The 144,179-nt window shown below is 41.0% G+C and overlaps 1 protein-coding gene and 1 long non-coding RNA gene across 3 annotated transcripts; one reads left to right on the top strand and one right to left on the bottom strand.

The window, feature by feature from the left end:
- Positions 1–19,897: 19,897 nt before the first annotated feature.
- Positions 19,898–69,815, bottom strand: tshz3b (teashirt zinc finger homeobox 3b). Of its 2 annotated transcripts, none has more exons than XM_049597903.1 (3): positions 69,489–69,815; positions 67,478–67,969; positions 19,898–25,293 (listed from the first exon to the last, which is right to left on the bottom strand). In XM_049597903.1, the coding sequence occupies exons 2-3, from the start codon at positions 67,515–67,517 to the stop codon at positions 21,644–21,646; spliced, it is 3,690 nt and encodes a 1,229-aa protein (XP_049453860.1). In that variant the 5' UTR covers positions 67,518–67,969; positions 69,489–69,815; the 3' UTR covers positions 19,898–21,643. The 2 variants fall into 2 exon arrangements, with proteins under 2 accessions (XP_049453860.1, XP_049453852.1); XM_049597895.1 differs by lacking the exon at positions 69,489–69,815 and adding an exon at positions 68,413–68,553.
- On the top strand, positions 69,071–95,032 carry LOC125901902 (uncharacterized). Its single transcript, XR_007451045.1, has 3 exons — positions 69,071–69,206; positions 69,377–69,458; positions 88,849–95,032. It is a non-coding gene; the product is annotated as an uncharacterized LOC125901902 (long non-coding RNA).
- The last annotated feature ends 49,147 nt before the right edge of the window (positions 95,033–144,179 follow it).

The raw sequence follows: 144,179 nt of genomic DNA on the forward strand, positions 1-144,179 counted from the left end.
GCGTTGTTGACCAAGCATGCAGGAATCATCTTCCTGTTACAGTCCGGGAGGCAGACACCGTCTTCACATTTAAGACTAGACTGAAGACTTTCCTCTTTGATAAAGCTTATAGTTAGGGCTGGCTCAGGCTTGCCCTGTACCAGCCCCTAGTTAGGCTGACTTAGGCCTAGTCTGCCGGAGGACCCCCTATAATACACCGGGCACCTTCTCTCCTTCTCTCTCTCTCTCTCTCTCTCTCTCTCTCTCTCTCGTATTCTGCATCTTGCTAACTCAGCCATTCTGGATGTCACTAACTCGGCTTCTTCTCCGGAGCCTTTGTGCTCCACTGTCTCTCAGATTAACTCATATCGCAGCGGTGCCTGGACAGCGTGACGTGTGTGGTTGTGCTGCTGCCAGATGCCTCCTGCTGCTGCTGCCATCATTAGTCATTAGTCATAGTTCTACTGTTATTATACACATATGACTATTGTCACACTTGTATACTGCCAGATATTAATACATACTTTCAACATATTGTACCACAGTAGCCAGAACTATAACTATAATATTATTACTTTCAATAATGTTGTTGTAAGCTACTGTCATTACCTGCATCTCTCTCTCTCTCTCTCTTTCTCTGTCTCATTGTGTCATGTGGATTACTGTTAATTTGTTATGCTGATCTGTTCTGTACGACATCTATTGCACGTCTGTCCGTCCTGGAAGAGGGATCCCTCCTCAGTTGCTCTTCCTGAGGTTTCTATCGGTTTTTTTTTTCCCCGTTAAAGGTGTTTTTTTGGGGAGTTTTTCCTTATCCGCTGTGAGGGTCATAAGGACAGAGGGATGTCGTATGCTGTAAAGCCCTGTGAGGCAAATTGTGATGTGTGATATTGGGCTTTATAAATAAAATTGAATTCAATTGAATTGAATTGAATTACAAATAAAATGTATTATTATTATATTATCATTATTCACATTAGCCACCATACTGCTGATTGGATTCAGTGCAGCTGCAGCTTTGTTAAAAACACCTGTGCATTGAATTGTAAAGCAAATCTGATGAAACCATGGGCAAAAGGTGTTGTCTGTAACATTTCAAATAAAGATTAAACTAAAAGGATCTGTGCTCCTCTGACTCCGGCCTACTCTCCATCCCTCACTCCCGCCTCCAAACTTTTGGTCACTGGGCCTTCAGCGTCATTGCCCCCCACCCTCTGGAACTCTCTCCCCCCCGTAATCCGCAATGCCCCTTCACAGGACATTTTCAAATCCACCCTAAAAACTCATCTGTTCACCATGGCTTTTTAATTCAATAATTCATCTCATGCCCAGTGTACCATCACACAGTTTCTCTGCTTTCTTCTGTTGGTTGTTATAGTTTTGTTGCTTTTCTGTACTGCTTGTGTTGTATTGTACTGTCCTGTTGATGTTATTGTTTCATCACTATGTATTGTAAAGTGACCTTGGGTTTCTTGAAAGGCGCTATATAAATTAAAGTTATTATTATTATTATTATTATTATTATTATTATTATCACTATTAATTTTTTGGTTTAGGACTAAACACCTGCACAACTACTGGCACTGGATGCGGTTAAATGATGACTTCTCATCCGGAATGAAATAAATCTGAATGAAATCATTCGGAATTAAAGTTTTTCCAGGTAGTTTACATGAGAAATATTCATTCTGAATGAGGGTTTACACGGGAGATCAGTTTAATGGCCTTTTAACTGCCTTTATTCAGGTCCGGGCAAGGTTTGGGCAGGGAAGGTTTCTGATTGGATAGGGGGCAGGGTGGATGTTACATGTTTACATTTACCGGAAGAAAACACTGTAGTCTTCTTTCCAGATAAGATGCATGACGACACTGTTCTGTTTTTCGGGCTTGTTGTGCTTATATTCTTGAAGCAGCAGTACGACAACAACCTTGTTCTGCTAATTTCCTTTCCTCTCGGGACCATCTCTTGTTTTTAGAAGCTGCCATCTTGTTGTGCACGCGCTATATCGCGCCAGAAGGGCAAGGAAACGAGCATGTGCAGAAAGACCGGAATGAACTTAGAGAGGAATGAGTGTATACAAGTGCGAGAAATTCTTATATTCGGAATTAGAAACGGAATAATTCAGCCTCTTACATCGGAATTAATTTTCAGTCGCATTGGCCATTATCATTCCGAATTAGGTGTTTACAAGATCACTTTTAATAGGAATGAACTTTCATTCAGAATGAAAAGGGAATTAAACTGTCCATGTTAATGCACTCATTGTCATCAACCTCAGCTGTACTTTGTTAATTAGCAAATGTAAACATGCTAACACCCTAAACTAAGATAGTGAACATGGTAAACATTATCCCTGCTAAACATCAGCATATTAGCAATGTCATTGCGAACATATTATCATACTGACATTAGTATTTAGCTGAAAGCACTGCTATGGCCAAATGCAGCCTTACAGAGCCTGTAGCATGGCGGTTAAGGCCTCTGGAAGGTTTAAAAGTTTAAATCCAGAACTTTTTTTTTTTTGCTGTTGTTCATACAGGGTTTCAGAATACGAAGCTGACTGAGAAAGGGGGTTTTCAGGGCCTATGACTCTTAATCTTCTTTTTGTTTGTGCAGTTTTTACAGTAATACTCACAAGCCAGGTTGCATATAGTGTTGTCAGAATAAGTAAGTCCTGTTTGTAACAGGAAGGGAGACACATCAGGGAGATACAGTGATGGTAAGATGGAAACACAACTAACCTTACAAGTCATGGCTGCAGTCACCACCCTAATGCTTTGCCACAGTACTTGAAAACTTAATATTTTGACAGCCCCACTCACTTTATTGAGCCTTTAGCAACTGAGGCCAAAAGAAAATGCAAAGCTTCAACTACCCTGTTTACTCAGTTGATATTGATTGACTGGGCTTTCAACCCAAAGAGGGCTTCCTAACAAATATCTGCCAAGAGCCTCTAAAAGGGTAGTCTGCCTTTCTTCAGCATTGTCAGATTCAACCAGTCTACTCACTGACCTAAAACGATCTGGATTGATTTCCAGACAGTTTTTACTGCATGTTTTTTGCCTTGTTACCTAAAGTCATTATTCCTCTTAAATTCACATGTAGCACTGTGGGTCTAGCTATGGACTCTAACAACCTCATGCTACACTCTCTACAGTCAAGCAAAACCAGACAAATTTATTAAAGCAAAATCTTAGGCTGTGTCACTGAGACTTGTCTGGGACTACACTGACAGTGCACACTAATTATATAGAGATATGGGCGATGTTGCTGTGTTTAATCATATCCAAAATTCCATAAATACAAGCTGTCAATTGGGGAAAAGAGTTTATGTAAGATAATTACATGTACGACATATGGAAATACTTTGTGGTCACTGATTTCTTCCACTTGGCATCTTGAATTGCTGAAGTTTGTCAATAGGTAGAAAACACTGCAGACATCGACTATTGCTGGTAGGTCATGGTAAGAAAAATCAAAGCCCTTGATGACACTAATCTTAAAGTTAAAGAGCAACAACATGCTGTTCACCATCTTTGGTGTGGGCAAACACCTGTAGCTACAAAATACCCTTTGCACTTCTCTGTGTATGAAGTGAACACAGCATAAGCTTTTGCACTACAGTAACAAACCAAACTGAAGTCATTTGGATGTAAAACATCAAAGAAATGTTCTGTGAGACCAAAAGATTGCTCTCTGATTCTCTGTCTTCAAGTCTCTTAGTCATTAATTCACCAGAGCAAATCTTCTTGGTCACATTACCAGGGCCTTGATTCACTAATGTCTTGCTTTGGGAAAGTTATTCATTTGTACAACCACTGATGTCTCAGATCATAGGAATGGCATATGTAAATTCTGTCTGAGCTGGTTCTTGGGCTACATTTCCTAAGAAGACTATGGGAAGTGTGCCAAGAGACTGGGAAGTTGCACATCAAAGTCATACATCAGAAGCAGCTGGAAGGTGGAATCATGACATTTACTTGCTCTTATAATCAAATATTTAAAGAATCCTTACAAGGGTTAACTTTAAGGTTGTGGTGCTCTGAATCTTCTTACTGGTACGTACAAGAGAGAGAACAAAGGAGGACATATAAGCAGAGATGTACATTTATACATTATGAGCACACATATACCAAATATACAAAAAGGATTGCTATATATGAGTGTATTTTCATGTATTAAATACTTTCTATTTTCTAAAATCATGTGTAAGTTATAATTATTGGTAATAATTATTATTTAGACTAGTGTTAAACTTTTTCTGATGAAGGCATCTACCAGGCTCCTTGTTATTTCATTAGGCCTGTAAATAAAAACTGTCCAAATATCAACAGAAGAATAATATTCATATGGGATAATTTGTCATCCATCTCCACTGTAAATATATGGAAAATTGTTACTTGTTTGTTGCTTCAAATTTTGAAGAACATGGGGAAAGAAATGAAGAGCAGGTTGGGGTTTTATTTAGGGATTGTGCTGGACTAGTTGTTGACCAGGAGAAGTTTTGATATCACTGTGAGTTTTATTTACTTTTTTAATCTGTTTTTTTTCCAGACAACCAATGACAAAATAGTCCACCACATAACATTTTTTTTTCTTTTTCTTTTTGTTATTTTTATTAAACAACCAAGATATTACCTGTCAATTAGTGAGATTTAAAAGTTCTGGTATGCAGGGTTTTTTTTTTTTACATTTGGACAGAGCCAGGCCAGCTAGCTTGTTTGTCTTCTTGTTAAGCTTAGTTAACCAGCTGCTGGCCATAGCCTTATATTAAACAGACAGATATGAAGGTGTGAGTGTAACTCATCTAACTCTCATCAAGAAAGCAAATAAGAATATTTTCCAAAATGTCAAACCATAGCTTCAAAGCCTGGTCATATACCAGCATTTAAAACAGCAAACTTTTAAATCAGTATCTAATCATCGATACTATGAGATCAGTGGATCCACCTCAGGCCCCTATGAACACTTCTGAGTCTTGCCTCCAATTTGTCCCAGTGGCCACTGGCGGTACTACAGCTAAAAAAATCCCCTGCGATGTGATAAGCATTTTCCTCATTAAGATCTGTGACGTCATCACAAAGTAAAGTCAATGGGCTGAGCGGAAACTCATGGGCAGAGCCAGCAGGAGAAACACACTATTTCACATATTGAGTGGGCCACAAACCCTGAAAGTCAACCTGGAAGCCAGAAACTTATGGCGGCGTATTTGCCAAGTGAGCAACTCTTATTGGACTGAATAGGTGCCATCTTGGGATCTGGTATGCAGTTCCTATTACACCATACTTACATTTAAAGCAAGTATGTTCTTAGTTTTAGTGAGGAGTTAAAAACAGTTAGAAATATGTGAAACTTCATGATGTGGCCCTGTTGGGTTTTTCAGCTAATACCTTTTAATTCTAGTCATCTGCAGCATCTTTTTTTCAAGAAAATATTCAAGCGCAGCGCACTGAAATTCTCACACGAGCCCGTTCACATCAGACGCGCATTTCTCCACGCCGGTCGACAATCGCTTCTGCTCCCAGCTGTTGTCTCTGTCACATTTGGGGCTGTTTTTCCATCATGGGTATCTCTCTCTCTGTTTGCGTGTGTGTGCCCCAACCCCCACCCCCTATAGCCGTCCCTCTCTCTCTCTCTCTCTCTCTCTTTCTTGTGTGTGTGTGTGTGTGTGAGTGTGTGTATGTGTGTTCATCTCTCTAGATACCACTGACTAATATGTATATAAACACACACACATATATACATCGCATTTGTCAAATGTGGTGTTTTATTTTGAAATTTGTTTTATTCTGAAAATTGACCGGATGCTGTTGTTGATCCTTTGTTTGACTTCCTGCATGGCTTGACACATTCGCTCGCGGCTCGCGCAGAAAATAGACCAGACGCCGAAACAATTGCTGCAGTGCCGGCCGCAGAGCTGCACAGCGCGTCCGGTGTGGATGACACAATCGGTTAACGTGGGCGCCGAAAGGAAACTGGCTTCGCTTCTTGGCGCTTCGAGGCTATTCGCAGCGCTTCCGCGTCCGGTGTGGCCCTGGCGTAATTTACTTTTGGTATTCTTCGCATAGGCCTTTAAGGTCATTTTGATTAATTTCACGGGGCCTTGAAGAGGTTTGGTGAACTTTGGTATGATTGTGTTGTGGAACAATTGTAAACCATCTTGACAGTGCTGACCTTTAGAGGAAGGCAGGTCCTAAGAGTGGTTGGCAATTAGTTGTGAAACAGTATTTGATACAAATACATCTCTCAAAGGTAGCCAGCTTAGCCACTAAATTCCACAGTGCCACTTTCTGGACTTACTTCAAGGTTTCTGTACTCAGGTCAATTAGGTGTATCAGTGACACTTTATATTAAGGTACATATTAGTTAGCTGCTTATTAGCTCTTTATTAGTCATTATAAAGCACTTATTAATGCCTTATGCGGGATATATAGTTGTGCACAGACCCTACGCACAAAGCCTATGCCGTTGTGAGCATTGACTGTGTCACACTGCAGTTACACCTCCAAACGCTATTCAGCAGTAGAGGTTTCTGTGAAGTGCTGTAAAGTTGAGTTGATTCAAAAAACACACAGAATACACATTAAACATGGCTTAATAGAGACAATTTCAATCACAAGTACACAAACTGGCTTTAACTAAATTCGCAGCATTCACAGACAAACACTACGACAATCACTACTACAAAAATGAGGGACAACAGCAACATTTAACAAAGGTAACACCACACAATTTGGCTCCATTACAACTCACAAAGTTCACTGACAAATCAACAGTCTTGTACTAAACATGTTTTCCAAATAAATGTAACATGCTAACGTAATTAGCACAAACCTATGGCATTTTAAATTGTATTGATTAGCCTAGTGGCCGGCGATCTTCCTTCTTCTCTTATAAAGTCAGAGACAACAGCAACATTTAACAGAGGTACCAGCACACAATTTAGCTCCATTACAACTCACAAGATTCACCAACAACACAACAACAACAGGGCATTTTACATTGTATAAATTAGCCTAGCGACAAGCAGAGATTTCCTCTTCCCATATGAAACCTGGATAAATCCTGAAGTATAAATAAATCCCTGAAGGATGAATCACACACAATACTTAAAATGCTATTTTAGTGGAAGCTTTAGTGTCTTCACAATTTATTGTTTTTTTTATCTGTGAAATAAAGGTAAATAAAAGTTTTGTTTCCACTGAGGGAAATGGCTTCAGCTTACAGAAACAGACAGGAGATCTGTCTCAATTAAGAGTCTTCCCTCAATAACCTCCTAATTACCACTTATTGATGGTAGGTAAGGAAGTTGTTGTGCATGAATTACAATTTTAATACAGTCTGCTCTGCTCAGTATGGGCCCTATAAGGTGGTACCACAAGAATAGTTACTCCCTACTACTAACACTTAATAAATACAGTCTACTCTTATGTAAGGAAACTGCACATGTAACAATAAATATAAATTAAGTCTTTCTAACTCAGAATATGTCCTACATTCTAAAGTGGGGGCTTGCTCCTAACAGATTCACTACTAGTTTGACGCTTATTAACCCACATAAGTGTCATCTGAAAATTATAGAGCAAGTTTATTGACCTTTGTGGGTCTTATCTTTGTGCAGTAATATTTTTGTGGGTGTTGTATTGGTACAATACAGGTATGTGTAATTGCCAGTTTTCAATTGCATTTGTTGTATGGCAGGATTGTGAGTCCAGTTGGCATTGTTTCTGCAAATGCATACATTACATTTGAGACAACTGCCAAGCTGCTGACCACTGCAGACAGCTGTTTGAAACCAACAAACAGCAACACCAGTTGTTTTCAAATGACCCGTCGCCACTTTCTCAGCACCTTCTGGGCCATTACATGTGGGTGTTTTTAGTGACCCATCGGTGCTTTTCCAGCAGCTCTTGTGTTACCAAATGTGGGTAGTCTATTTTAAGCCAAAACAAGATATTTTCTTCAACATAACAAGTGTTCTTTGTGCCTAAACATAACCACACTTTAACAACAGCATTGTTAGAAATGTAAAAATGTAAAGCTTAATCAATGGAACATATTTATGGTTTGTAGAAACAGACAATGCCAACATTTTTCTGGCAGTTGAGTTGTGATTATATAAACTTTTAGTATTGTCAGTAACGTAACTATTTACCATCCCAAATCCGACGCCTGAAGACAGAGAGCTATTGACGTCTCTGGAGCTGCTGCCTGGCCTGTCATCAGATGTGGGTTTTACGGTGCTAAATGGAGCCTGTCTCTGAGAAAAAGAATATTGACAAGTGTCAGTATTTATATAAGCCTGTCATACAATATGATAACAAATACATAAAGATATGGTTGAAAATCTGTGCAATGCTTTACACACCAAAAAACTCTGTCAACTGAAAATTATACAGCAACTTTGTTCGTTCTCAGCCTTGAATAAACTAATTATATAGTTTAATAGATATGTTTGATAATTTCTCAAGTGATCCAATAATAAAGGAGATATTTCTGTGCTGACTTTTTTCTTCTACCAGTGAATGTGAATAAAACCTCAGACCTCCATTTTTTTCAAGGTGTAACCCCTTGTTTAAGAACAGGGTCTGTTAATTGCAGAAGTTGTGTGCTATAATGGATTTGTGAAGAGGAGGCAACTTTAGAATAGAAATCCTGTGTGGGTTAAGTGTCAAACTGCTTGAGAATTATTTATGAGCAAGACTTCACTTTAGAAACATAAAAAAACACTTAGAAACACTTCAGGAACATATTCTGAGTTAGAAAGACTTGATTTTATTTGGATACCATTAACACTTGAAGTTCTGTGTTGTGTTCCAGAAGAGTAGACGTAGAGTGGTAGTAGAGTAGTGTTAAGAGAGAATAACTATTCTTGTGGTACTACCACCACATAAGGCCCATACTGAGCAAAGCATATTAATTTATGTATAACAACATCCCTGCTTATTATCGATAAGCAGTAATTAGGAGGTTATTGAGGGAAACCTTTTAGTTAATGGCCTAGTAGTTGTAGAATAGGGTCATGTAGAATGAGGCAAGTGTTATTTTGAAAGCAAATTGTACCACAATATGTAAATTTATCTCTGAATATCTATCTATCTATCTAGTAGAGTATTTTTAACTTTTTGTAACTTCAGTGATGAGTACTGCTGCATCATTGTCAAGCCAGCCATGACATTAAAGCACACCTTTTAATGTAATATTGCTTAAGTAGCTACAACCAGTGTTCATGTTCTGCTTGAATCATTCCAGCTTAAGTGTAATGCTTTTTGTCTTTTGTTTGTGTTACATTAAAAGTGCAATATTCTTGTGATCCACATTCATAAAATGTTGTTTTTCCATTGAATTGCACATCTTCATATAACTCAAGCTTGAAAAAACTATGAAAATTGTAAATTTCTATCTGCTTCTATCATGCTATGGACAGTAGTTCTCAAAATGTGCAAACTTTTTGGAAACTTTACCTCCATCTTTTGTTCTAGTGGTAGTCTTTGTGATGTTCTTCAATCAATCAATCAAACTTTATTTGTATACTGTAGCACTTTTCATACATTAAAAATGCAGCACAAAGTGCTTCACAGAATAAAAACATACAACAAAAATATACATACATATTGACCCCCCCGACACACACACACACACACACACACACACACACACACACATGCTAACTACCATGTTTCAAAGAATGATGTGATATGAATTTTAATGCACACATCCCCGCTCCATCGACGAGTCAGTCAGTCATTGTTTGTTACCTGTAGCACCGTAGATCTTCTCTGGCCCCACACGTTTCCAAAGTATCTTAAAATAACGCATGTGATGAATGTGCAATTTCCCTAATTTACGGCTGGCTGCTGTACTCAGGGCTGTGGGCTGGATGGAAATCTTAAATGGGGCTTGAACAGCACTCCTCACAACAAGAAATCAATATGCCATGCAGCCTAGAGAGGCGACCCGCTATCTACTGTGGCCGAGGCAACGCTTGCGGGGTAATTTCCTCTAAATGCTACAAACACAGCTCAGCCACTTCACCGACACAAATAGAATCCCAGTCACACACTCTGACATGCATACACTCGAGAAGATGCATGCTGAATGTGTACGCTGGTTGTGTGGGTGTGTGTGTGTGTGTGTGTGTGTGTATGGGTGACATGCTAAATAAATTACAAATACTGAATAGACTGAATGTACTGAATGTATACGTGTGTGTTTTAGGTGTTATGAGTAGTGTATACATATAATTTGCTTGTGAATAAAATGCATTTTTGGGTAATCTGTGCAATGTGGTTTGATATTTCTGTGTGCATTTAAAGGTATGTACGCATGTGTGTGTGTTTCTGCGTATGCCTATGTGTCAAACTCTACTCGGCAAATACTCAATAACATATTTATCACACAGTATACATACTATTTGAATTAAATGAGAAAAACAAAAATGAGTGAAAGTGTATTTGAGCAGACACATTTGGTAAGCAATTTTCACTTTTCCTGATGAAGAATCAAATCATCTGATGCAAATAAGATGGACTTCATGGATATTTCTATGATTTATTGTTGAATTATAAATAGCATTCTACATTGTTCATTCTACATTTTGCTCAGTCCTCTGTCTCAATCAGAGGCCATGTGCATTAAGTCCTTTGTGCTGTGCTCACTTTGTGCCATGATCTTGATCATTCTTAGTGATATTTTTAAATTTATGAAACCTGTCTATACAATACTGAAGCACATTGCTGACAGCAAAGTTTGTGAAGGATAAATTAATTTACTTGTTCCTCACTCCTCTCTAGCATCAGGTGGCCAATGAAACTAAAGCCCCATTGCACTTTAGGTATGGTACCTTTGGAACCAAAGTAACCTTTCAGACATGGTACCTAGACTCTCAGTCCATTAAGCATTTCCACCGCAAACAGTATTCTTGAATGTGGGTTGTTGTCTCTCACTGTTCCGTCCAGCACCTTCTGTGTTTCCTCATCACTGGTGACACATATGGAAGTCTACAGAACAGGGTTACATGCCAACATTTTCAGAACAAAATAGAACAGGCTACAGTGAGAGTCTCACTTGATGGGGTATTTAAAATAGCAGGTTTGTGCATTTAGCCCATCTCAGGCAAGCGCAAGGGTGTATTATTGCCATAGCCTACAGGAACAATGCTTCGCTTTTGTTTCTCCAACTGAGGATTAGAATATATGCAGTTCACACAATCCGGTCAAAATTAATACATATTTTAAAATGCTTGAAGATCCACTCATTTCTAAAAGTGTACGTCATCCAAGAGAGACAATAAAAACTAATGGAATGGTCAAAGTTGTCATATTGAAATAAGGTGTGCTGATGGTTTCATGTTATCATCTCATGCATTGAATAACATTACAGGTAAACGTTCCACCTTAAAAGTTGCCGGGAGTTGGCACAGTGAATTAAGTTATTTTTTTTAGGCTGCAGAACATTATTTCATTTTATAGTTATGGTTAACTAATATATATAAGAATAACCATGGTAATAACAGTGGTAATATAAGCTTCAAAACCAGCCACAACCAGTCAACGGACTGCAGTTTTTCTCGCTCCACCTTCAGATCTGTGTGCTAGGTACCCCAACTGAGGGGTGACCAAAAATAGGGATACAGGGACATTTAACGGCTTAAAGTTACTCATATTAAAGGGTGGGCCGCTTGTGTAACAAATATGGTCACTTCTGGCTCCAAAAAAACAAGATCCTATTGGCTGAAATGCCGAACCTGAGGCATCAAAATGTGATTCCACAAACCAGTTGTTGACATCACATTAGCTATGTCCATTATTTGTACAGTCTGTGGGGTGAAAAGTAAAGTTGAGGTCCATAAGCTAAAAGATGATCAACTATACAATACTGTCACTATAAATGACTCCTTTAACATTAAATGTACCCATATGATTAACTGTTAATAACAAATATTGATTGATAGCTTTAAATGATAACTAAATGAGCAACAAATAAATAAATGATAAAGGGATTTACTAAATCCAGCCTATTTCTATTAAAGAGTGGTTCTGCCTTCATCAAATAAAGTGTGTTTAATCAAATCATCCATGTTTTCAGACTGGAGGAGAGTTTGTCTCCAAAGTCCATGTGTGTAAAATGCAAATCAGCAAGTGTAGAATTGACACAGACAAAATCCCTTTTTGATTTACAAATAAAAATTGGATTCACAAATACCTGTGAAAGTAAACATGTTAGAACGATATCCACACATGCTTTTCATTTATTTGTGAATTCACTTACTGTATTCACAGATTTTTATTTTACTTTTTTATTTATTTGTGGACTTTTTTGTGTATTTGCAGATCCATTTTATATTTGCAATTCTTTTTACATTTGCACAAAAATTGTCCACCTGTTTACACAATTGAGACATGCAATTTTTTTTAAAAGTTAAGATAAGTAGAGATGCAAATTATATCAGTCTCTGGTCTCTATAAGCATCTGACACAAAAGGTTTACAGATAACAAAAGTTAAATGTGATTTAAATTTTAAAATCTCTTCAACATGAAAATGTAAGCAAAGACAATATTGTTAATTGTGTCTTACAACATTTTGAGATCTGCAAGAGATTTCTGAACCAAAGAGCTCAGAGTTCTGTGGCTGTTCATCTGCGGATATGGTGTAATCAAGAATAGAGCTCTCCTGAGTGAGGGAGGGTTGCAGGTAAGTGAGTCCAGACCATATCCATTACCAAATATAATTTATTCTCCTCTGCTCTTCTCCTCTGAGATGCTATCTGTCCCAAGAACAATGCAGAGGATGTGCTAGCTCTGTTGTTCTTGGACTGGTTTCCTATGGTACTCATCAGATAAGCTGGGATGCTCACTGCAGGTTCACTTATACTACATAATGTCTATGCGTGTGTGTGTGTGTGTGTGTGTGTGTGTGTGTGTGTGTGTGTGCATAGTTCTATAAGTAGCAGAAGGTAGTTTTCTAAAAAGTAATGCTCACGCATGTGAAGAAGTCTGGCTTGGAGGGTGGTAGGAGTCTCGAGAAACATTGTCCAAAAAACATATTTACAAGTGCCACCAAAAAAAAAAAAAAATGAGAGGAGAAAAGACATCAACTAAGTAGTTAACTTGACCAAGAGCAACTGCCCAATAAACCCTTTAATCTAGGTTATATTTTTGCTTTCCTTTACAAGACATGTCACTATCAGCACAGCAGGGCACGTGGCATACACCTTCTCTAGGTCCAGACCCTTGAATCTGCTTACTCCACCGATACTCTATCACACAACACTGTAGTATGCTTTACTTTGCCTCACTCTTGAAACTCCACCAAAACAGGTATGCTGACATGGGTGTATTTCAGCGTGGATTTAAAATAATGTAAGATTCAGGTGGATACATTGGTCTTGTGATTGTGATTATTTAGGAGTGTTTGTGAGTGTCAGTGACAGACTGCAGATGGAAACGGAATGTAACGAGTTGACTATTCTGTCTGATATCAGGCAAGCATACACCTGCTCTGACACATTCCTGGGGGGCATCAGCCAATCAGATCTATTCACACCAGAGATATGAGGCCTTCTCGAAAAGGTGCCATAGGTTGACATAAAATATTATGAATGAATTGCTGTATTATGTTTAACAGGTAAATAAACAATAGAATGTGTGTGAGGCAGTTACCTTGTCTGACTCTGGGTCTTTGTGACTGTGTACAAGCGAAAGAAAGAACAGGAGAGAGAAGAAATGGGAACAGAAAAAGAAATCAAGAGAAAGTGAGATGGACAGGGCGCTCTCCCTGTGTGTCTTTGTGTAAGGAGTGTGCTTGCTTGTACCCTGGCTTTATTTGTGTTATGCCATGTGATTCCATTGTGAAGAGCAGATCCACTGAGCTTGTATTCCCACCCTCCCACCAGCCCCCTGCTTCAGATAAAGCTATCTGGATCTGCAGCACACCTTCCTCAAATGCATGTGAGCAGCTTACTGTTGTGGAGGCTCTCTCTATGTTCCTGGGGGATTCTGACGGTTGCATTGTGTGAGCTACAATGAGGGTGTGGTATGTTGGCACATAGCACCATCTCCAAAACCACTATTAAGATGTTAATGTTCCCTGGCATAGCTGGCTTCAGGCAGTGTAGTCCTTTTACATCTCAGAGAGCCTACTTCCCATTTTACATAGTCCACAAAATAGGCAATCATGTTTAATTGCTATGCATTTTCAGACAGTTAGGAGGGCCTCGTGTGCAAGCTATTGATTATTTTTGTTTTCATTACATGTCTAAAAATAGTGAAAAAGTCATGCTGGTGGCTCTGTAAGGGTGCAATTGGGTACAGCAGTGTTTTGTGCTAAATGCTAACCTCAGCATGCTAAAATACCTGCAGCAACAATGCTAATATGATGATGTTTAGCCATTTTAATGTTTAATGACTTTAATCAAACCATTTTAGTTTGGCGTGTTAGCATGCTGACATTTGCTACTTAGCTTTAAGCAAAAAGTACAACTGAGGCTTATGTTAATGTATTTAGTGACCTTATGATGGTGCTAGAGGAAAAGTCAATCAATCACCAAAGTAAGTAGGATTCATCCTCTGTGAACAGTAACTGCCCATTGGTCCGACAGCCCATTGGTCCGACATCCCATTGTTCCGACCATATTAAACTCATTGTTCCGAAATCATCATGATGCCCTGTGGTTAAGGTCTGGTTAGGTTTAGGCACAAAAACCACTTGGTTAGGGTCAGGAAAAGATCATGGTGTGGGTTAAAATGAAAAAGAAAGTGGCAAACACATAAGCTGTGAGCCTGCTTTGCTTCAAGCCTTTCCCAGCTGACCCAGAGCCGGTTGCGGCGTACCATCAAGGTAGAAATACGCCCGCCGGGAGCCGTTCAGCACTCCCCACACAACCCCAACCCCAGAGTTAATAACAGGAGGTCATGGTGTTTCATTCTTTCCTCTCTCTGACACTTGTATCTCGACCAGTAGCCTACTTTTGTTGCGTTTGCTGATCCTCTATGGTACACAAATACAGTATAGCCTAGTACAATTCCATATCGGAACAATGGGACATCGGACTAATGGGATGTCGGACCAATGGGCTGTTGGACCAATGGGCTGTCGGACCAATGACATGGACCCCTGTGAACCACGTGTACCTGTACAAAATCTACACTGAACAAAAATATAAACGCAACACTTTTGTGCTCAAAGATCTAAAACATTTTCTATACACATAAAAGACCATTTCCCTCAAATATTGTTCACAAATCTGTCTAAATCTGTGTTAGTGAGCACTTCTCCTTTGCCGAGATAATCCATCCCACCTCACAGGTGTGGCATATCAAGATGCTGATTAGATCAGCATGATTATTGCACAGGTGTGCCTTAGGCTGGTCACAATAAAAGGCTACTCTAAAATGTTCAGTTTTATCACACAGCACAATGCCACAGATGTTGCAAGTTTTGAGAGAGCGTGCAATTGGCATGCTAACTGCAGGAATGTCCACCAGAGCTGTTGTCCGTGAATTGAATGTTCATTTCTCTACCATAAACCGTCTCCAACAGCATTTCAGACAATTTGGCAGTACATCCAACCAGCCTCACAACCACAGACCACATGTAACCACACCAGCCCAGAACCTCCACATCCAGCATGTTCACCTCCAAGATCGTCTGAGACCAGCCACCCGGACAGCTGCTGCAACGACCAGTTTGCATAACCAAAGAATTTCTGCACAAACTGTCAGAAAGAGTCTCAGGGAAGCTCATCTGCATGCTCATTGTCCTAATCGGGGTCTCGACCTGACTGCAGTTCGGCGTCGTCACCGACTTGAGTGGGCAAATGCTCACATTCGATGGCGTCTGGCACGTTGGAGAGGTGTTCTCTTCACAGATGAATCCCGGTTTTCACTGTTCAGGGCAGATGACAGACAGTGTGTGTGCCGTCGTGTGGGTGAGCGGTTTGCTGATGTCAATGTTGTGGATCGAGTGGCCCATGGTGGCGGTGGGGTTATGGTATGGGCAGGTGTATGTTATGGACAGCGAACACAGGTGTATTTCATTGATGGCACAGAGATACCGTGACGAGATCCTGAGGCCCATTGTTGTGCCATCCCCGATCATCACCTCATGCTGCAGCATGATAATGCACGGCTCCATGTTGCAAGGATCTGTACACAATTCCTGGAAGCTGAAAACATCCCAGTTCTTGCATGGCCAGCATACTCACCGGAAATGTCACCCATTGAGCATGTTTGGGATGCTCTGGATCGGCGTATACGACAGCATGTTCCAGTTCCTGACAATATCCTGCAACTTCGCACAGCCATTGAAGAGGAGTGGACCAACATTCCACAGGCCACAATCAACAACCTGATCAACTCTATGCGAAGGAGATGTGTTGCACTGCGTGAGGCAAATGGTGGTCACACCAGATACTGACTGGTTTTCTGACCCCCAAGACCCCCCCAATAAAGCAAAACTGCACATTTCAGAGTGGCCTTTTATTGTGGCCAGCCTAAGGCACTCCTGTGCAATAATCATGCTGTCTAATCAGCATCTTGATATGCCACACCTGTGAGGTGGGATGGATTATCTCGGCAAAGGAAAAGTGCTCACTAACACAGATTTAGACAGATTTGTGAACAATATTTGAGGGAAATCGTCTTTTGTGTGTATAGAAAATGTTTTAGATCTTTGAGTTCTGCTCATGAAAAATGGGAGCAAAAACCAAAGTGTTGCATTTATATTTTTGTTCAGTGTATATTAAAATCCAAACGAATCTTTTTGAGATATTTAAATCTGGACAAAAGTGGTGGACTCACCCAGAGTCATGCTGCTAGCATGGCTAAAAAGCAAGTTCTAATGAGCAAGGGGCTGGGACATTGCTACTCCTTTAACCAGCTGAAAACAGCGCTAAATTGTACCAAAGGGCGCAGAGGCAGGCTGCGTCTAAAGTTGCTAAGCAACCACAACCAGCACCGCATTGTAGTCATTCTTTACGGAAATCCCGCAGTCAGAGCTTCTCTTCTTCCAGGCATTGTTTGTTTAGTGTGTATTAGGCTTAAAATGTTGTTTATGGGAAAGATGTAAAGTTCTTGGTAGTTCTGCAATAAAATGATTAACTTCTTGTCCGTAGAAGAAAGAGAAGACATCTTCTGTGTGTGATTGGGTCTCTCTTATCAAATGACATGCACTGCACATTACTGCTTTCTAAAAGTTTAATTCTGTTTATCTCTGGGCGCAGCCATCGTGCCATAGAAAACACGCTTCAGATCACCTGGAAACACTTGGGTGTCAACAGTGTAGTGCTTGCTTTTGAGTGCACTTTGTATGCATCTACAATGAAACAATGGATTTGAAGCCGCTATAAACGTGGCATGTGTACAGGCCCTAAGGTGACATCTTTGAAATTGCTTGTTTTGTCTGACCAACAGTTAAAAACTCAAATGACATCTATTTGTAATTGAATGAAATGCAGTGGAAAGTCATCCTATTTAAAAAGCTTGAAACAGCCAATGTGCACCATTTTTGGTTAGCATTGTTTTTTAATTCTTTTTCTTGTTGTGTGAGAATTTACTTTGCCAATTAACCACTCAACATGTTGTTAGTTAATTGATTAGTCAACCAATTGTTTCAGCATAAGAAACACGCTTGAAACTGTACATGATGTTGCCTCATCTACAGTGAAGTTCAAGTAAGAGTAATTAAGACCTCCATTACATGAACCCCATTTTTTGGCCAGTATTTATGGCCATAATTTTTTGAGCAAAACCATGTAATGTATTTGCATTATGTAGCTGCCTATGTTGTTACTGGAAATCCCCCTTTACTGCACAGCTGGAGTTGAACAACTTTGATGACTGTCTTTTAATGGTTTCTTTATTAAAACAATGTGTTGTGCTGTTTTTTTTCTGTAAACGGATGCACACTTTGCTCTGCTTCTGCTGCATTTTTGAGTATGAGAGTGTTTTGCCCCCAGTTGTCAATATATGTATCATTTTGAATGGAACTCTTTAACCTGTATCATTAAAGTGCAGTTGCCATTACCACAGGTCACCATATCGTTGTCAAATCAATACTGAAATTGTAAAGATTATAAGCTTAACCAACTTTTCCCTCTTTTTATGAACTGTAGTGTATGTCATTATGATCTACAAAAAATGTACACATGAAAGTGTTGTGTTAAATGGAAGTTGTATGAGTGTAGGGTGCTTTTATGCGAAAAAAAAGTTGGTGTTTGCCTCAGGATGATCAGTATCAGGAGGTCAGCATTTACTCATCATTTTACCTCACTAACTGAAACTAATGGGGTTTAATGCAAGTTATGATTGCACTGAGATACATAGGTGCATGACTGTGAATGTGTTTCCCTATGTATGTTGGTGTGTGTGTCTGTGTGCGTGTGCACATCCCAGTGGTGGTCTCCTGCATGCTAGTTTTGAACCTTAATAAGCCCTTGCCTCTGCTCGCCGGATGTGAAGACAGGGAGAGAGAGAAAAGGGCTTTCTTACACTTCAATTTCATGCATATTTTCTTTGAGGCTAATGAGAGCCTTAAATACGGTGCCAGACTTCAGGCTGCGCTGTTGAAGGCTGACATTTTCACACACAGTGGCACCTTGTCACTGCGGATGAAGTCCTTCTACCTGGCTGTTGAGAGGTGTGTGTGTGTGTGTGTGTGTGTGTGTGTGTGTGTGTGTGTGTGTGTGCGCGCGCATGCACATGTGTATTGGCCTTTTGTGCATCTACGGGCATATGTGTGAAGAAAGGAAGAGATTTGGTATCCTAGTCTGTACAATTCAGAGTTGCTGTGTGTTTTTGCTTGTGTGCAGGTGGGTGTACCAGCCTATGCGTGTGTTTTGTTTTTTTCAGGATGGTATATTAAGAGGCAGAATGGAGCAGGAAAAGTGATGTGGTTCAGGAACACACAGCACTGTCTCACTTTGATTTATTATATGTGCTTTGTATATATGTTTGTTGAATGCACTTGTGTATTTGTATGGGCACATTTTGGCAATTTGTTGATACACGGTGTATGTGCTAGTTCTCTCTCCAGCTAATACCTACCTTTGTATACGCCTTCCCTTATCTGTGCTGAACATATACTGATTCTCATGTAGATCTCTGGACAGAAGGCAGCTCTCATAGATCTCTTCCTTTGTAAACTTTAACTCTTGGTTCCATCTGCGTTATCTGTATCATAGTGTTGTGCAGCACATATCATCAAATTGATAGTGATATAATTCCTATCTAATCACAGCTCCGGACAGGTAAAATTATGAATAAATAAACATCTGAAAGGACCTGCTCATCTTGTCAGCATTGTTGTCATCTCCCATGAAGCCTAAACAAATATGTCTGCCAGGTGTCTTACCTCGCAGAGTAGTCACAAAATGGACGTTGGAGGTAATTATAGAGCTTGAGATATGGAAGGGAAACTTTGTGTGTGTTTGTGTGTGTGTCTATATTTCTATATCCCATGTTGAAAGAGAAAGAAAGTATGAAGCTCAGTTGCTTTTTGGTTGTCTGATTGCTCTGCTGCCCCCTTATAATGATAAAAACAACTTTATGTCATTTGATTGTTCACTGTTTCTGAGGCCTTTTGTTGCAGGCTCAGTCTTATATATGCACTATACTGTATGCCTTAGTCTAAGCCAAGGACAACAGAAGAGGCTACTGGGAAAGCCCAACAATGAAGGTGTCTGTTTGCATGTCTGGATTTGTGTGTGTGTATGAGTGTGTGTGCGCATACGTGCGTGTGTTTGTCTCCCACACGGCCCCGCTGCTGCCACTCACTGTAAACTAGTATGCAGCTCGTCACAGACAGACGTTGACACACTCCCAGTCTAATGTGCTCATTAGGGACTGCACAGCACACACATAATTGATAGCCATGACACACACGATGCATACACACATTATTGCAAAAAACAGTTTCCTTTTTTTAATGCTGCAGTAGAAAACAAGGTTATATGAAGTCATATAATGGGGGTTCATTGTCAAGAACAACAACAACAGAAAACGAAAGAACGAAATGAAAAAGACTAACGGCACAGAATGCATTACAGTATCTGTGCTGTTTACATGCCGATATTTTACACATAAGGATTTTTTTTTTATTTCTCTACCCTGGCAGCTGTCAGTTACTTCAGCAAATTAACTGCCAAAAATGTAGCAGAACTTGTCACTCAAGAGGTTAGTGTAACCATGGTTACCTTTCATAGCCCAAAAAGATAAAGCTGCAGTGTGGAATCATGGCAGAGTAATTAGACAGAACAAAAAAAAAAAAAAACAACAAAAAAAAAAACCCAAAAAACAAAAAAAACAGGACCAATCAAAAAGGCATTCAACAATATGAAACAACCAAGAGTGCTTATAAATAACAGTTTACATGTGAAATATCTTTATAAAGTAACATCTTTTTTGTACAACCTTTAATATCTTTTTAGTGTTCATACAGCGGCACATGTAGAGTAGTGTCTGGTAAAAAGAGTCTTTAACCCTTTGAGCACGAGTTGGGAATAAAAAGATTCACCTGTTGTCATCCTTTTGCTACCTATCTTTTTCGTATCCTTTGATTAAATAACACATTTATAAAACTATTGTGCAAAACAATTTTATTTATGTCTTCATATACTGTGCACCAGCAGATAGTCATAATCCTTTTAAATTAAAAAATATAGAAATTATGCATAATTTAGACAGGAATTAGTTAATATGTTTTTATATACATATTTTACACAGACCTGAATTAATATAGGTCCCTGATCGACCAAAGTAAAAGACTTCAGATTTCTTTTTTTCTCTTTTTTTCTTACCACATAGCTACAATGCTTGTGTCAAGTCCTGCAAACATATCTCAAACAAATATTAAGCCCAAGATGAAAACCTTGCAGTGAATAGAGAATCTCCTTTTAAAAAAATGCTTTCATGTCTAGGATTAGACCCACTGTATGTCTGGGAAACAGGCATTGCAGACACAATGCACACATTGTCCATCTAATTCTCACAATAGCTTAAATAATTCACAATCTCAAATCTTGAGTCAATAGTGTTTGGATCTTAGGTGTAGAAGTGCTTTGACGTACTCAGAGGGTTAAATTTTAAATGCTGACTCCAGCACAAAAAAGAAAAAAAATTAAACATAAGAGCGAGCGAGATAGTGAAAAAAAGAAAAAAAATCATGGAAAGTGCACCAGATTTAGTTAGAAAATGTTTAACTAAACTGTTTTATTTATGCATGCAGCTTATCACATCCCAGTGATGTCAAAATATAAAGGAACTTAATTCCATTTACACAAGTTTCAAAATACACACCACTTCATTTTAGAATCTCTTTTTTTAAACCTTCATATACTGTATCTTCTCAATGACAACAGCCCCCATCTGCACAGTTTGAAAAAAAGTCACTCTATTTCTGCCAAAGGAGATCACTAAAATCGAGTGTCTTGGGCCAGAGTGAGTCTACCTCACACAGCGACAAAAGGAAAAAACAACTGCTACAACACAAAATTTAAAATCATGTGCCAAAACTCAAAACAGTAGTTGTATGGCATCTTTGTGCAGTTCCATCATGTTAATAATCCATTCTTTTCGTTGAAAGAAATGTCTGTGAAAGGCTTAAGAGAGACAGAGCAAGAAAGAGTGAGCCATTACAAAATAACGCAGCATTGTCCCCAGCCAGTGCTACTGTTTCTCCAGCTCACACACATACATGAGGTGGTCCTCGGGGGACTTCCCATGAGTCTTGCTCAGGTGAAGCTTGACCGCATGCTTGCTCGCAAAAGTCCGGCTGCAGAGCTTGCACTGGTACATAGCCCCACTGTCGTCGTCATCGGGGGAGGGTGACGGGGATTCAGTTGAGGGCAGAGAGGTGGTTAAGGACGAGGGGAGGGAGATGGGTACAGAAGAAGGCAGGGATGTGGGTAGAGAGGAGGGTAAAGGGTGGCTGGATGGATGAAGATTAGAGAGCAGTTTTTCAGATAGTCCTTTGGTGTGGCGTTGTTGATGATGTTGCTGCGAAATCTGGCTGAGCAGCTGCTCCCCAGAAAGCTTGGCCAGGTCTCGCAGACGGAAGCCCAAGTGGGATTCCAAGTGGCTGACATAGGTGGATGGTGAGCGGATCTGAGAGGCGCAGTCACTGCAGAAGAACACAGGGTGACCAGAATCCAAGTTTTTCAAGAACTTGGTGCCACCGGTTCTCCTTAGCTGGTACTTGACGTTAGCCAGCCAGTGGGATATTGTAGTCATTGAGAGGCCAGTGAAACGGGAGATGTGCATTCTCTCCTGTGGGCTCAGGTCCGACATCATGTACTTGCCATCACTTGTTTGTCTCAGACTGGAAGCAAACTGGGCTTGTAGGATGAGGAGGTGTTGAGGGTTCCAGTTGGACTGGCGGCCTTTACGTTTCTGGGCTGGTGAAACATCTTCTGTCTCCTCCTGTGTGACACCTTCAATGTCGGAGCGCTCGGACAGGCTGGTAGGTGTGGAGGACTTGGAGACAGTCTGACTTTCTGTCAGGTTCCTCAACATGTCAGAGATGTCTGACAGTGCGTTTTCTCTCAAAGGGGAGGTGGACATAAAGGAAGCTACTGCAGCTGAGGCTTTGGTCATAGTGACAGTGGAGGAGGGAGAAATTGAGGATGGGGTGGTTGTGGTGGAAGAGAGAGCCGTTGAACCCAAAGAACCACTACTGCTGTTTTTATCAGCATTTTTGCCTTTGGTGAGATCTATGGGTTGGTCATTGTTTAGATGTTGCTGGTAGAAGTAGCGGTCTAAGCGTTCATTACTGGGCTTTTTGGTCTGTGCTGGTGGGGTGGAAGCAGCCACTGCTGCTTTCTCTGCCAGGCTGTTACTCATCTTGAACAGCATGCTCATCGGGTCAAGAGAGGGCAGGGCAGGCTTAGCGGCCTTCCCCAGGTGGACGTTCATTACTGACTGCAGGGCGCTGAGAGGGTTGACAAATGGCTGCTCTGGAGGTGGATGGTCTGTGATGATAGCTGTACTGCCACACATGGAGGCAGGCAGGGGGGACGTCACAGCTGTGGACTCCACTCCATTCTCCACAGACTCCTTTATGGAAATATCTCCATTTGAATCTCTGTGATTGGTTCCACCTCCATCACCTACTGCCTTTTCCGTTCCACTTGTATTCTCTGGAGTTTTACAGCCTCCTGCTCTGTTTTCTTTTGGCGATTCTCCTTGGGCTGAGTCCCCTGCCTCGCTGTTGCAGGGTGAGGGCGTGGTACGTCTCAAAGGAGATCCCCTCACAACACCACTGGGCTCTCTCATTTTCTCTTCTACCTTTGCCACTTTCTCTGTCACTTTCTTGACCAGTTCCTCCATAGCATGGAAGTTGTTTTTGGGTAACGGGGAGTTCTGGCGGCTGGGAGGGGAGATCAGAGGCTGGATCTTACCAGTGGGAGAGAGAATCTCCCCACCAGGGAACATGTACTTAAGGGGAGAGCTCTTCCCAGAGTTGCCTAACGAGAGCTTCATTATGTTTGGGAGCTGGTAGGCAGCATGGATACTGGGATACCCACCCCAGCTTGGAGCTCCATTTTGGGCTTTGTTGATGGCTGAGGTCACTGTGTTCTCCAAAGACTTGAGGATGTCAAGACCCCCTTTCGGACTTTCATCCAGATCCTCCTCTGTCAGATAGGAGTATTTTGAAGAAATATCAAACTTCTCCTCAGCCTCTTCCTCACCTGCTTTCTTCTCTTTGTTGAGATTACCATTGTTGATAATGGACTCTTTAGTGCATTCCTCTTCCCTCTCCTCCTTTTTTATCTCCACAACCATGGCAGTGGGGGAGATGCTGGTTGGAGGAGGCACTGGGGCAGGTGGAGGGGAGAAGGTTGTGGCAGCCAGGGGAACGGACTGGACCTTTTCTTCAGCTGCTGCATTGGGTGTGGGGGTTGGGGTTGAGGATTCTATAATGGGTTTGCCTTTCTTAATAGCAGAGTTGGTGACTTTAATAAAGTGTCCAGTCACCATCATGTGAGCAGTTAGCTCTTGCAGTGTGTCATGAGAGCTGCCACACTCCATACATTTGAGGATCTGTGACTTCCTGGATTCAAACTGCCAGGCATAGCTGGCACCGTTCTGGTGTCCATAGCGGTTGTTAGGTGTGATGTAAGGGTTGGTGACCTTCTGGAGTATGTCATTAGAGTCGTTGAGGGAGGTGGGCTTAGGTGTGGTGCCTCCATTAGAGTCTGGTGAGCTAGGGATGTCTAGTTCCATTGGGACTCTCTTCCGAGCTGAGGAGATGATCTTAGCTGCCACTGGTGTAACAGGCTCTTTCAGAGGCACTTTCTGGTAGTGTTTCGTCTTGATCATGTGGACACTTAGGTCCTGGAGGGATTCAAAGGAGTGCCCACAGTACATGCACTTCAGAACTTTCTGGGCATCCTCCTTCCCCTCCATCTCTAGCAAGGACCGCTTTCTGGGTTTTGACCACCGTTTAGCACCCTCACCATCTGTCTCGTGGTTATCATCGCGGTAGTGGCCCGTCTCATTCATGTGCACTGTGAGCTCCACTAGTGTGTCATATGCCGCACTGCAGTCCTTACAGCGGAACTTGCTGGCGCCAGTGAATATAGAACCATACAACTTGGAGCTCTGCCGGTACAGCTGGACGGTACTAAAGAGGTTGGGTTCTGTCGACGCTGTGGATACAGCCACTGTGGGATGTTGAACCAGCCCCAGTCTGTTGTTGTGGTTCTGTGAGGCCTGTTGGAGGGTTTTGGCCATAGCTGTCTGGTGCCAGTCATAGCCTCCACTTCCACAGCTACTGCTACTGCTGCTACTACTGCTGCTGCTGTGACTGCGAGGGGGTTTTTCTGCAGGAGGCTGGCTCAGGTTCAGATTCAGTGTGGACCAATAGGAGTTGGTCAGGAAAGAAGTGTAAATGGCCTTCATCTTCTCCAGGCTGTCAGCCACAGACCCTGTTGTGGCTGAAATGGCCTCATCTCCACTTACTGTGGCAGCAGCATTGGCAGCAGCCATCATGACGGAGGAGGAAGATAGGGACAGGGCATTTGAGGGGTCTTTAGAGAGGAGGACATCATCCTCATTTTTAAGTGAGGAGATCTCAAAATCAGACATTCTGTCACTGGATTCGCTCAAGTGAGACTCACTGTCGAGCTCTTGACCAGAAAAGTCAGCAGCATTGGGGGAGTCATGGAAGCCAGTGGATCCTGGCCTGTCCTTTAGAAGGAAGTCCTTGTCTTGACATAGGAACTTGGCAGCAGGCTCCTCCCCCTCCTGTGCTGAGTCATCTCCATCCAGGTCCTCATCCAACAGGGCTGCTTCCTTCTCATCTTCAGGGACGTATGCTGCAAAGAAAAACAAAGAGGGAAAGAGATTTGTTAGAGCCATACTGACAGCATATCTAATGATGGAGATCCTCAACTCTGTATTCCTGTTTCTTCACCAAGCCGGGAACTGATAGAAACACAAGATACTGACATTCACACTTTCTCAAGAGGAAACAGTGCAATCATCCAATGGCATTCACAGACAAAGTATTTCCTATCATAAACAGTTGCAGTAATTCTTTTCTAACTTCCGCCTTTTACATTGACATTGTTTTCAAATTGGAATCAAGTTACCACCCCCTCCCATTCTCTCTCCACCCCCAGGTCTTTGTTCTGTACTGCAGAAAATCAGAGACAGCCAGAGAGAGAGATGGAGAATGGAAAGAGAAAGATGGAGGGAGGGAGAGGGGAAAAATGTCTCTTCAAACAGAACTTGCCACCTTATTCTTCTCAAGGGGCAACAGCTTGAAATTAAAACTAAATTTGAAATTAATGAAGCACATTCTGGCGGTGGCATTCGTTTCTGAAGTAATAAATTACTTGTATCAACCTCGGAGACAGCGGTTCCTGTCTGTCAATTAATATGTCTTACGCTTCTTCTGCAGACTCTAATGCATTCCCTAACAGACACACTCGCCATTTAAATTAAGCATGCATTTTCACTCATTACACTGCTCAGCCCTCGCCTCCTCGTAAATAAAAATGAATGTATGTACGTTTGCCTGCAACAAATCTCTCCCCGCAAAACCCATTTGCTTCAATTACCAAAGATTAGAAAAAGTTTAGAGTTATTATTTACAGTTTAGCTTCGGGGAGTGGGCTTGAGGCTTTCAATTTATATTCAAATCCCTCTAGTTTAAGAATAATACAATGGAAATCATAAAGAGAAAATATGTATCAAGACAAATCACAGTCTCGCCTCTTTGTACATCTATGAATGTTTCTTTTTTTTAATAAGTCTATCAAAAGGATAAAACAACATCAGATGAGAAATGCAGCATGCTCACACTTTGTGATTAAGGCTGGATTTCTGAATAACAATTGAAGTGCACGCAGGCGCATGCATACACAAACCTCTTGTTTTCGCAACTACACTGGCAAAGAAGATGAGTGTGTGTATGGACATCAGTGGCCTTGTGCCTAGCATTCCTTTCTGTAACAGGCCATCACTCATCTGAGCTGGTATGTAAACACAGAGCGAGCCGGTCAGTGGGACGGGTGTGGCACAGAAGCACATATTCAATCTGAATCTAACACTTTTAAAGTCACAAAAAGGTTAAACAAATAAAATAATATATAGTAAAATAATAAGGTATAAGTAAATTTTGTGGTATCTATGATGAGAGAGAGTAAAATTATGTATAAACAGGAGAATTATAGAGAAATATGCAAGGTAGCTAGGTTGAAAACAAAACTCCAGATAGTGCCTACAGTTAGGTGAAAATGCGGGCCTGAATACATGGGAAAATGCGGGCTTCCACAAGTAATACCTACACAACCTGCCAGCCACATCATACAACACACTTCAGCCATTACCGAGTCCCGTCTCTAACTGAGCACCTCAAGAAGTGTGCGTGTGTGTGTTCGTGTGTGCGTGCGTGTGTATTTACGTATGTGCTAGTACTGCATCAGCAGCAACACAGAGAGGAGTCTCTGTCATTGTCAGGCTACTGGTTGCCATCGGCGATGATACGACACCACCGTGGGACAAACAGATGCACAGAGACACAGATATCCCAGAGCCCATCACACACACAAACAGGCACACACATACACACCAGTTGTACTGTAACTGCTTTGCCTTCAGGCAATCTCGGGAACTTCTGTGTTGAACATGCAGTTTGCTCTAGCCTTCAGTCTAACAAAAAGGATCCATTTGAAACACTTCAAACACGTTATCTTGTATTAGATGTTATTATGTGTGATTTAAAAAACTGCTGGGTCACATGACCCCTATCCACAATGCATCAGTTACTAATGTTTGTCTTTTATTTTTATTGAAGTGCAACTATCTTAAAACCTTGATCCCTTTCTGCTGCATGTTTAACATTTATCGATATAAAACACATGCGCGCACACACAGACACACACACACACAAACACACATCCCCCTCTCTCACAGCTTCCCCATCTCCCCCCGTCTCGCTCTCTCTCTCTCCCTCTCTCTCCCCCACTCTGTCTCAGAGACACATCCACCCGCCCGCACATACGTGCAGCCGAGCAGACCCACATGTACATGCCATCTGTTCTGAATCAGCCAAAACGACAGCTGTTTAAGAGAACAATGCTCTGGCTGAGGAAACAGCCGAACACAGCAGCCTGGCGCTCTCATCAAGGCCAAACATCAATGTGAAATCTCCTTTAAAACACAACGTACGCACTCCGCTTCAAATTAGCTGCCTTTGTGTGATAAGAACACGCTGTGTATTTGTGTGTGCGTGTGCCCATCTGTGTACCTGCAACTGTGTGATATGTATAGAGACACATGCAGAGGATCAGGGAGAAAATTGTGTTTGCCAGCAAGACCAGTATGTGCTGAATGAAACCTCGGTGTGTAGGCTACATCCACCTACACGGAGCATGAGGCACACGACTGATTTCTGGACTTGTTTGAGGCAAAGGATGTTGAAATGTGGAAAACATTTGACATTTAATAGGTGCAGTGTTACAATAAATTAATACAATGGCTTGCATTGAATGAGCTGCTGTGGCAGTTTAGGTTCAACTACAGCTGCCTCCATTGTTTTGTGACATCATAAAATAAATACCCTGTTGATTGCAGTTTCAACAGTCTCAATATCCTTGTGAATATAAACGTCGTCCTTGCTGTGATATATTTTATGGGTGAAAATGTGGCTTGTTTAAGTTCATTTTGAGCTTGGCTTACTTCTGCGTGTCACCATCCACCCAAAGCTTGCAGGCAATGTTGCTGTTTCACTATGTGCAGTCGTGGTTCCTAACCTGTTTTGTCTAACAACCATGTTAGATGAGCTCAAGTGCACTGGTATCATCACCACCCACTATGTTCTAAATGTGTTCAAATGAATTGATTTGAACACTATTAATTATATAAAAAATATCATTGCACATTTTTTTCAAACAAGACAAAGTGATAAATCTAGGCTTTGTCTCTCCTGTATAGTAGGTTCAGTCAAGTTTACATTCATAATACTACTACTTAGACTGTTTGAACCATTACTTCTAGCTATTAATTCCACCTCTCTGCTAGATCACCAGTTAGTTTTCACATGATCTCAATCCAACTCTGCGTCCTAGAAATTGTGTTTGTATGTTAAACGTACAGTGTGTAGGGTTTAGTGGCATCTAGCAGTGAGGTTGCAGAACTTCTCCCATGTGCCAAGTGTGTAAGAGACCTACGATGGCCTACAAGAAAACGATTATGGCCCTATGTGGAGAGTCAGTGTTCGATTTATTCCTTCTGGGCTACTGTAGAAACAACATGGCAGACTGTGGAAGAGAAACTGCTCCATAATGTAGATGTAAACAGCTCATTTTAAGGCAACAATAACACAATTCTTATTTTCAGGTAAATATCAACTAATGAAAACATAGTTAGGAATATTATAGACAATTTCTGCCAACAGATGCCATTAAATCCTAAACATTCGACTTTTAGTAAACGTCTTTCTTAATTATGTAGCTGTGACAACATAATCACAGCAAATGTTGTGATTTCAGGTAAGCTAAATGTTAATAATAAAAAAGGTAATTTCAAATAACAGTGAAGTCACTATGAGTGGATATTATATTGCAAGGTTGTCTATTCTGCTGATAAGTTACGTATCAACATTTTTGCGACTTTTCAGGTATGTTAATCAGCAACATTTCCTCATTATGTTAGTAGAAAATGTAATATGCACGGCATTATGTTTTCCTCACATCATATTTTCTGTTTCAAATGAGTTGTATATAAATGTAATGTTTAGAAGTGAGGGCTGCTCAATCACACCACTTGATGAACCTAAGGCCTGTGTTGTGTCGTCAGCCGCTAGTACCAGGCAGTCTACTGATTATTGTGACAATAAATAAACTGAAAAAATTAAATAGTTTAATAATATATTATATAATAATAATAAAGAACAATGACAAAATTTCCTCCTGAACATCTAGTTTTTGTTTTTGGTAACAAAAAAGAATTTCTATTTTTTCTCAAATTAGCTGCCTCTCTCTGATCTTTCCCTATAACCCAGTGGCTGGGAATCACTGTTATGCCCTTAACTTATTAGAAGACTTGTTAGTTTTGCCCTAATAGAAACACACTGTAATATTCCTATTGGGTTCAAGAGAGTGGCTGTTCATTGCCCCACTGTTTCTTTAGCCAGAACTTGGCACAGCATGGTTTCACTGTGTTTGCATGAGTGCAAGATGGGTAAAGGGTCACTACACACCTTATCCATTATTGTATTTATTGTTGTAGCTAATGCAGTCAAATAAAGCTGCAGCATAATTTATAGTGCAAACCACAGAAGAAGGAGAAAGGAGACATTAATAAATGTGGTAGAAGGAGAGAAGACTTAGGGGAGAGGAGGAGGAGGAGGATGAGGTGGAAAAGAAGGAGGTAAAGGAGAAGGAGGAGGAGGAGGGAGGCAGGGCTTGGAAGGAAGTCAAGAGTGGGGCCACACACACACTCGCACACAATGTGAACGTGCAGAGATGATCCCCAAGGCTACTGGCTTAGGTCCAGGCTGCAAGGTTCACAACACTATGACCCAGGATACTGAGATAAATGTGGAGAAACACACACACACACACACACACACACACACACACACACACACACAAACACGCGCAAAACCGCTGGAGTAGAAGAAGCCTGGGCCAAACACACCAGGTATGCAGGTGCTCTTTTAATTAGTAGAGAGAGAGAGGGGAGAAGAGAGAGTTCCAGATGAATTGTCAGCAGGGTGGAAGAGGTGGTTTGATCTCATTTTCAGGCGAACAGGCCGGGGAGAGACTGCCGATTCTGAAACCGAGGCAAGCAAGCAAACGCCACAGTTGTTTCCAGGAGAGCTGGAAGGGCTCGGAAATTATTCTTGACATCTGAACAAAATTACAAATCCCTGCTATAATAGCAAATAATTCTAATAATAGGCAGTCAAATGAAACTAAATGGACATTTTGAATTTACAGTCAAAAAAACTTGAAGCTGTGTTTGTGAACTGCGTCTCTGTATTCCTATCTGTGTGTGTAAAGTGAGGAAATGCTTATGCACTCTGCAGATGTTATGATGTTAGGAAACAGTTTATCATGCTTATATAACCACTTAACAGCCCTATCAGACACACTGGCACGTCAGCGTTGCCTGTTTACACTTCTGCTTAAACCATGCAGTTTCAGCGTGTGTGTGTGTTTGTGTGTGTTTGTGTGTGTGTGTGAGAGAGACAGACAGACTGAGACAGACTGTCCTCATCAGTCTCATGTAGGAAAACATTTTTGTTGAGATGAAACTGAAGACATGTCTGTAGACCAGAGATGAAAGCAACCCCTATCCGAACTTTCTCACATGTACACTATGTGTGAGTGTGTTTATACATATTTGTGCGTTGCATGCATCCACCCCCATGCCATTTCCCACTTGATGAGATCCTATAATCTCCATCCTCACCTCCCTCCCTCCCCCTTTTCCATCCCTCCCCAATCACCAGTGCAACCCACATTAATGAAGTTAATTGAATCTGAGATCGATAATACTTAATTATTGCGATTTGACATGCGCAGACAAATTGGTGGGATGGCTTCTATGTGTGTGTGTGTGTGTGTGTGTGCAGCGAGGGTGGTTAAAGGGGCATGGCTGTCTGCAGTGAGCGCCTTGGGATTGGCGAGGCGTGCCATCGATCTCGAGAGGTGTTCCATCGACCCAGACGGCTGACGAATGGAGCTGTTCCCTCAACCGGCTACATGACTTACTAGACCTGTAACATATTTACAGTATCATCAGAATATGATGCACTAATTGCTTCTCCAACAGCCCGCCATGTTGCTAGAAACATTGCTGCACATGCTGTAATAATGACTCGTGCACAAATCACCATGATAGTCCTGCAGGAAATGCGGATGGTAATCAAAAGCAACATTATAGTTACTCTACTTCATAGCTTTTATGTTTTTTATCTCCTAAATATTTCAATATTCTCATAGTACTACTCAAAGTGTTTGAAATGTAAATGTGAGATATCTATTTGTTTTTGGTCATCACTTCAGTGTTTATTGTTACAATATTGAACTTATCTTGCAAAATTCTAGGTCGGAATTAATTCAATATGACTACTGATATGTTATCACTTCAGTGTAAGATAAAGTACCTTATAAAGTAAACTTGAGTATCAGTACAGATTTCTTACAAAAAAAATAACTGGTAGAAAGTGGTAAACGAAGCCCATGCATATGATTTAAATTTTAATCAAGTGTATTAGTCAGCAAGTGAAATAAATAATGGGTAAATTATACCTACTCTACCTATTTGTTAATAGTAACAGCTGCAACATAGAAAATACATAAAATGTACTCTAAGATATTTTATAATCCCTGCACTGCAACGTGCACATGTGTCAGCACCCATGTAGCAAGGCCAAAGTTGGTTTCATTCATGAGACTGGAGAGAGCTGAGCTGTATTCAAACAATGCCTATAGATACTATATATACTTCTCTTGGGTCGCTGTTTCTCACATGACACGAACCAATCAGTAGAGCATGGTGTGGTCAATTGTCAATAGTCTCTGAATAGCAAGGCGGTCCGGTTTTTAGCACTGTCATCTCTCAGTTGGAAGGTTCCAAGTTTGAATGCAATGGCCAGCTGCGGCCAAGAGTTGATATTACTGACTTTCTATCAGTAATCAGTAGTGTTGTGTATTACAAAAATGTTAGGTATTCATACCTATTAAGTTTAGTGTGCCATAGCTGTTAAATTAAGGTACCGTTTACTTAAGACATAAGAAGAAAACTGCTCAAACAAATTGTTACCTCACATAAAAAAATTAAAAAAAAATCTAATAAAAATCCAATACAGTAAATGCAAACATATTAAAGGGATAGATACCACAACATCAAAGTTATGGCAAAATCTGTGATGGTGCATCATTTTATGTTATGGAATTTATTGTCATATTGCCCACATCTAGCAGTCGTTGTGCTGAAAAATTGTCATCATACTTTATGCAGTTAAATGTCATATGGTATCATTTTCTTCTGCAAGGACCTACAATAGTGTTCTATGCAATGGGTTTGAAAAAAAAAAAAACCATTTCAGTCACTTAAAGGTGTACTTGTGGAAAAATACATTTACAATGTATATATAAGCTTTCATTGATGTACTGTGCATTCATTCATTCACAGATATTTTTGTTGTAGTTTTAGTTCTACTTGTTGTAGCTATAGTTTCTATGTTAAAGCAACATCTTCTAATAATGTGGCAGTGGTACGTTGAAATAAAAATGAAAAATAATCTTCTCCAAACTTGTTTCTTTGTTTGTTTCAGTTTGATTTTTACTACATATTATTTGTATGAATCAGTTCAAGAGGCTGTGGCTCATGATGTAGAGCGGGTCGTCCTTTAATCACAAGGTTGTTGGTTTGATTCCTTACTCCTGCTCGTCAAAGACACTGGCCCCCAACCTGCTCCTGACTGTCAGGCCAAGATCTTGCATGGCCGCTCTGCCACCATCAGTGTTTGTATGTGTGAGTAAGGGGAAAAATTAGAAAGCACTTTGTCCGGAGAGGTAAAAAGGCACTATAAATGCAGTCCATTTACAAAATGCAGCCCAATAATAGCTGTTAGATTTTTGTTTGCTCTAAAATGCACTTTTTTTCAGGCCTGTATCTGTATGTACTGTATATGAATTATTTCTATGAGGAACTAGCTCCATGCTGATAAGCAGTAATGAACAGCACGATAGTCCGAAATATGCAAAATGCCTTTCAAAAAAGCTGAGATAATATTAGCATATACAGCACATAGTGGCAGTGGCGTTAGCGAGAGAGAGAGAGAGGGAGGATGAGAGAGGGGAGATTAGATTTGGAGTGGCAACAGTTAGTGTGTCTGTCTATGACTGCAGCAGCATCGCAACACACTGAAATACTGCGATTATTCAGAAACACACACACACTGTTGTAGCACGCTTGTGTAAGTCCTTAAATGTTTGTGTGTGTGTGTGTGTGTGTTTGTGTATGTGTTGTGTTAGCCTGGCTAATCATCTCCCCATGCCACTCAGCTGGGGAGCTGCTGACACTGTATTTACATGCTGCTGTTACAGTGCCAATACAAGAGTGTATGCCTGGGCTAGAGAGCTACTGACAAACTCATTGATGCGTGTGTGTGTGTGTGTGTGTGTGTGTGTGTGCTGTATTTATACATGTGCAGAATTTACTAAGCAAAACAGATCAATTTTTATAAAAATCAAATGCAGCACCATTTCAAATGGGTTTGTTTTCAAGACAAAGTCAACTTACCACCTAAACACTGATTTTAACTGTGGGAAGTGTGTGCGTGCATGTGTGGTCTAAAAGCAGCAATATTCAGTTATTTATAAAAATGGTAACAAAAGTGTAAAAAAACAGTTCCAACTAATTATCAAGTCAGTATTTCCGGTTATATCTGACTCTTGGCATCCTAAACACACATGAAAGAGATGAATAATTCTCCCTCTCTGTCGCTCTCTCCCCCTCTCTCTCAAGCATACACACACACCCAGGCTAACACACACTTGTCGTCAGTAGCACTGAGCCTCTACATGACCTCTTGCTGACTGTAAAGCTGCTAGTTAATTAAGGAGGAGTTGTAAAGGAATAAGTGATATAGTGTAGACAACAAGGATCACTATCTAATTCAACATCTTGTGTTAAAGATTTATAAAGAATACAAATGTGAAACCAACCAAAAGGTGGCCAGAAAACAAAAGATGAACTGGGTGAAACCCTTACAGGACAAATTAAAATGAGAAAAGAAAGTAGAAGAGATGACAATGTTGGTTAAATCTGGATGATGCCCCTCTGCTGTATTGCAAATGTCAAACATGCTATGAAAGGTGAAATAATAACTAGGTCAGCACCCTTGCATTAGCTGCTAGAAACAGAATATATGCCCAATAAAATTCAATCGTAATTCCCTTTTAACTGATTGAAATGAACAAGACGAGAATTTAATGTGTACATTATAGACCACAACACATTTCACATGCCACTCTGAGGCTCTAACAACCACCAGTCCACACAGCGAATCAGTATAAAATGTGATGTTTAAGGAAAATGCCACATGCTAGTTGGGCCCACTGTTTAGCAAAACAGAACACTACCTTTATCTAAACTTCACTTCACACACTGATTTGAGTTATGCTAGACAGCTAGCATAAATTAGCCCTTTTTGTTACATCATTTATTACCTAAACAAAACGAAACAAAAAACTCCCACATCATTTAAGACTACAGTTCATTTAAGTTTCGAGCTGCTCGAGGTTTTCAATTTCAAACTTTTAACTGTAGTAGCAGTATGATAGCTACAACTTCCATGCCTGAGCTGGAATAAAGAGCTCTAAACCAGCAGCCTGAGAGTAGAATAAAACTCACCAAAACCATCTTGGTCAGTCTTGTTAGTCATTTAGTTAGTTAGTCCACTGCTCCAACAATCACCAACTCTGGTTTGACTGAAATAAACCTGAAGTCAATGAATTAGATGTGAAACAGTTTTTCCTGCTGTCTCTCTGCTCTGGTTTTGCGGTTGTGGGCACGACTCAGGCCGTCCGTCCTGTAACGTTATCTCCGCCAATCGCAGTCAGCTCAGCTGCCTGTTGTACCAGGCTGACCTCTGGTGCACTATATGCACTATATGGGATTTCTAAATATCCTGGTAAACTGTATTACCATTTGACAGAATTTGACAACAAAATTACTTATTCATAATATGGCTGGGAAATATGTAGAAAACCAAATATCAAATATGATGCTTTCGACCAAACAGATACTGGAGGGTTGAATATTGGTGTTTTCATTTAATATTTTCACAATGAGATTTTTGATGAATAATCATCAGTAAAGTGACTACAGGCAAATAACAGAACAGAACCACTTTACTGTAATGCAGCCTTTAAAGCCAGGAAAACACTTACAACATCCAAAATCTTAGACCATATCTTGTTCTCATATCACAATTGATATAATATCAATATGTTGCCATAATTCATAAAACATAATGCTGGAAGTAATCAGTGTATTCAAACTAACAGCACAAACAGTGGCCCTTTTTCTAAGGATAGCTCTGTGGAGGCCATTTACCGAAAGAGGTTTTTCAGAAATCTAAGTTGTTATCAACTGAAATAAACCACATATTGCACAGTTCCTCATACAGCTCCTCCTGCTCCTTCCTGTTTAAGCAGGAAACTTGCATCAGGTTTACAATAACTACAGCATGTGTATCTCCATTCATTAGAAAGTGCCGGCAGTGCGTACTAAAAGTATTCAGCTGGACGAAAATCAAATGTGCCAGTACTTTGTAGTGCTGAGTACTGGCCCAATTAAAGCACTGTACAACATAATATATGCAAGTGTTAGCACAGGGCTCACTGCTATGATGTGTGTGTTGGAGACACATGGAGGACTATGGTGTCTGGGTTCTAATCGCCTACAGGGGCATTTCAACGGGGCGACATATCCAGAGAACATGAAAATGAATAAAAAGTATATAGAAATACAGTGTGTGTGTGTGTGTGTGTGTGTGTGTGTGTCTGAATAGACACACACAGGCAACGATATCTCCCTCACGCTACACAAATATTATCAGTGGGCGACTGTTTGTCAGTAAATGATCCTCTGCCTGTCCTTTGTTATTCAGATAGCTTGCACTTGGAGCAGCCACACTCTCAAAGCCCACAGGGCAACCTAGGGTCATGAGCACTCGTCCCAGGGGATGTGTGTATGTGTGTGCATGTGTGTGTGAAAAACCAGCGGGATGTGCAGAGTTAGCCAAGCAGGGCTGAGCAAGATCTATCATTTCCACCATCTCCCATTTGTTTCTCCTCTCTAAACTCCCTCCATCCTTACCTCCCACTCGTCCTGTGTTCTTCCTCTCCTTAATGCCATTTCCTGCCTCTTTTTCTCTATCTATCTCTCCCTTTCTGCCTCCGTCATCTCCAGCCCATCTCACACACGTAGGCTTGCTGTTTTCTCTTTCACTTTCCCCAGTTAGTTCCTTTGTTTTTCTCTTACTTTTCCGTGAATTCCTCAATATTTTTCGCAGGTTTTCACCATTTTTCCAGAGAACAGATTGGACTTCCCAAGAGGGCAAGGGTACGCATACAAGTGGCCACCCACCGCTGCGCACACAACTCAAGAAAATACCATAAATACCGTAATATACTATGCACAGGGAGTATAATAATACATTTAAGACACACAGACATTGCAGAGGAAAATGCTGCTATATGCCAGCAAGAATTGTGCAGTAATGTCAGTGCTTTTGCACGTTGAGCGAGATTTGTTAGAATAGAGTAGAATTGTCTATGGTCTGTATTCCCCCACACACAAGCACACATGCACACTGTCAGAAACACACACATTCACACACTCTTTGCATTGCTGTCTGGTTAGTTGCTGGGTATCTATTACCTGCCAGTCTGCTCTGATCTCTTTGGACAGCTCTGATCAAAAGATGTCATCCGACCTACTCGACTGGGCTCGCTAGGGAAGTTAGCAAGGGGGAACGTTTGTGTACGTGTGTGTGCATGCGTGTGTGTTTCGGAGTAAATCACACAGTGGTCTGGGTGTAAATAAAACGACAGGATCACTTTAAGGTCCTGTCAAGTAGGCAGGAGGCGATTATGATAACGCCCGCTCTGCTCCAACGCAAACGGACACACTTAAATTCACTGGCCGGAGCATAATATACATGATATAGCTCTTTTTTCTGTCTCTTCCTGCCTGCCTCTGTGTGTCGTCTTTCTTATGTTTTCTTTTTTTCCTCATCTCTTGTGCAATAATGCCTTTTCTTTTTGTTTGTTTTTTTCTGATTATTGCTAGTACAGGCCTGAGACTGTGCATCTGCTGAGAACAGATTGAAAGCAAGCGTCAGTCAAAGACAGATTCAGGCCTTTAAATCTGTATAAAACAAGAGAGTGCATGTGAGCCAAGACATCATCTACGCACGCATTTACACATACATGTAGACAGACGTGCTCTCACGAAAAACATCCTGCATCTTGAAATTAAATGCATGTCTTTTACAAAAAATGAAGAGAATTCCCAAAAATGAATTCGTAAAACAAACAAAACACAGATGTAAAAGAGCAGTGGCGAAGCTCTGTCTAAGCAATAAAAGGTGTAAAATGTGAGGGGTTTTAGAGGAAAGAAAAACGGCAAGCAATAAAGCTGGAAAACAGCACTGCTCCGAGGCAATTTAGACTGCAAAACACAAACCATTAAGTTTGTGCATTATCTTTTAATTTAATCTTGAATGATTTATAATCCATCACGCAAGGCTTCAACCATATCCAATTATTCTCTGCTGCTTGATTGACAACAAAGGTGATTTATTAAGCTAATAAAAACTGATGTGCTCTCCACTTGCTCTGAAAATAACCAGCCGGACCGAGAGCTCAAAGACACACTTGCCCACAAACACACTTACACACACACACACACACACACACACACACACACATGCACACACACACTTCCTTCCTAAGAGGTAAAAGATCAATACTCTGTGTGCATGCATGTTTGTTTTGAAGTGTGTGTTTTTTGTGTGGGAGGTTAAAGTGTGAGTGGGAACCTTTTGAACAATCACTTAAGTATCTCTTTACTTAAAAGAGAAATCAGTCTCCATCTGTCCCTGCTGCTCTTGCTGTGCTAGAAACGTCGGAAATCAAAATGTCAGGCATAGTGACGAGCGGCGGTTTTTCCCTATGCAAGGCCGAGTGATTATATTAGGCTTTAATTCCTCCATCCACGGCATATATGTCATCTTAGTCTCCGCTTTATCTGCTAATGTTACGCTCAATCACTTGATATTAATGGAAAAACAGAGAGCCAGGGGGCCCTGTAATGGTGGTGGTGGTGATGTGTATTTGTGTGTGTGTGTGTGTATGGGTCTTTGTTGATGAGCGGTGGGGTGGGATGGAGGGGGTTAACGGTCTAGAGTTCACATGCATATCAATGTAGGAAAGTGCCATTAAGAAATATTAGCATGTTTACAGCGCCATGTATGAGGCTCATTTAATGAGGCTTAGAGTCACACATGTTTTAATGTGGCTACACACGCGCGCGCACACACACACACACACACACACACTATGTGGCCTGTTTTCACTGGCTTTCATTTTTTCAAACAACAATCCAGGTATCTATGTCATTCATGCTGACATGTTTGAAAATGTGGCCTTTATGAAGTTGGATTTAAGGGCGACTGTCCGAATTACAGTTGTAATGCTATACTTATTAGAAACAAATGTGTCTGGAAGTAGAGGAGGAGGGTGAAAATAATCATATGAAGGAAAGACAGTTTGCTTGTCCTTAACCCTAAAGAGGTTTTTTGTAGGGTTAAGATTAGGTTAGGATAAGGGTTAGGCAAGGTTACATTTGCAAGGGGCAAAGTTTAAGTATGGGTTAAAGGAATACTTTCTTCACAAAGTCATCATTTGTGTATCAATTACTCACCCTGTGTTATGTTGAATTAAGGAAAATTTAGATTTTCTTGCATGCCTCCATTAATCCAAAAATGGAGAAAATTCTTAATGAATTGGGGTAAAAGGGGGCAGCATTTTACAAGAGCAAAGCTATGTCAAAACATACACACAACTGTGCAGTATAATCAAGTCTCATTAATTCAGTCGTATGCTCAGTGCTTCCCAAACACATGCATATTCTCTAAAACCGTAAAACGCTTCCACATGAATGCCCTCGTGGACGAACTAGTAGTGCCTGGGCAAGTGTGCGCCATTGAACGAGGGCTGTCATGATATCAAAATTTCGCCATGCGATTATCATGGCCAAAAAAAAATCACAGTAACAATTTTATTGCAATATTTATAGAAAATCTAAAAAAAAATGGCTATGAATTAAATTTATTTTTGACTTTGTTTTTTATGCGTTTTGTCTCTTTTTCAGCCAATGAATTATACTCTAAATTTGAGTGTAGGAAGGTGGAGAGAAAAACAGAAATTACTTGAGGCATTGAGTTGCTTAGTTTTTGTATTTTTGCAAGACATGTAACATAGCGCAATAGCGTCATTACGAGTTTTTGTTTTAAATACATATATTCAGGGTTATGCAAACCATGATCTCCTGCAGCCATTATGGGGAAATTATTAAGGGGAATTTTGGCATAATCACAGTAAAATACTACATTTGCACCGCATGTAGGTAAGGTAAGGTAACATAAAGTCATGACATGATGACAGTGAAGCCAGAAACATTAGCTTTCTGCTGCAAAAAGAATGAATGCTTTGTCTATTATGATTTTTATTTTAGATCAATAAATATATATATAGGATTATACTGTAGAAACACGGCCATTACAGGGAAATACTGGTGTAATAACTGCGAAACACCACACTTGCACAGCACGTAAGTTAAGGTAACGTGAAGTTGTGACATGATGACAGTGAAGACAGGAGCCTAAGCTTTCTGCTGCAAAAAGACTGAATGCTCTCGCTACTATGGTTCTTACTTTAGATCTGTTGAAACAGGATCGTGCAAATAACAATCTCCCACAGCCATCCACAGGAGTTCTATTTCTTACAGGGTAAATGCTGTCCCCTTTTACTCCAATTTATCAAGAATGTCTCTGTTTTAAAATTTCACTTACTACTTACTATATATATATTTATATATATATATATATATATATATATATATATATATATTTATATATATATATATATATATATATATATATATTTCATCTTGTTATTTCTTTGTTTGTACGATAGTATCATATCAGGTAATCCAAAAACCTGCTGGGCTCTAAAAACACAAGTACACAATGACAGATTACCTGAAAAAACCTTGACAGGACCCAGGCACTATAAACACAGTCAACAGGTTCTGAGTTTACTGTGCCATAGCTTCTTTTCTTCCTACACTGCACATATCACTCAAACATTTCCAAGATTTCAAAATAAACCTGGTCAATATGTAAAATGATGTGATGACCAGCAGAGACAGAGAAGACTACCATGCCATCAGTTGTTGAATTGAGTCATTTCACCGCCATTTATACCCTCACAATAATTCCACAAATGCATCACATATAACTTTAGTACTATTTCTTCTTGTTCCAGTGTCTGTTATTGTTCTACACTGCTGTATGTCACGCCAATAAAGAGAATACTGAAATGAAACCAAAAAAAAAGCAATGATTAAGTTGCCACCATTCCACAGTGTGTCTCAGTGACAAGTTGCCGCACACATGAAAACACACACAGACGCACCACACTGAGGCCTTGCTTTGGATTAAAATATCAGAGAGGGTTTCATATAATGCAATCCCACAAAGTCTTCTATTTATTTTATGTTGCTCTATAGTGTAAGCAAAAAATGTGCATTTTTATAAGGTGTTGATGCTGCAGCTTGGGGACATTCTGCATGTCGCTCTCCATCAAAGGCTGATTCTTCCCCGTTCACTTCACTTTTTTTTTTTTTTTTTTTTTTTACAAAAGCTTCTCCTTCATCATCTTTGTAGCAACGTGCAATTAAAATGCAACCTGAGAGTTAAAAACAGGGCTGTTCCTCGGCTTTGATTTGTAGTTAGTGTGTTGCTAGCATGTTAGTCTGACTGCAGACATGTCACATGATGGATCTCTGGCCCTCGCAAGCCATCAACACCTTTCCTCCTGGCCACGGGGTGCAGTGTGTGTCAGAGTGTGCGAGTTTATCAGGGGGAAAGATGGGTTTTCAGTTTCAAAGCACTGGATTTGTGTGTCTGCGGCAGCGTGTGTGTTTGTGTGTGTGTGTTTCCAGCAGGGCGGTAAATACACAGACAGCGATGAATTATGTCAGGAAGGAGACCGCCATTTTTAATCATGTAATTAACTCTGAAGACTGGCAAAAAAAGAGAAGAAAGGTCTTTTATGTCATGCAAACGAAGTCAAAATGGTACCAGTGGTGTGTGTGTGTGTGTGTGTGTGTGTGTGTGTGTGTTTGTTTTTGTGTGTGTGTTATCTGTCAGTATATGAAAGAGCCCAAAAGACATGTCACCCAGGCTACAGGTAGAGCAAGAGGGCCAACAAGGCCCAGTCTAACTACACAACCTGCTGTTATGGCAACCAAGCCTACAGGGAATACATAGACATGCACATGCAAACACACACATACACTGTGCATACAAGAAACAATAAAAGAGCTCACAAGCTTTTTATATATTCTCAAATAATATACTTAATATACTTGATTTTCCTTATCGTGTCATGCATCACTCCATAACATGTAGTAAAGGTTGTGTGCTTCAGTTTTGCTTATCCACAAAAATACACACATTCCCTGTTTAAACCATACAATAGCTGATATAAACCACAAGACATGCTGCCTCTGACCTCCTGCGGGGGACTACAGGAACAATTTACAATCTCAGGGCCGTAGCTAAAGAGTCAGCACTGAGGGGGACCAAATCTGTCAGGAGGGTCTACTACTGTCTACATAAATTATACATGCACACAACATAAATGATTGACACTTTACATGGATGTCACATATGCTATCTGACAGACATAATAAATACATTAGCATAAGATGAATGCACCAGTGTTCTGCTAGAGTATGGCAACACCACTTGGACAAATCACATGTGGAAATGCAGATCAACGCAATACTAGCTATTGGCAGTTTGTTAAGTATATAAATATGTATTTAAATTACAGTTACTGTAAAGGAGTTACTACAAAGGGGTTTCATCCAAATATATTCCCTTCAGTAAAAGCTTAAGAATAATATGATATTCTTTATGTTGCTTTGCATCTTTCTGCCATGCAGAATTGCCAGGTATAACACAACAATCTGTGACCAAGTACCAGACTCCATTAAAAACATGAGTTTTGTGAGTTGTTGAGTAGTTAGGGTTAGGGTAAAGGGGTTGGGTCCCAGAATTCGGTGTAACATCTTCTTTTGGCATAGCTTATTTCTGCACATATTTTAGCTGTATTACTCAGTTTAAAACATCTGTCAGAAAAACTTATCAAAAAGTAATTGAATGTAATGAGTGACATTACTTTAATAAAGTAATTATCTTTAAGAAATAGTATAAAAATAAAATGTTTAACAGGGTAACTAGTAATCTGTAACTGATTACATTTCAAGAGTAACAATCTCAACATTGGTGCTACATGACTTTAATCAAATCAACCTCCAATATCAGTCACAGTGAGCTGCAGTGCTACAGTTAGTGAATGAAGTAAGTTGCTACTTACTACTATTACCACTATAAAACTTATTTTATGCCATATTTGCTAATATTGAATAACTAGAAAGGATAAATATTTGTGGCGACCAAAGCATGCAACTAACTTTGAGCAGCACGTCTGAACATACCTGCGAAAGTTTTTGTTTTGTTTTTTTTCCCCTCCAAATTTTACCATTTAAATGCCCACTTACCAACTATAGATACTACAGTTTCTGGTAAAAAAATAAATAAATAAAAATTAAATAGAATAATAAATATTACAAATAATAAAAAAGGACAAATTAAGCCAAATACATACTGATACAGTACGTACATACTTATACATGTAGTTTTTAAATGCAGCTTGAGAATGTTACTGTATTTACAGTTTGTGGAAAACAGATGTGTGGTGCACACCTGGTGTGGACTTTGCTGCTATTTAATACAGTTCACATGATAAAGAAAACTTTTGAAGTAAATTAAAGTAATATTTTCATTTTTTTTAAATATCTGCTATTAAATCCCAATAAACGTTCTGCCTTGAGCAAGTAACTAAACCCTTAATGATGATTTACAGATGTTGACTGGATGTTCATCTTAAAACATGAAAAAAAGCTGACATCATGTTCTCCAGACTGTACATGTGGATGTGACTAAGTCAGCCCCTTCTTTATCCAACCATTTCACCGCTGCACCATGTCATGTCATGAAAATTTTCCATGTTACAGCCTTGTACAACTTACACACACACACACCAACAGGATACATACAGTAACTGTGGTGTTGGAGACACATAACTGTGATTTGTGACAGCTGCGTGCAGGACATCATGTGACAGCTGCATGCATACACATATGCACAAACACGTACACACACATCTCCTCAATGTAAAACAGACCGTTCGCTATGTCTGGCATGCCTTGACACAGGCCACAATTGATTAGTGTGATTTACAGCGTAACTCCCACACACACGCACACACACACGCACACACACACACACACACACACACATGCAAGCACTCTCTGTCAGCAAGATGTGTGTTTGCGTGTTTGTGTGTGCTGGTTTTGTATCAGGCCGGTGGAATCCATAACGTCTTGTCAGGACTATGTGTAACGTTGTTTCCTCTTTGACAGGAAGTGACACTATTTTCTATGTCTCACACGCACACATACACTGTTACTCTGACACGTCGCAGCAAAAGTGCTGTTTATAAAACTCAGTTCAAATCCAGGTTTATTTGGAAAACTTCATTGAACCCTTGTGTGTGTTTCTAATTAGAGACCGAATCCTGCGGCCACATTGCTCTTTTAACAAAAGCCCCCCATCTCGTGGCGTTTAGCTAAAAATACCTCGACTACAAGAGTATAGGAGTATTTTCCAGACTTGATCACATTATCTGTGTGAGAGAAAAAGAAAATCATGCACCACACAAAGCTACACTTGTACCCCATCACCCTGGGCACTGGGAACAAAACAATGGGTCGCATTTATCTAGTGAGATGCTGACAAATTTGACTGGACAGCTTTTTAAAAATGCACAAGCACCAAAAGGAGACAATTTTGGGTTCTTTGAATGAGCTCAAAATGAAGGGATGTGAAGAAATCGCATAATTCGCTTTGTGCTGTATTCTAGCATCTGATGTTGCAGATGGTGATGAATGAGACATTTCATTCAAACGCTGAATTTAATTTAATGGAAAAGAAGAAACATGGTTTGACAGAGCTTCTATCTTTCAAAGAGTGCTCCAAGTATTTTTAATTTTATGCTTTGTGCACTACCAAACAAAACTATCTCATAGTCAGTGCTCATTAATTTTAATATACAAATATTTACATCCCCTATGAAGTTAGCAGCTTGTAAGTTAAAGCCTCGAGATGCTCCATAATTTCAATAACATTTCACAGTGAGTTTAGCTTTGAGACCAGCAATCATTTTTGAATTTTTCAAATAATGGATATCTCATTTCTATTTCATTTCAGAGTAACACAGCTTTAGCCTCCTGTGATGGAAGTCAGAGTGGATGAATCCATCAGTCTTAATTGCTGAAATTCTTGGCTGAGATATGTAATGGTTGCTTTGGCTTAAGTCATGTGGTGACGACTCATACACAGACAGCCAAGTGAAATGAAGCCCATACAGCACAGGGGAGTTATTTAACACACATTGTTTTCTTTTAAATCATGACTGATAAGAGTTCAGGAATGCAGTGGTGCCCCCAGAATTTTTTTATAGGGATGGTCATATGGGTCCACTGAAAATCTAGAGCTGGCACATCCATGCCAAGAGCATGACTTCAGGAATGTATGCAGTTGTAGTATATAGGCTAGTTGAAAACTATATCAATACGAGAGCTAAGGAATCACATACTGATATACTTTGGTTTCTAATTCTACAGGTAATATTACTAATTACCTGAAGTGTATAGACTAATACAGGTACAGTCCACCTTTTGAGTTCTACAAAAATGCTGTTTTAACGAGTTACGTATTTATTAATGCGAGGTGATTTATTGTCCTTCAAGTAGACTGGTTGTCCTTTTCCTTAAAAAGACAAATACAGCCTTATTTGAAGGAGTACACTGATTGTAAGGAACAAACATTTACTGGGAAAAAGCTCTCTGAAGTTTAGGGGAGACTCATCGGTACCCATAGTACCCATTTTCATTGGTATTTCTTAAGGTTAGAGTTCAAATTGACCCCTTTGAAAATCGCCATGCCAGTTTTTCTCTCACCAAAATTAAGCCCAAAATAGGAGCATTATGTAGCCCCCCCCCCCCATGACAAGCTATGCTGACATAGTTAGTGCAAACTGATGGCTTAGGCTAACAAAAAAAGTGCACCCCGGCCTCTTGAAGGTCCGGTGTGTAGGATTTAAGGGGATATATTGGCATAAATGTAATGTAATAAGTATATTTTCTTTATATTCACCTGAAAATAAGAATTGTTGTAGGTTTGTTTTTTTTTTTTTACCATAGAAAGAGCCATTTTTATCGACATAGGGAATAGGTCCTTGTTTATGGAGATTGTCATGTTCAACACCATGTTACTACAATGGCACAAAATGGATAAACCACTCCCTGGCTCCAGATAGGGCCATTTGTGTTTTCACAATGGCCGACATAATAAGAACATGACATTACTTTATTTAGTGTTTTTACTGGTTTAAATCACCAGGGCAGTTTGTTTCAGAGAGGAAGAGACCTCTGTGGACAATTCAGCACCCATTAAAAACCTCCTGAACTTCTGCATCTTAAGTTACCGGAGAAAAAAAGTGAACACACATTAGCAAGTGTGGTGACCGACATGCAGAACAGCATTGATGAAATGCTGATGTGTGAAGTGAAACTACTTTATTTAGTGTTTCTACCGGTTTAAATCACCTGGTGTGTTTGTTTAGGAGAGGAGGAGACCTCTGTGGATAACTCGGTTCCCAGTAAACACCTCCTGAACAAAAGAACACTGAAGGCATTGCAAGAAGAAGTTTAAGCTGGCTACAATCTGCAATCCTTATTACTAGATGCAACCAAATCCCCCTAAATCTTACTTTTAAAGACAGTAACGTCGGCTTTCAATTATATTCACTGGGGGCAATTGCATCAGTGTGACCCCCCCCACTCGGGAACGCTCATCAATTCATAGATTCATCAGTTTCATGAAACTGGTCTTCGTACACATAATATTTCATTCTGGGTTTCACCTCTCTGTAAATAATAAAACACAGTGGGGTTTTTATAAATTAGGAGAGGAAAGAATTTAAAAGTCAGATTAAAAGTAAAACATCACTGTGAATGTAATCTTTTTTCAGACCTTCAGAAATGAGCGTGAAGTGTTTCAGAGTAGATTCCACTCCTACAGTAGCAGTTGTTGCTGTGTATGGGGAGGCGTTTAACACTCAAGCTTATAATGGTCGATGAATCAATAGCTACATGTTAACCAATCAAGTGTCTATTGACTGGGTTTATCAGTGCTAATGAAAGGCACGCACACATACACACTCTTTCACACCCCTCCTTCCTCTGTTTCCCCAATTGTGAATTGCTCGTGATTCTGCATGCCAATGTGCTTTTAAATAGCCTGTGTTCTTTCATTTAGTTCAATCAAAACAGAGACTTTCATTTATGTCGCTGGGTTGTGTGATGTTTACAAGATAGAATGTGTGTGTGTGTGTGTGTGTGTGTGTGTGTGTGTGTGTGTGTGTGTGAGGGAGAGACAGAGTTCAGTGAGACTGGATATAACCTGGGGCAAGGCTTGAGGCTAAATCATTCCTGGAAGAGTGGCAGAAAAGGTAGAAAGCAAAAATGTTAAATGCTGACTGACTGCTGTGTCTGCTGCTTCCCTCTCTACTGCTCTCTCTGTCTCCCTTCCCCTGGTCTGTGTAGTCCTATAGCTACATGTCTTCCTTACACTGTCTCCCACTGTATCCTACCGAAGTACCTGGGTAAGTTTCTGTCAGTCTGTTGAGTCTTCCTGTCCGTCCCCATGTCTTCCCACCTATCTACAGTGCACTTCCTTTTGAGACATTTGTTTTTGGATTAAGATATTAAACACCTTCAACATGACAAGGTATGCAGATCATTTTATGAATGTTGTGCTAAAGAAGTTATTTACCAGTTAATAAGACAGGATAGAAATTAGAATAGCACATTGGTCATTCCTTAGAATCTCAGTAACAGTTCTTCTAATATAACTTTTCCTCCATTCTGTTTTTTACTCACACACCTCCCCACCAGGTTCTTTTAACACCCTTTTCCCACCAAATTTAGCGTATATCTGTGAGTTTTTTAAATTTGTGAAAACCCGCTAGAAACAGGCAATGGACTCCTGTCCCATTTCAATTAGACAAGTATGCCTTTTTTTTAATAGTGTGTCATATTTGATGTCACAAAATGGCTGTAAAACTGTAAACAGTAAAAAGCAGCATGGAGGCCAGAATAATTGTTAGATGCGTTACTTCTTTTTTATTTTTGTAACTTATTCAGTCTCTCTTTTAAACTTGGTGTCGACTAATTTGGAATGACAGTCAAGCACTGTTTGGATGGAGATGGATGGACTTTGTAGCTGAGATGACAAAGAGTTGCATAAGTTACAGATGCTCATGCCAGAAAAGGGACAAATATTGTACCCTCTTTCCACCACAGTTAATGTGTGCATGCACATTTTTGCCAGAAAACCTGTTACAAATAGGTGGTAGACTCCTTCACCATTGCCAGTAGACCAGAGCCATGCACACTTCTCTACAAGAGACAAGCTTGCCTGGTGTGTTGCATACGACATCTCAATGGCCCATAAAACAGGTTAGTAAATAGCAGAGAGCAGCATGAAGACCAGTGAAAATGTTATGGTGGTTACTTCTTTTTTATCTGTTGCTTATTCAGTCTCTCTATCTGAAAGTCGGTGCTGACAATGTTAGAGTGCTAGTTAGACAGAGAAGTATGCATTTTGTGGCTTTAGCAGTCCTTTCTTGGACCACAGCAAGACTTTCTCAGTCTTTTAACATGACACTTTATGACAGCATATTCCTTGGCCATTTGACAGATGATTCTGTTTCTGGTCCATTGTTGGGAGACAATTTCTACTTTTTTCCTTTAAAGGATCTTTTTCTCTCCAACCAATGCATTCATGCTACCAAATTTAAGCTGTCACTTCAACGTACAATGTGAAAGGCCCTCTGCACAGCCAGTGTTTCGTTTGTTCATTCTGGGCTACTATAGAAACATGGTAGTGCAATGTGGCAGGCTCTGTGGTAGAAGACCTGCTTCCTATGTAGGTATGAAGGGCTCATTCTAAGCTAACAAAAACACAATGACTCTTAATTTCAGGTGATAATACAATATTTATGAATATCACATTCCACTTCAGCCCCCTGAAAAAACCCTCTACTCCTTTAAGAGAGACTTATGACTCTGACAAACTCTAGAAGACAGACAGACAGACAGACAGACAGACAGACAAACACTAGCTAGCCTAGCAGCAATAAGGCTACAAACAACCCCTAATACAACACTCTTTTAAAGTAACATGCTCAATGTAACAGAAGTTCTGTGCTGATAGAGCAGCTATTTATATCTGGCATTCAAAGTAAATCCCGGTTGGTTATTGATACAAAATTTTTTTGGGGTGAATCACACCTTTAATTTCCTGCTAATTAACAATAACAATCAAAGAATGAAGTCTAAAATCTAAAATCTAAAAAATCTATTTGTGTTTACAGATACATCGTTTGTTGCCTAGTCTACAGATATTGCATGCATCTCTGGGACTCAGTCTGTTAGACAGCATCTCATGTTTCAAGCTAATATTGATAATTTAGAAAAATGCATATTAAAAAAAAGAAATGAAAGAAAGATGGGAGAAACAGGAAAATATAAATTATCTGTTTGTGCAGCAGAACCATTCCAGACATCCTTAAATGAGTCTGATCTGTGACACACAAGATAATCACTTTGTGTCGTCCTGTTAGTCTGTTTGTCTGTCTGTTTGTCTGTCTGCCTGCTTCTCCCCGTCTGTGTATTTCTCTCCCATGCTGTTGTTATGTCTCAAAGCCCAGCTTGTTGTGTGTACAGAACGTTTGGTTCCACCGGAGTGCTAGCTCTGTATAAACTCCAGATAATAAATGGTGGTGAGAAAATGAGGGACGTCAAAACACATGGGGACCCAGTTTGGGAGATCAAAGATGTGACACAGAGGAGAAGAATAGAGGTCCTGTCTGATACTTCATCACTGATATAAATGCACATATGACGGCTAAGACGAGTGTGTAAGCAAAGTATGGACACGAACACAGACACACACACAAACACACTCATGCACACTAGAAAAAATGTAAGAACAGACTTATGACAAACACAACAAGTCATTTGATTTAGAATCTTCAGTTTTTAAGTATATAAACTACTTTAAAAATATAGCTTGATGTGACATCACAACTATCGATATAGGGAATCTTAGAATTATTCCCATTGTAAAAAGGATACATAGACAGCATGATATTCAATGGAATAATATACATTTTTTTTTTTATCTGTGATAAGGAAAACTGCAAAAAACAAATGAAAGGTTGTGTCATCAATGACATCATTCAAATTTTGCATTGGAGCCAGAGTTTTGTGCCACTTCTATTGGAGTCAATGGGGATGGCACGGCAATTCACACTATAACCAGGCTGTTCTCACAAACTGTTCAGATATTTTCCTTCAATAAGTAATGCAACCAAATTTATGCATATCCCACGTGTTTTGAAAGGCTGCAATCACCTGACCAACACGCTGACAGGAGTAAAACAAGGAAGCAGTCTCGAACAGTCTTGTAAGGAGGCAGGTTGGGGTGGTGGATGGGTCACAAAACTTTCCCATGATGTGTTTTGAACAGTGAGAACTTTCAGTGAACTCTGAGTCATTTTACAGTACCTCCTCATTATGTTTGTTTTCCGAAACCCAACCACAGTGACTTTACTTGCCTAGAACTAACCTCTGTTACTTAACGTTAATTATGTAACTGTACATTGAATGGATGTAAAGTCATTCACGAGCCGCTTACTTGTAGGATATCATACAAACTGTTGGGCATGCATTTTTCATGGATATTATACAAACCATTCTATGAGAATACGTTGCTGTAACCCATCATATCTTTGTGATTTCAACTTTGACTGAAAAATCCTTCCATCAAATTAAAAAACACACATTATGTGATGTTGAATTAGGTTCTTTATCTAAAAGTGCACGTTCGCGTGTCTCATTATTGGTCTCCATACAGATCTGTCCAGCAGTTGCACATAACTCAACTTAAGGACTTGTTGGGGCCAAGATAGCTAAAGCTACCTGTTATCAATAACTAAACAAACCTCAAATAGTTATTGATATTTAATAATATTCAGGAGGGCTAACGTGAAATAACACTTCCTAATATTGTCAGGGGTGGCGCTACTCACCATATTTTTGTAAATTTGGGCCGTCATCATTTACTGCTAGGTCCTACTTGTTACTTTGTTCGACAATAAACTAAGTAAACATCTGCACTTCATCTGGCTAACATTAGTCAGCAATATCTCTGTTGAGACACCTCGCATCAATTTGGACCGTAAATGTTAGTAAGAAGTAATCCTCATGATGGTGTAGAGAAACAGAGTGCCAACTGCAGTATTGGTGAGTGATAGCACGTTCCAGCCTCTGTAGCTTAATCGTTGTTATGACTTAGTTGTGTGCCAGCTAATTATATAGGCTAACGTTAGATAGCTAACGGCAATATGAATGTAAATCACTGAGGCAAACTGCAAAGCATTATAGTATATGGTCATGTCCTAATTCTGTCCAGCCAGAATAATAATCAGGGCCAGTAAGAACTGATCTGCTTACAATTGCAGTCTGTTTAGTGATAATAGGTTGGACCTGTCCCAATTTTTTTCTGTATCATAATGCAACGTTAGATGTCTTGGACCAAACAAGGGCTAGAGAAAGATCTCTAATCTTTTTGGAAACAAATAACAAGAAACCTGAACGCACACATTTAGATAAAAAACATCAGTCAACATAGGAAGGATTTTAGGAAGGAAGTCTGGCTCAAAGTGTCCTTGATAAGAGACAGGAATTAAAGGCAACAAAGAGGAATTATGAAGATTCAAGTATGTCCAAAACAAAATAGTTCTAAGTAGTTAGCATGTCGTCTAACCACATCAGATGCCAAAAGAGTTTATTGATGTTGTGGGGTGAAAAGCCTGCAGTCACAACTGTTTTTTTAGAAAACAGTGAAAAGGATGACACTTTTGGTCAGTAGATGTGTGTGTGTGTGTGTGTGTGTGTGTGTGTGTGTGTGTATACACATATATATAATTGAAAAGAATGAGAACTTCAGAGAGGAGTTAAAACCCTGCTGACTTTCTCACCTCCTGCCTGCTTCCATCACATTGTCAGAAAAGTGTGAGGTGGGGACTTATGACGTTGTCTGCAAAGCAATTCAGTTGAAATGTCTATCCAGCTTTAGATATCAAACTTCTGTCACTTCATTCTCTCTTTTCTTCTCCTGTTTGTTTCAAGATGCATGAACTTTATTGTCTTTATGCAAGCATAACAAAATTGCAAAGAGGAGCAAAAAGCGTCTGTGCACACCGCCATCAGTTCCCTCATGGTAAAACTGTCCAAGGAACTTAAAATGCCAAAAATAATCTTTGAAACATTGACAGAGCAGGTGGTTACAGCTCACTTTGGTATCTGCATATAGCTGCAAGTGCAACTGGAGGTGACAATGAATCCACACCAGTTTTAAGAGCTCCCTCATTCTCTCTGCCAGGCCTTTAAAAAAAATCCTTTCTCTCCTTTTTCCAGCCCATCTCCTCCTAATTAAATGGAGTAGTGCCACTGACTAACAGGAGAGCCTGTTTTATCAGCACTCACTCATTCCACTCCTCCACGAGTGTTTGAGGGAGGAAGAGGAGGGGTCCGAAGCTACGGCAAAATCGGTAGTCATCAAATACTTGTTAGAAAGAAGGTAGAATCTTAAAGAACCATTTGAGCATGATACTGCAAAGAAGCAGCGACAAAGAAAGAGTCCTCTTCCTCTCACCTTTTCTATTTTCCCCTCCTCCCCTTCCTCCCTAGGCAAACCCAGGACCAAGTACCAGCAAGGGTCATATCTTTTTAATTATCTTTCCCGCCTTTGATTAATTATTCGGCGTGACAACGGCGCGTTCGTAATGCTTTTCACCTGCCGCCGCTGACTGACGGCCCCTCTGTTGAACTCAAAAGCAAACAGCTGCTGCCATGATCGCCTAGCAACCGGCCGGTGATGGATGAGTACCAGAGATGGATGGCCACAATAAATCACCACGTCTGCCTTGGCGCTATAGAAACCTGGGAAGAGTGAAAGAGATGGAGGGGAGGGAAAGATGGAACATACCAAAAAAACCCTTAATGTAACTGTTCTTATTTAAAACGGCTACAGGCAAGTGGAAGGAGTTTTGAGAAGAAGCCATAGAGTTTGTTGTTGTTCCTTCACTCTTTTTTTCTTCTTTACTTTAACATCTCGTCTTGTTTAAGCATGGATTCATGGTGGAGGAGGTTGCAATATTGTACTTTTAAACAGAGGCAGCGTTGCAGACAGCAATGGTCTGTGTGGCCATTATATACATACCGATGTGGACTGAGAATTCTTTCCACTATAGTACACTATAGTACTACGCTACAATGCTCCCACGATCTCCAGTGGAACTGCTCCATTCCCTCCAAATCTGTAAGCTTCGTCTGTAGAGTACAGACAGAGGGCTCCATCTCTGTCTCCGTAAAAGCCCTTAGTTTAAGGTTTTGCAGCAGTGCATGCAAGCATGCTAATGACACAAATGGCATTTTTTATTATGAATTCTAAATTTGTGTTTTTAAATATTCAATACACACAAAAATTGTGGAGAAAATGACACACTGTCTCAACAGGTATTTTCTTCCCCATGTTCCTTTCATCCCCTGAAACTCTCTGGGTAAAGTATTAATGTTATTTAAGTGTTACAACCTTTTCCCAGCAATAATCACAGGCCACCTATTCACTGACTGTCTCCAAGTACTGAAAATTGTAACACACAAACGCAACATGTGTTATCGACTACATGCACATGCAGGGTTGACAAGGAGTATCTGTGTAAACTGGGTTCCAACTCTTGTTGTGGATGAAAAAGCGTGGGATCTGCTGTTTACAATGATGTGTGTGCACTGAGGCCTTCATGTTTTTCCTTCAGTATAATTATCTGCCACAGTTAGCATGCTTGCTACATGGCTGCCTCATGCGCACTGGTAGACAAATAGTTATTAGGCACTGTGGTTAGGGTGAGGGTGGCTTTGCCAAAGCTGCAAATCCTCAAATGATTATTGCCAATCATCCATAGAATGACAATCTTAGTCAATGAGCCACTATGTTAATTTTCTAATTTAGGACAGTACATTTGAAGACATGTCCAAACTTAATCAAGCTATTGCAGTATTTTGACTGTATGAATTGCCGTTAGAAAATCGGAATCATCGATTAACATAACTGGCCACAATCAGAGGAAATACACAGTAATGACACTGAACACACCACTCAATGTGTTCTGTCATACTGTATTTCCAAACAAATGTATAGTGAGTTGCAGTGATTAACAAAGTCAGCACTTTCGGAGTCAAAAGGACATTCCTGTCATCTTAAATCTGCCAAGACTTAAGATATTTGTGTTTTTAGACACTACATCGCCTCCTTTAGACCTTTAGACTATAATTAAAGGAATGCATGATTGCCTCCAGAAACAGCACTGAGCAGTGAGACGGTTTTGACGCATTGGCTACAGTCTGAAATGCTGGTCACGTGACACAGAACGGCCCAAAAACAATAAAGACGCTGCTTTAAAATTAGCATTTTTCTGAGCATCACAAAATAAGTCTAACAGTTTGTACTATCATAATTTGATTCATCATGTCCAAAAAAATTATTTTTGCCATACATGTGTATGGGAAGCCAGCAGGGCACGAGCCAGCCAGCTCAATTGCAGGAAGACAGTGACTTGAGTGCTCTATGGGCCCAAAAATGCAGAAGCCTGAGGAAGGCTGAAAACTTTTTTGGCATGTAACTACCATTTGAATGACTTAGGCGACATCTTGGAACATGGTATCCAGTTCTCTACCCCAGACTACTCCACCAACACAGCGATGTGCTCCTATAACATTGTAAGACTCGCAATGGACATTTAAAAATTATGTAAAAAAATCAAAGTTGGACAGGGGGTGTGTTATGCAAGTAGCAGCTAATGTTGCTAGCCTTGAGCAGAGATGAGAAGCAAGCTACATAGGTCTGTAAGCTCACTTCTTTCTAACAACAAAGATATAGTCTTCAGCCCCAAGGCTTTACGCAACTCCCTCTGGAGCCACAGAGAGCTTTATACAACTTTGTTCACATATGCAGTAGTACTCTCCAGCACCTGGAAACAGATTTAGAGTTTCCCTCTAAGGCCTTGTCTTCACGTACACAGATAGTTTTATAAACGAATATTTTCCCCTACATTTTGGCCTCTCATCCACACACAAACGGAATTTTAGGTCACTACAAAAAAAGGCCTTCTCAGGTGCGGATTTTCTTAAAACTCCAGATTTTACCCCAGATATAAAATGGAGCATTTGAGAAACAATGCCGTCATCTCCTCAAGTCGTGTATGCCTGCTGTTGCTTTATGAGCATACACTATAAACAACAACAACAACAACAACAATGGTGGTCTACTACTTTACACTTTAACTTAGTATCGCTGCACCATGTCACAGACGAACAAAGGCATCTGCTACGCCCAGCGTTTTCGCTCCACCTCAACATCTGTGGATTTAAGTCCACCAGAAACAGTGCTGGATCAGACCCCACCAAACCAGCAGATGGTAGGACACCTTCCAGAGTGGGACTGTTGCTGATGTGGATTGGAGGGAAACCTTTTGCATGTCAAGAGCACCACTCATGTATGTTTTCGTTATGTCTTTGTCCTTATATCGAACAGTAACCACCAGTGATGGGATCTCCAGTTGGTGTTTTGAAAAAGGTATTGTTACCCTTTACGCTTAACTACCCTTGTGATGAGGCACACGGCGGCGAGCATTTGGAGATGTTTTTACATTCTAGTGCGGACGGAGATAATTTGTTAAAAGAAGTTCATGTGGACAGAATTATTTTCTAAAACAAAATGGAAAAAAAACATCCATTTTCAAAAATATGTGTAAACACGTGAACAGGGCCTAACACATCCATAATGAAAATACATTAATAGAAAAATTACAATAGTTTGGATCGTGAAAAAGGTTTCGAAATATTCCTTCACCTGAATGATTTGTATGCATCACCTACAGAGAGGACAGATAGAAGAGAGGTATCTTTTAACATCCATCAGCAACACCAACCTTTGACCTTTCAGGACCTTTACGGGTGTTTCAACCTTTAATTACTCTCTTTTGAGTTTTATTTGCTGCACAATTTCGGTCACTTCTTCACCTCATTTCACTGTTATTCCTCTTTCCCTCCCTTTGCTGAGACCATGACTGTCCCCTCCTCCTTCCACCCCCGCCCCCCTCCTTCACCTGCCGTGTCCTCACACACACACACAAACACACTCGTAGCTGTAGCTCAGGTTACAGCTCTGTAGCGATCCAGTCTAAATAATATAGCAGTGATGAATGGCAGGGCCAGATTCATATCCATCAACGGACTCTTTTTTTAAGGTGCATCCATCTTCTATAAGGCCTCCCTTTGAATCAGGGAGAAGTGAAGAGAGAGAGAGACTGCACTGCCCGAACCCATGGGAGAGACTTGCACACAGTTGTGAGTTTGTGTGTGTGTGTGTGTGTGTGTGTGCGTGTGCATATGCATGTGTGTTAGATAAGACATTGTGACTGATACACGCCTGCAAGCAACCCCCAAGACACATGAGCATGGGAGAGAGACATACACAGATTGTTATTGACACAAAAACACAAATGCATGCCTGCACATGCATCAAGGAGATTAATGGACCTATGATTTACAATCTATACTTATTTATGATGTGAAATGTGAGTAATTGTGTGTAAAATACTATTTAAAGTTGCTATATCAATATTACATGCAGACACTGTTTTTCTCCCGACCACCCGTAGGGGATATGGAAAGTAGCCGGGCCAAAACATTAGTGAAACTAGTCCGGCCGATTTCCTCCACAACTCCCCCAACTTCTCACACACTCACTCACTCATTCAATACCAATAATCCCCAACTCTCTGTCTGATTCTCTCTCCCTTTCTCACTCTTCATCCCTCACTCCCTTCCTCCTTCCCTGAGGGGGGGGGGGGGGGGGGGGGACCTCAGAGACAGAAGGAAGGACTGCCCTACACACTGAAACACACATATGTGCTTGTAAACACACACAACTGCGTACGCACACACCGCTATACGCTCCCACACACATGTGAGGCCCTGGCAAGGCCCTGTTTGATAAATGACACACGTCATTGTGTCAGGAGAGAAGGGTGGGTCTGTGATGTATGGTGTGGACGATGAGAGGGGGAAATCGACTGTTTGGCAGTGAGACGGCGCTCGTCTACTCGCTGCTCTCCCCCTCTGGTTTCTGGAAACCTCCAAAAGCATGCACGGAACATGCATGTATCCACATAAACGTGTTAACTCGCAAACACACGTAGATGCAAACAAACCCGCGCCAGATATTCTGTCTGGGTGAATGTGTTTGGGTGCAAAGAAAAGGCCATTCTGCTTTTTCTTTTCAGTTTCTCCTCTTTTTTGGGACTCTCTCTTTCTTCACGTGCCACTTTCTTTCGTTTTTTTTTTGTCAAGCCCTTTGCGTTCCCTGGCTGAGTTACAGAGAGGAAGAGTTCATCGAGGAAAAAGAGAAGAAAAGGAGAGAGAAGCGAGGGCAGGCGAGCGGCGAGGGGGGCGCAGCGATATCAATCACAGTCCGGTTTGCAACAGAGATACTAGCATTTCAAATAAAACAGCCAAACCTAGACAAATAGCCTTAACATGGGGCTGTAACCTGAGCACCCTCCAGCACCACCCTGAAACTTCTCATAAAGTGGAGAAACAGAGAGGCTTCTGCTTTGTATCCCCCCCCCCCCCTTTTCCCCTCATCGACTATCTCTCTCTTGCCTCTTTTCTCTCTTTGTCGCTAGCAGGCGAGGTGGCTGACATCTGCAGAGTGCATTTAAAGAGAAAAAAATGTGTCAGAGGAGTGTGATGCACTCTTTTGCACGCATGCACACACACACACACACACACACACACACACACACGCAGACGGCCCCCCTTGCTCGGTTTCATTAGCTCACTGGCAGGGTGGCACTTCTCAAGCTCATTACTGAGGAAGGATTTATGGCGCGGCAGCCAGTGGCGGAGAAAAGGCATCTGTCAATAATTGCAGGGAGCAGCAACTCCCATCTCCACCAGCTTTGAAATCTCATTAGGTATGCAGTTATCAGGCATAAAGATCAAAAACATTACTCAGCTCCGACAGAAACCGACCAAGAAACATTAATTAGCAACAGGCCCTCGCAGTATAAAATAAAACAGCCTTCCTCCTCACTCCTCTCATCTCTCTCTCTTACTTTTTTCTCTCCCTTTTCAGCACGGTCGACGGTCTCTCTCTCTCACCTGCCTCCTCGCTCTTAACCCTCTTTCAGAACACACGCAAAACAGACACAAAAACACACACGCCGAGGTGGGTACACTGGTTTAAACACACGTTTCCTACCACACCCTTGTAAGACCAGACCATATCACACGATGCATTCTTTGGTTAAACCTTCAGATTACACACATGCACACACACACACACACACACACACAGTCGCGATGCTGCAGAGGGTGAGGATAATTTCCAACATCTGAAACTGATCAGAACATGAAACAAGAAGGAGGAATAGGAGGGCCAGAGGCATGTTGGACTGTCTTTTGGCAGTGACTGAGTGGTGACCATTGTGTGTGTGTGTGTGTGTGTGTGTGTGTGAGAGAGGAGAGAAGAGGAAGGCGCTGTCAGCCTGAGAAGGATGTCAGCTCGGGCTGGCCCTGATTACCAGGGCCTCAAACGGGTCCTCACTGGCTCCCCTGCCTTTCATCATAGCCACCGTCACACACGCGCGCACAAACACACACACACACACACACACGAGACTGATGGCTGCCAGTCTCGTCTAGGTTCAGCCAAAGCCTCCGTGGGAAAGGGAAGCGAAGGGCTCTGATTGTGCGAGTGTGCACACAGACACACACTTTGCAACATAAAGGCAACCCCCACTGAGGGTAAGAAGAAACCCAGACCTGGAGCTGAGCCCAGATGACACTCAAAAGATACACACACACACAAACACACACCTTGTCTTGATACTGTCTCGTCCTCCTACTGGCCCTGCAGCTCCTTAAACTCCATGAGCCTCTTCTAGACACACACACACACACACACACACACACACACTCACACATTATCCCCTGTCTCCTGAACATGACAGTTAGTGTAACAGGCTGTACATGCTATAAAAATAAAGCTAACCATAAACAGAAGCCAGTTGTCTTGTTGGGAGCAGCACTGACTACTTGGCTGACAACTATAAAGTTTCTCTCAAACGTTTTAAAATGATTGAAGCCAAAGAGCCGCTTGATGTCATTCATAATTTACATCCATGGTCTGATGATGAATGTGACCTGTTTGACTTTGGGACATATTCCGTGGGCAGTTCACAGACCACCCCAGTAACATTATTCCGTAATACAGTAGGTCTGGTGTGGAGCTTACTATGGGATAGCAGTAAATACACATATATCTGCTTTGTGTCAGCACAGGAAGCGTGTGTGTGTGCGGAGATCACTCCATTTCCTGTTTCGGCCGTTTTCCCAGGGTGCCTTGGTGTGGGCCTGTCAGCCAATCGGACCTCACAGCGAGGGGCTGCTGCTTGGAATAGGACCAATGACCTCTGATCTGTATTATCTAAGGTATGTTTAAAGTCTATTATATAGTTTAACAACATATTTATTTATTTATTCATTTATTTTAATGTATAAAAACGCAGATCATGAATATTATTCTCGCACAAAATACTAATATAATTAAACAAGTAACTGTCATTTTTAATCTCATTCTATATTTACAGTCTATAGAATTCTACTGCCCTGGACAGCATTTCCTTTTTTTGCCCAACTTTTGCTAATGTATGTTTTACATTTTTATTTTCCAAAAAATAAAATAAAAAATAAAAAATGCAGCTGACATCCACACCAGGCCAATAAACACATTTTATTATCTTTTTTTAATTTTATTTTTTGCATTTATTTATTTTTTGTCTTTTAATTTTTACTCTTCATATTCCTTTTCTAATTCTTGTTTTGACTCTTATTCTACATATTATTCTTTCTTGCACACTAGCCTTTTTAACATAGCTCAAGAGTATGCCACCGTGCATTTCAGTTCACATACTGTTTGAGCATGTGACAAATAATATCTCTGAATTCAATACTTTTGCGTCGCATATAGCGTTTGCAACTTTACTGGCAATCCATAATTCACAGCTTATGCTTATTTGTTTGCTAATTTATTGTTAAGGATAATATAACAAATATGTCCCAAAGAGAAACAAAGTAAGTATTTCTATTATATATTTTCTTTTTCTTCTTTCACTGTGCAGCCATCCTCAAACACATGTTCAGTTGCATCTGATGCTGGTTTGGTTTATAACTTCATGCCAATTTTCTAAAAAAGGATACAGATGCATATTCTTTGGTATATTTCCGTGTGAATGCATGTGTCCTGTGCTGTGCAACCTCTCTTCAACTCTTTGCACCCAGCCCTCTACAGACACAATCGCTTCTCTCTCCTCACAAAATAATCTTTGGGGAGGAAGAGGAGAACAGGGAGGAGATAGAAAGAGAAGAGAGGGAGAAGAATTGGGGGGAGGAAAAAAATGAGGAAAGGATGCAGCCTTGTGAGCCAATTTAAGAAATAACTGCTGATGCATCAGCTATTGACTGTTTGAGCGCTCGTGATAACGCTCAAGGCGAAACTGGGAGCAAAATGACAGCATCAACTGCCTGCAATAAAGTGCAGTGCGCCAGACCAAGGGAGCTCTAATTGACAGCTGTCAACCTAATGGGAGCCATGACGGAAGATTCTGGGAGAGGGAGGAAAAGAAACACTGTTTATAAACCATCAGCCACTTATCCTCAAGGAAGGGAAGGGGGGAGAGGAAGAGATGAGGGAGCTGGAGCTCCCCTCCCTCCCTCCCTCCCTCTTTTCTTCCTCCCTCTTCTCTGTCTCTCTCTCTATGATTGTCGTTTGTCTACTTGCTTGCTTTTTCATTTGCTCCTACTTTCTCTTGCCCGTGCACATAATCTTTTTTTACAATCTCATTACCTTTCTGTCTTTCCCTATGATAGAATATTTAACTATGCAACAGTTCTCCCACTTTATATCTTTTCTCTCGCTCCCTCTCTTGTTTCATTGTGGCAGAGCGTAGTGGGGCAGGAGCACTGAGAAAAGCAGAAGAAGGCCATAACTAATCACAATGTCAGTTAGCTGCCTGGGAAAGACTCACTCTGCACAAAGTAATGCATGGAGTAGGACTGAGACTGGGACGCGGGGACTGAGAGACTGAAAGTGTTTTCAGCTCAGCATACATGCAAAAGTTAGGAAACATGGAAAGTTTTAGTCTGACTGACTGGTGAAGGCAGATTTGGGATTTGGGACAACTTTAACTGACCAAGTTATCCCACTGGTTAAACTGAATAACACAAATCTGTGCTTCCCAATGTTTTTTTTCCTTGTGAGACCGTTTTACAAGGCAGTGTCTGGGCCGTCAACAGAGGTTGCATATCTAGAAGCAGCTTGATCAAAGGGTAGCTTTCCTTAGTCATATTGTTTCATTTATATAGGAAGTGTTTCACAAGAAATATCCAAAATCAGTTTTGCTTTATATTATTTCTTGACCCAAAATATTTCCAGCAACCTCATAGATTAATCTTGCAACCAGTTGTGAGGGTCTCGACCCCTGAGTTGGAAACCACTGCCATAAAAGAAATATTACAATCTGTTTAAGATCAACCTAAGAACGGTCTGAAAAACAAATCGCTATTTGAAAAGAGAAAAAAAGAGAAAAAGGTGACGACAATGAATGGATAATAGCCTGATTACACATCTGATTTTGTCATGGCAACTAATTTTTAAAGCATCGCAACCTTCAGGACGACAACAATATTAAGAGACGTATTTTATATTTATAACTAGTCTCCAGAAAAATCTTAATGTGATGCTGTCGTTTGAGAAAGTTAATTCAGTGAGCCGCAATAAAGAAAACTGTAATTCAAAGTCAGTTGTAAACCATTTGACAAAAAGACTGAGGTTTAAGGCACTGTCCTCTTTTCTACTTCCAGAAAAACTCTGCTTTTGATAAATGTTTGGTGAGCGCAATTCTTTCCCATGCATCACAGTATGTCATACTAACAGAAAAAACACGTGAAGGTTTAATGAATCATTTACTTTTACTACACTTCATTTAAAAGAAAACTCTCCTTTTTATTCTTCCTCAATCAGATCTGTCAGCAGGTCGCAGTTACGTCCCAGAATGATCAGATGAATGATCGGAGCGTTTAAAAAAAAAAAAAAAAAAAAGAGCTAATGTGTTATAGTGTGAGTGAGGTGGGAAGCAGCCGGAGCAGAAGCATAAAAGGACCACCACCTTTCAGATTAATGGACTGCAGATGGAAAACTTTGAAGTGCTGTTATTCAAATACATCCACTTCATTAGAAATTGGAGTGGACGACTTTCACTTCAAGGATGAGTAACCTCTGAATTTCATCTCTCAGTGAAGGACTTTAGTAATTCTTCCTCTGTGTCTTATATGTCATTTCCAGGCGACAAGCTTTGTAATGTTGAAGAGGGATACTAGAAAAAGCAAAGGTGGTTAAAAAAAAGTGCTAAAAGCATGTCTTGAAAGAAATGATGTATTTTATATAAAAGCCATAATTATTAAAAAGAAGAAGTATGAGCTAAAACTATGAGCCAAAGGTTGCGGGTAATACACTTAGAGGTTGTACAATGAAATAATAAACAAAATGATTTTACCTCATCTGCCTGAGATGACGGAAAAAGGGCATTTTTGTTAGCCTACTTTATAACTTACAGTGGGTTGATGCAAAGAGCTGTGTGAAAGGTGCTGTTTATAAAATCATTTTCACTCTTTTAGTCATTAATACAATTATCAAGGCCTTTTTAAACAAGGTTAATAAGCTTCATTATATTGACATGTTTCATTAGATCATATTGCCACCCACTGGATGAGACTACAGTCACTGATACAAGACGCCAACGTATTATAACATGATGTATTTCTAACAAACACTTCTCTTATAAAATGTGCCATAAACTCGTGCCCTATAGTTTTATAAATTCAGATTTCCTGGTAAAAAAAGACTGCTATTCAGAGCCAACAATGTGAATGTGTGTGTATCTGCATTGTGTGTACGTGTGAGTGCACCCGCTCCCTCGTGTGAATCTGTGTGTGTGCATGTGTGTATGTGTGTGTGTGTGAGTGAGTATATTTAAATGGGCCACTGCATCTCGACTTAGATCCACCGCGAGTGCAACGTTAACACACATCAAGCATGATTAATCTCTCGCTCTCATCTACAATCAATCACACACACACACACGCTGGCAGTCGTACACACACACACACACACACACACACACACACACAGGCAGAGAAATCACAGAAATCAGCTGCTTTTCCTCCTCGGCTGCCATCTATCTCTTGTTGGACAGAACCAGATCTGTCTTGATGTTAATATTTACATAAATCATGCTTAGCCTCTTTGGACACCATGCTGATGATAGGTGTTTCTGAAAAATCAACGCGGGTGAAAAATCCTCCCACTCTGGGAAAGTGTCATTGAGTAGCTAATAATGACCACTGTCAACGTCATCAATCTGCAGCGGCCTCGTAGGAGAACAATACACCTTCACACACACACAGACATACACACACGATGCTATGTTAACACCACGCAGCTGCTACTTACTGCTAAACATCCTTCATTTGAAATAACCTACATAGAAACAATAGATCTGCAGTTGCACATGTGAGGATATAACGTGTAGAATTTGGGGCTGTAAAAGAATAATACAGTTAAAAAAATACACTTGATGTTTGATGTTCAAGCTTCCTCTCCCATAACAATGATCTGTTTGGTCTTGCCTGGCTTTGAAGCCCACAGACAAAAGCCCGCCGCTCGCCTGAGCTTTGTCCTTTCCTGATGTCAGGAGCGCTGAAAAAATAAATACCTACGGTCAGAAAATGTGGCGTGCGCACTCATATACATGTGTACATGAATAAGGCGGCGAACTTCCATAGATCCAAGTTTATAAGGCATAACAAACACCTCCGGTCCGCTCCATGAAAAATCATCACTGCTAATTTTAGGAACGACCTGGATTAGCTTTCTACCTAACTCACACACTTATACAGCGCCAGCGCCATGGCTGTCCAAAGTCTTACCTGTGGTGGGGTTGAAAAAGGAAGTGGGGTTGGGTAGAGGGGGGTGGTGGGTGGAGGGGCAAATGAGGACGGTGTAAGATCAACTTGATTACATCCAACTATGTCGCAGACCTAATTGGCGAGCGTGACAGTGTGCTGAGCTTGTCATCTCCAATCATTAGGCCTGTCAGAGATCCATCAGATGCTCGGCTAATTAGGAGAACGCTAATGAAGCTGGCAAAACAACTCCTCTTTTTAGATGGCTGAATGCGCTCCGTCGCTGGGGTGGGAAGCGTGCGCGGGGGTTTGTTGGATGAGAGAGAGAAGAGTGTGTGGGATCACGGAGAGGACAGCGAGAGATGTGTAAAAGTAAAATAAATTGGTTATTCCTTTACGCTTGTACCCTAGCAGAACCCTGCAGAACGTTGGCTGTGAAGCCAAGTTCAAGTGGATCTACATATGGTCTGTTTGGGTAATGACCAATTAAGACCACATGAAAAGCTCCAAATAAGCAGATTTAAAGGAACCTTTCAATAAATGCACTGACCTTTAACCAGATTTACGAGTTTATGTCATTTGAGCAAATTTGATGGTTGAATGAATCACTGAAGCTCGGTATGATATATCTGCTGTCTTTAACCGCAAACCCTTAAAGAATGCTTAATTTTCTGGGTGCAGGATAGAGAGACATAAAAGAGAGGAAAAAGAGAAAAGAAAGTGGGGAAAAGAAACTCAAGGTTGGGGGTACTCTGCCCCCTCCCAAGTTCCTAATCAAGGCCTATCATTTGCCATCCTCCCATAACTCTTGCCATCACTACGGCGCAATCAATTTGTCATCACTCTTTGTGTGCCATGCAGTTCTCCTCAACCTTATAACTTGCAGCTGTGAGCAAGGGGAGGGGGGAGTAGGAGATGTGGGGAAGAGGAGGAGGAATGGAGGGTAAAAAAATAAAAAAAAATAGGAAGCTGCCAATAGTCTAAAATGAAACTCCTCCTTCGCCTGCCTCGTGTTTGTTCTCGTCCGCTCATCAAAGAAATAAATGCCTCATTTTCTCTCCCGCTCTCACTGCCGCCACACTCACTCGCTCATTCCAGCTGAATAAAAAGTCATCTTGCTATGCATCTATCCATCCATCCATCCATCCATCTGTCCGTCCACCCATTCCTTTACCCCCACCCATTGTGTCCATTAGGGCTAAAACATTTTGATCAAGTAAGGCCCAGGGCTGAGAATACATAAGACTCTCTCTCTCTTTCTGTGCCAGCCTCTGATTGACCATTAGGGCCATTGATGAATGTGGCTGTCAGAGGGCAGACAATTAAATCAAATATGAAACAAAGTCTCTCTGACGGGCCCTTCTGATGGAGCAAACCAGTCTTCCGCCTCACGATTAGGCTAATAGTTACATTTTTCATACCACTCTATGTGTGTATGTGTGTGTGTGTGTGTGTGTGTGTGTGTGTGTGTGTGCGGCGAAAAGTATTGCATGCTTGTTTATATGTAGGCTACTATAAAGTCATTGCAGCATGTCTTCTCTGCATGCACCACTGCACATATGTAATTATGTGTGTTAGAGTGTGTGTATGTGCTGGTAGGCTGTGGGCAAAATTCGGAGACTATATTTCCTTGAGAGTGTAACAAAGTTGCAAACAGGAGTGCGCTAACGTAAAATGGCTTACAATAAAATGTTAAAGGTCATACATAAATCATTATTAATTCGCTATAATAAATATGAGTGGTAATTAGTGTTTCGAAGCCACATTAACTGCGAGGAAAAAGCTACAAAAAAAGAAGGGTTTGTTTAATTGACTCAAAATCTCAAAAGCTGAAAATGAACACAAATTATTAGTCTCGTAAATGATCCGATGAGAAGTCCAAAAGTCCTCCCTCCACTTCAATAGGAGCATAAAATAAACGCTGAGTTCAGTTCTTTACCCTCGTCAAGTCTGAGGCGAAGGAGGGGGGAAAAGTAAGAAATCAAAGCTAATAAAAGTGGGAGAAAAATAGATACAAAGATGCAATTAAATGATGGTGTTAATGGCGAGAACTTTGTGAGGCCAGACGTGACTTCAGCAGGCCCTGCTGTGCTACCAGAGTGAGCGAGGGAGGGAAGGTAGGAGGGAAGGAGGGGAGGGAGGGAGGGGTGATTTATTGACACTTATCGGGAATGAACAGATCAAAGGCTCGGCCAGATGACAGGCGATCAATCAGGCGTCAAATCAAAGATGGCAATTGTCCATTAAAGCTCTCTTCCAGTATACACTCCCTCCCCAGGCTGTGAAATAATCTTTAGGCTGGAAGAAAAGTCTTTCCCAGAAACTGAAGGGAAGGAGAGAACGAAAACAGGCCGGACCCGGATGCGAAAAGACGGATGTTCAAAATTTTCAGATAGGTTACTATATTAAAGCCTTAATGGAATAGGAGGTGACGACAAAGAACTCTAAGAAGAGCTCAGTGTGAATACTGTCAAAACACACTGATACGATGTGGGATAAAATATCCTGGAAAATACAAGGTCACTAAAACCAAATATTGTGAATCAAAACACTTCAGATTCTTGTAGAGAATATTACAGCAACACGATGGTGTAACAGTATCACTGGTAGGCAGTCAAACCCAGACTATATTGGAGTGATGTTTCAATGAGAACAGAGAAAAAACAAAGATACTGATCATATAAGACAAACGTGACTAAAAGAGTCGACCTCCTGTGATTTATCGGGACGTTTTAAAGTTAATCCGACTTCCCCCAAAAAAATCAGCGAGCATTAAAGGCCTCCGTTACAGTCAGCTGACCCTGGGGCTCACCAGACCTCTCCGGTATACATCCTTAATTCCACAGTCAATATCTACGAGGAGGAGGTGGAGGAGAAGGAGGTGCCGTGAAGGAGTGAAAAAAGGTGAAGGGAGACCTATGAGAGATCAAGTTCTCTGAGGCAAGGAGAGAAAAATGAAAGAAAAGGGCTTTTCGCATTGAGCCCTCTCACTCTGATACTCTCTTCGAGGACACACGCACTGGTACGCCGAGGCTGACCTGTGACCTCTCTGAGAGGGATGATTGCTCTAACTACCAGGTCACACCTGTGTACATCCAAGCCCGCTTTTCCTGACACATGTGCAGGCCTATGTTAAAATATTATTTGCGGTATTGAATAATGTACTTTATTAATCAGTAAAGCATCAGAAATTTGCGAAACATGCCCATCACTTTTCCAAAGCCGAAGGTGTCTTTTTTCAAACAAACCAAAGAGATTCAATTTGCAGTGATGTACAGCAGAGAGATGCAGATGCATCTCAGCGGCTGCAACTACAAATGTTTGACATTTTTGCTTGAAAAGTGACCAAAAGATTACAGATGCATGTTTGTGTTCATCAAGTTATAAACTCATCTTTTCAGCTCTAATACAAGAGAAATGGCCTTGTTTACTAACTGTGCTTCAAAAAAAAAGAATGTGGAGGTCAGGATCTTTGGATAATGAAAAAAGGCAATAAGGTTTTATAATAGAGGTATGTGGTGGATATAATAGGAGGAATTCTGGCAGAAATGATAAGGTATGTTTAGTATGAAAGGTAAAAGTTGTGTTGAGGGCACTGGAGCTGTGAAAAGTAGACACAGAGTGCTAGATGTCTGCCCTCTCCTTGTTTGTTTGCAGTACCCAACAAAAGATGTTTTAACGGGTAGAGAAATATTAATGAAAAGTAAGTGAATGAGGGAGGCGGGGAGGAGGAGGGGGGCAAATAGAGAGAGGGTGAGAGAGAGAGAGGGGGAGAGAGAGGGGGAGAAAGAGAGAGAGGTAAATTGCATTCAAACCAAAGCCAGTCCGTACCTGCGGCGCGCCGAGGCGCTTGCTGCTTCCTCCGCGGCATGTCGGCTTCGGGGGCCCGGCAGGGAGTTCTTCTCTGGCCCCGGTGATTCGAGGCTGCCTGGGGGATCCGCGGAGCTTTGATACACAGTTTCCCCCCCTGGGTGCGCTCTCAGGGCTCCCACATAGATCGGGGTGGGTGTGTGTGTAAGGAGGGGAGGGTGTGCAGTTTTCGAATACAAAAAGAAATCAGATGAGATAGAGCCAGCAGATGCGAAGATAATAAAAAAAGAAGAAGAGAGGGGGAGAAAAAAATCAGCGTGACTCCTCCGGTTGGCTGCTCTCTCTGTCCGTCGCTCGGTCGCTCTCTCGCCCGCTCCGACTTGGATGGACGCGGTGGGAGCAGGAACAGAGGGGGGCTCCGCGGTAGAAAAACAGAGTACGGAGGTTTTAAAAAAGCGCCTCGTGCCTCCGTGTGATCCTCTTTACTTGGCGTCGGAGGCTGCAACAGGCAAGCTTGAGGGGATAAAACCAAATGATCGCGTCAGTCAAAAGTCCGCAAACAAGCGGACAACACATCAAGAGCTGACACAACTGAAGCCCTGCGCCTCCTCTACGGTTCAACCTCTCCGCCGCTGATAGGCGTCACGTAGCTCCCTGTCTCTCTCTCCCTCTCCCTCTCTATCTCCCCCTCTCTCTCTGCCTCTCCTGTCTCTTACCCCTCTCACTCTCTTTCTGTCAGTCACTGCCTCGTTCTATCCCCGTTCATTCCAAACGAGCAGGCTAATCACAAGCTTTGGGTTAGAAATGTGCGTAATGTCAGTCATATTGCAGATGGGTCTAAAGAGAGGAGCAGACACGCAGACACATGGTAGCCTAACAAAAACACACATATACAGTATCATTCACAAGCACACATACGGGCTGACAGCGTGATCTGAACGGAAATGCATACTTACTTTACGGGCTGATCCTCCGCCGCGCTATCCATGAGGTTTTTCCCTCCCGGTAATCACGCGCAATTCAAAGCCAAGAGGTGGACCAGCTCAAACGTGCCTGAAACCATCTCATAAAAATCCATTCGGCTCTGGCAAGTCCTGTTGGTGGTGAGAAAAAAAAGCCACATGCAGCTTTTTCAGTTTGTTATTCTCAGGACCGACAGCGGAGGAGGAAAGAGGAGGAGGAAGAAGAGGAGGAGGTGACGACCGGGACTGGTCACCCACACGCTGCCCTGCCTGGCGCGGCTACGATATTTTGTCCGAGAGCGCTTTGAAAAATCCGCTGAGGGCAAGTCACACAGTCAGTATGTATGCGTATGCATGTGTGCGCGTGCGCGTGCGAGCGCGTGTTAGTGTAACTGCGCGCGTGTGTCTGTGTGTGCCTGAATCGATGAGATACGTGCTTGATTGGGTCTCCCTTGTTGTAATAATGTACATGAGGAGGAGGAGGGGACGGGCTCAGGCTGCTCCCATGCATGCATGCAGGCTGGCTGGAGCGCACGGATCAGCCGAGCTCTAGCGCCTTCTGCCAAACACTTTATTGGCCGCTGATGGTACTTTTCTCCCGTTTTTTCTTTGCGTGGCCTGATAGGAGCTATTTAAATCAGCCACGCAGCGAATCAGACGTGTCTCCCAACACTGCGCTCGGCTCTCCTTCCTGCGCCTCAAGTGACCGGAGAGGCGCAAAAACCTCACCGAGCTCTGTCCCTTTTATTTGGCACTGAATGGAATAAAGTAGCTTTTTTTCTTAACAGGTAAGATCAAAATCCTCCTTAGCTGAGATGTAGGTGATTCAGATATTTGCTGGAGATGTCGTTGCTCCTTTTTTTCTCGCAGTGTTTCACCTTACAGTGAGGAATAAAAGTTTTTGGATTCAGCTGAGTTGGTGAAGTGGATGAAAAAAATATTCTCCTGTATTTTTCAGGCAATCCTCAGCGTGGATGACTTCACGTTGGTGAAAACAAAGGATACAGGATTCTTGAAGAGGGAACTGAAGAGCAATAAGGGTGAGTTGCCAAAGGCTGTCTTTCTCTCACCTCCTGTCTTCCTCTGCGCCAGATGTGGTGCTGCTGCGCCTCGTCTCTCGCGCTCATCAATAGCCAGAGAAACAGCTTTCTTCGTCGGATCCGCCGAGGGAATCAGATCTCCTCAGCCTTTCTCCACGGGTCGCTCCTCGTGTAAACCGGGCAGTCTGTCCGTTCCTTCTCCCTTCACCGGGCTCGGTGGAAGGATTGGTGATTGGTGACTCTCCGCCGATCGAGGATGTTTTCGCCCTAATCTCGCCGCGACTATGTGCGCCGCTCCACCACTGCATGCCGTTAGATCCGCCCAAGCATCTGTCCGTCTTTCCATTGGCGCATCCATCAGTGTCACACACACACACACACACACACACACACACACACACACACACACACAGCTGCCGCGCGCACATTCCTTGCGATACTACAATCCCCCCTCCCACCCCACAGTGTACACTCAAACATAACACTCATTCACACACGCAAACACACACAACGCGCCCGCGCTCGCGGGCGATGGAGAGCTCTCCTCTCCGTCTGATTGACACAGCCCACTTTCTTAAAAGCCCGTCAGCGAGCGCGCTGCGTTTTTGTTTGACATTTTCTTTCCCAAATAGGAGTCCGAGTGTTTCTTTTTTCCTTTTCGGCGCCAGCTTTTTATTCTTCTTCCTAAATATCTACAAGAACAGAAAAAATAACAACTTGTGTCAGGTGGCTCAATGTTGAGACAGGGGAATACTTATGCTTCCACAGTACTAAACATTTCAAAATATTTCATGCCAGGCCCAGCGGGGTTTTCGGTGCTTTGCGCTCTGATGAAAACAACTTAAAATTGCTTGCAATATAATTAAGTTTGTGAGAAAAACGCACAAGAAAGACGTCCGATTAATAACCGGGGTCTTTACCTGCTGAGGTACCAGGGCGAAGTCTGCCTTTTGTTCAGCAGCAAATCACATAGATTATTTTATGTTATTAATTAACTGAAATGGACGAGGTCGCTTCCTATCTTCTATACATCAGGTTTAAATAACAGTGGGTCTAAAATATTTATCATTTAATACGTCTAAAATCTGTCAAGCAAACCCCAAACTGTTTTTCTTAACTACTTGAATGCAATATAATAACGGCAGGCCTGATATTTTTTCTTTTTACTTTTTTATTTTGTACAGCAAACGTGAGGAGACGTTAGGTCATCTCTGTTGGGTTTTGGCATTCTAAATCTAGTGTCATTTGAGAAAGCTTGTCTGAAGGTGTTCTGCACATTGTATTCACTGTAACGGGGATGCAGACATTCAGACACTACGACTACCTTTTAGGACTGTGTCTGAGAGACAGAGAGAGGAGAGGGAGGAGAGAGGGGGGAGAGAGGGAGAAGGGGGGGTGCTTTGATTTACACAGTTGCCAAACACTTGAATACCAAACTCAAATATATTATCACAAATTAATTCTTTCTCCTCTTTAAAGTCGCATAATCCTACAATTGAAAGCGTCAGATGGGCTCTGATATGCACTTTGGACCGACAGATTTATACCAGGCTGGCGGTGAACTGGGTTTAGGTAGGGGGGAGAAAACAAACTTCACAGTTCCCCGTGCCGGATGTGTTTGTAGGGATTTCATTCAACGTGTGCTTTGTTGGCAAATTCCGGCTTTTAACTGGCACTTTATGACAAATATAAAACGGTGGCAACTGCGGAGTTTTAGGAATTCTATTCCCCTCAGTCATCGATGTGTGAAATAAAAACACGACGCCAAAGTGATGTTGAGACTCGTGCACAAGTATGCCCGATGAAAACAACAGTGTGGATATTATATTTAAGGTAATATAAAGTCAGTAGTGACTTCTGCCGACGTCATCCAGTTAAATCAGTGTGATTTATTTCCCTGGATATAATTTTTCTATTTTCATCATCTTTCACCATTTTTACTGCAACTTTATTTAATAATCATTTTCATAGTAATTATATTGGCGTTAACTTGAATAATTGTTCTGTGTCAGTTTTTAACATAAGATTATAAAGTAAGTCGTGCAGTGTGTGTGTGTGTGTGTGTGTGTGTGTGTGTGTGTGTGTGTGTGAGAGAGAGAGAGAGAGAGAGAGAGAGGCACACTGTTCATCCATCTGTTGTTCTCGATATTCAAACGTTTACATAAAACTTTCCATAAACACTTACATGTTGTGAAAGCGGCGGGGTGAAAGCTGCACTGTTCTTAAAGCTCCATCAAATAAGCTTTGCCACAAAAAGTTATTTAATGTTTCACAGCAGGTACAGTCGCTAGTTCCTGATATTACCCGAAGCGGACGATGTCATGGAAATGTCTGGAATCGAAGTTTGCAGTTCAGGAGACTTGTGGTGTAATTCTGGGTCAGATTACGCAGTTAACTGTATATCTGGGAACTCCACTGAATCACTCTCTCATGGGTAAATAATGGTTTAACTTTCAGATTATTGTGAGAACAAAACTTTGTGTCTGTGACGCAGAGATGGTTTTGCGCACGATGCAGAGGCGCGTTTCCTGGTTTTCTTTTTGTTTTTAATGGTTAAGGGCAAGTTTATTCTGTGTTATTTTTTATCATTATTATTTTTAATAAACTACATGAGCAAATTAGTTCGTGTCCTGCTTGTGCCACGCAAGAAAAGTACTATATTATAAAATATTTTCAAATTTCGGACAATGCCTGTGGGGCCTGTAGGATAAATATGGCAGTATGGTTGTGTTCGCGCCTGGTGCGTTTTCATGTTCTCACCGATAATAAAACGAATTTAATTGAACTCTCTCCCCCTCGGTTGCTCGCATCTGTGACATTAAAGTTTCACTGATGAAATGAAAAGATTTACTTTTCCCATTTAAAGACAATATGCATCATACAGCGAAATAAATCTGCGGAGACATATTAAGAGTTCACAGGAATTATAGGACGGGGCTCTATAAATGCAGACTCGCATAGGAATAACCGCGTGGATGACTCATATTTGAGTGTTTGAGCCAAACACTCTATTCAAGGACGTGGGTAAAATTCATACAAAAGTGATGAAATTAATCATAAACAATTATATTATTGATTCCACCAGCAGTTAAAGAGAGAAACAGAGCCTAACGCGCACCATCAGCGTGACCGCGCGCGCACACACTTAGTCCTTTAGGCTTTACACAGAAGTCATTGCCATCAAGTGTGTGTGTGTGTGTGTGTGTGTGTGTGTGTGGTGTGGTGTGAATGTGTGTGTGTGAGAGAGAAGCCTCTGTTTTACGCATAAAGGTCAGTAATTCATGCCGATGTTCCTTCAGTATCCCGAGTGTGTGTGTGTGTGTGTGTGTGTGTGTGTGTGTGTGTGTGTGTAAGAAGGGGGGCTTTACTGAGGCAATCGGGACCTCGCCTCTGCCTTCTGCCGCTGGTGTCTTTACGCTCAAGTCGGAGCTCCAAACCCCTCTCCATGGACGCACGGCATGGCACGGTTTTGGCACTCACGCTGGGCTTCGGTGAGTCCAAATTCGATCATGTCGCTTTATTATTTTTGTTATTCAGCAATTAGCCATACCTTATCTAAGCACGAGTATAACGCGCGCGCGCACATGCACGACCATGCCTTTTTGTAGAGATAGTATTTTGGTGACTTGCAACATGTTATTTATCACAGGGATATATCATGAGAAAAGCATCTTTTAAGGTTTCATTCATACACTTTCTGCCTAGAAATAGAACCAGTAAATGCGACTTTTAAAGTTCTAATGCCATATTCTATTAGCTGCAGGGACTTTGTCACAGTCCAGATTAGGCTTTGGTGAATATCCGCCCCCTCCTCAGAACGCAAATAGATGCGTTCGGTTCAGTAGAAACAGGGGGAGGTTTAGAGCACAACTACTGTGATTTATCTCTGAGCCCCACCACTCTACACCATCCGCAATTTACTCTTTTCTCTCTCTCTCTCTTCCTTTTTCTCCGTCTTCCTCTACGATGATCACGTTGGTGTGGAGAGGCGGCGTGGCGCACCGGCTTCACGGCACACTGGTTTCTAGTAGACTGGATAAAGAGCCAGGGGGAGGGACAGTCCGCAGAGCAGCCTGGAAAAACGCAGGAAAATAAAAAAAGAAGAGTGTACCCTATACCATAAACTATAGCACAGACCCTGGATCCTTGTATCTGTTCTCAACATGAGACAAAAGAGGGACATAAAGATATTTGTTATAAAGTAGTGTGTAAGTCACCAAATTAGCTCACGTGTACAGTTTAAATGGAAGCCTGTTGGAATAATGTTCTTCTTAACAAATCATTTACTATGATGCAAAACACATGTTTGAGAAATAAGTGTGTCTATTAAATCATCAAGAAAATGCAATTTGAGTTAAAAGAAATTCTTATACAGATAAGACTGTTAATGGGGAAAAAATTCATCCCTCTATTAAGGTGGGCAGGCTGAAAGGAGAAACCCACAGCATCCTTTAAACTCCTACTTTAGTTTTATAAGTTGTTTTCTTTCCCCTTCCCAGATATCTGCTTTTTGTCACCCTGTTTTTGATTTTCTTCCTCTCAGCCTAAGGCTGTGCCTGTGGCTGTTGGCCAAGCACTCCTTTCTTTCCCACCTCAATTTGAGACAGACTGTTTTATTATGTAGTGTTAAGGTTTCGTCGATATCTGAGTGACCTCCAAAACTCTCCGTTGGTGGTGTTGTTCACTAAAAAAGACCCGATTTGCATGGAGGGAGAAAGAGAGGAAAGGAGGCCAGGGTTAGACTCTCCTCAAATAACCTTAAAAGTTACAAAGTCCCACCAAAAACAAGACAACACATCGACATGAGAAGCTGAAAAAAGATTGAGTGGATGCTCTCATTCTCTCTCTCTCTCTCTCTCTCTCTCTCTTACTCTCTCTCTCTCTCTCTCACTCTCTCTCTCTCTCTCTCTCTCTCTCTCTCTCTCTCTCTCTCTCTCTCCCCCTCTCCCCAGTGTCCTCCCCCCTCCTACCTAGTTGGGTGTGCTGCGGAGCTAGCAGGGTTGAGAGGGCAAGTGCTGACCAGCCCTCTTTCTTTCTCTGTCTGCTGTTACTAGGTCACCACACACACACACACACACACACACACACACACAGACACAGACAGACACACACACACACACACACACGCATGCACACACACCTCTCCTTGCGGTCAGTGTTGCCACCAGGGAGAGGGGTAATTTAAGCCCTCCTTGATGTAGCCTATTCATCACTGTCCTGTGGTCCGCGCTTCAAAATTAAAGTCTGATCTACAAAGTTAGAGTGAAATGAGATAAAAAATTGGCAGAGGTCACCGAGGGCCAGGCCAGTCAAAACACAAAGCCACGGCTCAGCTGGGCCGTTATGAGGTGCTTTAATTATTTCTCTCTATAGTTTTGTGGGTTACTGGTTGTGATTTTAGTTTTTGGGGGCAACGGCCAAATTAGTAGAACGACTTGTTGGGGAGCCTGGTGGGTCAGTGCCAAGAGACTTGTAGGGAGGACCAGTAGTCCTGACTAATGCTTCATTAAGATGAATCAGTAGCTATAGATTTATATGTATTCTGTATTTTGTCATTACCAGTTAGACAAAATACAATAAAGCAGTTTATATGATATTATAAACTGGCACCTCTTCATATATCCTGGTTGAAATGTGAGAACAACAGAAATAATTTAACGAATGAGAAAATAAACATGTTGGTCCATGATTAGTTTAACTCTATAGTCATAATAATGAAATCAAAGCATGCAGTAATGCTTGCGTTATTGTCTTAATTCAATTAAAACCCTGCAAATAACATTGCAAAATGCTATGTAAAAGGCACCCGATATGTAGACAATTATCAAAATAATAGAAACTCTTTCTTTTGACACAAACCGCATATTTGATGAAGCTCAGAAAGTACTGAAATGACCATGAAGCATTGTTATTACTCAAAATAATACTAAATGGTCCGTGTTAAATGGATTATGCATGCATTATTTGTGATTTTGGAGTGGTAATACTGTACAAAAAGTACTGTCAACACCAACTGCAGACAGAGCATATGAAAATCTATTGTGTCTCACCATGGTTTACAGCTGGAGTGTCTGAGACCCAAACAGAAGTAATGTGTAATTTTCTCTAGCAGACCTTCTGAAACATGTCACCAGTTCAAAATCATGTTCACAAGCAACTGTTATAAAATTAGCAAGTGTCATAGTATCTAGCTGATAAAAAAAATCTTTTCTAGGATGTCTCAGCTTTTTTACAGACGCAGTGAAATGGCATTTAAAGCACCTTTAGCTGTGTTGTTCGATCAGGTAGTGGATGAGGGAGAAATTAATAAGGCCAAGGATTGTTCTATAGTGCAAATTGATCTGATGAACTGACATACGTCCCTGAATACAAGACAAGACAAGAAAAAATATTTTTTAAAAGACAAAGAGGAACGATTTTTGACAGCTACATGCTCAAAAATGCCCTTTAGACATATCCTTTACATATACTAAGATATAGCAGAACAGGCAGGAGAAGAACTTGCATTTTTCATTCCACTGCATCTCTAAGTGAGAAGCACAAATCCCGTGTATTTGGTTATACAACAGTCATAAACTGTAAAGTAAATTCACAGGCTCAGATATTTTTAGGAGTAGGTATTTCTTTGGAAATGTTTGTGTCTCATGTCTGATGCAAGTCTGATGAGTTACACTGTTTATCAGCGTACAGTGTGACGGCGCACTGCTGAGTGAGTCACTGCTTCCTCCTCACTGTGTACATGTGTGTGTTTTGCGTGCATGTGTGCGCGGAAACCACGCTGACAGCTGCAGCTCATTACAGGCACTATTACTGATGGGGACTGCTGGGGGAAATTCCTTCTTCCACAGAGCAAACCACCCTGTTTACCACACACACACACACACACACACACACACACACACACACACACACACACACACACAGGTCTCGCTTATTCATAAACCAGAGATGCAACATCTGTAACTGAAACAAAAAATTAAATAGAAACATTTACCAAACATTTACTTCTCAGTGAAAAATGAAGAAAAAAGGAAGCTAATTTCTATAAAAGCAGGTGACACATACTCCATCCTTCCAGTTGCTGGAGAACGAAAGACATCCCTCACCTGTGCATAAAGTATACTCTTTTACATGTAGTACACAGTAAGTTGTGTAGGTGTGTGTTCACATAAACACACACACATACACAGCCACAGGGTGAGCAAACTTAAGAGGAGATGAGATCACCGGAGCACTCTAAGCCTTGCTAAATTGGCAAACAGCAGCGTCACACACACACACACACACACACACACACACACATACACACACATACACACGGAGCCACAGAGTATACAGTGTCCAGTGACGTTAATGAGAGGGCTGAAAGCCAGACACACATGTGCTAGAGTCATTAGGGAAGACTTCATAGCTACACTTCAGGCCACTACACTCCATTACTGTACTTCATTGGTTACACTGCTTGAAAATAGTGGTTTCTCAAAGTCAGGTTCAGGGACCACCATGGCTCCTTGGAGAGCCCTAGGGAGTTCCTTATTAAATAAAAAATAATAATAATAATAATGATAATAGTTACCTGTTTTTCTTTATCTAATTTATTTGAAGCACCATGTCGCAACAACACAAGGATCACTATTTGCATGGCTCTAATGAGAAACATACAAACATCCAGACACAGGAGTGTTTTCCTTTTTCCTAATTATTATTTGCAGTGCAGGAGCAGTGGTTGTACTAGCAGTAGTAGTTTAAATATAGTTGTATTTGTAGTAGTTGATGTGGGGGAGCTTTTCTTTACATCTCTATTTTGCTTTTAAATAGGTAGTAAACTTTTTTCAAAAAAGTAGTGCATGAAAGAAAACAAAAGGAGGACGCAAACAAACAGCTGTGTACAGTCCAAAGCAATTGAATGACAAGTAAAATATTGTATGCAAATTTCCAAGTGTGTTAGAACATCCAAAGCTCAAATTCAAGTTTAACTGTACGATTAAAAAAAAGACAGAAAGATAGAATTTCACTTGATCAGACATCACAAATGATTGAATATTAGTCTGCTTCAAGATTAAATAATAAAGCTGCCATTATTCATTTTTTATTATTACTATGGCACAAAGGAATAACCGAAATCAAGCTTTGGCTATATATACATCAGGATGATTCATTTATTGTTGGTTTTGGTTATTTAATGGAAATTACAGTTAAAAATGAAGCCGTATCCTTTAAGTACAGCCATTAAATGATTTTAACATGGAGCCCAAATGCAGCAAGCAAAATACACTTCAATGTTTCTGAGGTGGAAAACAAGAAAGATTATTCATTCAAAAATATATATCACATGATGAAGAATTACAGTCACAATTTTGTTCTGATGGCCAACTACTGATTGACAATTTAGACATTCAGGTACATCAACAGTTTTGTAAAAAACAATGGGTCCTGGGTAGATATCTGGTAAAATATCTAGATTAAAAGTGTGCAGCATTTCAACATCTCTGTGCATCCTACCTGGGGTAACACACATTATTTGTTACTTTATTTTGTAATATATGTTATATTAATATGTATAACCTTTACTTGTGTTCACACGTGTCAGAAGGTGGCACATTGTTTGTACCATTTCATTATAATTATTGGTTTATCCAGAGTCTTAACTTGGTCCCTTGTGTTACAGTGATGGTGAAAAGAATCTCATTGACACTTTAAAAAAACAGACATGAGATTCTTCATTGGCTTTCTTACAAGGTACAGTATAGCAGTAAATGGATGTGTCATCAGCATAAAGACAAACAATGAACTAGTGGTCATTATTTGTAATTGCAATTCTAGGACATAGCTTATGAAAAAAATCTGTCAACAAAGATTTATTTTTAGCATACTCTGCCATAACCTAATAATGCCATATTGTGTCTCTGTGTTGTCATGACCAGAGAAATAGAGAGATAGAAAGATGGTTCACTCCATGCTGTGATGTATCTGTTGCATTAATCAGCCTCTTAAATTGGAACAGGCTGCTTTTATTAATTATGTTCAATGTGAGGATGGTAGGGCTTCTTGCAACCATCCCTCCCTCCTCGTTTAGACACACATATCACTTCAAGGAAGAAAATAAGACAGTGGAGAGAGGCAGAGAGCTTCATTATGAGCAAATGAAAAGTGTAAACGGGACGCGGGGCAAAAGGGAATGCAGTGAAGGAATAAAGACGGGCATCTCAAAAATAAAATCAGAAGTGACACGGTGGCATGTGAAGGATGGTGGAGTCTTATCGGAAATCTCTGACTTTAAACATATCTATAATTAGTGGGAAAAAGTATGGGGTGCTACTCCCACCTGCAGATACTACATAGTGTAACAGCATTTCTTTTCAAAATTCTTTTTTGATATATGCAGTGCATTTTAGCTTTTATTCTGAAGCTATAGATTCACTTAAGGCATTGCTAAGCTGTTTGTGGACGTGCATTTATTTAATTAGCAAATTTTTTTTTTTATCAGTAAAAATGTAGGATTTTTAAAAACATTCTCGCCAGCAATCTCCATTCTTATCTGTCCAATTAACATTAAGCAACAGTGACACCCGAGGTAGAACGTTTCAGTATATAGAGACAAAATGATGGGATATAGGATATAACCTAACAAGAATACACTATATACAGTGTGTGGTAAGGGATGGCTATCAGCAAATTAAAATAAAGCCCCAGTGGTCTGTGTTGCTGATTTGAGAAATTAAACTGTGTCTCTACTCACACAATCTGAGATATTCTGCCACACCAGCATCAGAAGGGCAGCTTGGCTTCTTGTATAGACAGTGTAACGGAAGACCACAGCAAATAAGGCAAGCACCCAAGAGGGATTAACTAAAAGAAAGGAATTTTATTTAACAGAGGTCGTATAAATTTAACAAAATGTGAATTCTAATAAATAAAACTGGCAGAGAAACACACTACCAGGCGTAATACTACATAAAGTATAGAGCAAATCAAACCTCCAACATAGCACCAGGTGGTGCCAGGGGAGAAGGAGCTCACAGAGTACCAGGATGGGGCGGGTCTTATAGACTGGAGACAGTGGCCAGCTGCCTCCAATTCCTTGACAGCCTCCAGCTCCAACCAACCAGGTACCAGCAACGCTGCAAGACAATACACAACACAACAACAACCCAACACACAGACCCTGGCAGAGGCCCTGAGGCCGTCACAACAGTCTGACGCAATCTGGAAGTAACCAATTGTCTCACCGGTCAGTCGGGCTCTTGTTTGTATCCAAATGTGCACACACCTGGAGCAAAGTCTCTTTAGGAGTTTGTTTTGTAAAGGCGATGAAACACTATGTTGGAGTTCAATAAAAGGCTGAACAAAGTATATGGGGCAATCAGGACTTAAAACAGTGTGTGCCCCGGGGCACATGCATGCTTTAGAGTTGCCACCCGACATAACCTGATTGGTTCACAGCAGCACAGTTTAGTGACAAATCGACTACAGACCCAGTTTTCAAAAGACAAGTAACTGAGTGAAACTTGATCATCTCCAGCCTGTTACACTGGAAAAACACCACTCCAGATGTGTTTAGTAACACAATGGTTTATATCTAACATGTGTATCAGTGATGGTGCGATTCAAGCAGACTGTGTTTTACTTGTGTAGACATGCAAGCGATCATCTTGTGTATCAGAGATCTGTGTACGGCATGCAGATGATACAGAACGACCAAAAACTTGGAACACACTCCTGAGCTGTGCACACAGGACACTTAGACAATATGAAGCAGGAGGAGTTCTGGGAAAGCTAGGCATCCAGAGCTTTTTAGAGTCAGTGAATACTGAGGGCAACAAATAGCTTTCTTTCAGCTTTTGGTGGATCTGTTGATGTGTGTGTTGAGGGGGCAAATTTCCATATTTCATATATTGAAGGGGACATGACCCCCCCATCCACTGAGGCAATTACGTGCTTGCTGATACCATTTTTTTAATACTGGGTGGTTTATGAATTTGACCCACCGATGTGAGTTCATATCTGGAGTTCAGACTAATTGCAGTCTGCAGTCACTCAGGCCACTAAAATAGCAAAATAAGGGCAATGATGGTAATGGAAATAATTCATTCAATGAATAATCTGTATTAAAAACCCAGTAGAATAAATTAAATCATTCAGATAAGTACATAGACACTTTTGAGTCTAACTAATCTCACACATATTTGTGTAATTGTATTTTACATATTAAACCACTGTTTAACCAAAGACCAAACAGAACTACATCTTTTAGCTCACACCACAGCCTCTGTGCTGATAAAAAGAGCTCTTTTACAAAGTCATAACTGTGTGCACATGGCTCTGGACTTTTTTATAGTCATTCAAAGGTGGTATTGTAACATTCATTCATCTGCACTATATTCATTTTGAAACATTCAAAGAGAGCATTTGGCTGCTAATAATAAGAACATCCAGTCTGAGCTGACTACCAAATATTGTGAAATTAAATCATAACAACTTCTTATGTTGACCAAAAAATAGAGTCCTCTTGTCATACAGGAAGTCCCACAGCACTTAGAGAGACACTTCAGACACATTCTTCTCCTTACCTGTAGTGCTATTTATCAGTCTAGACTGTTTTAGTATAAGTTGCTGAGTGTTACAGGTTTCAACCTTAGAGATGTAAACATTAATGGCGTCCAACTTAAATGAGCTCTAATGTTAGTTAGTGGTGCCAGGTGAGCTAGTGGTAGATGCATGCTCCCTTCTGCACAGTGATACAGATGATGGGTGTAGTTGGACAGAAAAAAGAAATAGTTCCTACTTAATATGGCTCGCAACAAGATCTGTGGAGTTATTGGGTTATGATTTCTGCAAAGAGTCATTGTTGTTGAGTTTTTTTCAAATGTGTTTTTTTATTTATTTATCTATTGGCACACGACCACCACAAGCTGCATCTAGTTCTATTATACAGGAGAAAAGGCAGACATCTCTACGGCAACTCGCACCAAAACCATCTTGTTTGATAGGTAGCACTACAGATGAGTAGTAAAAGTTTGTATTTTTGATTTTTGACAGTGGACTGTATCTTTAAATTTTAAAGGGTTATGCTGACCTCAGTATACCCAGGTCTAGACTCCAAAATATGTGAAACTTCTTTTTTGGGGATTTGGGGATTGATGTTACATGTCCATTATTATTGCATTAAATGAAAATCTACCATCTGATTTTTATGCTGTATTATGACAGTGGCAGAAAAAATATATTGGCATCATGAAAATTTGTACAACAAGATGCATTTTTTTTTGTTAAGACTAACAAGCATTAAACATTATGTTAAGCCCCTCAACTCTCTGATATTCTTCAGCATGCTTGCAGTAGTGTACTAGACCTGGTACTAGCAGCGGCTGAGTCGAGTCAGGTTGAGTAGAGCTGAGTATACAGGTTTGTGGTGCTGAGTGATCTCAGCAGAGAAAACACAATTATTTGTTATTATTATTATTTACTAGCACTAACTTAAATTCACCTGTGTATATTGCACTGAAAAAACAACCCAGACTGAGGTTTTGTTTGTCTACCTGGCTGCTTGCTTGAGGTATAGACTGGATCCAGGCCTCAGTTTGTGGCCCTTCTTTAAAGGAAAACTATTTAAGTAAAGTAGTACAGTGGCCAAAGTTTAACAAGTAGGGCTGTCAGCTGTTTACAACTTCAGTTATAACTGTTTGCCTTCTCTTACTCTTGCAGAACAAAATATTGGCGTTGTAAATTTCTGCTAACCATGGAAACATTACATTTGTACGTTTCATATGTGTGGCATAGATTACTGTAGATTGCATGTATATGAGCTTAGTTTCTCATGAGGAGTAGGAGGGAATGGTGGATGGGCACGACAGCTAGGCAAGCATCAGACCACAAAAGCGGATAGATAAATAATAACAGCAGGTAGGGACATTTCCAGCTGTATTTGTGGCAAAAAGAGGTGTATTTGTAACAAGAGTTTTGGACATTTCCAGCCATGTTTGTGCCAATAAATAAGTTTTTTTTTTTCAAGAGTTTGGGACATTTCCTACTGTGTTTGTAGCAACAAAGACATTTTAACAGCAGGTTGGGACATTTCCAGCCTTATTTGTAGCAATTAATGCCAGTTTTTTATAATGACAGTTCGGACATTTCCAGTTGTGTTTGAAGCAACCAAACTGTGAATTTAAGCCACAACATATTTTCCTTCTCCCTAACAAAGTGTTTTCTCAACTACAGCATCATCCCAACATTAAAATTGAAAACTGAAACACAAATAAATGTTAAGTTTCAACATATCCGATCATTGTGAAACATACAAATGTAACATATCCATGGTTTGCAGAAAAATACAATGCCAACAATGATTCTGGTGATTGGGTTGCTCCCAATAAATATGGTCAACCTGGGGATGTTTTAAACAGGCCTCTTGTCTGAGCATCCATACTGTCGATCAGTTGGACCTCACGCAATATGGCTGCTTTCCGATATCTCAGCAATACTGTTGTCAGTGTAATGTAATCAGAATAAATGAAGCAGTGAAAATTAAACTTCAAGTTGTACTAAGGCAATATATAGCTACTCTCTGTCTCCTCCCTCATTTCCACTGACCATTGCATATACTTAAGTGACACGCATAGATACAGGTGATTGGCAGAGTCAGAGGGGAAAAAAGAGAAATTAATCAATAGATTACATTTCAGAATGACCATCCTGCAAAACAGTTTGGTCAGGCAGCAGATCTCAGTGTCTGTAATATTACAATAGAGTGCTGAAAGAAAATTTCTTTTTGATAGGCTTTGATGGATCAGGTGAAACACCGCATCATATTAGCTCTTCAAGCTTGCTACCATTAGCACCTTCACTGTGATCCACTATACTATGATATTGCTGGCTATATACAAACACAGCACCAGGTTACAGAAACACTCAGGAGTCAAACGCTGTATATTTCAGGATGTATAGCGAGTGCGTGGGAGCCACTCCACACTGAGAGCTTCAGTGGATACAAATCACAGGCCGATACTCTTGTCACGTCAGCCCGAGCTGAGCCCAAAGCCACTTCAGCTGCACCCCGTGTTTATCTTGCTGTGACATTCTCCCTGCTGTTACGCCTAAGCCTCCCTCCCTCACCCACTCCCACCCCACTGCTACCCTGTTTAAGATACCTACTAAACAGAAAGAGAGACAGATGAATTTAATGGTGGTAGAGGGATGCAGAGGAAGGGAGGCGGAGGAAGAGAGAGAGAAAATGATCACACATTTGTCCTCTGTGACAATACCGATGCTGTCTCACTTATGAGAGGCCCTGATGTGACACAAGGGAAGTTCGATTCTGCATACATATGTAAAACAGTTTCAGTGAAAGAAAACAAGCTGAGTGTGTATGTGTGTCTGTGTACTGTGGAGGTCTGTCTTTTTATATTTGTGAGGTTTAGGATAGCGTATTGAATTAGTATTGGCTAAGCTATATACTGCTGTGGACTGGAGTTAGCAGCAAAATGTATTTTAGCCACTTAAAAAAAGGCCCACCCAAAAAACTCAACAAAGTCTGATCCAAACATCTGATCTGTGGCTTAATACAGCGTGCAAAACAGTTGCACTTAGACCGATATTGGTCTTTTTCAGGTGGCTCAAATATGTTTTGCAGCTAACTCTCTTCCACAGCAGTACATTCCTGAGCTTGTGTGGGCTCTCCTGCCTGCTTCTTCAAACCTGGGGCTCACTGACCACCATGCTCTGTAGGTGATACACTGACCATGGATAAGTACCCCATACAACCTGCTTAAAAAACAAAACAAAATATCACTCAAAGGATATCAGCATAAGAAATTTCTCTGCTGAGTGTTCATGGTCAAAATGTTTTATTTGTTTTTCCTACAATGTAAGCTTCATGGCAACCAAAGCATGATTAACGCTTGTTAAGGCAATTCAAAGCATTTAAGGTTTGTGAAAGAGTTATTTCAAAAGTCAAGGCTGACTTGAAAGATGAGTTTTCAATATTAAAACAAAATCAAACCACAGAAGCCAAACCAAAATTTTGAAAATGTGTCAAACAGTAAATCAAGCTGGGTCTTACTTAGATGAACTCGTGGTAGTTTTCTCCATTTGCTCTGATGCAGGGCTCACAGTGTCAGACTTTAAAAAACCCCTGCTCCAAAACATTCAGGTGGCAACACACAGAAAAACTATAAAAGATTGGGGAAACAGCAAACACGGCTGCTTCCACTGCCTCACTCAGTGATGTGATCAGCAGGAAAATGATGTGAATCATACACTATGGCCTTTGCCGTCACCTATGGGAGATTTTTAAATAAAACGCAGAACGACAGTTCTCTCTTCAATCATTGAAACTGAGGGAATATCTTTTGGAAGAATGCTGTCCATCCCTCCACTTGAGTTCCAGAGATTTGGAGAATCTAAGACAAGCAGCACTGAGATGGCTCATGATGGCTCAACACCTCACTGGGTTGTTCTTTAATTTCTTGGCCATCACCTCAATGTAGTAAATTAAATAAGATGTAGATTATTTATTTGTAGGAAAAGAGGTTGAATAATAGTTATATTTTGAAATAAAATGCATCCTATTCTGCTTACAGTTACTCCACAAGAGAAACATTTGTCAGTGTGTGTGTGTGTGTGTGTGTGTGTGTGTGTGTGTGTCTAAGGGTGTGTATGCTTCCCCCATTGTCCATACACCCCCTTCCTAATATGAAATCATCCTGACCTCAGGTTGAACCAACATCCATATGCTTTTCCACGCCTCTGCACAAGCAGCAGATAGGATACTGCGTTAAATGCGGGTACCCCAGGGTGCTGTGGCCACATTGTCTCCCTTATGAACTGGCGTTTAGGTGCCCTTGGGCCCTGCGAAGATGCAAACTTACTTGACGTCCACGTCTGCTCCACGCCTGCTCCATGCCTGTCTGAATTAGCGGTTCACTGCCGGACAATCTGCCCTACCTCGAGGGAGGCCAGAGGGGAGGTCAATATGCTCAAATGATTTTCCCCTTCTGCAGAACACAAGTAGTCCTAGCTTTAGGATATTTAGTGACATGGAAGATTGTTTACTGGCGACATTTTCTCGACGTGTCCCCTGCACCTCAAACGCTGAGATGTGGATTTTCAGCAGAGCAAGTGATGACTGATGGTCGGGGAAATAGGAAGCAGCGTCCTCGACAGTAAACAGATGCTGACCAGCAGATCACCATGAACAGGCCTCCGAGGTTTTGGACTCTCTCAGGGATGTACTGTATGTTCTGTGAAGAGTCTGAGCGTGTGTGTGTGTGTGTGTGTGTATATATACCAAAGGAGTTTGTGAGGGCTTTCCCTCTGAAGTGTCAGCCTCCCAGAGAGAGGATCAAGTGCTAAGCAGGGGACTCAGGAGCTCAGTGCCTGGTGTGTTTTTATGTTTACGTGTGTTTGTGTGTGCATGTGTGTGTGTTTCTTCAAACCCACACTTGTGGTTTTAAGGATTGGGGAAGTGATATATCCGTTATCTGTTACTGTGGATGACCACAAGCCTGACCGGAGTCTGCCCTGCACAGCTAAATCCACACACTGGAAGGATCATTTTATGTGTGTGTGTGTGTGTGTGTGTGTGTGTGTGTGTGTGTGTGTGTGTGTTTGGGTGTACAAAGGTGCATCATAGAGCAGGGCCTTTCTCCTGAGGGGGACGTGCAGAGTTGAAAGGTCAAACACACATGTGGGGGGTCAGTGAGCAGCCTGGCAAGCGGAACAGAAGCGTCATACACACTGAAACACACGGGTAAGAGTGTGTGTGTGTGTGTATGTGTGTGATTGTGTGTGTTAGGCAAATGACAAGAGCTTTAAAATACGACAAACATTACAACAGAATCAAACCATTTGCATCCAGCTGTATGTTGTGATTGTAAGCAAATTGTACTTTAAAAAAAAAAGTTAAAAAATGGGAAAGGGGTGGTGGAGGGGAAGGAAAAATAATATGCCTTCATCCAAGACAGGGTCATGGTCATAAGAAATCCAATTCATTGCACTCAAATGGATGTTTAAGGATTAAAGGCCTTTAATAAAAATACGGTAATACAGTGGTTCTCACCCTTCTTTGCTTGTGACCCCTTAACATGAAGCAAGGTCTGCCTGCGAACCTTTATCACATTGAATTGTTGAATTGAATTGAATAGCAATTCTCCCTCATTAGACCACTTCAGTTGATTTTTTTTTAACAGATAAAAGAACAGATAAAAGACTGTTCTTGTCTTTCACATGAAATAGCAAAGGTTAGAGAAAAGACTGAAAAAATAGATTAAAACATTTTGGTTCTTTTATTTCCTTTTTACAGTAATCATCTCATAACCCTCTAAGATCCATCATATTAACCCTTCTATTGGTCCTCACCCTTAGGTCAGAAACCACAGGGCTAATGCATTATAAAAATACACCAATGTGTACACCTTCCTCAGGGTGTCTTTATGCTGAATGAAACCAAACTAATATCTGATTTAGGTTTTGGAATTAGTTTTACAGTGCACAGTGTTCATGTCAAAATGACCCTATTTAGTTATTTATTTTTCTAAATGAAAAATTATTTTAAAATTGGTTCTTTATTATCAATCACCATATCCCTTTTTTTCTGCATTAAAAAAAGCTGTACAGTCACCAGCAAATGTATGTCCTTCATCTGGTGTTGACCAGGACAACTTAACAGTGACACGTCTTCCTACACAATTATTGGATTTACAAAAACTTCTCCAGCTGACAATATTAGGGACAAAAATGGTGCTCAGTATTTGAGCTACACAGAGATGGAGAGGTCAGAGACCAGAGGCACTGTCAGCCACACATTATACTGACTTATTACAAAGTGGACAGAGATGCTGTCCTTAGCTGCCAAAGAAAAACCTTACATTGGTTTCTTCTGCTCTTTTTACAACATGCTGGATGTGTTGACATATGAGGCCTTTGAGATCTAGATGGCTCTGAAACCAGAAAGCTCCAGAGGAACTTCCCATTGTTCAAATGGCCCAAAATTCCAAAACACCACTGGACCAAAAAATGTTGTATTCACTGAAAGCCCATTTCTCCAACAGCCCGTTGTCCCAAAAACAAACGCCCATTGCTCTGAAGTTCCGTTTCTCCACAAACACACACTCCCTGCAGCAACCCAATCACCAGAAAACATGTTGGGAAACCATGGATACATCACATTCGTCAAAGATGCTGTGATGACTGTGTGTTTATGTTTAAGCACAAAAAACACTTGGCTATGGTTAGGAAAAGGTCATATTTTAGCTTGAAACACTCGTGTGGTGGCACAGCAGTCACTGGGAAAGCAGGGATGGTTCAGTGAAAAACACCTGGGTTCAGTGGCTCAAACGCAGCTGGGAAACTAACTGCAGGGAATGTGTATTTTTGGAGAAACAGGACTTTGGAGCAATGAAGGCTGGTTTTTAGGATAACGGGCAGTCAGAGAAATTGACTTTCAGTCCAATGGGACATTTTTCTTACTACTGGAGCCTCCACATTTTTGGCCTGTTAGAACAATGGCATGGCACCCTTTGTGGAGGAGTCAGGCAACACCAATAGGCCTATGTGTTCTAGAAAATGTAGATGCAAAAATAGATAAATAAATGAATACAAAATTATATTATGCAAAATGTTTGATACTAAAAAAAAGAAAAAGGTATGTGAAGTATTCTTAAGTCTTATGTTTTGATTTAAAATTCCACCAATTATGTCCTGGGTCAGTTTGACCTGTTGGATACCAGTGAACACTACACGAGGGTCAGTCATCATGTCTGATAATTGCAGTTGTCGGCCGACATCTTTTTATGTATAGCTCCATAAAGTGTCCTAAGACAGCAGCTGTAATTCTGTATTACGGACTTAAGCACATGAAAATAATGGTTGTGCATGTCACACTTTTATACTACTAATATTGGTCACATAAATAGGTACTATATTAATAACTGTGACCAGGTGGACAATATGGCTGAACATTTTATAATAACACTATTCAATTTCTCTGTCTTTACTCTATTTATAAAACACAGCAAGTTGACCCCTTAGCCTACACAGTAGCGACAGAAGCATGACTTTCATTTACACTTGGGATGAGACGATCGCCTCTGCGGAAATAATAATGATGTACAGTTGGTGTGATTCTACCGCTCCTAACGTATTGTACCATGGTGTATGGTGCTGTAATAGGAGGTGGTGCTTGTTGGGGGGGTGCCGAGCTACCTGACAACGTAGGGAGAAATGTGTTAAAAGCCAAACCGTGTTTGTCATTGTGTTTTCACAGCTACGATCTAAACTACAACAAGAGTCAGTGTTTCGGCGAGGACAAAAGGGCGGCTCAGATTGGTACTACGTGGCTACAATCTCATCTTTCGCTCTCTCTCTCTGCTTCTTCTTCTCCTTTGTCTTGCAGGTAGGTGCAGAGATTTGCATTCGTTATGATCCAGTGCATTTTGACCTAAAGAGGAGACAACAAACCAGCCTGGTATGAGAGACTGTTATACACACACACACACACACACACACACACACACACACACAAACACACACACTTAGGTGAAGAGAAACACACTCATTTGTTAAACAGAGCGAACACATCACTCTTTGCTAAGTAGAAGTTTCACTCATCTCTCCCCCCTCGTTCTCTCATCTGTCCATGTCATCCCTCACTACCCCACTTTCACATCAGCCATCAGGTAGTTACACACACACACACACACATACATACACACTCCTTCACATCAGCCATCAGTTTGTCCGACAGACATAAATGTACATCTTCTCATTCACGCACAGACCAACTGCTTTACATCACACGTCACCTAAGAGTCACACACTCACTCACACACACACACACACACACACACACACACACACACACACACACACAATTCATCACACATCAGTTATATCTTTTAGGCTGAAGGAGAGAGGGGGTGTCAGCAGCAGGAGGGGTTGACAGGAGAGAAGAGGAAGTACACAGGAAGTACATTAGTTATCACTCCCATGTCTTCTCCACCTTTTCACTTCTTATCACCACCCGATGTCTCAGACCCCAGTCGAGCTGCTTCTCCTTCTCATCCCACCCCTTTCCTTTTCTCTTTCTGTCTCTCTCTCTTTCTCACACACACGCCTCTAAAAATGACTTCCGTGCTCCATTTTAGTGTCGGGCCCTGGGATCTAGATGACACTTGGCAAGCCGTAGAAGCCGCAAGACAACTGGATGAAATATTTAAATGAAAGACGGCAGGGGTAGAAGAGGTGAAGAAAGGAGGGGGGGAAGACAGAGAGAAAGGAATATAGGACAGAGGACGAGGAAAGGAGAGAGTGACGATATTCAGATGGTGAGCAGAATGTGAAGGATTTCTTTTCTTGGCAAAGAGAGGGCCGTGTGACAAGAAGTGCAGATGAATTTGCTTTCACCTACAGAGTAGCCTGAAGAGAAATATACCAATATAGTATGAGATCACATTGCTTTGTCTTGGAATCATCAGCAAGTCTCAGTATGTGTCATAGTACTTTCAGCACGGTGCCAGCTCAGCTGCTTAGAGGAGGACAAGAACCTTAAACATAATCAAATGAAATGGAACTTTGTTCCAGAGTGATTGCAACTTTAGAATTACAAAGCTCAATCTGACTTTTTTTCACGCTAGCAGCTCTGTGAAGGCCCAGACACACCAAACTTACATCAAGAACTAGTGGTGACAAAGGTCGACTGTTGCATCGCCTCACGTTGTCTGTGTCTGTGCCAAAAAGTTGCACTTGAACACACCACAAAATCTACAGCCAACAGTCAACTAGCATGTACTTCCGTGTCTGTGTGAGAGGAAATAACTCTCCATAACAGCAGATGGCGATAGTCTGTATTCGTCATTCAGAAAAGGAAACTGGAAGAGTGACTGGACGGATTTAAGATGCTAGTTAGTAGTTAGCATATTACCAACTCAGCCCGATGTCGAAAGGACAGATGATATTTACCGTGCACCAACGAACAATAAAACAAACAATTATGAACCGTTTTTGCAACAGAACTCAATGGCTAAAAAAAAATAACCTTATCTAATGTACATTTAACAGGTCTTGATTTGAGGCACTCTTGATTTTAGTCGTTTTTAGCTTTCCTTATTTCTGTTTCTCTTTTGTGCATTGAACTGCCAACCTGAGGCCAAAAAGCAGCACTGTGCGGGACAAACTGCAAAAACTAGGGTGGTAGATGTTCACTGATGGCCCAACTTTGACCAATGGCTGACAGTCAGCCTGGTGTATCAGGGCCTTAAGGCTTTATTAAATACTAAATTCTAAGGCTAGCTGACAAACCTTAATGTGCCATCATGCTACTAATTAATAGCACTAAACACAAAGTACAACTCAGGCTGATTTGCAGATGTTTGGCCATAAATAAAGCTAAAAATCTGAGCTGATGATGGTGCTAGAACAAAAGTCAAAGGCTGACACTTTTGGTCAGTTGGTCGATTGGTTGGTCGATATGCTCTTGTTGGACCGAAGTCTTATTGATCAGATAATCACCAGTGTTACTTTTATAAGGGGCTGTGTGTCCATCAAAGCTTTTTACCCCAGTTTGAAACACCAGCTGATGTTCTGAAAACACCCAGCTTGGAGTACTAGAGCCTTTTATAGGTGCAGCAATTTTTCAGCAGAGACACTTTGGTTGAGTGTGGTCACTATGATTCAGAATATCCACAGACGAAGAGATGTGGACGCAAGGTAAAATACTTGATCTGGCCCTTGCCTTGGATGAAGGAAAGGCTGAGGCATGCAGGGAGAGAGGACGAACCCGTCAGTCTATGTGGCCAGCAGTTTTCATTTTCCTCCATTGCTGCTGTTGTTCAGCATATGTACCTGTAGGATGTAGAGGTTGGTCTTTGTGTTATTTGCCTTTCTCCACTATGATGATTGGATGGTTGGGTGAAAAGCAACGGTTACAAGTGCAGCATTTCACACAAATTTGAACATTTTTCAACTTTCAACCAGAAATTATTATCAATAAAAGTAAATGAATAAACAAAAAATCATTAGCTCAGTTAGATCCTCCACTATCTAGTCCCTCATTTCAATTTCTGGAAACCATGAGAGCTTAAGTATAATTCATTCATCAGTACGGGCACAGTCGTGTTAAACAAGAGAGACGAAAACAAGTGGTGACTTTGAGGCGGTCATCAAGTCCAAATATGTGTCCATTCCTCTATTATGTAGTGTCCACTGTATTCCCTCAGTCCGTCAGGGTCCACTGATCAACAGGATCAACAGTTCTCATTAAATCAATCCAAGTTGTGAATATTGTCATGCGGAATCCATTGCTAGCTGAGTTCTAACTTTGTTGATCAAATGGATTGCAGTTCTTCCAAAGTAAACAATATTTTCTCGTCTTCCTGCACCGTGTTGTTGGATATTCTTTTTTTCCTTCAGTACTTTGCTGTCTATAAAATAAAAGTTTCCCCAAACATTTCTGTGTATTTTTCACCCTGAGACAGACCCTGGTGTACAGCATGTGCTCTCAGTTTGGAAGGCCAGTGGGCTCTGTCACATATCTTTCCAAGCACTGTACATATGTTGAAGGCCTTTTTCTCAAAATCATTATTTGATGACAGTCATTATGTAAAGTTCTGTATTTTACATAATATTTGGAGTGCAAAAACAATATTTATATCATTAGAAAGATTAGAATATTCTCTGTTCAAAATGTCTTTTCGGGTCAGTGTGACTAAAAATTGGTAGAGCAAGTTGCAAATGAGTTAATCATGACTCAGTTGTGACAAGTTATTGACATTGCATGGTATTATTTTTAGTTTTATGACATAATGGCTCCACAATCTGAAAACAGAAAAGGTGTTATCTTCAAAGTCATTCTATAACTTCATTCAACAAGTTCCAACTGTAAAGCCAACCAGTGCTCGGTTAGTATACTCGACTAATGAAGTCCCGCCTCTTCCTGCCTGCCCTCACTGCTTTTGACATAGTTTTGCAAGTTTGATAGGAACTCCTGTTTCCTATATGTAACTCAACATTCTCCACACGGACTCTGTGATAAATATAAGTTTAAAATTAGAGTGATCTGATGTTCACTCTACAGAGCTTCCACCAGAGTTACTATCTGGCTTTAACTCATCTTCTGCTGTAGACACAAAATGAAACAGTGACTGCATTCAGAGCTCAGACACTGACAGCGATGACCCGAGCGTGTCCAGGCAAAAACAGTCATGTAAATTGGGCAGGGAAAAAAAACACCAAAAAGAAAAAACAGCAGACAGGTGGGACAGTGATGCGTTGAGAAAAAAAAGAAAACATAGAACAAGGACACAAAAGAATCATCAGAATTAGGAGACAAAAATTTTATGACTTTGTCGTGTAGTTTTTAATTCAGTTTATTCAAAATGTGTATCTTACATTATTGCTAATTTAAATAACTTTTACATTCTGTTTTTTTTTTTTAAACAAAGCAAGACTAAACTGTAGACTGTAGAGAGTCATAATATTCTAAACAGAGAATGTATTCTCGGTATCAGGAGGTTCTACCCACAAAATCAAAATGTAGAGGGATTTTGGGTGCCTGTCATTTTGACCACTACACGAGAACTTTACTGTATTCCAGTTTTTTCTATCTATGATGTGAAAGCTTTAAACCTCAATATCTCAAAACCAGGATCGCAGTAAGAACAATATAATTCCATTTATGTTTGATTTCATCTCCCTCCAACACAAAAGATACAATAAAAATGAACTGGTAGGTGTGTGTATATGTGTGTGTTGTTTACTCAATCATCCACACTCGCTGTATAAGCTCTCTTTAATTATTTTCTTAGCCAGTCGTGTGTGCAGAGCTGCATGCTGGCTGTACAAATGCTTATTTAAGGTGCATGCATGTGTGTGTTTGTCACTGTGCATGTGCAGGGCCTGTGTGTGTGTGTGTGTGTGTGTGTGTGTGTGTGTGTGTGTGTGTGTGTTCTATGTGCACTTAATTGTACTTTACTGTACATCTCATGCGTGCATGGGTATGTGTTTGCAGTATAATTTATGCGTCTTCATGGTGCATTACTGACTTGTATGGTTCCCCTGACTGTTGAGTCCTGCTTGCAAAGGACTGTGCTAATTACAAAGCTGGACATCAGGCCTGCCTGTCAAGGAAGTGGGGGAGTTTGTTAGCTTGTAAAGGTAACAGATTTAAATGTGCAGCAGAAAAAGTGAATAAAATTTAACTGTGTCCTGTAGTGTTTCAATAAAAAATTCAATAAAATGATGATTTGATATGCAGTGTGTTATTTCTATCTTATATACAGCATTGTTTGTCAGTGTTGTCAGAAAGTGCTCCCACTTTTGGTACCATGAAGGCACCACGAATCCCAGATTTGGAAAGATGACGTCTGAAATAAAGTCAGGTTTCAGACCAGCTTCAGGTCATACTGAGTAAGGTGAACAGCACTAGCACACTGGAGAAAAAAAGTGCAATTTTAAAATCCAGTTTCCAGTTATTGCAGCAAGGAGAAAGACAGGAAAAAGCCATGTTCTTCATTATTCCCCAGAACAGATTCTGCATGTAGCAATGAAAATGCTAACGTATTGCCATCCAGTAGTTCAGACTAAAGTATTACTTCAAATAAACATTCTGTTTCCCAGTGCCGGACTTTGTGAGTAAATGGAACGGAGAAGGAACAGAGGGGTTTTCTCCTGTGCTGATTGGGTGCAGATGTGAGCTCTGGTCTGGGTTTGGTTAAAGTCCTGCTGCCAGGAATATTCGCTACAATTCAATAAATAGAGCTGTTAGGAGCAAGGCATTTCCTTGTCACCATGTCAAGGTTTCAGAGCGGATGTTTCACATTGGGTGTATCTAATACTTAGCCTATACACTCAGCTGAATGTAAAACACTGTAACTCAAGAATGCTGCTATTAAAACACTGCAGGGGCAGATTGAATGACGAATGTGAACTTGAATTTAGACTTGAATTTACAGCTTTGTGTATTAGAGTTCACATTGGTATGGGTTTTTGATGGTGATGCGTGACACTTTGGATCTAAGTTTTTTATTACTTTTGTATTTTTTTAGCAATATTAATGGAATATATTACTCATGGGTAGAATGGGACAAAAAAACTTCAGTTGAAATGTAGATAAATTAATTGATTTTAAATTTAGCCTAACTTATTAAGGGCATAAAATGCTCATATTTTTTTATTTTGATTTAAAAAAACAAAACAAAACATCACACAGAAAGCAATAAATACATACAGTACTTTGAAACATGCATGCTATAAATGCCACATACAACATGACACTAAGAAGTTTAGCATTTTTACCGGACAAGTAGCAAACACCAAGAACATATTGGTTTGGATCCATTATTGTTTTAATTCCAAGAAATTTCTCAATCTCGGTTAGAAAAGAAAGCTGAAAAGTTATGATCAGTGGACATTACCACATTAAATGACACAAAGTGCCATGATGTTTTTGGCATTTCTGGCACACTGTGGAACACGAGCATGTGTTTCAGGGGTTGCATACAATTTCTTAATTATCTTGCAGTATGTTGTGTTTCATACAAAACTCAACCATATTTGGTCACCTTGGTAAAAATCAAAATCATATTCCCAGCCATTGTTCATCGTGGTCTTTACATTCATAAGCAATTGGTTGTAAATGTAGTGAATGCATTTATAATAAAATGATTGTGCCTCTTAGACTTACTAATTTGAAGGTAAAAAAAAAAAAAAAAAGCGCGTTGGAGGGATATGAAAGTATTCCTGTAACTGCTGAAAATAATTGAATGTTCACCTTAACACATATGTGTTTTTGTAATTCCAACACTTCTTCAGATGTCATATCTGCACACATAAATTTAAAGTCAGGATTTTGGGAAATAAGTGCTACCAATTCATGTTGTCCAGTTGAAATATATATTTACTGATGCAATGCAAAGACTTGCAACTGTTTTTTTTATTTATTGTTTTTCATCTTAGTTTGCAATTAAGAACCTCTCCAGACTGTACTATTTAAACCAAATCGCAAGTCTGTCTTTTGTAAATAATAATAATAATAATAATAATAAAAACCCAAATAAAGTGTGCAATGAAAATAAAATGCTGCACGTTTGGCGGGCAGGTGGAGTATGGGAATATTTAAGGGTGACTTCATCCTCCGTATCCGCCTCATTTCAAGCACATACACACACACACGCTCAGCACACTCACTTCCTCTTCTTCTCCATTGCTCCTTCGCAGCTCCCTTTTACTAATCTGCCTTTGCTTTTCCTCTCCTCTTCCTCCCCCTCTTTCCTTTCCTCCCCTGTGCCCATCTGCGAGGCGATCAAATCATCGTATGGAGAAATCCTGGTGATCCAAGAGGGCCAGGCAGAAAGGTCACGGAGAGAGTCCGTAAAATGGATGAAGCCTAATGATTAGCTCAACCTTTACCTAATCAATAATCATTTATCCAACAATATCACCGGCAGCCATAGCCCCATTTGCCATTAACCTCAGCGGTGAGGAGAGAGGCAGTATTGTTTCCTCTGGCAGCTTTACGGCACTCAGATGAGTGGTAGGGGCCGGGATGGAAGCTTAAGGTTGGATCTCGATGGCTCAGATCCTATTAAGGGACTGTAGGTATTTTAGCGTTGCAGTGTCATATAATTACCCTTTTGAATGATTGACTGTGACACCAGCTGTTGAAATGGCAGAATAGGACGGCCTTTTTATTAAAGGATATAATGATAAAAAGGTGTTATACGTGCATGATATTAATTAATAGATGTGCCATTGAAATTATATTTAAAATACATAAAAGTATAATTTGCTGCTGTCTAACCAAACTTTGAACCTTTTTCTTTATGCCATTTTGCTTCTTTGTTGCATTTTGAGAAGGACAGTAAATAATATCTGTGTAATTCATCTTTTATCGCTATTACAGCATTGGGGAAACTGCAACCTAGACTGCGACACGGAGAGCATTTCTTCACAAAGTCCCTCTTTCTCTCTCACACACACTTGCAGCAGCAGCAGCGGCGGCGTCTGTCTCCTCTGTGTCTCTCCATGATGCCATCTTCATCATAACCTCTCCCTCTTTATTGCCTTTAATGACTCCCCCTCTCCTTTCATTAATTCTTTATCGATTCTCCCTGACGTTGCCTGAATTATTTTCCAATTACAGCAAATAAAAGAAAAGGAAAATCCATTGCAAATACATGCCTGTGTGTGTGTGTGTGTGTGTGTGTGTGTGTGTGTGTGTGTCTGTGTGTGTGTGTGTGTGTGTGTGTGGGGGTATGTACCCACACCAACATTTAACAAACTGTACACAGAGATACCTACACATATCTACGAGCAGTTATGGTTGTTGTTTAGGCAGTGGTACCATGTGGTTCATGGACTTCTGGAATTTTTTTTAATTTTTTTTTTTTAAAGTCAAACGCACACACACACTCACACACACACAGACAAGGCAGAATGTGACGGCAGAGAAAGAGTGGTAAAAGGTCACAGGAAGCTAATGGCTCCAGCTATCTTACATGGAATAAGTTCAGACACTTTGGACAGGTTTGTGTGTGTGTGTCACAGAGGAGTTGGGGCCAGACGTGAACGGAAAACAACACACCGGCAGGCTCACACACACCCACAGAGAATTCACAAGGACACACACACACACACATTCATATTACGCATAAAGTGTTTGCGCAACAACAGAAAGTACAGAATCTTTTAATATGCTGTTTCGAGGGCATGAGTGATGCTCCCGATACCAGATAGAGTCAGTCGCAGAATTAGCCTCAGAGGTCCATCAGATGGCTCTAGTTAATACCCACAGGTCATTAATTACAACAATTATTCACCTTCATATCGCAGACACATATCGACTCCTGTTTTTACGCCTCAGCCCGGATTGTCTGATGATGCACCCAAAAAGGCTCACTGGGAAAATAAAGGGTTAGGGTGTATTAAGCATGTGCATGTTTTTGTGAGTGTAGTGGAGTTGGAGATAGATTTTTACCTGCATGGGAATCTTGAATTGTTTATGTGCTGTACAGTGCGCCGGCCCCTCTGTTGTCCAATTAGATCATATTACTCTGAGGCAGAGTCAGATAAAGCGATGGTTAATGATGTAAAACATGATTCAGATGAGCTTGATACAAATACACAGCACACAAACGTGCATGTGAAGGTTTTTCACTATCACTCACATTTGTCTCATGACTTAGAAATGAGCAGCGAGAGGAAATTAAATTAACTTGTATTATGCACCTACCTGAGAAGTGTTTTGTTATTCTGTTGTTCACTCTGTTTTTGCAAATGAGAGCCATATGTTATCTGCTTTGTATATGTGCCTGCCTGTCTGCAGCACGATATGTTCTGACCTCTTCCTCCAAAGTGTCTGCATGCTTGTATTTACAATATGTCCACCAGCATGCGCGCCTGCCTTTGCAAGTGTGTGTCTTCCCTGAGTGTGTATTTCTGCATGTGTGTGTCCTGACCTCTCCTGCCCTCTCTCTTCCATCCCTCCTTTGAGAGTGTGTGTGATATACAGAGCTCTAATTGTCAGGTCTGGCCCCCACATTCCTCGCCTCGACCAGCCTACCAACACTGTGTCACTTTAACAACCGCGAATTATCACCGCGATGGAGATCTCGGCTTCACAGTGGCTCTATGCGAATATAGATACATTTCCTTCAATAAATTGCCCCCTCCACCCACCAGCACCGCACAACCACACACAACTCACTACCTGTCCACAACCCTCCTCCCTCACACTCGCTGCTCTTTGACTGACGCTTTTACCACAACATTATTGCGTCTGCCTCAAGACAGGAGAGTCATCGCTGCACCAAATGTAGCTAAAGTATCAACCTAAAAGGGGATGAGATGAATCTAGGCCCTCGGTGTCATTTGAACCAGGGTTATTGATTCACACAGAGCTGAGCGGGATCAGAGCGGGTAAAATCGGCGGCCCCGGTGTCAGCAGACAGAGGAAGAGGACAGGGCATAAAGAGGACGATAATACGTATACATGTCTGGTGACTGGGGATCATTTCTTCTAATAACATCTGTTCTTACTTAATCACAGCTCAGGCTACAAGCTGTTTCATCTCACACAAATGTATCAGATCCTTTTTTTAGTTGTGAGTGTATCCAAAGAGGATGTGTTTCATGCACTGCTTTTATTCCTTTTGTGGCTATGAAATGAAATTTTCTCTTGAGACAATAAAGTCTGAGTGAAATCAAAGGCAGAAGGTTATCTTTTTTTCTTTCTAAAAGCATTCTCAGTCACCCTTTAACCATCAAGCAGAATACAGCAACTGATATCCTAAACTTCCTAAAAGACAAAGTATGTACAAATGGTGAAAAAAGTCATTACCAAAGTGGGCCATTAGATCCCAGCCTGCCATGTGGTTCATTTTTATATCAGCGCTAAACAAAAATAATTCCAACCACCCAATCGGATGCAGCCTAAATACTTCAGCATGGCCGTGCGAAGCAAAGCAGTCATCTTCTCCGGCGGACGGGATGCCACGTAAGTGTTTCAGTCTGTCTTTATAGAAGTCCAGGCCAGCTCCGCTACAGGCTCAGCCAGGACCGGGGGTTCAGTGTAATGAAAGGCAGATTGAAAAAGGCTCTTGATTGATTTCCTACATCTTGATTTGATATCCTGAATTAATTATTTGAACTTGAATAATATATAAAGGAAAAATAAATGTAGAACACTCAAGGGAAACAAGGAGAGGGCTTCATTGCTGCTGCCGCCGTTGCTGCTGCGGCTGCTGCGCAGATACTGTATCTCTTGGTCAATCTTATGTTGCTCTGGAGGAAAGTGTGTGTGTGTGCTGTGCATACTGTACATGTGTGTGATGGTACAGCCAGCTGTGGTGCATGTGTATTGGGGTATGTTTTTTGCTCGTGTGTGCGTATGTGTGGGGCAGGGAAAGAAAATCAAGGTTTGTGTGGTTGTCTCCTTACGGTGTCACTCAGTTTTCTCAATATATTTCCAGATTGTTAGAGTATAAAACATTTTCTCATCCCATTGCTGCTTTGTCAGTGGCCTGTCATGTCTACATGTTACGCGCTAGGTATCCTCCTGTGTCTGCTGTTGTTGTTCCTGGACGCTGCAACCAATAACGGGACATCAACAAAAGAGATGGTTTAGGCTACAAAAGCACCTGGTTAAGGTTTAGACAAAAAAAACATGGTTTGGATTTACATTCATAAGGGAAGCAAACACCGGGCTCCCTGGTGAAAGTCGGCGAAATGTCATATTGCCGCATCAGGTGCCATCTGGCTGACTGGCGACATCTCATAACATCACGAAAGGTTCCATCCAGCCGTGTTACAAAATGATGCCACCCGGTGGCGTATCATACCACCACAGAAGGTGGCTTTTGGTGTCTGACACCCAAATTACTTACATAGCGGCAGTATTTGATGGTCTCAGAATGAGAACGGCTCATCTGTTATGAAACTGTAAAACCTGGGTGTGAGGTTATTATAGTGGATTTAGGAGAAAGGGACTAGTCAAAGTCAAATGTTGGGACTTTGTCATACCATTGTACCTGTGGAAACAATACACATAATTCCTTGCAATGCCAGCGACACTATTGACTTATGGCTAAGCCACGCCCCCCTCCACTCGCTCGGACAAACTATCAACATTCAGTGACCGGTGCTATGGCAGGTGTCACAGTACACGGCATTTCGCAGGAGGCAATTGATGATTTTTGGGGACATAACGATCAGATGTCATTGAGAAGTAACCAAAAGGGCCTAAACTACGCATTGGAGGGATATATTAATCATTTTATTGTTGAGGAGGTCGATGAAAAGCTTAAATTACAAGCCAAAATCTACAGATCACAGTGTACGCTTGTGAACCGCATCTCGTTGCCGTCACCATCAAAGACAACAAGTTACAACTGAAGTTAAGGTTTTTGCCTCAGAATATGAGGAAAGGATAACGGCGTTTTTACCATCTTTACCAAGAGTGTCTCTCCGTTAGTTTGGTGCTACAGTATTTACATTGTATCATTCAGCATAACGTTTGCCAACCTTTGTTATCTCTGCGATTACAGATAAGTTAATGAAGCTAAGCTCCAGAAGTTAACGTTAGCTTAACTAGAGCCCTTTGGACAACAGCTAACAATGATGCACAAACACCAAAGTACAAAAACTAGAACAAAATAGGCTAATGAACTCCCAGCAAACAAGGAAACATGATGAACAACACAGCTAGGAGCTAACGTTAGGCTAACTTTAGCTAACGTTAGCTAGAGATGTTAAAGATAACTTTATATTTCTTTCCAGCAAAGTGACAATATGTTGCCTCAAACACGATGTTGACTTACCTTAGAACAGATGTAGACATCATTGTTAATCTTATTCACGTTGAGTTGATGTTGTGGTCTAACGTTACCACACAACTTTATCCAAAGGAGACACTTTTCTCAGTTGAGATGTGGTTTAAAAATACACCCCGTCGCCCATCCTTTCAGGATACCTTGTGTCGGAGTTGCAAGTACCCCATGCGCAATCTCCGAAAAAGCTCATAAAACCAAACGAAACTGACTTTCTGTAATGCATTTCAATGAACGTCCAGGCAGAGAATGTCCGAGTGTATGGGAATGGCTATACGCATTGTGATTGGCTCATCGCATTTGAGGGCGGGACTTAGCCATAGGTCAATTGTTTTAGGTCAAATGTTTTAGGTCATCAGATTTATTTGTGCAGGTTACAGCTATCTAAAGCTGCACCTATGAATATTATTATATCAACAATAACTAAAAAAACACACATAAAATGCTCATGATAACAAATCTGTAGAGAATTATCACCCAACTCTACAGTTCCACTGAGCTCTACAAGCTGTTTGAAGCAGGATTTATAGTTGTGCGCAGACCCTACGCGCGTCACCTACGCTGTTGTGAACATTTTTACTTGTGCAGTGGTGTGGCTGTGTTACTCTGCAGTTACACCTCCGTAACGCTAGTCAGTTTTGCCGATCCGGTCTGCTGTACGAACTTGGCTGAACCGGTATTTGTCATTTTGACATGTTCTAGCAACTTAAAAAGTAGTCTACATCAGCAACCTGTACTGACACAGCACCAAATAAAACTTGTATTGTATTAGTAATCAGCAATATGACAACATGATAAACATGTTTGTTTAGAAATGGACTAATGAGGACAACAGTAGCATGACAACATGATGGAGATCACATTTCTGTAGAGATGGGAGGGGCAGACAAGAGGAGACATGACAGAGTTACTGTGCGTTCCAGTACCTATTCTACCATGCCGCATAGTATGCCAAAAAAAGATTTAGTATGTCCCAATACATAGTAAATCAAATGCAATATGCCAAAACTCCCAGTATGTTTCACTACATCTGGTCTGTTTTGCAGGCCAGCATGCTTTTCTGGCTATTCTGACCCACGATCCTCTGTCACATCGACTGAGCTGCAAACAAGATGACAGCTTGACAGGTCATCGAAAGCTGTTTGACAGCTGATTGACAACTGTCAGAAGTTGCAATGAGGGATGACAGTGCATTCAAATAACCAATGACCAGTCGAATATTAAAAACAGGAATATTGATTGTTTAAGTGAACAAAATAATCATAAATATTACAAACAACAATAGGACATAACCATGAAAATAATAATGGCAGAGAACTGCAGATATAATTTCACTCTTGCAAATATGTTGGAATCTACAGTCAATGCAGTTATAACTTTAAAGTTAAATTACATACATTGCAAAGTAACAACAGCAGATCTCCATCTCTGATGAATTTGGTAAGTGGTGATTGTTATATCTCCAAGGTAAAAGCAAGAGGGTCAAAGTTCAGGGTGTAATGTTACAAGACAGTAGTATGCCCTGATTGTGTGCATACTGCATGCAACAGTATGTACTTTTTAAGGGCAGCTGCAGTACCCACTAAAAGCAAGAAGAAAAAGTATTCAATTCGGAATGCACCCTTAGTCCCTGAAGAAAACTAAAACTGCACCAGTATGGCAACATTTTAGATATGAAGCACAGGAAAAAAGGTGTCCTAACTTGTGTCAGCCGATGCAGTGCACTGTTTTAGAGCTGAACCCGTTTCTTTTTATAGGCTACCTGTCGCTTGCTTTAAAAGCACTGCAATGGATGAGAAACGGCTAATTCATGAAGCTGAATGAAGGAATTATTTACTTGATGCCTCCTTATTTTACTACAAAATCAACATAGATGGCTTGAAGGAGCTTGCCATGGAGCTCAAAGTCTTTGCTAAGGTAAATGGCCATCACTAATAACAAGCTAGGTTACTTGTTGTTGGCTGTATTGCATGTCATTTCCAGTAAATATCAAAATTTAAAAAAAAAATCTGTTTTCTGTTAATGTTACAAACATAGGAAGGTAGCAAGTAGGCTTCTCACCCATCATTTGTCTGGTTACATATCCAGTCTGATTTTAATTGTATAGCTGATAGGTCCGTGGTTTGTTGTTACACAATGTAACATGATAATAGTCAGACACTTGTTTACTGTAAAGACACAGTGTCACTTTGTTACACTCCAGAGTAGCTGCTAAGTCAAGTGTGTAAAATTCAGTATACCGGCCCCATCCAATTCTTAATATCAAATTGGTTCAGGAAATTTTACATCTGCCCAGCCCTACCCTGATGAACACATTGCACACTACCTGCCCAGAACTAAACAACACACAACATAGTCGATCATTTTACAGCTAATAAACCAGATATTTCCCTCAGGAGTTGGTAGAGAGATGTCGAGATAAGCCTGCCATAACCACGAAAACATAATGTCACAGTTTCATAATCATGAAAATGGTAGAAGCCACGATATCTATGATGTCCTGATTCCTGCCTTGTTGCCCCATGGGAACAAATATTGATAGTCATGTTGTTTGTGTGTGCGGTGAAGTCTCCTCTCCCGCGTCATGTAACACATGTGCGTGCACCAGTTTGTTTTGTGTGTGAGTCGTGCCACTCAGCTGAAGCACTGAGAAGGAGAGCTGTAAAAATGTCAAAGTAAACTGACACTAAAGCCTTACATCCACCAAAAAGGCAACTTAAATTGGCAGTATGGGAGCACTTTTGAAAATTTTGATCAACAAAATGACCAGGAAGCTACTGTAGACACCGGATAACCAACTTCCAAAGCAACCGTGGAAAGATGACTAACATTTGGATTATGTTTCAACATAATTATCCACCACTGTTGTATGCCAAAGTCAAGGTAAAACCCAAAAAACAAACAAACAAACAAAAACTCAAGTAGCGAAAAGAGCAAAAGAGTTTAACCCCCCTGGGAGTAGTTCACAACTTGTTAATCTTTTACTGTCGGAAACTTGTATGGATATCATATTAGCCTGTGTTTTCTGTAGCCTATTAGCATTTAATCATTATAGCTTATTTTATTTTACTCTATAAAAATGAACTGAATATTTGATGATGATGATAATAAGAAATAATATTGTTATATATGACAACAAATTCTGTGATTAATAATTGTGAAAACTGTGAAACATCATATTTCCTCTGTCAATAACTGTCATATCAAAATCCCATATTGCAACATCCCTTGTTGGTAGAGTTCAAAACAGAGTTAAAATGAGAGTGAATATTGGATTTAAACATATTCAGGTGATCAGAAACATGACTTCAAATGTTAATAAAGCTCTGTTTCCGCTGGGGGCGGCACGGTGGTGTGGTGGTTAGCACTCTTGCCTCACAGCAAGAGGGCTGCCGGTTCGATCCCGGGCGTGGGAGCCCTTCTGTGCATGTTCTCCCCGCGTCAGCGTGGGTTCTCTCTGGGCACTCCGGCTTCCTCCCACAGTCCAAAGACATGCAGATTGGGGACTAGGTTAATTGATAAGTCTAAATTGTCCGTAGGTGTGAATGTGAGCGTGAATGGTTGTTTGTCTCTATGTGTCAGCCCTGTGATAGTCTGGCGACCTGTCCAGGGTGTACCCTGCCTCTCACCCAATGTCAGCTGGGATAGGCTCCAGCGCCCCCCCCGCGACCCTCAAGAAGATGAAGCGGTTAGAAGATGAATGAATGAATGTTTCCGCTGGATATGTAAGTAGGTTATTGTTCTGTCATATGTTTGCGATAACTACTTTATAGGGTGGTGCTAAGTCACTGTTATGTCACAGCTTCTTCAACCAGATCCAACACTCCTCAGCAAGTTACCTGATTGACAGGAAATGTATTATGCATTTACATGTGTCACCTTGGGTTCTCGGAAGGTGTGATTTTACCGCTTTTTGACATTCATAGTCTAAATGTTTGATCATTCAAAATGTATTAGGACATTTGAAAAAAAATAAATGTTAGTTGCAGCCCTAAATCAAAAGTAAATCCATCAATCGGATTCAAAATCAGGATTTCTGTATGTAGCAAACTCTTCACGCTGCATAAAACTACTTACATTAATCACACTGTGTGTGTGTGACACCAGACATCAGTTCTCTTATTGATAAAACAAGAAATCTAGTTTCTTCCAGCAATAAAATATTCTAAACTACAGTATCATCCACATATAGCTCATTTCCTAGCACAGGTGCCGGGCTCAGCTCATTCTGTTGTGGCATCAGAGGAAACATTAAACACTCTTCCTGCTCATCTTCTCCTCTCAGCCAGGAGAAAAAGGATAAAGGAAAGGTGAGAGATGCTAAGGGAGGGAGGGAGGGAGGGAAAGAGGGAGGAAAGCTATCAGCTGGGTTCAATTGGACGACTATACTCTGCCTTCCCTCACTCCCACCTTTTTGTTCTACCTCTTCCACTGCTGACACCCAGATTATCATATAAGAAGACGACTGCCACGCAGGTGCTGATTTACAGGGCGCTTGAACCAATCAATCTGAAAAGTTAAGATTAACAGTAAAGGCTTCAAGCTCCCTCTTCTCTGTCCGCTCACTCCCCCATTCCTGCCTCCTCTGAGTCTTACTCACGTTCTGTTGGCTCAATTTCCCTCCCTCTCTCCCTCCCTTTTTTTCTTTATATTTTAATCTAAGCGAGAAATGAAAGGGGAGGCCTTTAAATTTCATAGCCTCCAGAAAACTCTGGCAAGTATTCATTGTCGTTCTACTTTTCCCTTTCAACCTCTCGGCTGGAGGCCTCGGCTCATGACATCTTTATATATGACGCCCTGCTCTCAAATTGCCACTGACGCCTTTAGATGAGCTGCACTGTGATCTCGGAATATGAAAACACCCCTGACAGATTTTTCTTATTGACACACGCTGTAACAGAGATCAACCCGTGCACCGCCAGCCGAAGGCCTCACTCATCCCGGCACATTAAAAGCACCTACACTGAATGTACCCACAACTAAAACAGAGATAATTACTCCCCGGGTATTTTAGGATAATTGTTATAACTTATGATAAATACTTTTTTTTCTTCTTCGACACAACCTGTTTTACGGCGAGGATCAGCAATGTCATAAAGAACGAGGCGCAGCTCTTAATCATCGGGACAAATACACCATTAACTTTTGAATTCATTTCCTGAATCTGCATCGGCTATGGTAAACTCTTCCTCATTACGGAAGCAGATGCTTTAAAAGCCAGACTGGATGGGATCAAAGGCCAGTGAGTGAGAGAGCGACTGGCTCCCTCACTCGCCGCTTTAGCTCATTTTCATTATCATCCACTGACTAAAACATCTATCGCATTATGCATTATCAGTTTAAAAGCTCCTCTTTTCTCCGGCCTCTTGAACACCTTTTCTGTATTAGAGGATGTCATCATGGCCAAAGCGTGGCAGAAAGCCTCACGTCAAGTCGATCAAATCATCGCCACTAATTATGACAACTCTGGGAGCTGGTTTGATGGTAGGAAAAAGGGAGAACTCACACAAAGGGAGTGAACTCACTGAAAGCATGTGGATCTGCACACACATACGGAAACACACAGTTGTTAACTATTTTCCTTTAGCAGCCATAGAGTCAAGCTTTCAGGAGTGTATATGTGTGCGCCTGTGTGCTGGGCAAAGGCCGGAGAGCCGAGGAGGCTGATGGTAATCTATTTTTCTCCAAACAAGAAAGATTGCTGAATCCCTGCATCCTGGAGCAGGGGGGGCCTGAGGGGGGGAAGCAGGGGGGTTGCGTAGTGATGCCGGGGATTCAGGTATATGGATGGCCTAAGGAGGTTTCCATCATTCATAAAGCGCGGCCGCCGTACGCGCCCTGACGCCGAATTGATCTTGCAAAAGAAGCAGGGTGGCAGAGCGACCACTTCATTAGTCTCCCTGAGCTACAAATCACCTGCTAGTGCTGCGGCACTCAGAGGGACCGGTGTTACCTACGCTACATTACTACAGCCTCAACAGTCTAAAGTGACCGCCCATTCACTCGGCCATTATGAGTGAGTTATGGAGCAATGCAAAAATATTCTCTATACATCCAGTATTACTGTGGGTCACAGTCAACACTCCTACGATAAATGTGCAAGCTTTAAGTAAGGCATAATCCACAAAGTAAAAAGCCCTGCAGCTGGAGGCTCATTTTGTGTTTCTGGTATCAGTTTGTGTAACTGCCTCCTCTGTGAATTTCTTTTTTTTAAAGTATGAGAGCAAGAAGGAAGTGAGATCACTTCTTTGAAACAAAGTAGCGTGTGCAGTGTATCCTTTGATTATATGTTTATTGTATTCTGTGGTGCATGTCTATCAAAAGAGTCAAGAACAACACATGGAACACCATATTTAAACTACAGGTGTCCCTATGGAGTAGATGATCTGATTAGATTTTGGAGTGTACTGCTGCATGATTTTGCATATTATAGTGAAAATAGTGAAGCATTAGGCAGCTCAAGTGCCTTTTGTTTTAATCAGCTTTTTCATCAAATTGTGACTCAATTAGCCCCATTTCTTCAACTGAAAGTGTTAGAAGTGCAATCCAAGCTGCACAGGATGGTCTCACAGGAAGGTGTCTGGTCATCTTAAACATGGAGATTTTCCAGTACGTATAATTGTCGCACCAATAGTCCTTAAATGTTGTGTTTTTAAGCTTTTTACATATTTTCCTTTGAGCAACCGCCATCATTAGGGTCTATTTTTATATTCAGTTGTTTCCATGTATAATATCACTATTATTTCATAAGTGTTACCTTCACCCTCCTTCTCACCCTCTATTTCAAGTTTCATTATCAAAATCCTGCATCAAGTGACCCTGCCATTTACATATGATACAATATAACTGCAGTACTCAATACAGCATAACAGTAATTAGAGTTATTTGAGCATCCAAATTTTTTTTATGGAAAGGATTTCACTTTAATCAAGGCAATTACTTCTATGCCAAAATTTATGAAACTCAACACTGTTGATACACAGGTTCTTACCATAGACTGTGTAAAATAATGGATGTAGCCTACCGTTCACCCATTAGCTTGTGGACTCCAGTTTTAAAGCCTCAAGTTCACCTTTTCTGCTTTCTCCATCTTGGTTTTGTGGAGCCAGAAGTGACCATATTTGGAGAAGAGGATAGGGCTGTGGAGCAGCAAGGGGTGGATCTAACTGAGAAGCACTATCTTCAGACAGCCTGTCACTCACAGTGCCCTTAATGATGTGTAACAATAAGCCTTAATAAAACAGAAACGGGTTACTTGTATTAAAGCTAACCCCCTGTACAGCTGTCACAAATGGGGAAATTAACTTGAGAGACCAAAACTGTTTTTGTACCAGGCTGTTAACATGTTTATTTCTGCTGTAAAGTTGGGCATTTTAACATGAGGGTCTATGGGGATTGACTTGCTTTTGGAGCCAGCCTCAAGTGGCTGTTCAAAGAACTGCAATTTCTAGCACTTCTGAGTTGGCTTTGTTTTTCAAGCCTAGAGGTTGCTGCTTGGTTCTGATGTTAATTCAGCTGCCACATAATACCTTTTGTTGTACAAAGTACTGTCTTTAATCCAAAACAGCACTATGAAACAAAGGCAGTGTTGAACCAGTTGTTTGAGAAAAACTAGATTGCATCCACGGGTCTCTGTTTACCATTAACTGTGCACTATGGACATTATCAACATGATTGGATTCCAGAGACAGGTTTCCTTCCATTCATGGGCTTAATCAATGAGATTTAAAGTGGTAGGTGATATTTGCTATGAACTTATAAAGAATAAACTCGAAGGCCTGTGCTGGTCACCCCTTTTATAACAGCCACATTTACAGAATATTACAAAGAAAAACACCATGGAACAGCCGGACCATGATTTTGCTTCTTTTGTTGGGGGCTGTACAATAGATGACTAAATTATACGCTATGGCCACATCTACACTAATATGTTTTCATGTTAAAACAAAAACAGTCTGCATACACAGGGGCATTTAAGCAGTGTTTCAGATATCATCTCCATCCATAATAACACGCCTGACGATGCATATCACATGACCATTCACATATACAGTACAGGCCAAAAGTTTGGACACACCTTCTCATTCAATGCGTTTTCTTTATTTTCATGACTATTTACATTGTAGATTCTCACTGAAGGCATCAAAACTATGAATGAACACATGTGGAGTTATGTACTTAACAAAAAAAGGTGAAATAACTGAAAACATGTTTTATATTCTAGTTTCTTCAAAATAGCCACCCTTTGCTCTGATTACTGCTTTGCACACTCTTGGCATTCTCTCCATGAGCTTCAAGAGGTAGTCACCTGAAATGGTTTTCCAACAGTCTTGAAGGAGTTCCCAGAGGTGTTTAGCACTTGTTGGCCCCTTTGCCTTCACTCTGTGGTCCAGCTCACCCCAAACCATCTCGATTGGGTTCAGGTCCAGTGACTGTGGAGGCCAGGTCATCTGCCGCAGCACTCCATCACTCTCCTTCTTGGTCAAATAGCCCTTACACAGCCTGGAGGTGTGTTTGGGGTCATTGTCCTGTTGAAAAATAAATGATCGTCCAACTAAACGCAAACCGGATGGGATGGCATGTCGCTGCAGGATGCTGTGGTAGCCATGCTGGCTCAGTGTGCCTTCAATTTTGAATAAATCCCCAACAGTGTCACCAGCAAAACACCCCCACACCATCACACCTCCTCCTCCATGCTTCACAGTGGGAACCAGGCATGTGGAATCCATCCGTTCACCTTTTCTGCGTCTCACAAAGACACGGAGGTTGGAACCAAAGATCTCAAATTTGGACTCATCAGACCAAAGCACAGATTTCCACTGGTCTAATGTCCATTCCTTGTGTTTCTTGGCCCAAACAAATCTCTTCTGCTCATTGCCTCTCCTTAGCAGTGGTTTCCTAGCAGCTATTTGACCATGAAGGCCTGATTCGCGCAGTCTCCTCTTAACAGTTGTTCTAGAGATGGGTCTGCTGCTAGAACTCTGTGTGGCATTCATCTGCTCTCTGATCTGAGCTGCTGTTAACTTGCAATTTCTGAGGCTGGTGACTCGGATGAACTTATCCTCAGAAGCAGAGGTGACTCTTGGCCTTCCTTTCCTGGGTCGGTCCTCATGTGTGCCAGTTTCGTTGCAGCACTTGATGGTTTTTGCAACTCCACTTGGGGACACATTTAAAGTTTTTGCAATTTTCCGGACTGACTGACCTTCATTTCTTAAAGTAATGATGGCCACTCGTTTTTCTTTAGTTAGCTGATTGGTTCTTGCCATAATATGAATTTTAACAGTTGTCCAATAGGGCTGTCGGCTGTGTATTAACCTGACTTCTGCACAACACAACTGATGGTCCCAACCCCATTGATAAAGCAAGAAATTCCACTAATTAACCCTGATAAGGCACACCTGTGAAGTGGAAACCATTTCAGGTGACTACCTCTTGAAGCTCATGGAGAGAATGCCAAGAGTGTGCAAAGCAGTAATCAGAGCAAAGGGTGGCTATTTTGAAGAAACTAGAATATAAAACATGTTTTCAGTTATTTCACCTTTTTTTGTTAAGTACATAACTCCACATGTGTTCATTCATAGTTTTGATGCCTTCAGTGAGAATCTACAATGTAAATAGTCATGAAAATAAAGAAAACGCATTGAATGAGAAGGTGTGTCCAAACTTTTGGCCTGTACTGTACTTTGCATGCACATACTGATGTAAACAGAAAACAGATTGCCAACTGTTGCTTACAGAAAATACTGCTGAGACAGTGAAAAGTAAGACCAGAGTTTTCTTTGCTTGGACCAACGATGTGGTGGAACTGTTGCTGAGAGTAACACATTTCAGATTAGGAGTTGTTGCAAAGCAAATATGGTGGCAAATCAGAGTGGTACGGAGATGTTATCCATTGCTGGAGGAAGCCATTACAATAGCAAATGAGTAAATTTACCTCAACAAGAAGGATGAAATCACACACTGTATGTTGGCCTTGCAATAATGTTTTGGCTCGACACGTCATGACTTGAAGGCCCTATTGGGAAGGGAATGTTGGTGTCTGTGTTATAGTTTTCAAAAGTTTCTGTTTTCACCTGTTCAGACTAAAACGCAACCACAGGGTTTTTAAAAATGGGGTCAGCAGCAGTTTTGCAGGTGTCCGTTTTAGGGGCTCCAAAACGCAGGAGAAGTGTGAACGCAAGTTATAAATGTAGCAATAGGTATGTGTTATAAAAACCAAAATGTATGAGTGTGGATGTAGCGTAAGGTGTCATCATTAACGCAGCTACATGTGTTTGGTCAAATCACTTCTCAGAAGTTTTGAGAGCTGACAGGAGTGGATGACCCAATGAACACGCCTTCAATCAAGAAGCAAGTGGCATTACGGTTCATCAACAATACCTATAGGTCACCCATACACACAGTAACAGGCTACATATTATTCTGTTAGAGCAGCAGAGGACTCGTGCATTTAGATGTTTTATTTCAAGCTGACTGAAAACAAGCACTTAAGCTTTCATGGGTGAAAATCATTACCTTGATTAGCTAATGCAGGTCATAGGTGCTGCATTAGTATACATGATGGTGAAAACTTATCAGACAGTTTTTAAACTGTCCTGACAGAAGCCTTATCCATTAGGTATTTCAAGGATGTTAAAACCAATGCCACAGTAAAATTGTGTTACCCACAGGTGTGGAAAAAACAGAACTCTTAAGAATACTAACATATTTAATAGGTGACTAGAGAACCATCATTAGCAGCTGATTTAGATACTCAAGTATTGTTATCCCACTAACTATCAAGTGGCATAAAGTAGACATTAAAGGGGCAATAAGCGAAATTCATCATTTCTAGATTGAAGGAATTAAAAACTTGCTATGTGAAGAACTAGAGGTGTAATTTCATCTGGAGTATAGCATGACCTCACAAACCCTCTCTCTGTGCTGATCTCCAGCCCATTGTTTACAAGCCGGTCCGGCTGCGCGTTCCTCTAGTTCTCCTCCTCTTGGAGCCCTTGGCCCTCCCTCCCTACAGCCAGTGAGTAATGGCAGCGGTTGTTTTCGAAATGAAATGGCAGGGAGCAGAACGTCCACCTGAAGATGACCAGGATCTGACATTACCTCTAAAGAAACAACGGTTGTTGGCGAAGAAGTTGTCGGATAAAGAAAGGGACAGAACTCGGATTAACATTGGCCTTGCATTTCCAAGGTGGAGAGCACTGCAAGAGCTAGAGGGGCTACAATCTGAATCGGAGCTAGCTCTTCTTCTCCAGGACAGGTACAACATAAAGTCAATTGTCTGTTTTAATTAGTGTTACAGTAACGTTAGGCACATGTCGCTATGTCGATTCAATTAAATTTAATATTACAATTGTAGCATGGGTTAATGTCTGGAGCTTCGGTCCCAGCAATGGGTCAGGCGTTTCGGTTGTGTTAGATGAGTAGCCCAGCAGCCCAGCTAATTTGCAATTAGCATTGTAAAATGTAGCCCGGCGGGCAGTCTGGCGGCTGTGTTTAGCTATTCCCCTGCCTTCTTCAATGATGATGGTACCTGTAATAAATGTAATATATTTGCTGAAATGGAGGCGAGGCTCAGTGACTAGAAGAGCTGGTAGAAGCGCTCCATAGCTGCAAGCTACTCCAGTAGCCGTAGTAGCTCTAGTGCTAACTGTGGGAGCTAAGGGCTCATGGTGAAGAGTTGGAACGTTAGCATAGCAGAAGAGTAGTGCGAAGGCTAACGTCCCCACACCAGAGCTCGCCGGAGCCGAGAAGCAGGCTCCCGGAATGTTAGCATAGCAGCCGACTAGTGCAGGCTAACGTCCCCACGCCAGAGCTCGCCGGAGCCAAGAAGCAGGGCTCCCGGAATGTTAGCATAGCAGCCGGCTAACGCTTATGTCCCCACGCTTCTCGGCTCCGACTCACTGAGCCTGGCGGAGAAGCGTGAGCCCAGCTCCCGGCTCAGTTGGAGCGTTAGCGTGGCAGCCGAGTAGTGCTAACCCTAACAGGAAAGCAGGGAAATAGCTAAACACAGCAGAGACCAAGAGTGAGTGAAAGACATTGCTAACTGCGAAACTAAGTTGGCTGTTTAGGTTTTATTTCCTCGCCCCTGTGGTGAGCGAATCTGCCTACAGTGAAAGCGGGGGCTAACCGGTGCTTCCTCCTCATGCTCCACTTCACTCAGCTACTAACACACCCAGTTAGCCTCCGCTAGCGTCCCAGCTAGCGGCTCTCCGTATGGATCCAACCGGAGCACCACGCCCTGGTTTGTTATTCAGGTTAATGTGGGAAAAAGCAGCGGGTATATCGGGCAGCTGAGTGAAGCGGAGCCTGCGGAAGAAACACCGGGACCTTCTGGATGTGATAGTCCGTGGAGATGCTGCGCTACTCGCCGACACAGATGAGGCGAGTGGGGGGGGGGGGTGTTGCAGAGCAGAGGCAGAGGGAGGAGTGGCTCATGGCACTCTTTGTTTTGCTCTACAGGCAGTGCACAACAGTGAACCTAGTGGTGAACGATTTCGCTTATTGCCCCTTTAAACTGTGTTAAAATAATGAAAGATTATACAGTGGCAAACCTGGTATCACATCATCATGACATGCGTTCATGCATTTTTTTCTATTTTCTTTGGAATTCTCCTTATGCACCTGATCTAGGGATGGCTGCAGCCATGTGCTACTTCTGTATGTCTACATGTCATACTGGGAGACCAAGCATGTTTCGTACATCATACATACTTTTTTGAGATGTACGTAGTGTGCAAGGTTCACAGAGCCCCACCAGTTTCAACCCACACTGCGCACTGGTCCAGAAGCAAGGTTAACAACCTGCAGCAGCTTCACCCTCACTCTTTATGCTGCTGGAACTGTAGCCCTGCACCTCTAAACCTATTTCTTTTATTACACCCAACACAACCAACCCAACCCAAATACATGCAATGCATATGTTGCAGACCTGGTACATATTTACTCTATTAACAAGGTGGTAAGCATCATCAAAGGATGAGCACATGATGAAAATGTTATTCGTCTTCCAGTAAGCCATTTTTAATTAGGTTTTCTTTCTAATTTGCCCACACTCTCTCTGTCTTTTTTTTTCTGACTAGTAATGTCGTCGATTACACAAGTTTCATATAAACATCAATGACATTAAAATAAGTTCCCATCCGTGATCCAAATTTGATGCGTAAACAATAAAACTCTCATATTGAAATCTGACATTCCAGCATCTGGTTTAAATATGTTGCTATGGGAAACAACATTAACTATCAGAGAAACAGGGGCAAGTTTTTTGTTTTTTTTTTTCCTGTTTTGATTTGGTTGGTTGAAGCAAAATCCACAAAACTCAGTCTCTGCAGATCCCTGAACATGTATGCCACCTGCAAATCTATTCTATGGACTGAGACAGCTTAAAACTTCACTCACAATTGTAAATAACTTTTCCTCATGCTGATAAACTATAGCAATAACCATGGAGTATAGCCATGATATTTGCCAGCCCAGTATCCCTAAGAGTTATAGGTGACTCTGCACCTCTTGATTTACATTGACACGTGACAATGTTTAGTGCAAATGCAGAAAGTATGGTGGTTGGGATAGTGAATGAGAGTGTAACACATCCAGCTTTTATGCAAGAGGCTGGAGTTGGGCTCACAAACTAACAATCTAACTTTGATTTTTATCCATAATTATAATATTTCTCCAACCCTACCCCAGTGTTTTAGTCTCCTAACCTTGACTAGATTTGCCATAACCCCAATTTCCCTAACCCTCACCATTACCTAGCTGCAGAAAGACAGACTTTTCAAAACTTTGGCGCTAAATGTTAAAAAAAAAAAAAAAAAAAAAATGTCATTAACTGTATTCCACAGATTTGGGTAAATGTCAAACATCAATGTAGTTGTCTACTGAGGGTTGCATTTGCAAACATATATGTGTGATAGCTCTTGGGAGTACATGAGAGCATTCATATTGTAGTCCACCCTGACTTTGCATGAGGAAATTACAATTACAGTATTTCCCACTTTATGACACCCTACAAGTGTCCTAGTCTGCCATTAAATGCCAAAGTGATAAGAACACCTACCAGCACAGAACAACAACTTGTGAAAGACGGCCTCAAGTGCAGCTGCAGCAACAGCTCCAGCTCAACTTGTTGAAAAGAATGATGTCTTTTCTTGTGGCCAGCATATTTTGCTAATTCTTTGCTATGGGAGTGCCAGGTCTTTCAAGGTATCATCATACAACAGTTCATATGATATCCTACAAATTAGTCCCCCAACATTATGTATTCAATGTAGATTTACGTTCTTAATGTTGAGTTACGGAGTTTAGGCTTAGGCAAATAAAGTTACTGTGGTTTGGTTTTGGAAAAGAGATATGGTGAAGATGTACCTCAAAATGACTCAGAGTTCACTCAGAGTTGTTCAGACAGTTCCAAACAGTGGTCTGCTGGGGAAAGTCCTGAGGAAAAGTCCTGTCTTTTGTGACCCATCCATCACCCCAATCTGCGTCGTTATGGGTACCGCTTCCTTCTTTACTCCCGTCAACATATTGGTTACGTGATCACGGCCTCCCTAAATACATGGGTTAAACATGAATTACTGGCTCATGATTACATGAGACATGTACAAATTTTGGTGCATTACATTTTGTAGGAAAACATCCAAATAGTGCATGAGAACAGCCTGCATTTTTGCTCTCTGCATTCTGCTCCATTTAGCGCTGAGCACTGAACTCTTGGCATTCTTTTCTGGTTGCTGAGTGTTGAAAAATGTTCACCTTTTTGTAAAGTGCTATACTCATCACTGTCACTTTTAACTTAGCCACCCAGTCACTGTGGATGGGGGGACAGGACAAATAGCCAACCACAAAGACCAACTGTCACATCTTACATGTAAGAGTGCTGAACAACAGTGGAGGAGGAATATGTTAAAATACTGTACAACTGTAATATGTGTCCTTGCTCACAAAATCTCAGGAACCCACATAGACTGGTTCTTTGCATTCGAGGGTGGATCATCTAAGTTTAAATTCAGTTTAATTTAAATGTTTTTTCAAGGGGTGTATGTTTATGTACTTTGGATTTAAAGGTTTTCTTTGTTTTTTAATGCTGTATCAAATTGAGTATTGAAAATCATGGAATTTCATTGGTATTGGTATTAATTACAAAATTTCTGGTGTCACAGCGTGCCTACTTCTACTATATCTACAGCTAAATAACTAAGGGTTTGATTCCACAAAACCAGAAAAATTTCCCCTTTAACACCACAATTCTTTAAAGATTTTAAATTCATAGTAAACTTCCATATCAGTCTGTTCTACATCAGTGTTTGCTCAACACAGAACTGCAGCAGGCCTGTTACCACTTTGACTTACACTACCAGACCACATAATTAGTCCAATATTCTCTTTATACTAGCAGGCTCAGAGTAATGATGCCAAGCAGTCATAGGAAAGATGGAGCACTCACTAAGGACTTGGTTTGTGATCTCTGAGGAGGCAACTTCACAGAGGCAGTGCAGAGCGAAACAAAGTGCGACGGCCTTCCATGTACACAAATCTTGTCAATGGTAATTGATTGCTGCTGGTCACCCGCACAGGACCCGGGACGAAATCAAGTGGCTTCTCCATAAAACAATGTCAAATATTGATGATATTTCTCTTCCCTGCCTCTAGAATGAATAGCCTCATCCTCCCTGTAGTTTTGATGAATGTTTGTTATTGCCTTCCCCTCTTGTTGTCTTTCTGATGTCATTTTGCTGCTTGCTGGAATGGAGCAGTGGTATTTTCTGCTTTTTTTGCCACTTCACTGCAACCAAAACCAGTACAGACGTAATGTAATTACTGACCTAACTTCAAATTGATAGGAACTAAATGTAAATAAAACTTTTGTTTCCCATGGTGAATTTGTGTGTGTTTTCAAGGGTAAAACCAAATTTTGAATAACTTGCTGCCATGTCCTTGGTCTTGCCTGTGTCTTTTAAAGGCTGATATCCCTTTTTTGTTATGACAGTCTTCTCCCTCAAACAAGACACAAAAGACATGGTGCCATGCCACAAACACAGTTTTGCCACCACAGAGGCAAAATAGTGGAGACATTTGACTTGGAAATACACAAAGTGAATCCAGTGCCTCGCCGGCTCCTCTCTGCCTTTTTTCCCTGTTTCATCTGTCAACATCTCTCTCAAACAAACTATTCTCCCCCCTCGTATTGTCTGTTTAAACTTGCATGCCCCCCCACAGCCTTCCACACTCTATTCCCTCAACTGTCAGTGCGAGAGGTCTAAAAGCTCGTCTGGTCCACTGTTTCACATCAGAAACGGTTTGTGTGTTTGTCAGTTCTTGGTCTCTGTGAAAATGAAACGAGAGAGACAGAGATAAAGAAAGAGGGGAAAAAACAACATATGGAGTTTATGATGAATGTCGGAGGGGACAGTATATGTTCTCTGTGATGATGGGGGTGTGGGGGATTTTCGAAGACGTACTCAATATGACACACACACACACACACACACACACACACACACACACACACACACAGACTAGAGGAGACACACATACACACACATTCTGACAGTCCCTGTCTGACTGGTGCATCTTAACAAATGCATCAGAAGGATAGGCATCAATTATTCAATCCTCTTGGTTTGGAAAAGTGTGTATCTGTGTGTGTTTATGCACACACTGGGGGGTTTGGGGGTGGCATGGTGGGGGTGGTGATGGTGATGGTGGTTGGGGGGGTCAAACAACTTCCTCAAGGTTAGGCCCATTTGGAAAAGGAGGCCAGGCTAAACGCCAAACAGTGGTGATATGAGCGCAGCATTGGTCCAAAGGGAATTTGGACTCCGGCAATGGAACGATTTGCAACGAGTACTGCAGAGTCACAGAGAGGTTTGAGGGGGGTGTGGGGTGTCTCAGAGATGGGGGATTATATTGCACTGATCCTGCACCAGGGGACACCATGAAAGACAGAATGACAGTATAATGTCAGAGCTTTTTTAATTTTATTTATTAAGTTTACTAAACATAGCTAAAACTAAAAATATTACATTGTAAGGAGCAGCATATTCTTACATTGCCATTCATGGGTGTACTCTCATCTGACAGTATTATATAAAATCTGTTACATCTACATTCTTGGGATTTTCAGGAAAAAGTCGTATGATGTGACTACACTTTCCTTTCAACATCAGGCTTTGCAGTAAAAATGGTCAACCAGTGAAGTATCCAGACTCCTTGTCAGGAATGGGATTCACACCTACACTCTAAAAACAAGTGTTCTGGCTCAACAATGCAACAGTTTATGTCACTCTTTTTGAGTTATGACGACTTCTAAAGAAATCATGTTCAGCCAACAAACTACATTGAGTTTGGGGAAATAGCTTTTCTTTTATAATCAAAGGTATTTTTAATTAGCACTTTAATAATTATTGGGGGCATAAACACAAGTTTTTAAGTTGATTAACCATAAAAATTAAGTTATTCCAACTAAATTGTTTCCATATCATTGAAAAGGAATTTTAAAGAGTTATCTACTTAATTACCATAATTGTGAATACAAGTTTTTATGGTGACAACATTAAGAAATAAAGTTGCTCCAATTAGATTTTCTTTAGTAGTTTTTAGCTCTTTCATGTTTTTGTTTTATACATGATCCATGCACAAAGATTGCTGTATGATTTTCTTTGCCTTTTTTTTTCCTCCTTAAATGTATCAGGTATATGCATCTTGTGTTATGCGTATTGTGTTGTGCTGACATAGACCCCACAGCTATATATGTTATAATACCAATAATACAAATCAACTTTTTTTCCAATTTATTTTCTCATTGTCTTCTGACTTTATTAAATTCCAGTGTGTCACAAAAGTATTTAGTTAGTAAAGCTTCTCTTTGCCACAATCTGGGGTTGCAGATAAAGGTGAAATGACTATAAAACATTCTTACTACACCAGGTAAGGGAATGTTTTATGTTTTATTTAATTAAAGCTTATTTAATTACAAGCTAAAACAAGACAATATTCTTAACCAAATTCCAAATACTCAAAAGATTTTGCTCACTGTAGGAGACTTTAATGATTGCTTTATGGAGGAGTATAAAATTAGAATTATTAAAATAAATTAAAAAAAAAAAAAAAAAAAACTTTTGTAAACATAAACTGTAATCAAAAGCACATATAACGTATATTTCAAGTCCAACTGCAGTACGAGTTTATGTAGTGCTGGAGTATATGTAACGCATTGTGGCCATTATTATTTTGCTTTAAAAAAAAACCAAACATGTATAGCAACATATAATGGCAATACAGTGTTTGAAAATCCATTGTGATCCATTACAATCACAAACAATTTTTTTTCACATTAGGTGTATTATACCAGATTGTGATAACAACTATCATGTTCTCACATTGTGCTTATAATGGCACATAATGAGTTGTGAGCATTATTTTTAGCAGTGTAACCTTTATGCATTATTTACCTGTCAGATGGTATATATTAAGACAATTATAATAATTATTCACAAGTCCAACCATTCAAATAGTTTCTTCTTTCTCACATACACGCTGTAGGACATCACACACACACACACACACACACACACACACACACACCTAAACACACAAGAGTGATGCCCTGAGACACATGTTGCTAGGACACAAGCCCCAAGAGTGGTAGCAAGCTGTCTTTGTGCAGTGTATATGTGTGTGTGAGTGTTTAAGTATATGCATGTATTTGTGTGTGCCTGTGTATGTGTGCATGTGTTTGTGTGTGTGTGTGAGTGATAACCCGCCAAGGAGACTCAAAAGAGGCAGCTAATGGACTCCAACCGCGGAGCGCTTGTCACACAAACATTTCTGCTGTCAAAGCAGTTTATCACACGTAACACAATGAGACACACACACTCCCCCCAACCCTACACACACATTCGCACACATGCACACACTGTCCCAAAGCAGCCATTTGTCCCAGCTTGCAGAGAGTGGATGGGAGGGGAGCAGAGCAGAGAACAAAGGAGAAGAGACAGTCAGAGAGAACAGTTGTGTTTTCACAGTTGTTTTAGCAAATTTGATGTGACAAAGTGAAAAAGAGGGCTTCTTGGCACCACACTGCTTCTGACTGAACACATAGTTGACCGTATGAGGATATGGGCGTGCACATGGACGGTTTGACGGATATTAATCAGTATTAGCCTTTTATTATATATCATGATATAATGTGTTGTACCTCCAGATAGACAGATTTCACATCATCAAAACAGTTTTTAGTTTTATTGCCATAATCCAAATAAATATTAACATCAGTCTTCAGAAAATATTAGTTTAACCTTAATTACATGTACACATCTGTGTAAAGGGTGTGTGTGTATAAAGCAGCTTGCGTTGATCAGAGAAATACAAGTGTCTATAATTAATGTCCAGTTTAGGAGTCAGAAGTGCCTCAGTGGCGGCACTCACAGGACAATACTGAGTAAACACATACTGTCTATGCATATACACAGAAAATCTCTCTCTCACACACATACACATACACAAATTCAATGACACATACATTCAAAAAAAATGCATAATCTCCAAAAATGTTGTATACTTTAAGACACAAACTTCATGTCCACTCAAACTGAAGCCCCATCACTATTTATTCCATGAACTGCAGCAACTTGGAAAAATCCTGGTACAGCAGCACAATAATGGAAGTGGAGAGCATGTTCTAAATCATCAAAACACATCCACCTTCCTTTTTTTTAAGTTGTTAGCACCAAAGCTAAGTGCATTTTGACTGATCTTCATTCATTAATAAAGATATGACATGCCTTTGTGTCCACTATTGTTGAAAAGATACTCCATATAAGTAAGCTAGTAAGATGCTAGTAAGTCTGGTTTACCTCCACCGTCTGCCAGTATCTCTAGACCATAACAAGAATTTGGCTCAGTTGTATTTTATTTTAGTCTTCCCTGGAAGCATTACTGAAGTTCAGTCTACTACTGCGGTTGAGAGCTGTAATTCAGACAAATAAAAATTTCCAGTATGCAGAGGACAGTGTGGATTACTCAGCATTTTATAACATATTATCAGATGATAATGTATCATGTTGATGATTACCTGTTGCTGATCCCTTCCTGTCTGCCTGTTCTTTTTGTTCAGCTGGATTTTGAGTCAGGTCCATCAAACAGCCTGGCAAAGACTGGCAAATGTAGGGTAATGAGGCTACTTAAGGTGTTGAGCCTGGTTCAGACCAATGATTGGTGATGAGACAGAACTGTTTCAGAACGTTGCAGAGAAAAGTTGCAGCGGTGTGAACTGGCTGGCCTGAGCTTGACTCAAGCCAGCTGATGGTGTCACCTGCAACTCAGCTGGTTCAAATCACTGGCACCTGTGTCAACAGCCAATCGGCTTGTAGTAAAATCCGATGGTCACGTCAAATTTACCACAGACGGTGTGTTCTCTTGCTGCGGCAGATACTCAGTCCCCACCGAGCCCTCTATGTCCATCCTCATGATGTGTTGGTGTGGTGGGTCGCTACTGCTGCATGCTGTGTGTGCTGATGCTCCCTCACACGCACATTCTCATGAACTGATTAATTGGTGCTAGTTATTTATTACAATCCATCTGATGCTCATTTTGTTTCTGTTTTTTGCCATTTCATCCCTACTACAAATGCAACTGTAGCCAGTATCTCACCATCACTATACCCATTCATATTTTAAGAAGCTACAAATTATATTCAGCCACAAAATAAGCCTGAAAAGCTGGATATTGGAATGGAAGTACAGAAAGTTGTTGCATACAGATGATACACCATCTCATCTAGTTGCATTGGTGTGAACCGGTAGGTTTTTAGAGCATTGTGGAATGGCACATTGCAGGTGGTTGACTGTTTCAATTAATCTCAACTAATCAATCCCAGAGCCGGAATCTGTCTGATGACAACAAGCATTTTGGGGAAACAGACAGTATTTCCAAGGTTTTGCTGTAGCCAACATATATCTAGGCCAAGACTACTTCTTCCATGTACCTGTCATATTTGCTGATCTTTCACAGAGATCTGCATATGAAAGCAGATATATATTTTTTTTTAAAACGTCAATGAAAAGCTAATGTTGCCACACAAAGTGGTTTATCACTACAACTCAATCTAAAAACAGACGACAAATTGAACCAGAACACTTCCGATACCAAAAATCTTGGCCTGTTTCCTACAGATTCTGCATTTATATGCATATATAATAGGGATTATTACCATATATACATAACAATGCCTGTTGGTGCAAATCACCCACACTTTACTTTGCAACATTAAAGCACAGATGCAGCCAATGCTGCAGAATTACTTGTTTATACAAAAGTTCTTAATAAGCAGAGGTGGGAGAAAGGGTTTTTGATGCACTTGATGATAGGGCCACTGGAGACACTGAATTTTAGATGAGCTCATAGCTTTAAATGTAGCTGACCAGTCACCCATCACACAGCAGACTGCTCCCCAGCGATGGTTCTTATCAGAGTGAAAGCTACCATTGACTTTATGCTACATTCAGAGGCACTTGTGGTAAAACTGGTTGATGATGAACTCCAACAGGTCCCACACAATGTTGTAAATATGGCAAACCTTTTAGAAGTATGCCCCCTGAGGGACAGGCTTTCTTCCTCTCTATGCAATAAAAGAATGCTCCATTTGAAGTCTTGGTTTCCACAGTGTACTCTGGCTCTCGAGAATGGCAAGTCTAAGTATACAAGCCGAGGGAGAATCTTGCAGCTTTACTTATACCATGGTTGAGGATATTTTTCTTTGCTGAATCTCTTCCAGCGTCTAATTGGGCTCAATATGTCTAAAATCTAGGATAAAGTTTTCAAGAACAGATTGACAGAGATGTTTTAAAATGAGCTGCTGGCCAGTAGTGAGTGAAATCGTATTTGTATACCTTAGAGCACATGTCCCCCTGATCTGGGATGAGTTTTTTCGGAGTTTGAAACAGGTTTTACTTCAAGTACCATGAGGATCTTATTGAAATTTGACACAGACTAGGAGGTTGATAAATGATTGCAAACTCAAGGTATTGCATCTGCCTCGATCTCAAAAACAGATTTCATTGGACAAATGCTCATTTCTGACAGCAAAATGTATGCATAAAGAACTAAACATAACTGCTGTACCTGCTTGGTTTCTGCTTGGTGAATAACTCGCTTATAATGTCTGACTTGGCATCAAAACACATTTTGGCCAAAAAGAACAATGATTAACATAAAATGAACATGCAGACAAATCAGTTTGTGTTGTACTTTGCACAGAATGTGGAATTTTGGAAGATGGTTGATCATTCAAATTTTCATTGGTGCAATAGCAGGCAAGGCAATGCAGCATTTTGGGGATTCTTGGTGTACAAAAAGTTTGAGAAGCCCTGATATAGGATCTTAACAGCACCAGCAGATGTACACGAGAGAGAATTATCTGCATCGAGTGTTTGAAACACATCTAAGTAATCTGCACACTTTTCCTTGATTTGCTCTCATATCTCGGTTTTCCATCTCTCCCTCCTTCATCTCCCCTCCTCTCCTTCTCTCTCCCTGTATCTTTTTCCTCGGTTCCCCCTCCCCCTCCCTGACCCTTCATCTCTCCACCCTCTCTCACACACACACACACACACACACACACACACACACACAAGCGCTCTTTCCATGCCTTTCTCTGCATGGCTGGGCTAATTGAGTATCTAAACAAACTAATTAATCATGGGTGTCCAGCGAAGACGGACAGGTCCAGAGAGGTGATGTTCATCAACTGCCCCCATTTTGTTTCCTTAATCCCCACTTGCAGTTTATTTTGCTGAATGCGCACATTCACTCCCCCCCTCCTCCCATCCCACCCGCCCTCCCCTCAAATCTCTTTGCCACGGCCAAGGTTATACCCGTATACACACTCATTCACTATTTATGATTTTGCATAGAGGATAAGTGCCCCTCCTCACCCCCCCAAACCCCCCCTTTTCCTCTTTTCCTCTTCTCTTAGAGTCAGGGTATCTGGGTACATTAATCAAAAATAATGAATAAAATGATCAGCCTGACAATGTGGCGTAGCCTCCCTCGGTTTCAGGAGGATAACCGACCAACTTTATTAATCAACATTTCCTGATTAATTGTTACAAAGTGTCATCCATAAATTTCCCTTCATTTTAATAGTACTTTGGCCAACACTAACAATATCCCCCGTGACCACAGATTTATTGAGGCCTTGGCCGATTTGAGAGAGGGGAAAAAAGAGAGAGGGAGAGAGAGACAGATAGAAGAGGAGGTAAGGAAAACAACATCCCCTTTAACAATGCTTTGAATGCAGGACTGAGACTCTGGGTAGATTTGCAGCTCCTGAACACTTAGTCTTCAGAATTGGCCTAATGGCAGTTTGGTAGCTACAGTGCGGCCCCATGGAGCTCTCTCTCTCTCCCTCTCTCTCTCTCTCCTTCCCCTGATAAGGTGAGGCGGCGGAGTAAACCATTACGGGTGACAGTTTCACTTTTCTCCCCCTAATTACTTGTTCCTGCCCATGTGGCATTTCTTAGAAAAATTTGTTGAATAATGACCGGCATTAAAATGGAGGCTCTTAAGAATTTATATGCACCGGCTTAATTCATCATGTACTTTCTTTATCTCCTGTGTAGATTTATATCCCGGCGTGTCGCAGGGCCCTCTGCCTTGTGACAGGGGCCGTCATCTCCTTAAGGGCACGGCATGTATATCAGTGACTGCGCCCCCCACCCCTTCCACCCCCCAACCCACTTCTGCTTTCCATCAGTGGGCCTTACTATGCAGGTATAGCGGAGACTGCCGGGAACGTTTGTTTCTCTTGTCGTTTGTCTGTTAGGGGGATCAGAGCTGTGTCATAGATTTCTTTTTAGGTGTGCTTGTTTTGCAGGAGACAAATCCTCTTCACTCCAAGGAAACTGCTGGCTGGAACATGCATGTTTAAAATGTTCTGTTTTCCTATTCCTCAAAGCTACTTTTAATATACAACCATTGGACAAAATCGGTATCTGGGCGCATTGTTGTGGCCTACATCTAAGACACTAACCTTGTGAGAGCAGCAGAGACAGCTGGTATAAATGGGCTAGCAGGGCTAAGCCCTGCCTATCTTTTACAATAAAGATGATAAAATTATTAAATATTAAAATATTAAAATATTAGTTATTGAACCTTAGAACTGATTGTATTTGGTGGAACCTATAGCAGCAACAGCACTAAAATAGTCACAAAAATGCAGGATTTATCTAAATGGGCTGATTTTTTTACAGCCCATACTCCTAGAATCAGCTTCCAATCATTGTTGTCACATCGTGAGTGACAGGTGTTGTGACAAGCCCCCTTGATTTACTGTCCAGTTGGGCTAAATTCATTCAGCCCAGGCCACTGACTTTTGGCCACTGACAGTGCGTGGAAGTACAGTGAGGGCCTGCCCGGTGTTACTGTAGTGGGAGAGTGAGCGTTGAGTCTTGCGAATTGCTGAACGAGGTGGATTATTTTAAATGCTGTCTATCGAGCGGGATCTCATCCAAAAATCATCGGACTTAAATGACTTGGTGATTAACCTGTTTGCATCCCAGAAAGGCCGTTGATGTGAACTTCTCTTCAAAGGTAGGCCCAAGTAGGGCTGGGCGGTGTTTGCTGTGACGGTAACTTACCGCAGTAAACATGAGCCGCAGTACTACTTTTGTATTAGGCCTATACCTTCATACCGCAGTACTCCCGCTATGGCGGCAGAACAGGGCCCGGTGGCCAGCCGATGTGCCTGCCTGCCTCACGAACCTCCCTCGCTACGCGATGGAACCCAGGCCCATGGGAGACGGACGCCCAGCGGGCCCTTGCTACGTGATGGAGGTGGCCTGGCCGACCGCACCAAACTCAGGCCCGCGGGAGAAGGGGGCCCGGAAGCCGCTGGCCCTCCCTCGTCCCTCTAAGGTTTATACATACTATATAACGTTTTATAGGCCTACACAATAATAGATGGATTAGCAACTGTTTTACTTCTGACAATAAATAGTTTCCATCCTAGACTTGTATAGCTTTTTAAATTGTTTTATTTAAGGTGTAAAAAACAGAGAGAAGACGATACCACAATATCATACCGTCACCGCATCCCCCCAAAATAATACCTGATATTGATTATAGGCCATACCGCCCAGTCCTAGGCCCAAGCCCTAACCTCTTATTAAAGGAGCATTACTCCTTTCCTTTCTTTACTTTTCCTGTCTGTGTGTACAGCGGAAAATAGTCAGTGTGTGTGTGTGTGTGTGTGTGAGCGAGCGAGCAAAAGAGAGAGAGAGAAAGAGAGAGAGAGAGAGCTTTTGGCATCAGGACATTTTTGTAGTTAGCCTAATTCAGTAGTTTTGTTGTAGTGCATTGTTGCTGTAACCTGGTACTGTATCTCGGTGTGATGTTATTGATGTATTGTTACTGCAGCTGAACTATTGATCAGTATAGGCCATAGGCCTAATGCGTTAGCTCTCCCTAATTAAGTCAAAGGCCCCCCACAAAAAAACAAACTATGGGTAAATGATGAGTACTGATATGATGAGTCACTTAGAAGGCACTGATCAACCTGTATTTTGCATTTATACTACAGGCTCATTTATGCTTCGTGTTAGATATGGAAACAAAGACAGGCAGAGCCTGCTGTCCGTACTCTGCATGCTTTTCATCTGTATTTGTGCACTTTCCTGAAAGCTTGCAGATTCAGACATAATGGAGCAGTAACACCAGAGATCATGGAGGCAATGTAGCAAAGTTCAAGCAGATATACGTAGATACAATGAAGAAATGTAAATAATGGTAGAACATAGCTAATTGGTAATATTGTAAAAAGAATTATCCATCTACATTTCAGGATGTAAAGGCTACCTCTGTTTAAAGGTACAATATCATAACCTCCTTCACCCTTGCCTTATTTGTGGTTGTGTGAAACTTTTGATTCTGCCCCCCAGTGCCTCTGGGCTATATTTATGCTATCATAAGGGATGCATGTTAGTGTGAAGGCATTAACGTTGGCAACCTTTAAAATGGACATATCTATTTTTATATGTAGAGGACATATAAATCTGTCTATAAATCTGGTGTCCAGCATGCTTCAACCAAAGTGCTTGTTGGATGTCAAACCAAATCTGACATATCCTCTCCATATGCCTTTTTGGCATCAGAATTGGAGGAGTTCATCTGACAAGCATGTCCACTGTATGCAATTGAGCAGGTGTGTGGAGGTGAGAGAGTAGGTAGCATTTGAACTTCTTTTTCAAGCTCTTTTTCATTTGCATGACTAGAAACAAGTGCAACAAATGAAGGTCTTTGAGGAATGGTTGTCAAAAAAGGTGTGCCATTATCTGAACAATTAGCATATGCTTCCCTTCTCCATGACAGAAGGCTTTTCACCCTGCCTTAGAGTAAGCCAATCCAGAACACCTTTGCCTTCAGATGTGGTCAGATGACAGATGTTGTGTGACCCACTTTGTTTGAAGCATAACCTACTCTTCGGTCTTGAAATATGATTTACATCATTTTCATAGTCATATAGCCATTCAGTGGCCCCTGGTGCCCTGTCTGAAAGCATCTGCATTGTTGGTTTGTCCACATATTCATTCAGCTGTTTTCATAAAGGTATACTATGCAGGAATTATTGTTTGTAAACACAACAGTTAATGTTGGACCCTCCTCCCTAAACTACAATGCAATACACTACGTAATGGAAAAGCTACATTAGCAAGCTAACTAAGCTAACTACCGGCACCTACCTGTCCAACAGAAAACAGGCCAGCTTCCTTCAGTGCTCGCTATATATACAGTACAGGCCAAAAGATTGGACACACCTTCTCATTCAATGCGTTTTCTTTATTTTCATGACTATTTACATTGTAGATTCTCACTGAAGGCATCAAAACTATGAATGAACACATGTGGAGTTATGTACTTAACAAAAAAAGGTGAAATAACTGAAAACATGTTTTATATTCTAGTTTCTTCAAAATAGCCACCCTTTGCTCTGATTACTGCTTTGCACACTCTTGGCATTCTCTCCATGAGCTTCAAGAGGTAGTCACCTGAAATGGTTTTCCAACAGTCTTGAAGGAGTTCCCAGAGGTGTTTAGCACTTGTTGGCCCCTTTGCCTTCACTCTGCGGTCCAGCTCACCCCAAACCATCTCGATTGGGTTCAGGTCCGGTGACTGTGGAGGCCAGGTCATCTGCCGCAGCACTCCATCACTCTCCTTCTTGGTCAAATAGCCCTTACACAGCCTGGAGATGTGTTTGGGGTCATTGTCCTGTTGAAAAATAAATGATCGTCCAACTAAACGCGAACCGGATGGGTTGGCATGTCGCTGCAGGATGCTGTGGTAGCCATGCTGGTGAAAACATGTTTTCAGTTATTTCACCTTTTTTTGTTAAGTACATAACTCCACATGTGTTCATTCATAGTTTTGATGCCTTCAGTGAGAATCTACAATGTAAATAGTCATGAAAATAAAGAAAACGCATTGAATGAGAAGGTGTGTCCAAACTTTTGGCCTGTACTGTATACGTAGATATATATGTATATATTTATATATTTTTACCAGTGCTGTGTCCTTGATTTTGGTACCTTCTTTTTGGATGGATGCTGCTACTAACCGGTCACTACCTTTTTATAAAATTTTGACCTCCACTGCATGCTGTTATCGGCTGGCGGCTACACATCCAAAAATGTCCCGACAACAGCATAATCAGAGGAAAATTAGAAATTACAGGGAAAGGGCAGGTTCTCTGCACATGCAGTAAATACAGCACCACACACTTCTAGGGGGTCATTAGTGAGGAATGAAAGGGATTCATTTTGTTTGAGCCAACAGGCATACATCTTGCGCATCAATCCTGCATAGCATACCTTTAATTTGTCTCCAATCTGTAGCTTTTAATTTAATTTAATGTATTTAAATTAATTCTGCTGTAAGAGTAACAAGAATGTGAAGAGGTGACTTTTGTGAATGAATTTCATGCAATGTAGTGCAGGTATAGAGATAGTCCCTTTGACTAAAGTCATCAAAGTGGATCTAAAATACTGATACTCAAGGATCCACATTTAACATGTGCATCCATATATAATACAAGGGCCTTCATACATGTATAATACATGTTTGTATTTGTGTGTACATTATACCCCCTCCTCCCTATTTAAGAATGCAGAGTTTTTAAGTTCAGGCATTAGGATGATTTATGAACAGTATCAGGCGAAGCGTTCTGAGAGCCACCTACAGCCTCGCCTTTATTACTGTTGTTTTTTTACTATTTCCTTAGGGTAATTTACTATATGCTCTCTGGAGTATACCCACATAGGACAGCTTTCCACTTTCAAGGGCATCATGGTGGGCATCTAAGTTGAAGTGCTCTAATGTCTGAATGGATGCTAGTGACCTACAGATCCCTCCATTTGATGATTGTTCTCCATTTCTAGTGCTGAAGTATTTTTGACTGAGAAAAACTTCCATGCCAACACTTCAGAAAAGGGAAGAGGGGTAATTTAGACTGGTGAAGACATCGAGTCACCCCTTGTTCTATTTAACATGGGCTACACTCTATAATGGATACTCCAGGAGAGTATCCCCTAAGAATTATGTCCATATTAGATGATTCTGCACCTCGTGATTTACGTCCAGTGCCAACATTGCCAATGCAGAAAGTAATTTCCCCCATATGTAGTGAGGTGGAATTGAGAGCACAAGGGTTGGACTGGTAGATGTGTAGTGAATCTGAGTGTCATGAGGGGGTGTAGAGTTTGTTTCCAGTCAGAAACCTGCAGTTAACATTCAACAACCATCATCTTCACCTGACTTTAAGAAGTCTTTTAGTTGCTTAACTACATCCTACTCTCTTCAGCACCTGAAAATACAACATCAAAATGACTGAATAGATCCTTTGTTGCCACTGTTCAACTAACACCATGGCTTCTGCCCTACCAGTCTTCCATCACTTCTCCTGAGTACCTAGCCAATACTGCATTATCACATAAACACAGCAACATACAGGTAACTGACACATAACATATTAAAAATGCAAACCTAAAGCAAACTTGTCATGTTGCAACCAACTGTTGCATAAAGCTGAAGCCCAAGTCAGGATTGTGTCGGAGATTAAATGTAAAACTACACTGTTACAAGAAAAGTCCCAGATTAAAAATGTTACCCAATAAAAAGTATGTAATTATTATCAGGGAAATGTATCTAAAGTATCAAAGAAAAACATCAATATCAAATCTTAAGAAAGATGCCTGCTGTGAATGTTATACTATTAAATATTGTATATCATTATTAGATTATTGTTACTTGCACAGTAATATGTAAGCAGGATTTTACTGTTGCAATGAACTGAGGTGGAGCTAAATTATTCCATATAAGGCTGTAACTGCAATCTGCAATCTGGAGGTGTAACTGCAGAGCCACACAGACACATCACAAGTATAAAGCTCACAGCAGCGTAGGCCACATACAACATGGGCTCTGCGTAGCACACTAGTATAAATCGGTCTTAAGAGAATGCAGGTACCCACTGATAGGAACTGAAAGAACTCCTGCACAAAGCCCCAGTAACCACATATACTGCAATTGCACTAGTAATAGTAAAACATTTTTAAGGTCATCAAGAATTCCTTCAGTGAGTGAAGACTGACTTTATGTGGACCAACAGAATACATGTTTGGCCTTTCATATTCAAATAATGTAACACCTTCTACTTTATCCCTAAATGTTAGCTATCCAGTGTCCAAACATATGTCTCAGGACTACTTCTATTTTTCTTATCATACAATTAAAATGATTTATACATGCAGGATTCACCTTCCTTTCTAGTTTTTTTTAGTGTACCCAGTTCACAAAATCCAGGCTCAACTTGAGACCATATAAAGCATACATGTAAATTATATAAACCATCCTCAGGTGAAACCAAGTACAATATGCCCTGTCCAATTAAAGAATCTCTCCAGTGAATACATTCGTCTCTATGCTGAATGTGAGCTGTGATCCGATCAACCGACATGTTGGGCTTTTCACTTCAGGTGACATCAGGCCCTGTGGGCATCTCTATGCTAATTGCATGCAAATTACATAATAGCTGACACACTTTTGATGGGAACATAAAATGAGTGACATTATAGTGGTGCGCTCACTATCTATTCCTAACACCACATCAGAGCAATGTAGTGCAGCTCTGATTCGAGGTAACAATCACGGTTGCACCAGAAAGTTGTCACAAACATTTTGCTCTTTAATTAGACATTATATGACCCTATCTTATGCTAGGTCATAATTACTCTCATCATGCAGTGTATTTGTAGTGTGCTTATACATTTTTTCTCAGAATGGCTTACATGTAACAGTATCATGATAAAATAAATAAATAAAAGATCCTGTGTATGATTTTTGTTGATATGAACCTTCGCCATGACCTTTGACCTTTTAAAACACCCAACCACAACGTTCTATCATTTGCCTTTTGTAGGGCAAAACAAATCTAAATTCATGACTTGAAGGGGAATGTTCCTCTGCAGTCTTCCTTTATGAAAACAACATCCTATGAATCGATCCTGGAATGAATGATGGAGAAAAATATGATAATATACCGCAGGTAGTGGAAAATGGTTCTATAATTAAATGTAGTGATAAAAACAATTTATCTGGAGCACTATTTAGACGCATACACAAACAAACACACAAATAGCAGCGCTGTATGTATCAATCAGGTATGACAGCGTTTAAGTGTGAGGCTGTGACATGACAGGAGCTTCCTGCCAGGAGGCTTGTCTTTCTAATGACAGCCACTGCTCTGGAACGGAGACAATCTGGGAGGCACACACACATACGCACACACTCGGCCTTTGCCTCGATCTCTCTCTTTGATAACTATCACTGTCAAGGGGAGACAGAGCCCAATGTATGACAATTTGTTCATTATCATAGTGAATAGATTTTCACAGGCTCCCCCGCCAGTCTGCCACTGGCGGATAGATGAATATCAAACAGGCCTCTCCTTTGTCCTAGGGGCCAAATTTAGGAAATAACATCTCATCCTACTCTCTGCCTGCCTCTCTCTCTCTATCCTCCCCAGTAGGACCAGTGACACCTCAAGTACCCATCACTCAACTAAGTGTGTGTGTGTGTGTGTGTGTGTGTGTGTGTGTGTGTGTGTGAGAGTGAGAAAGAGAGAGAGAACGAGAAAGAGGACTATGAGTGTGTAATTCTGAGGAGAAATGGGGAAATGGCTGCATTTAGAGACAACACTCAAAAACTATGCACAACAAGACAAAGTCCTTACGGGCCGTAGAAATTCAACAAAAGTGTGTCAAGGATATAATTTAAATTCTAAAATGTCCATATTGTCACTGTTTGAAGCTGCTACAGTGGCTCCACATGACATATTCATTCAATCAGACTTTTGCAGAATCATCAGCATGAAGGTAATAATTACTATAAAGTAATATTGTTTCTTTCCAATTTTGGTCACATATTAAAAATGCTTTAAAAAGTATACACTCACTAGCAGCCCCAAATTATACTTTTCTGTCTGCAGTAGATAGACCTTCAGCAAATCATAATGCATGCAAAAATTAGAATGATAATATAATTTCATAAGCCAAAGTGTATAGGCTATTTCTTCATTATACGGGTATACATCATCAAGCTAATAGCAAAGTGTGGCTAACTTTGAAGAAAAGAAAAATATTTTTTAGGAAAAACATTTTAGGAACTATTCTTATTTGCTTGCTGGTTGACAGTTAGATGACAAGAGTCTTTAAGTCTTCAAGTCTGTAAGGCAAACGTATGGATACAGCTAGCAGCTAGTTAGCTTACATTAGCATATAGACTGGAAATAGTAAAAAAAAAAAAAAAAAAAAAAGCAATGCCTACCTGGCTGTGTCTCAAGATAAATCTGCCTACCATCACCTATAATGCCAAGTTAAATTCACATATTATATCTCATTTGTTTATTTCTGCAAAACCTGCAGTTTTACATCAGTGTTATATGTCTGACTTTCTCTTAGCTTGGAGCAATGACTCCAGGAAGTTACTCAAAGTACTTGAATTAAAAAATGTATTAATTATCATAAAAAAAAACAATATATAATGTTTGAGCTTTGGGTGTACTGGTAGGGTTTTTGATTTTTTTTTTTTTAACCTTTAAACACAGCCATGTAAGTGGTGTCCATGTATGTACTGCATTGGTACAACACCACAAATTGACATTTTTTTCTTTCAACAGCAAAAGAACTTTGTTACATATAGGCAACATGCATGTTGTAAGGTCTAGGTAACAAAGGCATGTGGTTGGGTTTAGAAAAAAAATGAACAGGGTTTGGCTTTAACAGTCTTACAGGAAGCAAACACCGGCCTCCGGGGTGAAAGTCGGTGGTTGTTGGATTCATCCACCACCCCTTCCAATCACACTACTGGGACTTTCGCACCCTTAATTGCCCAGTCCCCTGATGCCACAGGGCACCTTTAAAAAAATAATGGCAACCGGCCGTGTGTCGTGCCAACGTGAAAGCATGGCTTTTTTCATCAGTGTCTGACACCAGAAGTTACTGCCCAAGCGCTGGTATTTGACGATTTGGGAATGAGACTGGGTTGGTTTGAATTGTAATCATGTTAATAATGTTACTGCATGTCAATTCCTGCTTGTATCCCACTGGCTAGCTAATTACCGCTGCTCTGTACTGTGCTTATATGGCAGTTACTGCAGAAAACCGACCACTGTGGCTCAGGACAGCGTCATTGCAGAAGCACAAGACCTACCCTCTGGTTAACACTGTTAGCTCTGTCAGCACTGTTCAGGCTGTTAGTATAGGTAGCTGCTAGGTGCTGTCTCAGCCACTTCCAGGTTATTATCTGTGTGCAGGCAATCCCAGCCCAGACTCTGAATCATATACTGTATGTGAATGTCGCATATAGTGCTCCTTAAAATACAATTATTCAACAAAATGTCAAACTACTATTTCAAGTTGATTTATTAACACAAATTTGGTCTCATTTCATGCCCTACCTTCTATAAAGTGTGTAGTCACAGTCAAGTAAGGATGCATATTTCTTAAGTCCCTGAAAATATACAAAAGTGCTTTTGTAACAACACCTCAAATGCATTTATCAGTAGCAGAATCAGATTCCTATAACTAAATACCATGGTGTCTCTGTATCGTTTCCATCAAAGAAACAGAAGGGTGCGTATGCATGCTCAGTTCTGTCCATTCACATAATTAAAGCCTCTGCTATAGGACAGCAAACAGGATAGAGACCCCAGACCTGTCAGGACCTGGCAACACAACTATACCTGCTTTTCATACACACTGGCAAAGACAAAGTCAGACAGTTGCTTTAACACTCTCTATCACACACACATATAATACAGAGAAATAAAAAAGGGACAGGAGGACAAATAGTGAAGCAAAGAAAAGGATAATGAGATCTGATTTAAACCACAAGTTCATCACTTCTCCTCTTATCTTTACACTTCATTCCCTTCTTTCCTTCTCTGCTTTATCCTCTCTGCATTGCATGGACCTATTTATGATTGTTGCTCTTTCAGGTACACACTCAGCTGGTATAAAAGCCATGCCAACAATCCCTTTTACCTACAAAGTTTTTTTTAGTATGAGATAATTTATGAAAATGAAAATGACTTTTTGCTCATTTTGTTTAATGTATGCACTTTAACAATTAATAACCCAAGCGCTGGGAGATTTTCAACTAAAGGCCATTAATTTGTATAAATCTGCCAAGCTCTGACAGCAAGAGATTTTTTAAACTGATCTGAGGGAAAGTGAAATTATTCTCTAGCCTCGGGTTAAATATTACTTTTCTCCAGGACTTCTCCAGGTCCGCCGGCTCCTCGCCGGTTTCTGACCTTGTCATTGATCTACCTCTCCCTCACTTGCTTTCTATCTCCTTTTCTCTCACTGCGTTATCTGTTTGCATTATTTTTGCTCATTTCTTTGGTTATCAGGGAGAGGTGTGTTTTGTTTGTGAGTGGCCTCAAGGCCTTTTGAAACAGCTCCTTCTGAATCAAAATGTTCCTCCTGCCATGGCTGAAGGAGGGCCAATATTTCCTCACACTTTACTGAATAAAAATACCATGTATTTAAGTGCGTTCTGAACTGATCCATCGGACCTTTATCTGATCCAAGCTAAGTTTATACAACTGAAAGTCTGTATTAGAGAAATATTAGCCCCTTTCACACTGCCAGATTTTCTGCGAATGTTGGGCTGTTTTGCTGGCAAGCTGCGAGCGTTTAGACACACAGAGCCTGATTGGCGAGTTGATCCGAGACGCCCAATTTTCCGCCTCGTAGGGTAGTCATAATGGCAGAACCCTTTTAGTTTAAAAAGACCGAGGCGGCCTTCTGCAACGGGAGGGGCTGTTGATGACTTGTGGGAGGGGCTGTTGATGACTTGTGGGAGGGGCTGTTGATGGCGCCGCACGTGCGACCCACTGGTGGTGGATAAACAGGAAACAGCTGATAGCAGGAATTAGCGAGCAGCTAGTAGCAAGAGGGAAAGCAAACCTGAAAGACACTGTAAAGATGAGCAACTGGGGAGACAAAGAATTGTGCGCCCTCCTTGTCCTCGCAAACGAAGAGGCCGTTAACCATCAGATGATGGAAATGGTGAAGAACGGGCCGACTTACGAGAGAATCACCGAAGGACTGACTTCCCTCCCACGTCACTGTTTACGTCACACGCTGAGCTACACATTTTGTTACTTGCTCATGCCCCCCATTGCCCTGAAAAAGGCACATTCTGTGTAAACAGAAGTAGGCAGGCGGCATTGTGCTGCACTCCCTGATTTTGTTTTTATACTGCCAATGCTGAAAAAAGACTGATTGGGCTTTCCTGCAAATTTGCACAACTCCTATCTAAAAAGGGCTAACGTTGTTATGATTACAAAACTTATGTTGTGGCCCATGTCTTGGTTACTAGACACGAACTCCGCTCTGGTGTCCAAGTCAAGCAAACTGAATGTGTACTGTTTTCCTTTTAAATTTTAATTGTGATATTTGCAACCTTGTAAATGAGTCCTTTTCCGTTATGTTGATTTGTTTCTACCGAAATGCATTTACTGTAACATATGCATAGAATGTAAATGTAATAACTTCCATATAAACATATATAGTATGTCTAGATATCATATGAGGTTAGTGGAAAACCTTGTTTATTTGTAAGAATTTTTGTTTGTGTGAATTGACCTTTGAATGTGCGTCATGGCCTCTGGTAGCTTATGGTCTAAAGGACAGATTTATATGAATATATGTCCATTTGATTACCTGTTGATAATTGCTAAAGTTCACCAGTGATGCAGTCTATAGCAAGTTTATAAACATATCTACATGTTTTCTTCTAAACAGCAGGATTCCTGCAGCTGCTTTCTAGGAAAAAATCCTTGAGCCCACCTGGCTGATACATTTCAGTTTGTTTGGAATGAACAGAGGACGAACTTTGCAGTTACTGCCAGAGATGTGACAGCCACCATTGCTCAATCAATCAAAGACAAGAGCAACAACGACAGACATCCAGACTATAAAAGACAAAAGACTGCGCCTTAGTGAACACACTGGCCCTCATTTATGAAACGAAGGCACGTCAGAGATCTGGGCATAAGGTCATTTCCATGCAAAGCTCGGCATTTATCAATGTGAATGTGGACGGAGTCTACAGTCAAATCTCACGTCAGGTCTCAAGTCATGCACATTAGTGTGAGTCAGCGTGGACTGGTGGTGCAGCATCGTAAATCTGGCTGAGTTGGAGAATTGTTATTAGACTGCCATCAAAGTATTTGCTGCCACATATTAATCATTTAAAAAGTATAGCTTGCAGTTGCCTTGCTCTTGCTTTCAGGCTAACTGCAGGATGAACACCACAGGTGCCTGGCTCTACTATATTTAACTCTTTTTGTTCTCTCTCTCTCTCTCTCTCTCTCTCTCTCTGTTATCACTGACAAACCAAAGCATGTTTAGGTCAATTATCATTAAAAAGAACTATATAAAGCCTGCAACAGTGTAAATATTTCAATACTCATAGCCTATGGGTTACTATATCTTTACCATTGTCCGGCTCGGACACAGGTGATCTGTGTCTCCTTTGCCACCTGTGATACCCAAAATGGAAGCAGACTCAATGCACACGGCCAATAGCAATATTATATATTAAATATAAAAGCTAACATTATCAACATACATACGCTATAGGTCGGTACATATCATGGATTTCTGAAATAAATGTGTCAACCTCGAGGCTGTTGACCACAGCAGTGTTTTCCTTCCATACAACATTTTTATGACTTCCTTTGATGCCACCTTTGAGGCTGTCAGATAAAACCATTTATTTAAATTGGACCTGGGACACTTCTATTTCTAGCTCAGAGAAGTTTCTCTTCTTGGCTGTATTAGGCATCTCTATGTCGTAAACACTAAGGGCGAGGCTTCTAAATTGAGAATATACTGTGGCGGGATGTGTATATGATGATTGCTTTCAGCCCTATCATTGGATGATTTCTGTGCTCGGATCTGGGCTGGTTTGTACTTTACTGTAGATTGATAAGTGAGGGTCACTGGCACTTAAGACTCAGGATTCAACACACACTGATTACAGTTAAAATAAGTGATCATCTGTTTTCATAAAGCAACTTGTAGATAAATACCGTCATCTGAAACTTAAGCTCCTTGTAGCGTCATGTCCATCCCAACTTCTGGGCTCATCTCCCAGCATCCCAGTGTTGTGTCTCTTAAAGCCTTTTCACCTAGCTGCTGCTGCCGCCGGATTTGTTATCTAGATCAGAGCCATTTAGAGCCCTTCATTCATCATGTACGCCAGATTTGAAACAAGGCAAACAGAGGCAACTGCAACACTCACTACACCCGCCAAACACCCACACTGTTCTAGGTCAAGGTCATGGATTCATTCTTGCACCCAACTGCTGAAAGACATGTTCATGGAAAGACAAACAAATTTAAAACTTAAGCGAACAATAGACACAACAGTTACAATACAATGAAAATAAGAAAGTCAGCTCTTCTTTTTATTGATTACTTAAATATCCTGCTTTACTTTTTCATATTCAGAGACAACACATGATTCCTTTTTAAGTTATGTTTATTGACATAATAGTTTTGTGATTTTGAGCCTCTTAGCTCTTCAGAAATCAATACACAAAGTAAATAATGCTTGCAGTGGCATTAATAACACAATGGTTACATTTTAAAAAAATAATAATGAAGTAATAAGACATCCCTCTCATTCAGAGGCGGACATGCAGTACTGGTCTGCAGTTTTACAGTGGGCTATTTACTGTTAATGGAGGCAAGTCATGATAATAAAAATGAATCTGTTGCACAGCAGAACTTCCACTGTCCTCCAATGCATCAACACTATTTTTTTTCATTCAGTTTCCTAATTTCCGTCCATCCTGCTTCATCCTCCATCCCTCCCCTCCTCCTCCCGCCCTCTTCTCCTAGTGGTAGTTTTTTAAGTTCAGATTCTGAGAGCATGTCTTCATTAGCTGCATTAACATTCACAGGCTGTAGTAAATTCTGACAGTGAAAAGGTCCCCGTAACCTTTAGTTGTGCAGAAATTTACTTCCCAAGAAAATTACAGCTGGCACTGTCTTAATTAATGCCCGCTTTCTTCTCCTGAAAACCCTGAGCCTGTCAGCTGGAGGAGGAGATGAGGAAGAAGAAGAAATTAGAAAAACAGAGAGTGGAAAGAAGAGAAAAAGAGAGAAGTGGGGAAAAAGAGAATCAGGACAGAGTAGAGAATACGGAAGAAATTTCACTCGACTAAATGGTTTTACTTACAGACACGGGGTAGTGCGGGAAGACGAGACGGTGCATAGGAATAAAAAGTGGGGAGTCGCCGCAGCGTTTCACAATATTGCTGTTTGTTGTGGTGTTTATGTGCGAGTGTGCAGTTGTTGTCGCACAAATGCCAGCTATTCCCCTAGTAAGTAGATTCAGTAGATTCAAATCTACACTATCTCTCGCACAACTCCCATCTACTCTCTCTCTCTCATTCTCTGCTTTTTGTCATCCAAAGTGGTATGAAAGAGAGAGAGCGGCGAGGGGGGGCTTTGGAGGAAACTAATACATATTTTATCCCGGGCTATCTCCTGGGTGCAGATGCTGCTTTGTTCCAGGCCCTCAGAGGAAGAGAATGGCTAAAGAACCAGAAATCCATCTTCACACTAGGGAAGCACAGCATCGCAATCCTGCACTGATTGGGCCACAAACAAATTAGAATAAATACCAACATCCGTCTGCATGGCAAATACAGCGCTAAACACTGTGTGTGTGTGGTGGGAGGAGGTTGTGTGAGAAGCTTTTTAGCTTTTAGTGGGAGAAAAGGATCACGCTCAGTGATAGTCCCCGTCCCTAATTGTCCAAGCGAGCTACTCTCATGGCTTGATCATCTTTCTCTCGCTCAGTCTGGCCGTCCTTCTCCCTCTTTCTACCTCTCCCCCCACCTGCGCTCCCTCACCCTCCATCCATCTCCGCAGATGCTAATTAGAGAAGTGAGTCACAGCTCTGTTGATAGACAAATGTCAGCAAGAGTCTCCAGTCGCTTGGTAATTGCCTGAATCAAAGCCTCCGGGAGAGCAAAGATGATGAGGAGACAAGACATTGTACACTCTGAGGGGTGTCCGTCCGCCTGTCTTCTTGCATCTACAAGTCAAATCGTCCTGGAAATCACAGACTTTGCAACATTTGTAGGAATGGGAGAATTTTGTGAGGCACTCTGTGTTGACAAACTACATGTGAGGTGTGCACCTGGGTGGAATTTAAAAAACAAAATGTGTGTTGCCGTGGTATACCCTAATGGCTCCACAGGCCATACCTGCTGACCAGATCTGCCAGTCCTAAAATCATCCCCACCTCATACAGCGATTGGCCAGGTGTGTGAAGGTGAGAAAAAAAGAAGAAAGGTCTGATCTTTTCAAATTGTCTTCTGTTGTTCTTCACACTGGATTAAGGCAAATTGTAGTTTGGGTTTAAAACATGACTGATTTAAAGCCCCTACAAGGAACTTTCATTTTGAGTTGATTTTGCCGACCCTGTGGACAAAAGTGGTAGTGTTTTGCCGGAATGAAGTCTACATTTCCCATGAGCTCTAGCACGTATTGTCGTAAAGACGCTTACCTGGCTCGTGCATGTGTTTGTTTTGGGCATGAATGAAACAACAAGATGGGAAAACTTTGCCCCCGCTCCTATCGGGGATCCCAGCTCACCTCTGCCGCGCCCCAGCTCCACCTCTCCGGCGTAAGCGCCACCGCTGCCGGGGTAAATGCAGCGGTCGGCTAGTAAGGATGAAAGCCTGTTTGGCGAGCACTTCCACGGCTTCTTGGACTGAGTATGGAGCGGTGCCTCGCCTCTTTATTTCTCAGCACTCGCTGGACCCTGTTGACACCTGGCTGGTACCTGTCGTCGGCCCGGATGAGGTGTTCCAGCCCCGTGGCCCCTGCTCTCCTCGTCCCCGCTGGCACAGGGTGAATCTGCACAACCTGCGGCCTCTGTGTGTGGCTCCCTGGACAGCTAATGCTGTGGACCCACCGGCTCCTGCCAGGAATGGGCTGGTAAATGCTAGATTGCTAGCGAACAAAACGTTTATCCTGAAGGATTTCCTGACTTCCTGAGGATTGGATTTTCTCTGTGTGACTGAGATGTGGCTGACTGTTGGTGAGTCCAGTGCTTTCACAGAACATTACCTGATGATTGCTGAAATTTTAACTCCCTGCGGACGTCGGGTCGAGGAGGAGGAATAGCGACTATTTATAAGAGTCACTATAAATGTAAGCAGCTAGGTAAGAAATACGTGTGCCGTCTGAGTGCTGTAAATCGTTTCATCCTGGAAGCGACCTGGGACGGACCCGGACACAGTTTCCTAAAGGTATGGATATACACTATATAGAAATAGCTTATCTTCACACCGATGGTCTCATTTGTTGTTGTAAGTCACGCACAGACATCAGCAGAAACAAGAGACTTTTGAATATCCAGTTAAAAGTTCCTTGTAACGGCTTTAAGGTTAGGGAATGATCATGGTCACAATTTTAAAAAAATACTACTGGGTCAAAGAAATACTTCATCCCAAAAATGACTCTTTGTACATCAGTACCTCACCCCCTGTTATCTTGACTTTGATGATGATCATTTTAGGGGTATAGTATGCCTCTAAGGTTCCAAAAAAGAGATCACGGTCAGGACACAGCTTGAAGTTACATGCTTGGAAACCCATCCATCTAGCAATATACCAGTTAGCATGGCGCCCGTGAAAAGATAACGCACAGTCTCATACAGTGTTTCCATTTGCTCTGGAATGGCTGAAGTTAAGCAAGTAGAGGGCATAGTAGTCCAGTGATCACCAAGGGGCCAGGGTGGTTCCACGCCAGACTTCTGTCAACATGTCAAAGTGTCTTTGAGGAAGAAACTTAGCTGGCCAGCTTGCACCATTGGTGTGTGAATGTACAACACATTCTCACTTCGACCTCGTCACATATTGACATTTGGTCATGGACTTTCCGCGTCCACATACAACGTGCAAGGTACCAGAGGTGCGTTGGTTGTTGACGTTCTGAAGTTCTGCCCGTTACATCCATCTCTTCTGTTTTCACAGGAAATTTACCATTGACATGCAGTCTCTTTAAAAATAAATGCACTACTACTACTCTATACAAAACTGCAAATTTACATTTTTTTCCTTCAACAACAAAAACACATGGTTAGGTTTGGGCAACAAAAGCACATGGTTGGGTTGCGGAAAAAAGAACAGGGTCTGGCTTTATCATTTTACAGGACACTAACACCATTCTCCTGGGTGAAAGTCTGTGTTTGTTGGATGCATCCACCACATATTCCCTCCCAACCTTTTCATACTTTTGCCCCCTTAATTTTGGTTCTTGTCCTGCCACGTTTCCCCCTGAAACCATTGGCCACATGTCATGCAGACATTAAAAGACTGCTTTTTTTGTCAGTGTCTGATGCCGGAAGTCACTGCCTAAGCGCTGGATTTCAACAACTTCAGAGTGAGAGCGGGTTGGAATGTGTGAATGAGAGACACATTGGAGAAAGTGTTAGGTAAATGTGTTCCATCCATTTAACAATGTCATGGTACTCCCACCTCTGGACTTGAGGGACAATGATACATTTATTCTGGAACACAAGACATGGAGATAATGCTCCAGACATCTGAAGAGATAACCAGTCCAGTTTAATATAGTTCCTGGTGAGGACAGTATTCCCTTTCTGTTGTTCCTTTCTCCTGTATTTTGCCATTTTCACAATTCTTCCCCTTGGTTTGAGAAATAAACTAATACATTGCAAAGGACTCCCACTTTCTTCACAACAAATGATTAAAGTATGAAGGAAACTTTATCATAACACATAGGCTCATTTGACGAAAGGAGCAAGTCTTGCACTTTGCGAGTTGCTGGTCATTATTTTGTAACACATCGAGAACTTTGGGGGCGTCTAACGTCAAGTAGTTAGGACTTTATTTTTAACAAATGGGCAGCAAGCTTCAGGCTACTTGTTTAGCAGTCCACATATGACATCTCTATTAGAGGAACACTCTGACCGCTCCGCAATATTCTCATGTCTCCTAATTATAAATGTTTGACTCTGGCCTTAGTTAGAACCACAAGAGTATCTTCTCTAAATAACATCTTGTGCCATCAGATATCTTCATCTCATTTATAAAAGAGCTCCTTCTCTTCACCCTTGCTCTTTTTGTGTGATTTGGTGACTTTATGCAACTTGCACACATTACCATCACTCCAGCAGCACATTTAGGTATACCAATTATATCAGCTAATCAAAACAATTAGGAGTTAGAGGGGATCTGAGGGTTCCATGTCAAGCGGGGAGTCAGGTTATTAAAATAGGTGCCTAATGAATGTCAGTTTAACTAATACCCAATGTGTTGTTTCTGTGTGTGTGTGTGGGGCAACTTTGACTTGCAGCACTGTTGCAATAGAAAGATAACACAAACTTTTCAGTTTTGTTTTCCCTGTGTCGATGCTTATCAGCTGACTTGAAAACCTCTTTACAGCTCAACAAAGTCATGTGATCCCAACAGGACTGCGTGTGTGTGTGTGTGTGTGTGTGTGTGTGTGTGTGTTGCTATAAAGTGTGCATCCACGCTCATAAGTCTTTACAGTGGAAGAAACTTAGATTATGCCTTGCCCCTGAAATATCTACACCTATTCCCTCCCTAGACACATGCTCTCTCTCACACACACACGCACACACACATACACATTCTCATCCAGCTCTGTGTGTTACCTGTGATGATAAACGGCTCCAGATTTTAAGATTCCCATTTCTAATTTTCTGAGTGGAGAGGCAGGACTGTGGCGATTGATCAAATTGGGCAGCGAGTTAAGCTCGACCCCCACCATCCACCCCCAACACCACCACCACCACCACCCCAGTACCTCTACCTTCCTCTTACTCTTTTTTCTCCCCCTCTCTTTTCCCTCCTTTTCCTGCCCAAAGACCCTCTTAAAATATTAAACCAGAGTTATGAATGGTCACTGCAGCCCCATCTATTAATATCTCCAAAATTGACAAGAAATGATGCATTTCCATTGGGTAGAAGAATTAAAAATTTGGTTTGTCCAAGGAGCCAGGTTTGATGGATGCAAATTACTGTCTTCACCACAGTTACTTCATCGCTTTGACATTATTCCTTGACTGTAAATCACTGACTGACTCACACTAATATTCTATGAAAAACAGATTAATAAAGATAAATACATTCACTTACAGTGAAAGAATAAAAACTAGCTATGTTAATGTTGCCACACTCATACTACCTTTGTTTATTGCTGTGAGTATGTTGATATTTATAATTGAAACTCAGATATTGTTATCTGATAGTGTGAATATTTGCAAGAATCTGATGAGAACGGGTTGTCTTTGCGCCAGCAGTGTCAATAATAATACCACTTGGTAATGTTTAAAAGTTGTCTGTTTCCACTTTAGACAAAAATTCAGCCTGATGGATTTGGTACTGTGGGAAAGTTTGGGATCTTTAGGAGAAATAAAAATAAAGTCTGGCTGTGCAGCATGTTTCTAACTGGCTTAACGAGTTAAATAACAATGCAGTTTTCCATTTTTATGTTTATTAGAAAAAAAATTAAATCAGTACAAGGTGTCAATAAAATACTTCTTGGGACAAAAAGTACAATGATAAAAGATAAGAAAAGGATTAAGGGGTGAAAACCTTGTGTTTAATATTTAAAAACATAACACATGAAGTATCTAATAATTACAGGTAACAGTAAAATTACTAGGCAACAAGGCAGACACAAATATTTTTAAATTATGATATACTTTACAAAAAGAAATTACAAAATAAAAAATATAATGTACTTATGACTGTTAATAATACATTAG

The sequence above is a fragment of the Epinephelus fuscoguttatus genome, linkage group LG2 (assembly GCF_011397635.1).
Source record: "Epinephelus fuscoguttatus linkage group LG2, E.fuscoguttatus.final_Chr_v1".
NCBI lineage: Eukaryota > Metazoa > Chordata > Actinopteri > Perciformes > Serranidae > Epinephelus > Epinephelus fuscoguttatus.

What these genes read in the sequence shown, in the direction of transcription:
- tshz3b (XM_049597903.1), bottom strand. Translation starts at nt 67,517, where the DNA reads ATGCCGCGGAGGAAGCAGCAAGCGCCTCGGCGCGCCGCAG. An exon ending in AGCGCCTCGGCGCGCCGCAG is followed by an intron (nt 25,294 to 67,477) that starts GTACGGACTGGC and finishes TTTTCTTTGCAG; the next exon opens with CATACGTCCCTGAAGATGAG.